The sequence below is a fragment of the Schistocerca americana genome, chromosome 4 (assembly GCF_021461395.2).
Source record: "Schistocerca americana isolate TAMUIC-IGC-003095 chromosome 4, iqSchAmer2.1, whole genome shotgun sequence".
Taxonomy (NCBI): Eukaryota; Metazoa; Arthropoda; class Insecta; order Orthoptera; family Acrididae; genus Schistocerca; species Schistocerca americana.
Genome location: NC_060122.1, coordinates 19,866,448 through 19,974,151, shown reverse-complemented (window position 1 = coordinate 19,974,151; position 107,704 = coordinate 19,866,448). Strand labels below are relative to the sequence as shown.

At 42.2% G+C, this 107,704-nt stretch overlaps 1 protein-coding gene across 2 annotated transcripts; it reads right to left on the bottom strand.

The window, feature by feature from the left end:
* Positions 1 to 11,749: 11,749 nt before the first annotated feature.
* LOC124613919 (39S ribosomal protein L41, mitochondrial) lies at positions 11,750 to 98,648 on the bottom strand. Of its 2 annotated transcripts, none has more exons than XM_047142669.1 (3): positions 98,431 to 98,648; positions 31,303 to 31,435; positions 11,750 to 12,126 (listed from the first exon to the last, which is right to left on the bottom strand). In XM_047142669.1, exons 1-3 carry the CDS (start codon positions 98,591 to 98,593, stop codon positions 11,871 to 11,873), a joined length of 552 nt encoding a protein of 183 aa, XP_046998625.1. In that variant the 5' UTR covers positions 98,594 to 98,648; the 3' UTR covers positions 11,750 to 11,870. The 2 variants fall into 2 exon arrangements, with proteins under 2 accessions (XP_046998625.1, XP_046998626.1); XM_047142670.1 differs by having other exon boundaries at positions 11,750 to 12,116; positions 31,335 to 31,435; positions 98,431 to 98,642.
* Positions 98,649 to 107,704: the final 9,056 nt, after the last annotated feature.

Sequence of the window (107,704 nt, the reverse complement as noted above, 5' to 3'; positions counted from 1 at the left end):
TCGGATGGCCGGATAGAAATTTGATCTCTAAACCTCCCAAATATGAATCCATGGTCTTAATAGCTGACAAATGTATGAAACAGACAATGAATCTCAAATTCAATGTGAGCCAAGCATAGTACTGGTAACGCAACACATTCAATAAAATCTGAATATATGCATTAGTTACTGAAGGAAATTAAAATCTTACATGCATGAAAAAATTACCAAATAATGATGATGAATAAATGGAAAGATGCATCTTCACTGCAAAGATCTCCCACACTCCATCTCCTTTTCTACAATTTCATCACCTTTTAAGTTAGCACTCACCAAGTGACTTCAGGCAATGCAATATACTGGACAGACATTGTGTGGCCACAGAATTTGGTCCATCTCAATGTAATCTTGTGGAGGTACATGATCATATTGCAAACTGATGAGAAGGAACATTTTCTTGAATTGTATTCGCCAGGATTACCATGGGCAATTATCAAAGAAATGTATTTTAGTGCACACTAGAATCCTGGACTTGTACAAATGAGGAATACAGAAAAATCCCGACAAACCACAATCAACTTTGAAGCTTATGCTACCATGTGTGCTCAGTGTTTATGGCAACAAATTACAAGTAGTAACCACACTTAGAATTCAACCCTCGGCTTTCGATTTCTTGACTTGTAATAATGATCTTACAATGATGTGATTACTAACAATAACATAGTAACTACTGCTGATTGTGTAAGCTATCCATTCACATATACAAATATCTAAAATATAAACACAACTGAGATAATATCAACATAGAACACACAGTACACAGCAAATAATTCTAATCTTCCAGAAACAATTTGTGTACAGTTTCTGACAGTGACAGTAAGCACATGTCTCTGAAGTGGATTAAAGAAGAAGACATTAATGAAGCCTCGCACACATCATCTCTAGGGATACAATCAATTAAACTCAAAGAAGCAAAACCAATTTCAGAATATTTCACTACATCTCACAATGTTGACAGGCACAGAAAAGAACCATATTTTCTTCATCCCTACTCTTTACTATCTTGCAAAATATACAAATGTGATGCCAATAGAAGGGACTGGAAAGCACTGAGGTTACAGGGAAACTACTCACACATCTTTTGGTCAGGCTGCTGTGTTTATTATTTCCCCCAGTCTTAAACAACCCACCATTGGGATGCTCGTTCTTAGCTCAGCAGCCAGGTGGAATAAAGCTGTTGCTTGCTGTTACTGTCAGAGGTAGCATTCACACAGACATTCAGTTTTTGAACGCAAAAGAAATTCAGCCTGTTGAACTCCGTTGCCATGATCTTCCATGAATACAGGTCCGGTTTTGGGTCACACAGAGCCCGTGGCACTGATGAACCTGTATTCAGGAGTACATGATTGTTTTAAACGTCTTATTTTACTTCCTTAATATGTGCAAGTACCAAATAAATAAAATTTTATTTAACTAATATAATTATTAACAGGTTATAACTTTAATTTTTGAACCATTATCTGGACAACACAATTAATATTAATCAAAACCCCGTAACTACCCATCAGAGGAGACTCATTAGTTAACTCGCATATCAAGAAAAAATTACTGTTTAGACAAGTGAATAGTAAATATTTTATGTCCCTTCCAAAGAAGAAAACTGAATCTGGTTAGGTAGGTCTGCAATAACATGTCAAGATTGCCAAGTCTTTGTGGCAAGTGTTGTCTCAATTTGACCCTAGATTATTTGGAGGCAGTACTGATAGTCACATTCAATGTGGTTTTCAGGCAATTACCTGTCTTTATCTTGGCACTAGTGACCTGGTAAGCATTTTCATTCACACTTTGCAAGAACAGGAATAATGTGAAATATACATTGGAACACTAATACCATATGGAGTTACGTTTCAGCACTTGCACAAGCATCTGTAGATTTAACCTGTTTAGATAAAACCAGCACAGGACATTTATACACAAAAAATTTATAAGGTGGAGTATGCGGGAGTCTGCTTCTCTGCAATTTGTATCGTGTTTCAGTGATCTCATAAGGAATTAACCACACCCTTATATTTTACTGTATTGTACTGTGTTGTATTGTATTCATTGGTCCTGTTGTCTACAAAAGCACCTTTTGCATTGGACAGGTCAACTTACAAGTACCCTTCTGAAAGTGACTTTTAGCATACTTATTTGAGGTTACAATAATAGACATTATTTTCAAAAATTTGAATATTCTTCAATGGAGTAACAGGAGTGATGCTGTAAATACAACTTTATAGATTTTCCAAAGGTTTTGACCTCATTACGTTTTCAGGACATTTGTTATAAAGTTTAACTCCCACGAGGAAAGTACAGAGATGTAATGATTTGGGTTACATGTATTTTTTTTTTAATCTGGTAAATTGATCGTGTACATCACAGTGCTTTTGCAGTCTGCAGTCCTTACGTATTACAATTATTTTAAAGAATATAAGGGTTTACATAATGTGTACACACGGTACTGGAGTAATACCAGACACCTTAAACAGAAGTTTTCAAGAGTCTAGGATTGCATCCAAACAAGATTCTAACAGCCCTTTTTTTGTAGTCTGAAAGTGTGATTAGCTGTTTTAGAGTTTGCCAGAAAGAGACACCATATTTAAGGTGAGAATGGAAGTAGGCATGGCATGCATTCATTACTGTTATCTCACTACAGCATAATTCGAGTGCACAAGTAAGTGTGTGTGTGTGTGTGTGTGTGTGTGTGTGTGTGTGTGTGCGCACGCGCGCGCGCGCCCGCCCCCGCGTGTATACCTGTCCTTTCTTTCCCCAAGGTAGGTCTTTCCGCTCCCAGGATTGGAATGACTCCTTACCCTCTCCCTTAAAACCCACATCCTTTCGTCTTTCCTTCTCCTTCCCTCTTTCCTGATGAAGCAACCTTGGGTTGTGAAAGCTTGAAATTTGTGTGTGTGTTTGTGTGTGTATTGTCTCTATCAACATACAAACGCTTTTGTTTGGTAAGTTACAGCATCTTTGTTTTTAGATATATTTTTCCCACGTGGAATGTTTCCCTCTATTATATTCACATCATTAATTTGAACCCAACAATTACGTTTGTTATTGCCACTGTTGCATTTTGAAATCTTTTCTGTCATCTTACTTTCTCTTTTTGTTTGTGCAAGTAGTTTCAATTTGTATTCCCCTTCCCCTTTTTACCGTAATCTACCATACAATTTTATCCTACCTATATATACTCAATAATACGTAACTTACTTCCAAACCATAACCAAAAATTTTTTTTCCGCTTTCAACACTACCGCTGCTATAAAATCCTCTGTTCCCAGTTCACCAACAGTTCCTTTCACCTATTAAACAACTATTTTGGCTAGTTGTAACAACTTTCGCTTTATGTCCATTTCCGTTTTCCCCACATCACCGATCATTTTTTTGCCGCTTCCCACAGGTTTTAACGTCATTATTTCTTCGTCAGACAATTGTTAGCCTCATTTTCATAATCTCCACCACAAAACCACTCCTTTTAATGCATTTATACGCAGTTTTTCGAAATTTTCCCGAATTTCTCCGCCCTTTAACGTGTTTTGGAGGCAACACAACCACCTAACCTTTGTGCACATCGTTGTTTACCAACCTAAGTTCACCACAGGATCAACATAGCTCAGCTTTAACCAACACTTTTTCGACTTTTTTCACACCATATCTCCAGTTGCTTTCTAGTTCACCTGTATCTCTCCCCATATATTTTTATTTCCATTTCAGCCTCATGTTACACTTTCCACCTTCTAATACCTTGTCACCCTCACAACATCCCCACAACGACCCCATTAAGTTTTATTTACATTCCCTCCGCAAACATGCCTTTGCCCTAGCCAGATCACGCTCCGATATTTTATTTACTCAGGCTTGTCTGACATTTGGCATTACCCCCAAAGGCCTCACACATAAAAGTTCCCATCTCTGGATGTAACCCTTCTTTCCATCAGTCCCTATACCAGTTCCAAACTGAACAATCCATTGCCCTCACCCACCTAATCCTTCACCTACACATCAACTCAGCCAATGAACACACCCGTCAACTCCTATCCTTAATAAAAGTCCTCAATCTTTCCTCTCCCACATCCACACTGGCTGTTCAGAGCATCCTCCTACAGGCCAACCGCAAATTAGAACAGCATGCCACCCTCCACCTCAAAAAACTATCCAATCTCCTGGTTTCCCACCTCCGGAAAGGCAACTCACCCTCCACAACCTTTCCTACAAACCTCAACCACCTCTCATTGCATACAGACCCAGTCTCTCCCATCTACTCAATCTCCCACTTCCAGCTCCACTCCCCCCAAAACCACAAAATTCTAATCAACACAATCTGGAACAACAACACCCGAATTCAGTAGTTAACCTTTCCTCCAAAACTCTCTCCCAATCCGAAACCTCTGTCCTATCTTAGGGCCTCACCTTCAGCCCTACTTCCAGATTCAACCAAACAGCCCTCGTCAAAGATTTACTGCCCTACACTCGTATTCTCTGCTGGAAATATCACTTTGCCATGAAGAAAAATAGTCCTAATCCTACTCCTAATGATCCAACTCCCCAAGACGCAATCCAAATTGAACCCTGCCTGGAACAGTTCCGTCCTCTGTCACAGCGGGACCCACCTCCTCTTCCTCAAAATCACCCTCTCCAAAGCTTCCAGGAATTGCTCACTTCCAGCCTTGCCTCTCAATCCCTCTTGAAAAACATTAATCCTACTCCCAACATCACCACTGCTGAAGCCCAGGCTATCCGTGATCTGAAGGCTGACCGATCCATCGTCATTCTTCCGGCTGACAAGGGTTCCACGACCGTGGTACTTGATCGTTGGGAGTATGCGGCTGAGGGCCTGCGTCAGCTTTCAGACAACACTACATACAAAGTTTGCCAAGGTAATCCCATTCCTGATGTCCAGGCGGAGCTTCAAGGAATCCTCAGAACCTTAGGCCCCCTACAAAACCTTTCACCTGAATCCATCAACCTCCTGACCCCACCAACACCCGGCACCCCTACCTTCTACCTACTTCCTAAAATTCAAACACTCAATCATTGTAGGTGGTTACCAAGCCCCCACAGAACGTATCTCTGCCTACGTAGATCAACACTTTCAATCCATTACATGCAGTCTCCCATTCCTCATCAAAGACACCAACCACTTTCTCAAACACCTGAAATCCTTACCCAATCTCTTACCCCCGGAAACCATCCTTGTAACCATTGATGCCACTTCTTTACACACAAATATCCCGCATGTCCAGGGCCTTGCTGCAATGGAGAACTTCCTTTCACACCGATCACCTGCTACCCTACCTAAAACCTCTGGCCTCATTACTTTAGCCAGCTTCATCCTAACCCACAACCTCTTCACTTTTGAAGGACAGACATACCAACAATTAAAGGGAACAGCCATGGGCACCAGGATGGCCCCTCGTACGCCAGCCTATTTATGAGTCACTTAGAGGAAGTCTTCTTGGTTACCCAAGCCTGCCAACCCAAAGTTTGGTACAGATTTATTGATCACATCTACATGATCTGGACACACAGTGAAGAAGAACTCCAGAGTTTCCTCTCCAACATCAACTCCTTCGGTTCCATCAGATTCACCTGGTCCTACTCCAAATCCCATGCCACTTTCCTTGACGTTGACCTCCATCTGTCCAATGGCCAGCTTCACACATCCGTCCACATCAAACCCACCAACAAGCAACAAACAGTACCTCCATTTTGACAGCTGCTGCCCATTGCATATCAAACGGTCGCTTCCCGACAGCTTAGGTCTTCGTGGCAAAAGAATCTGCTCCAGTCCGGAATCCCTGAACCATTACACCAATAACCTGAAAACAGCTTTCGCATTCCGCAACTACCCTCCCGACCTGGTACAGAAGCAAATAGCTAGAGCCACTTCCTCATCCCCTCAAACCCAGAACCTCCCACAGAAGAACCCCAAAAGTGCCCCACTTGTGACAGGATACTTTCCGGGACTGGATCAGACTCTGAATGTGGCTCTCCAGCAGGGATACGACTTCCTCAAATCCTGCTCTGAAATGAAATCCTCCCCACTCCACCAAGTGTGTCTGTCTGCCGTCCACCTAACCTTCGTAACCTCTTAGTTCATTCCTATGAAATCCCCAAACCACCTTCCCTACCCTCTGGCTCCTACCCTTGTAACTGCCCCCGTTGTAAGACCTGTCCCATGTACCCTCCCACCACCAACTACTCAAGTCCTGTAACCTGGAAGTTGTACACGATCAAAGGCAGAGCCACGTGTGAAAGCACCCACGTGATTTAGCAACTGACATGCCTACACTGTGAAGCCTTCTACATGGGAATGACCAGCAACCAACTGTCCATTCGCATGAACGGACGCAGGCTGGCAGTGTTTGTTGGTAATGAGGATCACCCTGTGGGTAAACATGCCTTGGTGCACGGCCAGCACATCTTGGCGCAGTGTTACACCGTTCGGGTTATCTGGATACTTCCCACTGCCACCAACCTATCCGAATTCCGGAGATGGGAACATACCAATGCTTTCGTTTGATAAGTTACAGCATCTTTGTTTTTAGATATATTTTTGGTTGGTTGGTTGTTTGGGGAAGGAGACCAGACAGCGTGGTGATCAGTCTCATCGGATTAGGGAAGGATGGGGAAGTCGGCTGTGCCCTTTCACAGGAACCATCGCGGCATTTGCCTGTAGTGATTTAGGGAAATCACGGAAAACCTAAATCAGGATGGCCGGACGCGGGATTGAACCATCGTCCTCCCGAATGCGAGTCCAGTGTCTAACCACTGCGCCACCTCGCTCGGTCCGAGATATATTTTTCCCACATGGAATGTTTCCATACATATATAAAATAGAGGGAAACATTCCACGTGGGAATATATATATGGTATGTTGATAGAGGCAATAAAAAATGTTTGGCCACAGGGTGATCCTCATTACCAACAAACACTGTCTGCCTGTATCCGTTCATGTGAATGGACAGTTTGTCGCTGGTCATTCCCACATAGAGGGCTTCACAGTGTAGGCATGTCAGTTGCTAAATCACGTGGGTGCTTTCACATGTGGCTCTGCCTTCGATCGTGTACACCTTCCGGGTTACAGGACTGGAGTAGGTAGTGGTGGGAGGGTACATGGGACAGGTCTTACAACGGGGGCGGTTACAAGGGTAGGAGCCAGAGGGTAGGGAAGGTGGTTTGGGGATTTCATTGGGATGAAACAAGAGGTTACAAAGGTTAGGTGGACGGCGGAAAGACACACTTGGTGGAGTGGGGAGGATTTCATGAAGGATGGATCTCATTTCAGGGCAGGATTTGAGGAAGTCGTATCCCTGCTGGAGAGCCACATTCAGAGTCTGATCCAGTCCCGGAAAGTATCCTGTCACAAGTGGGGCACTTTTGGGGTTCTTCTGTGGTAGGTTCTGGGTTTGAGGGGATGAGGAAGTGGCTCTAGCTATTTGCTTCTGTACCAGGTCGGGAGGATAGTTGCGGGATGCGAAAGCTGTTTTCAGGTTATTGGTGTAATGGTTCAGGGAGTGTGCAAGTGTATACCTGTCCTTTTTTCCCCCTAAGGTAAGTCTTTCCGCTCCCAGGACTGGAATGACTCCTTACCTTCTCCCTTAAAACCCACATCCTTTCGTCTTTCCCTCTTTCCTGATGAAGCAGCCTTGGGTTGCGAAAGCTTGTAATTTGTGTGTGTATATTTTATTTTTATTTCCTCTATTGACATACCAACGCATTTGTTTGGTACACAAGAAATAAAAGAAATTAAAAGACTGGGTGTGGCGGTGAAATGATGGCTGTGTAATGCTGGAATGGGAACAGGGTCACCCTTCCATCATGCACTGGTGCTGTTGTTGGCAGTGTGGTCCCAGCTCTTGTGTGAATCTTTTTATTGTGCCTATCGCGACTCAGCATCTCCGCTATATGGTGAGTAGCAACTTTCCTTCTCTGGTATCGTTACCTTCCATCCTGGATTTTCCACTGACTTGTCATTGACCCTCATTTCGAGATCCATGTTTTTCATTACAGGGGATATTTTTTTTATTTATAAATTTCATAAGTTTGTCATACACAACTTTTTCTAATACTTTTGACATGCAGGAGGAAATTGTGATGTGTCTATAGTTATTTACATTGTATTTCTCACCTTTTTTATACAAAATAAATACTTTAGATGTTTCAATACGGTAGAGAAAGTGTCTGCCTGATGTGAGCAGTCGCATATGTGTCTAAGTATTTCAGTTAGGTTCGATGCATTCTTCTTTAAGGTTGTTGCAGGGACACCATCAATGCCTTCTGAGTTGGAAATTTTTAGTTCTTTTATTGCATTAGTTACATCATGTTGTGAGACAGAACCGATGTACATTGACCCTCTACAAGCACTTATTTTATATTAATTGTCTTGGGTGCTCTTACGTAAGTTTGACTATCATATTATCAGAAACACCTTTGAAAAAATTGCTAAATGTGTTGGCAACTTTTAAGGGGTTGTTTCTTTTTGACAGTGTTATATTTTTTCAGGATGGTCTGTGTTCATCAGATTCTTTTTTTATAATGCTCCACATGAACTTCACTGTGTTAGATGAGTTACAAATGTATTCATCATTATGCAATATTTTTGCTGCTTTGATTACTTTTATTAGTATTTTGGAGTATTTTTTATAGTGTACATGTATTTCAAGTGAGGAATTTTTTGATTTATATATTTCATGAAGCAATCTTTTCTTCTGGGATGAAAACCTTACCCCTTTTGATCCAGCTATTTGTTCTAGAATTCCCCCTTATGGTTACAGTTTTCAGTGGGAATGCAGTTTGAAAGAAATAAGTTAATGTATCACTTATGGCGCTGAATTTGTCATTTATATTGTTAATTTTGTAAACCTGTGATCATTTTTCATTCAATGATAAGCTGTTTAAGTAGTTTACATTATCCTAATTATACTTTCTACATGAGGTTCTTAAGGACATGATGTTAATAATACCACCTTTCATTTTTACATTTAGTATTTCAGCAAGATGGTCATTAAAAGCTGCATTGAAAATTTTTAGTGAAGTGTTATCTACACTTTTCTCAACTAGAAAGTGATCTAAAGTTGTCTCACAAGTTTCTGTTACTCAGCTAGTAGCTTTTACTTCGGCCATTAAATTGTAGGATGTTGCAAGGTTCAGAAGGTCCTCTCTGTTTCTACTGTCCGTGAGGAAATCAATATTGAAGTCGCCACAGATTATCAACTCACAATCCATTTTATTTACGTTATTTAGCAATGACTCCATTTTGTTTAAAAAAAGTTCAAAATTTCCAAGTGGCGATCGGTAAGCAGTCTAACTACATACAACAGAATTATGCAACATGCTCAACAGTCGTGACATCCTTGTTTAAGTTCCACATGGCCACTACAATTATCAGGAGGTTCTGTGACTGTGTGTGTGTGTGTGTGTGTGTGTGTGTGTGTGTGTGTGAGAGAGAGAGAGAGAGAGAGAGAGAGAGAGAGAGGAAGGGGGGGGGGGGGGCATTAGTTTTAGTTTTGAGACACATCAAAGTATCTCAAGACTATGCATCACAAAAGAAAAGGAATTTCTGTCATGTGCTACTGCAGTGACATAGTCGACAAGCCAAAATAAATGCTGAGAGGCTCATTTACTTCCCTCAGTGTCCCTTCCTACTTAAAACGTAATTGTTCTCAATCACTGAACCTCACAGTACAAATTACCTGAAATTACCAGCCAGTCACGCAAAATTTCATTACTACATATTTGCAATAATAGCAATAGCACCAATATTTACTTAAAATAACAGGAATAAGAGGATTTGGGTTAGGGATGGGTTATGTACCGATTCCACAATTCCAAGAATCGTGGGGTTCTCTAGGCATTCTTAGTATCAGAATAAAACTATTCCAATGTCTCAGGCATCAGTTCTTTGTGTGTGTGTTTTTACAGCAAGTTAGAATGTTAGTACAAGAGAAACAGGCTTCTCTCGTTTCCTATCATTCTTAGAAAAAGAGCAAGTGTAAAAATTTATGAACTTTTAATACCAGGAGTACATTCTAGAAGCAAAAACTTGAAAGAGTACTTTTTTATAAATGCCCAGATTTTGGGCATTTAAAACTACTTTGGGCAAATTCCCAACAATTGCCTATTTATAAATGTCATGCTTGACTCACATCGTTAGCGAAGACTGAGGCTAGGAGGATCACACCCTCCAATTGTGCTGCCTTTTTCTGTCCTCTTCCCCACACCCACCTCCACCCCAATCTACACTCATTCTGCATTCATTCTTTGTTGTGATGTAACAAGACTGTTATGCCACACTGAAGTAGCCGAAAGAAAGGCACGCGTACACACACGCCGACTGGCGTCAAGTCTGGAACAAGATACGTTATGACTGCTATCAAGAAAATATGTAGCTTTGGAATATACTTAACTTTATTTATTCCTGGTGATACATCTCTCTTGGCTATACAAATGAGACTCGTAAGATACATGCACTGTTACAATTGGCGCCTTGCTAGGTCGTAGCCATGGACTTAGCAGAAGGCTATTCTAACTGACTCTCGGCAAATGAGAGGAAGGCTTCGTCCATATTGTTGCTAGCAATGTCGTCCGTACAACTGGGGCGAGTGCTCTATCGTATCTCGAGACCTGCCTTGTGGTGGCGCTCGGTCTGCGATCACACAGTGGCGACACGCGGGTCCGACATGTACTAAATGGACCGCGGCCGATTTAAGCTACCACCTAGCAAGTGTGGTGTCTGGCGGTGACACCACATTCTTCCTTCTACTCAATCTCCCTCTCCCAATCCACTCTTCTATGCCACTGTGTACTGCACACATCTGACGCTGCCTTTGACCAGAACAAGCTCACTGCTTCTAGGCACTTACCCCATGTGCCTGCTAGTGCCCCCCCCCCTCCCCCCAGCTGTTATCGATCTTTCCCTAACCCTCCCTTACTCTTACTCTCCTCACCACCTTTCCCCCTCACCTATTCCACCAGATACAATCCCACATCTTATCCAAGCTGCAGAGCTGTTACAATGTAATGAGTTGGGACAATGTATGCGAGTGTCATGTGTTCTATAGCTCTGAAGGATGATTCGTTGAAAAGCTAGCAACATTCTCAGTGTTGTTAATGTGGTTACCGGTGACTCTGCAGCTGAACTGTTCAGCGAGTTGTTACCTTTACTTCCTAAATTATGAAGTTAAGTACTGTCAGACAAACAGGTAAAAATCCAATCTGCAAGGGTAAACAGTCTCACCGACTTCATTTTCACAGTATGTTCAGTGTAACAAACAAGTTCTGTAAGATCAGAGATTAAGTGTTCTTTTGACATAAAAAGTAAGCCATATGACAATGTAATAAAAGTAAGAAATAAAAGAATAATAATTAATGTCATCTTCAACTTTTGTAGTCCTGTATTCCTCAGTTGCGTGTAATATCACGGTATATTGATAATTTTTACTTATGGACCATCTGACAGCACTAACATAGTGTTTTATTCAGTTGCTGTCAGACGGTCCATAAGTAAAAATTATCAATATACCGTGATAATTAATGCCTCTTAAGCTACTACAGAGCTGCAATCAGATGTGTCCGTCGACGACAAAAAGTTTAGTTTACTCTTCATGAAAAACTTAAGCAGCTAAAAAATACTGCCGCATTTTCAACAACTGTAAAACAAATCACAAATATTTCAACTGTGTGCAATCAATGAGGCTTGACAATGTATCATAAAATAAAATTTTCCTTTTTAGCAAATTATTAACTTTATTTTGGTGCCTGTGTACAATGTGTATTAACAGTGACATTCTTACTATACAAATACTGATTACCTAGTGTGTTACAAGTCACATAATGTAACAAGTCTCCTACTCTCGGGCACTTCTCGGTAGTTCACCACAAATATCATTTCCAACAGATCTTGCTTTATTCTTCGCTTCATCAGCAGTCAACGCCTCTTCAGGACTTGGCTCTAGAGGGTTTCCGGAGGAGTCCAATTTTCCATTTTTGAAGTCCTCTACTATTTTCCTGCGGTACACTGCATCAAACAGGTCACGTGCTGTGAACTCTGACTGTATGACATCCGGAGCCGCATAAGACACGTAAGGTTTTAACTGTAAAAAACTGAATCGAGTTATCTTTCAACTTTCTTTGTAATGTTTTTCAAATTATACTAGTTTTTGGAGTTTAGTAGCTACTGTAACATAGCTTTAAAAAGATGACTCATTGTTTTCACAAATCAATAAATCATCAGCTCTGACAGTTAATAATGTAAAACAGGTCTTACTTAGCTAAATGGTGAGAGTTGTAAAAAATTAAATAATGAATAAACAAAATTTATGCTAAAACTCCATCACTAACATTTAACATACTTTACGGACTATAAGATGCACTTTTTTCTTTGAAAAATTGCCTCCAAAATTGAGATGTGTGTTATGCTCTGAATGAATGTAAAAATTTCCAGTGTTTGGTTTAAAATTCCCACCAGTCTTAAAAATGGCCATATGTTTGATGTTGCGGAAAACTCATCTCTATCTGGCAACAGTGTATCCAACTGGCAGCAGCATTGCACTGATGTGATGAACACGAGTTTTGAGGATTCACAAGCTTGCTAACAGTGCCTCCCTCCCACCTCGCCATCACAAACCGTGAACACTGTCTAGCCGATGACGTGTCACTGCAGCAAATGGAGCTAGTGAACTTTAATTGAAAGTCAAGATTTTAAACATGGCTGCAACAGCAACTGTTGAAATTCTTCACGATAAAGGATGACAGCCAAATCAGTTGCAGGATAAAAATTTATTAAAATTCTTGACCAAGGTTTCGGTATATATAAATATACCTTCATCAGAAGTAAAAAATCCTGAACAGGAAGACACTTTCATTAGAAAAACCTTAGCATTGGAAGTGAGAAACACAAAATCTTAAGTAACAGTGAAATTACCAGAGTAATACAGGCACAAAATCTTTTAGTTACTTACTAAAATTACATCATGCAATGGAGATTAATAGAACACCTATGCTTAGAAGTCAGTTTAAGGTACACAAAAGTCAACACCCAATTCGTCCCATCGTTAACGGAATAAAGAGTCCACATCATAAATTAGCGAGATTCTTACACACTAAAATTAAGGAAGCCTTTGTTTTTGGAAACAATTATTCTGTTAAAAATAGTGTTGAGGTAATAAACAAGCTAAAATCGATAGAGATCACTTCTTCCTCTCGTTTGGTTTCTTTTGACGTCGTAAGTTTATACACTAATGTTCCAGTGGATATCACTCTTAAGATTATCGAAGATAACATTCGACAACATAGAACTTTAAGTGAGTTGCAATTGTCGGAACTTATGTCACTACTGCAGGTTGTACTAGATTACAATTACTTTCAGTTTAATGGCAAAATGTACGAGCAACCATTCGGCTTAGCCATGGGTTGCTCGTTAGCTGGTATCTTAGCTGACATCTTTGTGAATGCGTTAGAAGAAAATTTCTTCAAAAATAATCCTGCGTTGTGTAATACGATTCCTTTCTATGCTCGGTATGTTGATGATACACTCATAATATTTCAAGGGAGTGACCAAGATCTACAACAACTGTTTCATGTTTTTAACAGTTTTCACGAGAAAATGAAATTCACAAAAGAGATACAAAATAATGAGATGGTGGTGGTGGTGGTGGTGGTGGTGGTGGTTAGTGTTTAACGTCCCGTCGACAACGAGGTCATTAGAGACGGAGCGCAAGCTCGGGTTAGGGAAGGATTGGGAAGGAAATCGGCCGTGCCCTTTCAAAGGAACCATCCCGGCATTTGCCTGATACGATTTAGGGAAATCACAGAAAACCTAAATCAGGATGGCCGGAGACGGGATTGAACCGTCGTCCTCCCGAACGCGAGTCCAGTGCGCCACCTTGCTCAGTGGAAATAATGAGAGAGAACTCCATTTCCCTGACTTGAAAGTTAAGTTATCTGGTAACACTGTGAGCTTCGACATTATCCGTAAAGAAACTTTTTGTGATACTATTATCCCAGTAGATTCTTGTCATCCTCAAACTCACAAAATCGCCTTTTTTCATTCTGCAGTTCATCATGCTGTGAGCACACCTTTAGAACGGAATTCTTTAGAAAAAGAAATATCTTTATTAAAATTAATGGCTACTAACAATGGATACGATCCTAAATTAATTGACCAAATTGTTAAGAAAAAAACAGCTGTAAAATGTTCAACTTTAGGAGGTAACAGGGCGAAAAAGAATGAGTGTAGTAACTTTATTTCTATTCCATTTTTTGGGAACGTTTCATATAAGACAAGAAGACTTTTACAGAAACAATACGGTTACAGAGTTGCCTTTTCTGTAAATAATAGCCTGATACAAAGAGTAATTCATACTATTGGAGCACGGGAAGAACTTGGCACTAAATCCAGTGTATACAAAATTACTTGTAACGACTGCCCAAACTATTACATTGGACAGACAGACTCATTAAAGTAAGGTATAAAGAGCACATGCTAGGTAAAAATGGGGAAAACGTACATAATTCCACATTTGCCGAACATCTATGGCTCTTACAGCATACGCCACACCAACTGTTGCTTCATGAAGTGAATAAGGGTTGCAAACTGGACTTGCTCGAAGAATTAGAGATTTTCAAGCATCTGTCTCTAAAAGATGGTTTCGTTCTTAATGAACAGGTGCAGCTTAGAAACAATTTTTTTTTAGACAGTTCCAAACCACTCCTTGCCTTAATGTAATGTAGTCTGGCTGACTAGAAGTTAGTTTTATTGCTTGTTGATGCCGGTGAAATGCGCTTTTCCTGTCTTGTTGGGATTTTACGTATTTTTAATGTTTGCTGTTTGTGATTTTCGATGTGTATGTGTGGTTAATTGACTAGTATGTTTTTATTCACAACGACAGATTGTTTCGTTTTATTGTAACATTTTGGTTCTTTTCGCTAGTATGTATTTCATCACCTATGTTACGCGAGATTCTCGTGCATTACACTAGTGCCCTCTCTCATTAGATGTGCTCCATTGCGCAAGCTTCATCTGTTTGACACTAGGACACAGGTAAATTGGTTCCATATTTTCTATTTTACATAAATGTTTTTAAATGGTCTGATATTTTTTTTTTTTTTTATTAAGACAGAAAGTTTGAATTAGCACAACTTTTAATAATTTTTGATGTGCTTATGTAGGTATGCATGGATTTTAATATGCGCGAGTGTCTGGCACATACCACAAGTGCCCTCTCTCGGCGAAACCATCTGCCCTAGTGCTTTCACACTCTTGCCTCAATAGTTCATAGGCTAAACTGTTCTCTCATTGACCCTGTGCACATAGTCATGTTGTACAATTGGAGAAGATATCTTAATTATTGACAACGCCTTTGGCACAATTGTTTTATTAATCTCCATTGCATGATGTAATTTTAGTAAGTAACTAAAAGATTTTGTGTTTGTATTACTCCGGTAATTTCACTGTTACTTAAGATTTTGTGTTTCTCACTTCCGATGCTAAGGTTTTTCTAATGAAAATGTCTTCCTGTTAAGGATTTTTTACTTCTGATGAAGGTATATTTATATATACTGAAACCTTGGTCAAGAATTTTAATAAATTTTTATCCTGCAACTGATTCAGCTGTCATCCTTTATCGTGATTAATTGAAAGTGATTTGTGTTATCAGTAACAATATCTTTGTTAGTAGCTAGTTTTTGTAATGGAAAAAAATAAAAGGTATTCATACCCTGTGGGCTATTAATTGAAAGTAAGAGCACATGCAGAAGAACAGGGAAACAGAGCATCTCAGTAGCATTTCAGGCCTCTACCAACAGGGGAGAAAAAAATTGTAATTGGTGAGTTGGTAAAGATTTGAGAAAAATGAGGAAGACTATACGTGCACATAGAGGAGTGAATGCAAAATGATCATAACAAGGAGATGACGTACTGAAATGGATTCAAGGATTCAAGGACACCGTCAAAACGGCACTGGAATTAATACAAAAATGATTCAAATGCATGCTTATAGGCCAGCGCTACAGTGGAACATCACAGATTTTATGGGTGGAGTTGGTTCATGCTACAGTTTTACAAAGCATCATGGACTTACCATGCGAACCAAAATATCTCACAAAATACCACAAGAGTATGAAGAGAAAATATTGTCTTCACATCGCCATATTATTCCACATTGGGGAGGGGTGGGGGTGAACAGTGTGGAACTAAGCCAAAGCGAAAATGGGTGAAACTCCTCTGACATCCAATGTGCCACGTAACACAACTATTGCTATGAAAGGTGCTAACTAGAACTACAAAAACAAGTGGTCATGAAAAAATGCACTACACCGTTGGCCTTTCATGTTGTGCCAATGGTACGAAACTTAATGCAATGATTTTTTCAAGTGCAAAACAATACTAAAACCATCTGAAATACTGCCAGATGGTGGTGTTCACAAACATAACAAGAGTTGGATGGACGAGGCTAGTATGAAATTACAGATTAACAGAGGATGGGAGAGAAGGAATGGCGCTTTACTAAAGAAGAGTTCTCTCCTTGTTCTAGATCACTTAAGTAGTCACTTGAAAAATTCTGTGAAAGAGAAACTGAGACAGGGAAATACAAAGATTGCTGTTATTCTGGGATAACTGACTTTACAACTGCACCTCTTGATGTCTTGATAAATAAACCACTTGAAGTGTATATGAGAGAGGAATGGAACAAATGGATGATAAATGAAAGCAAACATGAATTATTCCAAAAGGATCATTAAAAAGACCTACAATCACGTTTTTAGTGGACAAAACAGTCTTTGTTTAGAGTGAGAGAAGACATTACTGTTAAATCCTTCAAAAAGAGCAGCATGACGGCAGTGAAGGTGATCTTGCATGAAAAGGACAAGGATGGCAATGAAGAAGAAAGTCATATTATTTTCAGGGATTTTAAAAGTCAGTTCAGTTTTATGAACTGAGAATTTTTTTAGTCTGGCTTTTCAATCTAATAATAAAAATAGAAAAAAAAAATGTTATTTTCTACGAAAGGAGTCCCTAATTTATAATAGTCTGTAAAATATGGAATTTCAGAAACTGTCTTTCACATTATGCACATTAACACAGTTCCAGGTCTCAGCGGGGGCAGGGGGGGGGAATCAACCATGACAGCAAATGCAAAGCAAGGGGCTAAAAATATATATTAGTACATAATGATGGGCACCTACCCTACCTGAAGAATGTCTTGATATTTAATGTAACAGTGTAACAATATAGAACATGTAAAATGTGCACTTTCATGGCCGGAAATGTCACAATTAATAAAATGCTCCAGGCTAATATAGAACATGTAAAATGTGCACTTTCATGGCCGGAAATGTCACAATTAATAAAATGCTCCAGGCTAATATAGAACATGTAAAATGTGCACTTTCATGGCCGGAAATGTCACAATTAATAAAATGCTCCAGGCTATTATACTGTGGTCAAGTAGATTTCACCTTAAAATGCAATGTTTCGTCCTCACTTGAACATGACATTTTCAATGGGTATCGAAGGTCCAATTCACAGCATGGCCTCGCTACTGACTACAGCAAAATTCCATTTCCGCATGCTTCCGCGCAGTTGCGTAATGTAATGTTTAGAACATGCGAGTGCTCCTGGCCATTGTTCACAGCCATCATCATCCTCTGCAGCTATCACCCCATAGTGGAAGACGTACACATCTTCCTCAGCACAAGGATCCAGATGTCATTCAATTTCACGCCCTCTTTCCTATTGAAATTCCTGGGGGTCTGGAAACTGAACAGGAAACCAAATATTTAATTCCGGTATGCGGATGATTGTTTTGTGGTGGCATGGCAGGGAGGAACTGGAGCATTTTCACAAACATCTAACGGGGATCAATTCAAAGATCAAGTTTACCATGGAGGAGGAGGCAGGCAGAAAATTGAATTTTCCTGATGTGCTGACTTCAAAGAAAGAAGATGGTAGCTTGGGCCACACGGTTTGCCAAAAACCAACGCACACAGAACATTACCTACACCGGGATTTGAACCACCACTCACAATAAAATTGAGGCATCATAAAAACATTGGCGGATAGAGCAAGGAAAATCTGCGAACCAGAGTCACTTGATGCTGAATTAAAACATCTCACCAATGTATTGCTCAAGAACGGTTGTTCTTTCACTGAGGTGAAAAGAGCATTAAGACCAGCACATAGAAATCATAGCAATGCTAAAGTTCCAGTGAAGAAAGTTACTGACCACACAGGAAAAATCTTGAAAAAGCAGAACACCATAATCTACAAACCCACCAGGAAGATACAAGAACAACTAAAATCAGCCAAGGATGCTTGCCAACCACTGGGAAAAGCAGGAATTTACAGGATTCCATGAAGCTGTGAGGAGGCATACATGGGGATTACAAAAAGAACAGTCAAAAAACAACTAGAACAGCACATGGGCAATTGCAGAAGAGGGGAGACTGACAGATCAGCTGTTGTGGAACATGTTCTGCAGCCAGGAGACAACCACATTCAAAATGCGATGTCACGCCACTGTGCGGAAGTGGAATTTAGCTGTAATTAGTAGTGAACCAGGGTGTGAATCGGACATCCAAAGAAGCTACTATCTCCCTTAAAAATGCCCTCCGGGGACAAAATGGATTTTAAGGTGCAATCCATTCGAACGTGGAATAACAGCCTGGAACATATTAGTAACACAGAACATAAAATCAACAGAGACAGTACATATTGATACCCCAATAATATTTCATGTATATGGAATCTCTTAAATAAATAATAAAAGCTTGTAACACGAAAATTCCTGGCAGATTAACTCTGTGCCGGACCGAGACTCGAACTCGGGGCCTTTGTGTCCGCAAGAGGCACTCTACCAACTGAGATATTCAAGGTAGGAGATGAGGTACTGACAGAAGTAAAGCTGCGAGGATGGCTTGTGAGTCACAACTCAGTTGGTAGAGCACTTGCCCATGAAAGCTAAGGTCTTGTGTCTGAGTCTCGATCCAGCACACAGTTTTAATCTGCAAGAAAGTTTCATACCAGTGCACATGCTGCAGCTTAAAACAAGTTACACAGAATAAATTATCTTATTATCACACACAGCATTTAATTACTTAATGTTCAGAACTGATTTAAGCACATTCACAAATAACTGTCACCATAGGGCACGGAGAGAGAATAAGAAATGTGTTTTCTGTCTCTCATGTTTATCATTTGCAACAGATTTAAATTTTTTTTATTTTATCGATAATGTACATAAGTCATTGATACATTTATGAAACAGCTGACTCCCTACTGATAGTCTGTTTCTGATAGTACAGCAGAGGAAATAGGATCCCGACATTAAGGAGTTACTTGCCAAAGTTGCTCAAATAATTCCACTGCAAGATTTGTAAGAACCAGCCTATGAAGAAAATGAGACAAGAAGAGAAGAGATCTGCCACTGTATTTCAGCACTTTTACATTTACTATGAAACTGGACTGCATCATTTGATTTGTTCAAGCCCAGAAATCATATATTTTGTTTCCACATAGACGGGGGATCATAAACGATACATAGTAACTACAAATATTTTGATACATATAAGTAATTTAAACATACAACACAAACTTAGATAGTGCAACAATAATGGAAATTCCTTAATGGAATAATATGTAGAAAAGCAACCACTCAACAGAATACAGCACTACACTAGCTTTCAAGTTCTTTAGCATATGCACCCTCTATCTCTACCTCCACACCTCTACCCCCCCCCCCCCTCTCTCTCTCTCTCTCTCTCACACACACACACACACACACACACACACACACACACACAAAAACTGCCACCACCACCAGCTGTTGAGTGTTTCCATGCACCACACATCACTCAACTGTAGATGAGTGGTTGCCTTTATTTTATGTATTAAACTTAGACAGCACATAATAAATAAAAAAATATGTAGCACTGTAACATATTTCCATGTATTCCCTCACAGAGTAAATACAACTATAGGGATTGTTCAAATGACTGTGTCCTGAATAGCTAAACCTATATGGAATAGACCATTCTGATTCACGCTGATATTTGAATGAAAGTCGAGTTTGGTTTTATAGTCATGGACCTCACTGATCGTCTTAAATGCTGTGAAGGCAAGTTTATGTGACTCCCTTATTTCACTTCCAATTATTATTCTAATTGTCTTCTTTCGGATTTTGAACGTACTTAATGCTGCTGGAGTAACGACTTCACAGCTCTTACAACATAACAACCTTGACTTAACTTCTCGTTAACATAATCTGTGTATCTAACATGATTGACCCACAGACATGTCATGTCAAAATTATGTGCAATTTAAGAAGGAAGATGAAGGTTTAATGTCCCGGTGAAGCTGACTTCATAAGTGTCAGAACACATGCTCTGAGAAACAAAAACAGAACCACACCCAGCATTTGAATTAAGCCAATTAGGAAAATCACTGGAAACCCAAATCCGTATAGGTCAACAAATCTGAATGCTGCTTCTTTTGAAACAGGAATCCAGAAACCTAAAGATTCTGCCACAAGGGTAAGTCTAGCCTGTCAAAAAGAATTTACAAGTCATGGAGGATAATTGGACAGTATGAAGAATTGATAAGCTACGAACAAAAACTGCAGACAGAGAGGGACAGGACCCCGCAAACCGAAGGTGAAAAATTGGAATGTAAAGCTTGTACAGCAGAATACTTTATATCTGCAGAAGGACTGATAAACATGTCTGTTATAGAACCAGCGGGAGTCACTCTATTCATGTATCCAAGTGAAATCAGCAAAGCTATACAAAATAGGATGTAAAAACAAAATCAAAAGTAAGAACGACAAATGGAAGACTTAAAATCTGACAGGAAAGCTCTGGAAAAGTTGAGTTTCAGTGTAAAAGACACAATATGCAAAATGCTAGTGTGACTGAATCTAGAGTTTGGATTCCTTATCAAGTAGGATGGTCTGCACATATGTAACAAATTCAGAGGTACACAAGTGGAATCCTAGCATGTCAGTACAGCCCATACAAAGTAATACAGGTGCTCAAAGAACTTAAATGAAATCTTAGAAAAATTTTAGGGAACTCATGTTAGCTGAAGTGAGAGCAACAATTCCACTGCTTGCTTAGAGATAAGAAGAATAATTAATTAACTGATTGATTGATTGATTAACTGAGAGAGTATGGAACCAAATGGTAAGGTCATCAGTCCCGCAATTACAAAGTGGGTTACAGAAGAATGAGGGTCTGCTAAAAGTGGACGGATTCAGTCAGAGTAGTCAAACTATAAAAGAATGAACATTAAACACACACAGTAAAAGCATAAAAGGTGAGACCAAATCTAAAAACTGGAAAAAAGGATGGTAGTCATGGACTCACAGACCGTGAAGACTGCAAAAGGCACTAGAAACAGAAGGGAGTAAAACATGAAAGCAGATTACAGTGGCTGGCCACTCACGAGAATAAAAAGGGAAAGCCAGCCACTCTGCAACACATTAAAACCTCCACCCTAAAAGCACTACAGTGGAGGATACAGAGGGACAAAGAACATGCGCTAAAACGTACATAGAAATATAAAACCCACTTTCATGGACAAAACGTAAAACTAAAGCTGCTGTGGAGGCATTGTAGCCCAACACCGAAAGCAGGGTGCTGGGAATAGTTAAAAGTCTGCCGCAGAGCGGCTAAAAGTGGGCAGTCCAGCAAGAGGTGGACGACTGTCATTTGGGAGCCACAGCGACACTGAGGTGGGTCCTCGCGACAGTACAGGTAACCATGTGTTAGCCACGTATGGCCAATGCGGAGCCAGCAGAGGACAACTGAATCCCTGCAAGAGGCCTGCATGGAAGACTTCTACACATTCAAAGTCTCCTTAATGACACGCAGTTTGTTGTGTGTGCTGTTATGCCATTCCATCTCCCAAAACCAGAAAACCCTGCGGTGTAAGAAAGAATGCAGGTCAGCTTCAGAGATGCCTATCTCCAGAAGCAGTTTACGTGTCGCCTGTTTGGCCAGCCTGTCGGCAAGTTCGTTGCCGGGCATTCAGATATGGCCTGGGGTCCACACAAACACCACGGAATGGCTGGACTGTTCCAGGGCACAGATGGACTCCTGAATGGACGCTACCAGAGGGTGGCGAGGGTAGCACTGGTCGATAGCTTGTAGGCTGCTCAATGAGTCAGTACAGAGGAGAAATGACTTGCCAGGGCATGAGCAGACGTACTCAAGAGCACGAGATATAGCCGCCAGCTCTGCAGTGAAACCACTGTAGCCAACTAGCAAGGAGTGCTGCTCAACATGTCCTCCATGAACATATGTGAAGCCTACGTGACCATCAGCCATTGAGCCGTCGCTGTAAACCACTTCAGAGACCCAGAACACATCAAGAATTGAAAGGAAGTAACAGCGGAGAGTGGCGGGGTTAACGGAGTCCTTAGGGTCATGCAAAAGGTCCAGATGAAGCTGCAGCCGAGGCGTACACTATGGAGGTGCATGTAAACAGACCGCAAGTATAGGTGATAAAGGGAAGGACTCCAGATCGGAGAGAAGGGTCCACCCACGAACCGCAATCATTAGCCCTGATCTGGGCCGCAGATGGGGAAGATGTGTAGTCGGGAAAAGGAGATGGTAATTCGGATGCTCAGGGGAACTATGAATGTGTGCTGTGTAACTGGCGAGCAGTTGCGCACATCTGATCTGCAGTGGAGGGACACCAGCCTCCACCAGTATGCTAGTCACCGGACTCATCCTAAAAGCTCCTATCTCTAATCGAACCCCACAGTGGTGCACAGGGTCAAGTAAATGCAACGCTGAAGGCACTGCCGAACCATAAACCACACGCCCAGAGTCAACTTGGGACTGGACAAGCCCCTGGCAGAATCCACCCTGACATGGAGCCAGCAAGCAACGTGACTCCAGGATCCAACCCAACCGTCGACATACCATACGTTCCAGCAGCTTACAAAGAGCGTTGGTGAGGCTGATTGACCAATAGCTATCCACATCAAGCGGGTTTTTTTACCAGGTTTGAGCACCGGAATGATGGTGCTCTCCTGCCATTGCAATGAAAAGACGCCATCGCACCAGATCCGGTTGAAGATGACGAGAAGATGTCGCCTGTAGTCAGATTAGAGATGTTTAAACACCTGGCTGTGGATGCGATAGGGCCCAGGAGCTGTGTCGGGGCAATGTGCAAGGGCACTGAGGAGCTCCCACTCGGTAAATGGGGCGTTATAGGATTCATGGCAGCATGTAGTGAATGAGAGGATATTCCCTTCCAGCCGCTGTTTGAGTATGCAAAAGGCTGGGGGTAATTCTCTGACGCAGAGGCTCAAGCAAAGTGCTCGGGGCACAAAGTGCTCGGGGCACAAAGTGCTCGGGGCACAAAGTGCTCGGGGCACAAAGTGCTCGGGGCACAAAGTGCTCGGGGCACAAAGTGCTCGGGGCACAAAGTGCTCGGGGCACAAAGTGCTCGGGGCACAAAGTGCTCGGGGCACAAAGTGCTCGGGGCACAAAGTGCTCGGGGCACAAAGTGCTCGGCAATCGCGTTTGCGTCGGTACATATCTCGCCATTTATGCTAACACCGGGGACAGCTGTTGGAACCTGGTACCCGAAAAGACATTTGATCTTTGTCCAGACTTGGGAAGGTGGTGTGAGGAACCCAATGGTGGAGACATATCTCTCCCAACACTCCTTCTTCCATTGGTTGATAAGGTAGCGAACAAGGACACGGAGCCATTTCAAGCTATGAGGTGTTCCAGGGAAGGGTGCCGCTTATGCCGTTGTAGAGCTCGCCGACGCTCCTCAATTGCTTCAACGACTCCCAGTGGCCACCAAGAATCTGCCTTACGCCTTGCGCACTCTACAGAGCGAGGGATCGTGTTTTCTGCCGCAGAAACAATTGTGCTAGTCACCTGCTCAATCACCACATCGATGTTATCGTGTGGGGACATTCGGCGGTGACAGCAGAGGTGAAAGTTCCTCAGTCCGCCTTGTTCAAAGCCCATCTAGGCAGGAGTCCGTGTGCCTGACGCTGGGGCAGTGACAGGAAGATGGGGCAGTGGTCACTAGCACACAGGTCGTCATGTGCTATCCAGTGGATAGATGGGAGAAGTCCTGGGCTGCAAATTGATAAATCAATGGCCGAGTAACTACCATGTGCCACACTGAAATGTCTGGTGGCCCCAATATTTAAGAGGCACAGGTCGAATTGCATCAGTAAAGTTTCGACATCTCTGCCTCGGCCAGTAAGCATGGTACCACCCCACAAGGGGTTATCGGCATTAAAATCTCCCAGAAGTAGGAAAGGTTTATGGAGTCGATCAATAATTGCAGCTAATACATTCAGGGGTACTGCACCATCTGGAGGAAGATATACATTGCAGACGATGTCATACGCATAGGATGCAGGCAATCAAATTCTCTCTTAGCCTGGGTGTAGGTCAGTCTGTCCAGGGTATTGTACCCCATGATTTTCCTTTCTTTCTGGAGAGTCCTGCAGTCAGGCGAGCAAGGCGAATGGTGCTGACACAGATGGGAGGTGGGGCACATGGAGTATTTGGATGTGATGGGCATCCGCAATCTCGGCATGTGACACTGGAAGTAAAGCGGGAAGATGTGGCCGGACTTCCAGCACTTAAGGCACTGCATCGGGGGAGGGATGTAGGGCTTTACATCACACTGGTAGACCATCACCTTGACCTTCTCGGGTCATGTATCACCCTCAAAGACCAAGATGAAGGCACCAGTGGCAACCTGACTATCCTTCGGACCCCGGTGGACACACCGGACGAAACGTACAACTCGCCATTCTAAATTGGTGCGCAGCTCATCGTCAGACTGCAAAAGAAGGTCTCTGTGAAATATGATACCCTGGACCATATTTAAGTGACGGTTACAGAAATATCCCCCAGTTTGAGCTGTCTTGATCAAGACTGACCCAGATCTCATTTTGTACAAGCCCTCCAACTCCCCGAACTTATCCTCTAAATGCTCAACAAAAAACTGAGGCTTCATCGTCATGAAACATTCCCCATCAGCTCTCAAACATACGAGGTACCGGGACGAATATGATCTGCTGCAATCCTTAGCCTGATGTTCCTCCTCCCATGGTGTGGGCAGGGAGGGGAATGATTTGGGGTTGTACTTCTGTGCGTTGAATTGATCTCGTTCTCGCTTAGAGTGTGCTGGTGTTTCACCACCAGCAAGAGATGATGGACTACACTTCATTGCGTGTCATCTGCCCTGATGCCACCCACTCTGACCAGGGGCCCTCCCCATGGGTGCCACCCAGCCGCAGCAAGGGCCACCTGGCAGGATGGCCATTGCTGGGAGTCCTGATGCCCCAGGGGGATGGGCATCTACCCCTTGGCAAACATGGGGAGTTAACAGCACAGGCATCAACAGAGCGATCCCTGTGTGGTCAGGGGGCTACAACCAACAGGGTACATGGCAGCCCCACCACAACAGACTGGCTACCATGCTGGATATCAGGTGCAAAGAAGTCCATGGTCATCGTCGACACAGAAATCAGCACTGCATAGTGCATGGTGGAAAAAGCACCCACGAAGGTGTCCTCACCCAAGAGATGGAGAATGGGCAGGACTGCAATGTGACGACGAGAAAGTGGGCTAAAGATCTCAATGCACGATGAACACAATGCACCTTGAAAGGCGCCCTTCCCCAATTGGCTTGCTGTTAGGTAAAATTTCGAAGAATGGAGGTCAGACCCTACAGGTGACCATCACATTCAGGCCGAAACGTGTGAAACTCCTTTTAGTCACCTCATACAACAGACAGGAATACATCAGGCCTATTCTAACCCCCGGACCCAAAGGGGGGGGGGGAGGGGGGGGGGGGGGCACTGGGCACAGCCCTGGGACTGCAGATGGAGATCCCAGCAGAGGGTAGTGAGATGCATGCCAACCGGCAATCCCACCCGTGGGCGGGTGTTAGGAGACAGACATCCCTCAATGGCAAAGAGCACAGGGTACAGTGGATGCTCAGGGAATTGGTGAATGGCGACTGCGTAAGTAACAAGGAGTTGGCTCTGTCGGATGTGCAGAGGGGTAATCCCTGCTTCTGTGAGGAGACTGTCAACAGGACTAGTGCAAAAGGCACCAATAGCCAGACACACCCGACAATGGTGAACAGGGTCAAACAGTTTCAAAGTGGAAGGAGCTGCTGAGCCATAAACCTGACTATCATAATCGAGTCTGGACAAGACCAGAGCACGGTAAAAATGGAGAAGAGTGGAACGGTCTGCACCCCAAGATGTGTGGGCCAGGAGGCGAGGGGCAATAAGCTTCTGCAAGCATGTGGTCTTTAGGTGGCGAATGTGGGGCAGCCATGTCAGTTGTTATCTAAAAATAAGGCCCAAGAAATGGGATCGTGCTACAACATCGAGCAGCTGGTTGCCTAAATAAAGTTCTGGATCAGGGTGTACTGTGGATCAACAACAAAAATACATACCCCATATTTTGGAGGGGGAAAACTGGAAGCCATGGGCAGTGGCCCATGCAGAGGGCTGTCGGATGGTGCCTTGGAGCTGGCACTCGGCAGACGCCACAGAGTAGGAGCTGCATCAGACGCAAAAATCGAAAAATCGTCAACATACAATGCCGGGGTAACCAGAGGCCCAACAGAGGTCACAAGCCCATTTGTGGCAATGAGGAAGAGTGTGACACTTAGCAAAGAACCCTGTGGGATACCATTCTCCTGAATCTGAGGGGTGCTGAGTGAAGTGCCAACTCAAACCCGGAAGAGCTGGTTAGATAATAACTTGCGGATAAAAATCAGAAGGGGACCACAGAAGTCCCAGTCATGGTAGGTAACTAAAGTATGATGGTGCCAAGCCATGTCATACACCTTATGTAGGTCAAAGAAAACTGCAACAGGGTGCCGGAAGTAAGTAAAAGCCTTTCGGATGGCTGATTCCAATTGGAGTAAATGGTCAGTTGGAGATCGCCCTGCCTGGAAGCCACACTGATACGATGACAAAAGGCCCCGAGATTCGAGTACCCAAAATAATCTGAAATTGACCATCCATTTGAGCAGTTTACAAAGTACATTTGTCAGACTAATGGGGCGGTAACTGTCTAGAGACATTGGGTCTTCCCGGCCTTAAGGACGGGGATAACTATACTGTCTTGCCATTGTGACAGAAAAGCACCCGTGAGCCAGATGAAATTGAAGACTCTGAGGAGCTGCTGCCTCTGGGGAACATCGAAGTGTTGAATCATCTGATTGTTAAATGGAGTCTGGCCTTGTGGCTGTGTCTCGTGAAGAGCTAAGATCCTGCACCAATTCCCATTCAGTGAAAGGGCTTAACGTGGTGCGGGATGAAATGGAGGGGGGGGGGGGGGGGGGGGGGCTTGTTCAACTCTGTGTTTCTGCTGGAGAAAGGTAGGAGGGTAGGAAGCAGATAATGATGCCATCACAAAGAGTGTCGCAAGGTGTTCCACGAGGACCAATGGATCAGTACACAGAGGTCCTTGGAGGTTCAGACCCTGGACAGCTGTCTGTTACTGGCGGCCCAGAACGCTACAGAGCTTTGACCAAACCTGCAATAAAGAGGCATACGTCCCCAGGGAGGAAACATAGCGCTCCTAGCATTAGTTTTTACTCCGCTTAAAAAGGGAACGAGCCTTAGCACGAAGACGCTTAAAAGTGAGAAGGTTGATCTGGGAGGGGTGTCGCTTAAATCGTTCAAGCGCCCGTCGGCGGTCCTGGACAGTGACTGCGGGCCCTTGGTCCACCACGGCACTGGCCCATGATGAGGGGGCCTTGTGGATGGGGGACAGCAGAGCCAGCAGCATGAAGAAGAGCGGCAGTGATGCCTTGCATGACTATATCAATGGAATTCGAGAGGGATGTGTAAAAGCGGACTGCAGATATGTATAAAGGCCAATTTGCCCTGCAGAATGCCCAACATGGGGCTTGTCTGCCTGGCGGCAGCAGGGGAACTATACTGTCATTGGAACGTGGTCACTGTCACAAAGGTCATCATGGGATGCAATGTAGGGAAGCCACGAGGGCAGGGGATGAGATTGTGAGATCGATAGCAGAGAAGGTGCCACGAGCGGCACTGTAGTGGGTAGGGGAACCATCGTTGAGGAGACACAAATCGAAGTCCGTGATAAATTGGTCGGTTAGGATACCCCGACCTGTTGATGTGACACTCACCCACAGTGGATGGTGGGCATTGAAATCCCGAAGGAGGAGAAACGGCGGCAGGAGTTGCTGGATTAAGGGATATAGTGCAACATAAGCAAGTCGCCTACCTGGAAGGAGGTAGACATTGCAAATGGTGATTGCCTGAGTCATTTGCACTCTAACCGTTATCACTTCCAAGGTGGTATGTAGGGGGATCCAGTCACTAAGGACATCGGAGCAAACCAAAGTGCAGACCCCACCAGATGTTATCCCAGGGCCAGCAGAGTTCCGACAGAATGCCCAATAACCACATAAAGTTGGAGAGTGGTCATCACGGAAATGCATTTCTTGGAAAAAGAGACAGAATGCAGAATAAGAGGAGAGAAGATGTTGCATTTCAGGCAGGTGACGATAGTATCTGTTGCAGTTCCACTGGATGATAGTGAGGCATGAGTCCAAGGTAGGCATGAAGGAGCCGAGGAGGTCAGGTCACTTTGTCACTAGTTGTCACCGACAATGATGGGATGACATCCATACTTAAGATGTCAGACTCAGATTGTGAGGGGGAGAGTTGGATTTATGCTTCTTCTTCTTCTTCTTCTCTGTTTCTGATGTGGAGGACGGCAGGACACACGGAGTACAGGCACCCCCAAGATAAGGAACCGAAAGAGAGCGGGCGACCTTGGAGGCACACAGATGGTACACCTTGAGACCGAGTGGTGGCGAGAATCTTCTGGCCTGAGAAACACCGTGTAGAGGTTTCCTGGGAGGGAGCTCGATCACCGGCAGATGCCGAATAAGGGGGGCAGTTATTTGGCCAGGGAGAGGGAGCGAGGTCATGGGAACTGCAGGGGAGGTGGAGGGGGGAGAGGAGCGGGGCTGGGGTGAGGACGAGGGGGGAGGAGGAGGAGGAGGAGGAGGAAAGGAAGTAACAGAGGCAAAAGTTGAAGATGGAGTCTCTCATACTTTTGGCGAGCCTCAGCATAAGACAAGCTATCCAGGGACTTGCATTCTTGTATCTTCTTTTCTCTCTTGTAAGCCAGGCAATCGCAGCGATCAAGGGGAGAGGCGGTCAGCACAAGTGACACACACAGGCGGCGGAACACAAGGGCTTCCACCATGGACGGGATGGCCACAGTCAGCACACACAGAGTCTGCCATAGAGCAGGAAGACATGCCCAAAAAGCAAGCACTTCATAGGTGGAGGTTCAAAAGGTTCAAATGGCTCTGAGCACTATGGGACTTAACATCTGAGGTCATCAGTCCCCTAGAACTTAGAACTACTGAAACCTAACTAACCTAAGGACATCACACACATCCATACCCAAGGCAGGATTCGAACCTGTGACCGTGGCGGTTGCACAGTTCCAGACTGAAGCACCTAGAACCTCTCGGCCACACCGGCCGGCATACGTGGAGGGATGTACGGCTTTACATCACATCTGTAGCACATAACCTTGGCCTTCTCTGGGAGTATATCCTTCTCAAAAGCCAGAATGAAGGCACCAGTATTGGTGCGCTTGTCTCTGCGACCCTTCTGCACATGCTGAACAAAATGAACACCACGCCGCTCCAGATTAGCCAAGAGTTCCTCATCAGTTTGCAGGATGAGGTCCCTCTGAAAAATGACTGCCTGGACTACATTCAGAGATTGGTGAGGAGTGATACACTGGGGCATTTCCAAGACAATCACAGGCACGAAGAGCTGAGGATTGGGTGGCAGAAGAAGCTTTGATCAACAGGGAGCCCGACCGCATCTTACTAATAGACTCCATTCAGCAAACTTGTCCTCGATATTTTCCGCGAAAAACAGTGGCTTTGTGGTGGTGAATGCGTCCCCATCTGTCCTAGAACAGACGAGGTAACAGTGAAAGGGTTTCAGCCCAAGACAGCAAGCCTGACCGTCCTCCCATGGTGTAGCCAGGGAAGAGAAGCCTGCCAGGTCATACGAGGCAGCATTTAAGTATCCTTCACCATTTGACGAGACGTCTGTGTGAGAACGACCAGATTCTTGCAGCTTGATATTCTTCATGTGCCAAGCATCTGCCCTGATACCACCCACTCTGACCAGGGGCTCTCCCCATCGGCACCACCCAGTCACAGCATGGGCTGTCTGGCATAGCAGCCGTTGCCGGGAGTTCCAATGCTCCAAGAAGGCAAGCAACTACACACTAGCATACACGGGGAGAGAACAGCTGAGGTATCAGTAGTGTGATCCCTGTGTTGTCAGGTGGCTCAGCCATATGGGTACATAACAGCCCCACCACACGGACTGGCTACACATGCTGGTGACCTAGCAGGGTGGAAGGGGGCTACAGTGGGGAAGGGAGAGGGGAGAGGAACCCACACCGTAAATGCTAGGGAGGGAGTTCTTCACCATATGGCTCACACTATAAACAGGAAATTTTGAAGTGGAGATCAAACCTTAAGTGGGGACCAAAACGCCAAAAGGGTGAAAGAACAGAGAAAAGGAACAAAATTGCAACCAATACAGTAAACCAGGGGAATAGCCAGGTTGACATAAATCAGAAAAAGAGAGGGGAAGGAGCAGGGATAGGGAGGGAGGGAGGGAGGGAGGGAGGGAGGGAGGGGGGGAGCAGGGAGAAGGAAATGCAGCTAGGGAAAGAAGAATGAGCTGTAATAGCTCGGGGCCCCCTGTGCGCCACACACAAACTCACGAAAGAACCATTAGCCCCTGGGGGAATCTGAAGAATATACTACAATTAGGAAGATCATGACACAAGCCAAAGAACACAGTCATTATTCCTCATTCCAAATGCCTCCAACTCCATATCACAACATATGCACTAAACTTTTCATAAACTGCTTTCTTGGTTGTTTGAAAACTTATTCTTTTATTAATTTTTTAGATCACTCATCTAGCAACAGTCTTGTAGTATCATTTTAAAAATGTTAACTGGCCTGTTCTACAACCTGTACACAGTGCAGTTTTTTGTACCTACTTAAGCATTTCAATGTTTTACATGGGACTCTTTTAGAGACTGATTTTTAGCTGCACAGATTTATTTAACACAAAGAGAAAGACCGTGTGAGATCCAGGATTACAGTTTTCAGCAACTGACACAAACATTTTATGCGCATATAAAAAATGGATGATCATTGTAAAATTACGCTATAATTACTTTGTTGCTCCCCTCATTTTGAACAACGTTACCTTGAAGTTGGTTAAATCTGGTACTACAAGTTCTGGAATCATTTCGGGCACCATAATAAATCTGTTGTCTTTCTTATATCCAATGGGGCGTACACCATAATCTGGAGGGGACAAAAAGAAAGATGGAATCATCACTTCGTAACAGCAAGTGAAATTAAGTAAAAGGTACACAGGAAAACAGTTTTCCACTCTGTTGGACAATGAAAACTTTATGAGATATTGTCAGGATAACCCAGAAAATTCTGGGGATCATCTTTTATTTGTATTTTAAAAGAGGACACAAAACCACTAGACTAAAAAGGTATGAAAGTCTTCATTCATGATTATAAACAGCAACCAACAAAAATTTTACATTAATGCAGAAAATGTTTTGTTTACTATGAACTCTGTAAATCTCAACACACACACACACACACACACACACACACACACACACACACACACACACACACACCTAAAAAAGTATGTTCTACAAAACAGTATTGTCCACTATCCCTAAATTAATAAAGATAAAGAAAAGATTTTACTTTCAATTTCTTTCAGTCTATTACAAGCAATATTTTGAAGAGATTTAGTTGTGAGGTCAGCAAGTTGTTCCCGAGTTTGAGAGTATTGTGTGCTGAACCATCTATAATTTAATTCATCCCAACCCTACCAATCAAACTCACTCAACCAAAGATCAATGTTGAACTCTGCCTAACTCAGTTCACTCCTCCATCCAACTGTGATACACCCCCACAGCCCCCAAATCACCCCGTTTCTGGACCTCGAATCTTGCCTCACCATCATTCCCAAAATCTGCCAACATGCAAATTAACTCTACATCAGCTGAAAGAACTGCATTCCACCACCTAAAAACTGATCCTAACCTTATAATCCTACCAGCTGACGAAGGTTCCACCTGTCGGATACATCCCCCAACAAACCCTGCCACTCCATTCCAGAAATCCAGCAGGATCTCCTGAAATGCTTAGGCACATAGCAGAACCTCTCCCTGGAGCCTCTCTCTCCAATCACCTCTACCCCCCCCCCCCCCCCCACACCCACACACACACACACACACACACACACACACACACACACACACACACTCCTACCTTCTACAGGCTTCCTGAAGTCCTTACCGTGCCTCCATAGACAAAATCTCTGCTCTCATAGGCCAACACCTTCAGTCTGTTACCCGCAACCTACTCTACTATATAAAAGATACCAACCATTTTCTCCACCCACACACTACAGTTCCTGTTCCTTTACCACATGATGCACTACTTGTCACTATTGATGCCACTTCCCTTTACACTAACATCCCAAATGCCCATTGCGTTACCACTATTGGACATTACATCTACATCTTCATGGGTACTCTGCAAATCACATTTAAGTGCCTGGCAGAGGGTTCATCGAACCACCTTCACAATTCTCTATTATTCCAATCTCGTGTAGCGCATGGGAAGAATGAACACCTATATCTTTCCGTATGAGCTCTGATTTCCCTTATTTTATCTTGGTGATCATTCCTTCCTATGTAAGTCGGTGTCAACAAAATATTTTCGCATTCAGAGGAGAAAGTTGGTGATTGAAATTTCGTGAGAATATTCCGTCGCAACAAAAAATGCCTTTCTTCTAATGACGTCCATCCCAAATGCTGTATCATTTCTGACACACTCTCTCCCATATTTCGCGATAATACAAAACGTGCTGCCTTTCTTTGAACATTTTCGATGTACTCAGTCAGTCCTATCTGGTAAGGATTCCACACCACACAACAGTATTCTAAAAGTGAATGGACAAGCGTACCGTAGGCAGTCTCCTTAGTAGGTCTGTTACATGTTCTAAGTGTCCTGCCAATAAAACGCAGTCTTTGGTTAGCCTTCCCCACAACATTTTCTGTATGTTCCTTCCAATTCAAATTGTTCGTAATTGTAATACCTAGGTATTTAGTTGAATTTACGGATATTAGATTAAACTGATTTATCGTGTAACCGAAGTTTAATGCGCTCCTTTTAGCACTCATGTGGATGACCTCACACTTTTCGTTATTTAAGGTCAACTGCCACTTTTCACATCATTCCGATATTTCTTCTAAATCATTTATACAGATAAGGAACAGCAAAGGGCCTATAACACTACCTTGGGGAACGCCAGAAATCATTTCTGTTTTACACGATGACTTTCTGTCAATTACAACGAACTGTGACCTCTCTGACAGGAAATCACCTTTCCCAACGCCTGATTGATTCCAGGCCTACAACCTCCTCCTTAGTCACCATGACCAATTATATCCTCACCCACAATTACTTCTTTTTAGAAGGCATTATCTACACAAAAATGCAGGATATGGCTATGGGCACCTGCATAGCACCATCCTATGCCAACTTATTCACGGGTCCTCTGCAGGATCCTTCCTAAACACCCAGAATCGTGCTTCAGGTTGATGATGTCTTCGTGATCTAGATCGAGGATGAGGACACCCTATCCACTCTCCTCCAGAACCTCAGCATCTTCCCATTAGTTTCACCTGGTCCTATTCAACTCAAGAAACCACCTTCCTTGTTGACCTCCACCTCAAAAATGGCTACATCAGTACCTCCATCCATATCGAAGCTACCAACCACCAGTTGCCACCCGCTGCCACCCATCCCAGACCATGAAGTCCCTTCCCATCCCAGACCATGAAGTCCCTTCCATACAGCCTCGCCACCTGAGGCCTTCGCATTTGTAGTGACGAGCAGTCCCTCTTGAAATATACCAAGGGTCTCACTGAGGCCTTCACAGACTATGATTACCGTCCTAATCTAGTACAAAAACAAATCTCATGTGCCTTATATATCCAATCACCCACCACCTCCTCCTCCTAAATGCCCACCATTTGGCCACAGAGGACCATTTCCCTCACGAATCAGTACCACCCAGGACTCAAGCAACTGAATCACATTCTCCATCAGGGTTTCAACTATCTCTCATCGTGCCCTCCCACAGTCCTATTCCACTGCCCAATATGCTTGTCCATCTATACACCACCCCTTGCCTCATATCCCTGTAATAGACCTAGATGCAAGATCTATCCCACACAGCCTCCCACCACAATCTACTTAAATCCCGTCACAAGTGTCACCTATCCCATCAAAGCAGGGCTACCTGTGAAACCAGTCACATTATATTCGAGCTAAGCTGCAACCACTCTGGGGCACAACAACCGACAAGCTGACTGTCCACACAAATGGCCACTGACAAATTGTGAGCAAGGAACAGCTGGACCACCCAGCTGCTGAGCACACTGGCCAACACGATATTCTTCATTTAAATCACTTCTTCACCGCTTGTGCCATATGGATCCTTTCCACAAACACCAGCTTTTTTGAATTGCGTAGGCAGGAAATCTCCTTGCAATATCTACTACGTTCCCGTAACCCCTCTTCGTCAGTCGTTGTCCTTTTCCATCTAGCCCCTTCCCTCTTCCCATTCCAGCTCTACACAGCCCTCTATTCCATCAATGCACACACAGTCTTTTTACTTCTCTCCCTTTCCACTAACTCCCGCCCCCACCCCACCCTTGCCCTCCGCCTAACCTCCTGACAGCAACTAGCTGCGCTACCCTCCCTCAACCTCGTCCCTGTATGTGCCCACAAACAGACAATCTACTGCCCCTCACCCCTACCCTCCTATCCTTTCCCCTCCACACCACAGTCCCCTCCTTAACCTCACCACCCAGTGGTCCTTTTGATTTCAAGTTCAAGATACATTGTTGGTTCTTTGTCAACTGTAATATCAAACTTTTTCTTCAGTTTTTGCAGGAAATTTTTCATTTGATAGATGTCTTCTCCAAATAGAATCGCAGCCTCAATATGTACAATAAGATATATTTTCTTCTCAGTTTCGGATTTCAGTTGGCTGAATTGTTCATTCTTAAGAAACTCATTCAGTTTATTGTTCCATTGCAAAGTAGCTCATTTCACACCATACAGTGCTTTTTTGAGCATGCAAATTTTCCCATGTGCCTTATATTCCTATGCAACTTCCACAAAAGATTTTTTTCTTTTGGATCACCATTAAGATACGCTGTTTTGACATTAAATGTCATAATTATCAAATCATCTTGTGCAGGAAGTGCAAACAGGAATCTCCAGGAATTACTTTGTACAAAAGAACTACACATATCTTTAAAATACAGTTTTGATTTACTCTGTTGACATCCTCTTGCAATTAGCCTAGATTTGTAGTTCATTTTCCCGTAATTATTTATTTCCCATGAGCAATTTCTTTATCCTTCAGAGTCCATGTCTCATTTGTCTTTGATGAGTCTCTCTCTTCATTTACAATCTTTATCCAGTTTTCCTTGTCTTCAACTTCAATGCAGTTCTTGTAAGTGAGCATCATGATCATCACATCTCTTTGGCAAATGTATTTAACATTTTTTTCTTGATATATTTTTTATCTTCTTCTGGAGTTTCTCTGTTTCTTCTCCTGGACCTTCTTCTTTGACTTCCTCTTTTTTGGTTTTCATACCGATGAGTAAACTCAACATCTTTTATTTTAGAAAATTTCCCAGTCTTAGGATGCCATATGACATAACCAATGTCTGTATATCTTACAAGAACATCTCTTTCACCTCTTACACTCAAGGTGTTTTTTAACTCAAGTTCTTTGAGAACAGCACAGCTCCAAAAATACCCAATCTCGACAAATTTGGTCTTCTACTACAACACATTTACCCTGGAGTCACATCCTCTGCTGTAGTTTCCAATTTTTTAATCAAATAACATGGTTCTTACTTTGTTCATGGAAGTAAGATTTATTCTTTCTGTTTTACCATTAAGTTAAGGTAGCTCTTTAATACTGCAATCAATCACTACACCTTTCTTTTTTGGGCCATTCTTTGAAGTTAGTACTTCTGTACCCTTCTCCAGCATTTTTTTGTCTTAAGACAAATAAGCTTCACTTTCACTTACATATTCCTTGATATGGTCTTCTGTTTCTTCTTTTGTGTGCAGAAGATAACCTTGACGAAATGTGTATAATCATCAAGACACATTAAAGAAAGTGAAACACACAAAACAGGAGGAGGAAGCTAGAAAAACTTTAAATGTTGGATGCAAGCACTGGGAAGGGTGTCATAAAGCCTCTCTGGAGGTGAGCTGGCCAACAACTGGTGTAACTGGCACTGCATATTGGCACTAGCACAGAGTTGATGTCTGATCTGGCCCCACAAGTTATATGAGGGGCAGGTCGGGGGGATCTCGTTCGACACACATGTGCTGGGCGTGGATGAGCTCTACAATACTGGCGAATTAGAGGTAGCACATGAGGATGCCAAATATGCACGATTATCATTGTGCTATCAGACTTCACTTAATGATTACCAGCCATGACCTGAAGTTATAGCCAATGGCTCCCCACGCCTTGGCATTAAGAGTAACATTACTGTGCCTCCCCAGGTTGCCACCATATTCACCAATGGTCTTCTGAGGTAATGTAAAACTGCAATTCATCACTAACATAACACACTGTCATTCATCAGCGGTCAATGCTTCCCAGACATAGCACCACTCCAAACGCAGCTGTTTTTGTTGTAGTGGTAAAGAGTCCATAGAGTATAACATAAGCTACAACTTTTTTCCCTTTTTTCTTTTTTTGAAGCATCAATGAAGCAATCAATGTAAATTTTTTTGCACATCATTTATTGATTCTTGGACAACATTTTTCACTTTTTTAAAAAAGAAATTCAATCATTAAGCCCCACCATTTGAGAAGTTTGAAGTTGCTATGTCCAAAATGAGGTGTATCCATGACGGAAATCCAGCAGTCTGCAAATGTTATCTGAAATAAAAAAGCAATCCACTTTCTTAACCTATAGAATATGGCCCATGGAGCAAAAACACAGTTTTTTGAAATCTGAAAAAATAATGTAATGGCTGACATTTGAAACAAGGATTCTGTTCTGTCATGTCCTATGGTCACTTTTTTTCAGTAATAAAAATTGCCCATTACTCCTTGTGGACATGCCCCATGAGTAATTCAGCCAAACTGAAGAAACATATCTTTATTAGTGTGCATGAAGTCCATAGCATAAGCTTGAAATATTCTGTATCTCAAGTGGACAGAATAAATTGTGGACACACTAATGCACACTTCTTTCTGAAATTCAGCTGCATTACTCCTCATGCAGGTCCACAAGAAGTAATGGGATAACTTTTCATTTTAATTTATTTATTAGTTAGTGTAAAAAGAGAGACCAAAAACACATGACAAAACTATATCTTTGTTTCAAAGTCAGCCACTGTATTATTTTTCAGAATTCAAAAAACTGTTTAATTATTCTGTGTGCAATACCCTATAGATTAAGAAAATAGTTTGTTTTTCGATTTCAGATAAGATTTGCAGACTGCAGGATTTCCATCATGGACACACCTCATTTTGGACAAAGAAATTTTAACTCATCAGACTGGTGGGAGGGGGGCTTAAAGTTGAAAGAGTGTCCACCTGCTTAGCTGGGTGGTAACGTGCTCGCCTCCCGTGCAAGTGGGCCAGGGTTCAATTCCAGGACGGGTTGGAGATTTTCTGCGCTCGGGTGGTAACGTGCTCGCCTCCTGTGCAAGTAGGCCAAGGTTCAATTCCAGGACGGGTTGGAGATTTTCTCCGCTTGTGGACTGGGTGTCATGTTGTCCTATCATCATTTCATCCTCGTCACCAGCGCGCAAGTTGCCCAATGTGGAGTTGACTGAAATAAGACTTGGACTCGGCGGCTGAACTTCTCCAGATGGGGCCTGACGGCCAATGATGCCATATGCTCATTTTCATTGTTTTTTTTTCTTAAAAACATTGACCAAGAACCTATAAATAATACATAGCAGGTGCAAGTGTGAAGGGGCTAAAATGTGCTTGATGCAATATAAGACAATCGTCCCTTGTGGTGGTCAGAACCTTGACAATGAGTATGCCTGCCACCGTGATCCCATCTTTGGATCACTATTACATCAGAATACCCTATACTCTGGATATTGCATAATTCTATCAACCAACCAAATAGAAAACAATGAGGTCCATTTTAGACTGTCAGATGCTAACAACACTGTCTTGTTTGAGTATGTGGCATTTCTATGACATTCACAGAGATACTCAATGTCTGATGCTGTCCACACCTCTTGAACACCCCACCAGATCTGGTAAAAACAAACATAACCAACATTAATGCACTCTTATTGCCATTCTACTTGTCACAGAGAATTGCAACTTTAAATCATTTATATGCCCGCTGATGGCGTGTATGTGTACAAAATTATACCAATATTGAAACGTGTCTTCTGGGTGTTTCAATATTTTGATCAGGCAGTGTATCATGCAAATGTGGATCACATCCTTACCAACATCAGTGAGTGTGACCAGTTTTGATTTCGCTGCTGTATAATTGCTTGTACTATTCAGTGATGAAACTAATTTCACAGCATCTGTAAGTCATATCATAAGTTCAACCAGGATCATGTACTGTTGAGGATACATACTGTCAACATCATACCTCTGTAAATATGTGGTATGATGTAATCAATACTTGATTCATCAAGCATGTTGTCTTACATAAGCAATGTGAGACTTCCTGCAAAATGAGAGTTGGGGTCTCCAAGTGCTGGGAGATGCCAGTGGCAGATCATATGAACCTTTGTGTGTGTGTGTGTGTGTGTGTGTGTGTGTGTGTGTAGAAGGACTTTGTCAGAGAGAGCTTAATCTACTTTTAAATGTGTGTGTGCCATTCAGCACACCCCGTCTGCGATGAATAACAATGTATCATAATTCATACTGTCATTATTCCTTCTTGGGTTAACAGACTTAACTAAGCACAAGATTTTAATGATCACTTCTGGCCTTTGCTTAGTTATATTAGTAGCCAGAGTCCATATAATTACATTTAAAAAAATCTAAATGTGATGTAACGCTGATGCAACGCTAAGATTGATGGGTTGGTTGGTTTGGGGTAGATAGGGACCAAACTACAGGGTCATCAGTCCCTTTCTCCTGATGCACGCAAGGCTCAAGGTAAAAACACCCAAAGCATATTTGAGAAAGTAAAATGGGGAAAAAGAAATGGAGAACCACACCTAAAAAGAAAACAAATAGATTGAACAAAAAACAGGGAAAACATACACCACAAGGAAAAGCACAGGAAGGTATTAAAATCATAGAGCAGATGGGTTGGGCTGGCTGATCATATGAATAAAAGAGGATGAGCCAGCCACTCTGCAATCCATTAAAATGTCTACCCCAAAAAGACAAGGCAAGATGAACACATGTAGGGAAGAGACTAACATCAAGACAAACAAATGCAAAGAAAGGGTGATGGAGAGTTAAAATGGGGGGGGGGGGGGGGGGTGTAGGCCTTGGAGAGAAGGCCAAATGCCCACCCTTAGATTGTACGATAAAAAAAAAAACCTCACTAATTAAACGTTAAACTAGATCTGCTGTTGATGCACTGTCTCCCAACACTAAAGGTAGTGTGCTGGGAAGGTTAAAAGTTCACCACAGAGCGACTACAATTGGGCAGTCCAGCAATATGTGAACTATAGTCATATGGGAGCCACAGTGACAGAGGAGCTAACCATGTGTTAGTCGTTAGCCACATATGGACAATGCGGAGCCAGCAGAGAACCACAGAGTCCCTGTGCAAGGCCCGCATGGGTTCTTCCACACATTCATATTCTCCTTAATGACACGTAGTTTGTTGTGCGTACTATTATGCCATTCCTTCCCCCAAAGCTGAAAAACCCTTGCAGCGTAAATAATGAATGAAGGTCAGTTCAGGAATGCCGATCTCCGTAAGTGGTTTCTGTGAACCCTGTTTTGGCCAGCCTGTCAGCAAGGTCCACACATACACCACTGAATGACTGGACCGTACCAGGGCATAGATAGACTCCTGGATGGCCGCTACCAAAGAATGGTGAGGGTAGAATTGGACAATAGCGTGTAGGCTGCTCAAGGAGTCAGTACAGAAAAGACACAATGCGTGTAGGCTGCTCAAGGAGTCAGTACAGAAAAGACACAATAGCGTGTAGGCTGCTCAAGGAGTCAGTACAGAGAAGACACAACTTGCCAGGGCATGAGCGGATGTGCTCGAGAGCACGAGATATGGCCACCAGCTCTGCAGTGGAAACACTGCAGCCATCAGGCAAAGAGTGCTGTTCAATATGTCCTCCGTGAACAAATGCAAAGCCAACTACATGACCATCGGCCATCGAGCCGTTGGCGTAAACAATTTCAGAGCCCCGGAACATGGCAAGAATCGAGAGGAGGTGACAGCAGAGAGCCACAGGAGTGAATTCTTAGGACCATACGAAAGGTCAGGACAAAGCTGCAGCCTAGGTATACACCATGGAGGAATATGCAGATAAACACGGAGGGGAGGTGGTAAAGGAGAGGATTCCAGTTCAGACGGAAAGGACTGGACACGAACTGCAATTGTAAGCCCTAATGTGGGTCGCCGATGTGGGAGGTGAACTGCCATGGTTGGGAAAAGGAGACAATAATTCAGATGCTCAGGAGAACTATGAATGTGTGAAACGTAGCTGGCAAGCAGTCGTGCACATCTAACCTTCAATAGAGGGACTCCGGCCTCCACGAGGATGCTTGTCACCGGTCTCATCCTAAAATCTCCTGTCACTAGTCTAACACCACAGTGGTGTACCAGGTTGAGTAAATGCAATGCTGAGGGCACCACCGAACCATAAACCAGACTGCCATAGTCAAGACGGGATTGAGCAAGGGCTCTGTAGAGTTGCAGCAGCCTAGAGCGATCTGCACCCCACTGGTGTTGCTCAGGCAGCGGGGGGTATTGAGGTGCTGCCAGCACTTCTCCTTAAGCTGACAAAGGTGAGGAAGCCAAGTCAAACCAGTCAAAAACTAGTCCTAAGAATCAATATGTCTCCACTACAGTGAGTGGATCGCCATTAAGGTAAAGTTCTGGTTCCAGATGAATGATACAACACCGACAGAAGTGCAGGACTGAAAACTGGAAGCCGTGTCTACAGCCCATGACTGCGCCTTGTGGATGGCTCCCTGTAGGCGCAGCCCAGCAACATCAACACTGGAGGAGCAGTACGAAATGCAGAAGTCGTCTGCATACAGAGAAGGTGAGAGACAGTCCTACAGCTGCTGATAGACCGTTAATGCCACTAAAAATAGAGATACGCTCAATACAGAGCCCTGTAGGACCCCATTCTCTTGGATATTTGGATATGGGGGGGGGGGGGGGGGGGGAGATTTTGGATATGGGGTGGAGGGGGGGGGGACTATGGGAAGCACCAACTTCAACAGGGAAAGTGGGGAGCAACAGAAAATTTTGGATAACAATCTGGAGCAGGCCCCAGAGACCCCACTCATATAACGTGGCAAGGATACGATGTCACCAGGTCATGTCGCAAGTTTTCCGTAAATCAAAAAAGACAGCAACCAGGTGTTGGCCTCTGGAAAAGGCTGTTCAGATGGCATATTAGAGGAACACAAGATTTCAACATCTCTACCTAGGTTAGTAAGCATGGTGCCACCCCACAAAGGGTTATGGAGGTTAAACTCTCCCTAAAGTTGGAAAGGTTTAGGGAGTAGTTGAATCAGTTCAGCCAAACCATTCAAGGGTACTGCACTTTCTGGAGGAAGATATACGTTACAGTTGGTTATTTCCTGTGTCGTCCTTATCCTGACAGCTACGGCTTCAAGAACAGTTTGAAGGGGCACAGGTTCACTGCATACTGAGTTCACAACATAGAAGCAAATTCCACTTGACACTATTATATTCTCCATGGTTCTTGCAATATCCCTATAGCCACGGAGGGCAAAGGCCTGCATTTCTGGGAACCAGGTTTCCTGTAGGACAATGCAGAAAGCACGTGCAAAGCTTAACAGTTGTCACAGCTCATCCAAGTGGTGGAAAAAACCTCAGCAATTCCACTGAAGGATGTGACATTATCATGAGGCTGGGAGGGCATAAAGCACGCAAGGAGGCAGATTACGCTCAGGGTCACTTGCTGCCACAGATTGAGTATGTATATCCATTCCTATTGCGGATGAGGCACCAGTGAGTTCCAGGTTCTCAGGGGACACTAAGATCTTCACCTTATCCTCAGACGCAGCGCTGGTACGGAGTGGCGGTGCTGGGGCCGCTGGAGGGTCCTGTTTATGTTTAGCTGCTTTTTTGTTTTGGTTTTAGGGCGCAAAACTGCTATGGTCGTTAGCACCCGGTCCGTGACTTAGGAAACAGTAAAAAACCGAAAATGTAAAACAGCAGCAATGGGAACGAAACTCAAAAAATTGGAGAAACTAAAAGCAGAAGGAAGGCTTAAAAATCCACTACAGAAAGGGGTTGGTTGTCCCCAAAAAAAGCTTCAAATGACTGACGTCATTTCACTGGCACTAATAAACTCGAGAACACGATCGGCCGAGCGCGTGTCATCTGCTAAAATTGACGATATATCAGGCAACAGCTGTAGATGGGCACATAACGGAGTAAAATAGGGGCACTCAATTAAAAGGTGTCTTACCGTCCACAGCTGAGAGCAGTGGGGACAGAGTGGGGGAGGATCGCCGCTTAAAAGATGTCGATGGCTAAAAAGACAGTGCCCTATCCGGAGTCGAGTTAAAATTACCTCCTCCCGGCGACGCGTTCGGGAGGAAGAGGTCCAAGCACAAGGAAGAGCTTTCACGTCCCGCAATTTATTATGGGTAAGTGTCGACCAACGTGCGTGCCATAAAAGAACAACATGACGACATAAAACGCTCCGCAGATCGGCGAAGGGAATCGATTGAATAGCTGGCCGAAGAAGAGAGACTGCAGCCTTGGCCGCTATATCGGCCGCCTCATTTCCACAGATACCAACGTGTCCCGGGAGCCAGAGGAACGCCACAGAGACGGCCCCCAAATGGAGCAAGCGCAGACAGTCCCGAATCCGGTGGACCATAGGGTGGACAGGGTAGAGAGCTTGGAGACTGAGGAGAGAGCTGAGAGAATCTGAGCAGATAACGTACTGTATCGCTGATGGCGGCGGATGTAGTGGACAGCCTGGAGAACAGCATAAAGCTCCGCAGTATGAACCGAACACTGGTCGGGAAGCCGAAATTGATTTGGGGTGTCGCCAACAATATAGGCACTCCCTACACCAAACGATGTTTTTGAACCATCAGTGTAAATAAATGTGGCTTCCGTCATATGTGCACATAGAGCAGAAAATGCCCGACGATAAACAAGTGAAGGGGTACCATCCTTGGGAAACTGACAAAGGTCACGGAGCAGGCAGATCCGGGGACGGAGCCAAGGCGGTGCTGTACCCCAAGTTGTCAAGAAGGTTTTAGGAAAGCGGAAGGAAAGAGAATGGACCAGTTGACGGAAGCGGACTCCCGGTGGTAGTAGGGAGGAGGGGCGGCCTGCATACCCTACATCAAAGAAGGCGTCGAAAAAAATGTCATGGGCTGGATTAGCAGGCATGGAAGACAGATGGCTAGCATAACGACTCAGAAGGACTGCTTGCTGATTGGACAGCGGAGGTTCAGCAGTCTCAGCATAAAGGCTTTCCACAGGCTGGTGTAAAAAGCTCCAGACACTAAACGTAATCCACGATGGTGGATAGAGTCGAGACGACGAAGAATAGACGGCCGAGCAGAGGAGTAAACTATGCTTCCATAGTCCAATTTCGAGCGCACTAAGGCGCGATAGAGGCGGAGAAGGACCACTCGGTCCGCTCCCCAGGAGGTACCATTCAGGACACGGAGGGTGTTGACGGATCGCAGACAGCGAACCGAAAGATAGGAAATGTGGGAGGACCAGCACAGTTTTCTGTCAAACATAAGACCCAAGAATTTAGCGACGTCCGAAAACGGAAGGTTGACAGGTCCTAGATGTAAGGAGGGTGGAAGAAACTCCTTACGTTGCCAAAAATTAACACAAACGGTCTTACTGGAGAAAAACGGAAGCCGGTTTCGATGCTCCAAGAGTGGAGGCAATCGGGGAGACATCCTTGAAGACGTCGTTCAAGAAGGCTGGTCCGTTGAGAGCTGTAGTAGATCGCAAAATCGTCCACAAAGAGGGAGCCCGAGACATCAGGAAGGAGACAAACCATAATTGGATTTATGGCAATGGCAAACAGTACAACACTCAGCACGGAGCCCTGGGGTACCCCGTTTTCTTGGGAGAAAGTACGGGAGAGAGTAGTGTTCACCCCCACTCTAAATGTGCGCTCTGCCATAAATTCGCGAAGAAAAAGGGGCAGCCGACCTCGAAAGCCCCAAGAGAACAGTGTGCGGAGGATGCCTGTCCTCCAACAGGTATCGTATGCTCTCTCCAGATCAAAAAATATTGCTACTGTTTGGCGTTTCCAGAGAAAATTGTTCATGATATAAGTGGAGAGAGCAACAAGATGGTCAACTGCAGAACGATGCTTTCGGATTCCGCATTGGGCAGGTGTTAAAAGACTGCGAGATTCCAGCCACCACGCTAAACGGTAATTCACCATACGTTCCAAAACCTTACAGACACTACTCGTGAGAGAAATGGGGCGATAGCTAGAGGGGAGATGTTTGTCCTTTCCAGGTTTCGGAACAGGAACGACAATAGCTTCCCGCCATCGTCTGGGAAAAGTACTGTCGGTCCAAATTCGATTATAAAGGCGAAGGAGGTAACGCAGACTATGGGTTGGTAAATGCAGCAACATTTGGACGTGGATACCATCCGGTCCTGGGGCGGAGGAGCGAGAAGAAGAGAGTGCATGTTGGAGTTCCCGCAAGGAGAAAACAGTATTGTAGCTTTCGCGATTTTGAGAGGAGAAAGCAAGAGGTCACACTTCCGCTGCACGTTTCTTCGGGAGAAACGCTGGCGGGTAATTTGAAGAGCTCGAAATCTCAGCAAAGTGTTGACCCAATGAGTTAGAAATTGCGACGGGGTCCACTAATGTATCATGCGCGACAGTGAGCCCAGAGACCGTGGAGAAACTAGGAGCGCCTGATAACCGTTGAAGCCGACTCCAAACTTCCGAGGAGGGAGTGAAGGTGTTAAATGAGCTAATAAAGCATTTCCAGCTTGCCTTCTTGCTATCGCGGATGACGCGACGGCATCGCGCACGGAACTGCTTATAGCGGATACAGTTGGCCAAAGTAGGATGGTGGCGGAAAACGCGAAGAGCACGTCGTCGCTCACGTATTGCGTCACGGCACGCCTCGTTCCACCAAGGAACTGGGGGGCACCGGGGCAATTCGGAGGTGCGTGGTATTGAACGTTCCGCAGCTGTAAGAATAACGTCGGTAATATGTGTGACCTCATCGTTGACGCTGGGAAAGTGACGGTCATCAAATGTCGCTAGAGACGAAAAAAGTGTCCAATCAGCTTGGGCAAACTTCCAGTGTCGCGGGCGCAGATATGGCAGTTGAGGCCGCAGTCTAAGGACACTTGGAATGTGGTCACTCGAGTGTGTATCGTCAAGGGCAAACCATTCGAAGTGCCGAGCTAGCGAAACAGTACCGACCAAAAGGTCCAAGTGAGAGAAATTTGTCGTGGAGGCAGACAAAAATGTAGGGACCCCAGTGTTGAGGCAAACTAGATCCGCTTGGTGGAAGACGTCTAGCAATAGTGAGCCACGTGGACAAGGATGTGGAGATCCCCAAAGCGGGTGGTGGGCATTGAAGTCCCAAACCAGCAGATAGGGGGGTGGAAGCTGACCAAGAAGATGAAGGAGATCAGCTCGTGCCATTGGTGTGGACGATGGAATGTATACAGTACAAAGAGAAAAGGTATATCCAGAAAGGGAAAGACTGGCAGCGACAGCTTGGAAGGAAGTGTTTAAGTGGATTGGGTGATAATGGAGAGTATCATGGAGAAGAATCATGAGTCCTCCATGGGCTGGAGTGCCTTCAACAGAAGGGAGATCAAATCGGACGGACTGAAAATGGGGGAGAACAAAGCGGTCATGGGGACGCAGCTTTGTTTCCTGAAGACAGAAGATGACCGGCGAGTAGGATCGTAAGAGGATCGACAATTCATCCCGATTGGCTCGAATGCCGCAGATATTGCAGTGGATAATGGACGTAGGGTGAACAGAAAATGGAGGAATGTGACCAAGGTTGCTGTGAACTCATCGACTGCTCAGAGCTTGCGACCGACAGCATGGAATGGCATTCAGCCGAAGGCAGAAGATCCTGATCCATAGGTTGTTCAGGAGCAGCTCCTGCCACCAGCGATCGGCCGGTTGATCGGCCGCCAGCAGTGCGCCTCGGCGACACAGAAGACGGCCGAGGGCGATTTCCGCCAGGTGGTGCTGTAGAAGGGACACGCCTTGGTGGAGAAGGAGATGAACTGGGTTTCTTAGTAGCCTTCTTGGAAATATGATGTTTAGATGGAGGAGGAACCGATGGTTGCGAAGTTGGGGTACGTAAAAAATCTTCACGAGTGTGCTCTTTTTTGGAAGTCCGGGTGTCTGACTTTTGGGCTTGAGATTTAGCAGAACCCGATGAAGGGTGAGCCATAGAGTGGGCAGGCGAAAGTGGTGAGGTTGAACGGGCGATCTTTGCACTGGCCGATCTGATGACCGTGGCACTAAAGGTGAGGTCGCAAGTCTGCGTGGCCACCTCCTTTGTTGGCCGAGGAGAAGCAAGGACAGTGCTGTATTTTCCTGTCTGAGGCACGGTGGGCTGTCGACTGGCGAACAAAACATACTCCCAGAGGGGGAGAAAGGGAAGGAAAGAGCCAGTGGTGAGGGGAGGGGGGGACGAAGATGGGGGATAGGGAAGGATGCGGAAAAGTAAGGTATGCAGCCCGGAAAGGAAGGAGGGCCACATTAGCTCGAGGTCCCGTGCTCGCTACGCGCGTATCCACAAGAGTTGTGGATCCCATGGGGGAGTTTAGCTGCTTGGTAAGTCAACCGGTCCACCACAATTTTCTGCTCCTTTTGGAGTACTGTGCAGTCTGGTGAGCAGGGAGAATGGTACTCTCCACAGTTGACGCAAGTGGGAGGAGGCGCAAATGGAGTATCTGGATGCAGTGGACGTCCACAATCTCGACGTGTGGCACTGGAAGTGCAGCAGGAAGACATGTGCCCAAAGTTCCAGCACTTAAGCACTGCATAGAGGGAGTGATGTATAGTTTAATGTCACAGTGGTAAACCATCACCTTGGCCTAGTCAGGCAATGAATCATCCTAAAAGGCCAAGATGAAGGCACCAGTAGCAACCGTGTTGTCTTTGGGTCCCCTGTAAACGTTGTAAGATGTATGGGCTGCCAGTGATATGTAAGGTATAAGAGAATCTCAGACCAGAGAGCAGTGTTGTATGCAGTAGGAACTGTGTGGTTGTAGCAGTAATTTGTTGCTAGCGAGCAGTCTGGTGTATCGTGTTGGCTGGGCCGGTCGCGGTGCAGCGATGCCGGAGCCTGAGTATTATTATAAGGTAAAAGCAGCCTCGCGCATATCTAGTAATGTTATGTGAACTCCCATGTAAATCTTTTTAATAATCTTTGTCATATAAAGTAATTTCTAACAAGCATTCATTTCAATTTAAAGAATTTACTAATTTCTTCAATACATGATCATTCCTATTGTTGCAAAAGAAAAATCAGTTGCTTCCTTTCATAAATGACAAATCTATAGGCCAGCACTGCACTGAGCTGTGCCGGAAAAAGCTATTGTAAGAGCAGATAGTTGGCGACTTTATTGAGGTAAGAGTTTTTGCTTTTTATTCAGAATGATCTTACAGGGCCATGACACAGCACTGCTGTCGTCCAAAATTTACCAGGTTACTGAATTTTTTTTTTTTTTTATTACGAGGTTTAGGAATTTTTCTGTTTCGAGCTTACATTAAATGAGAAAAGAATTTTGTGGGTACATTAAATGGGAAACAAATTTTGTGTGGAAGTTAAATGTGAATGAATTTCTGTAGGTAGGTTACACTAAATTAGAATCATCATATTCATAATATTTATTATTTTTATTTATTAATTTTTGTGGGGAGGTTTGACGAATGACGTTAATAATCCTTATTTGCAGCAATAAGTCAAAAGCAAATATTTTCATGCCCCAGCAATTAATTATCGATCCCAACACAATGCATCGCTAGCACAAAAAAAATGTATTACCAGTCCCAAAAAATGCTACCAGTTTAATAGAGTTCTGAGTAATACTGAATGATGTTTTCTAACCACAGACCTTGAGTAATAGTTACAGTGTGTTACATTTTAAATATGTCCTATGTCACTGGAATGATGAGTTCTGAGTAATACTGAATGATGTTTTGTAATAATGCATAAATACTATGCCAATAATTTCTGTAAATAATATTTTTGTTATACTCTATAAATGCTATGCCAATAATTAACTCTCATTTTGAATGATGACTTCTGAATAATACTGAATAATGTTTTATAAAAATATAAGAATACTTTGTAACTGGCCAATGAGTGCCAATAATTATTCTAAATATGTCGTTTGTCACTTGAATGATGAAAAATGTTTTGTAATATTCAATACTTGCTATATGTTTAGTAACTGGCCAATGAATGCCACTGTTTCTTATATTTTAAATTTGTATTATGTCACTTACATGCTATTATATATGAATACCAGTAGCTTGATGCTATACTCATTAGCTCCTGTTTTGAATGATGACTTCTGATCGTTATTAACTGGCCAATGAGTGCCAATGATTACTATAACTAGATGAATTATGTAAATGGTATGCCATTAACTCTTGTTTTGAATGATCACTTTTGAATAATGCATAAAAATTGTTTGTAACTGGCCAATGAGTGCCAACGTTCACTGTAATCAGATGACTTGTGAATATTATTCTGTAATACCAATATAATGGAAGGAAACATTCCACGTGGGAAAAATTATATATAAAAACAAAGATGAGGTGACTTACCGAACAAAAACGCTGGCAGGTCGATAGACACACAAACAAACACAAACATACACACAAAATTCAAGCTTTCGCAACAAATTGTTGCCTCATCAGGAAAGAGGGAAGGAGAGGGGAAGACGAAAGGAAGTGGGTTTTAAAGGAGAGGGTAAGGAGTCATTCCAATCCCGGGAGCGGAAAGACTTACCTTAGGGGGAAAAAAAGGACAGGTATACACACGCACATATCCATCCACACATACAGACACAAGCAGACATATTTATATATATATATATATATATATATATATATATATATATATATATATATATATATACATATATATATATGTCTGCTTGTGTCTGTATGTGTGGATGGATATGTGCGTTTGTGCGAGTGTATACCTGTCCTTTTTTTCCCCCTAAGGTAAGTCTTTCCGCTCCCGGGATTGGAATGACTCCTTACCCTCTCCTTTAAAACCCACTTCCTTTCGTCATCCCTCTCCTTCCCTCTTTCCTGATGAGGCAACAATTTGTTGCGAAAGCTTGAATTTTGTGTGTATGTTTGTGTTTGTTTGTGTGTCTATCGACCTGCCAGCGTTTTTGTTCGGTAAGTCACCTCATCTTTGTTTTTATATATAATTATTCTGTAATACTTCATACATAGTACAGAAATGTTTAGTAACTAGGCGATGAGTGCCACCAATTACTCAAATCAGTTGACAGACTAGTGTAATTCTCAATGATGTCATGGAGCACCATATTTTACGGTGGTGAAAGAGTGTGGTGTTGACACGTCATGCTGTCCACCACCTAATTCTACGTTGGTGAAAGAGTGTGGTGTTGACACATCACGCTGTCTACCACCTTGAACAATGGAGATGTTATTATGGCTATACTATTTGGTGTACCTAATGTACTACCAAAATGATAACATTGAATATTAATACAACGTTTCAGTGTCTTGGCTACACTGATAAATACTTCAGGAAGAGAACTTCAGATTGTCTCACTTGGTGTTGCGCTTCTGTAGAAAGATATGGAATTTCAGTGCAGCTACGTGCAACCTACTGTGCTACAACCATGATGCAATCCTTCCCATTCCTTTCCTAGTTCTTGTAAAATGCTAAAGACTTATACAGTGCGTTTAAATTCTTGTAAAAATGCTAAAGACTTCTACAGTGCGTGTGCACTTTATTTCACTCCATGATATGTTATGTAAAAATGCTAAAGACTTCTACAGTGCGTGTGCGCTTTATTTCACTCCTTGATATATTTATTAGTTGTAAAAAAGGTAGAGATATATACAGTGTGTGTGCACTTTATGTCATTTGTTAATATGTTTTGTACTCATTGCGTATACATTTTGTCATTTCTTGATATGTTCTGTAATCAGTGCATGTGCACTCTTATTTCATTTCATGTTCTGCACTTATATAGACATACACACTCTGTGACTGTCAACTTAGTTAATTAAGTAGATTTTAGAAAAATTTGTTGCTCATGGCAAGTCCAATTGACTCACCATCGCTACAAAATTTTTGCCCCCACAGTGGAGGGTTATGTAAGAGGTATGCGCTGCCTGCGATATGTAAGGTATAAGAGAATATCAGACCAGAGAGCAGTGTTGTATGCAGTAGGAACTGTGTGGTTGTAGCAGTAAGTTGTTGCTAGCAAGCAGTCTGGTGTATCGTGTTGGCTGGGCCGGTCGCGGTGCAGCGACGCCGGAGCCTGAGTATTATTATAAGGTAAAAGCAGCCTCGCGCATATCTAGTAATGTTATGTGAACTCCCATGTAAATCTTTTTAATAATCTTTGTCATATAAAGTAATTTCTAACAAGCATTCATTTCAATTTAAAGAATTTACTAATTTCTTCAATACATGATCATTCCTATTGTTGCAAAAGAAAAATCAGTTGCTTCCTTTCATAAATGACAAATCTATAGGCCAGTACTGCACTGAGCTGTGCCGGAAAAAGCTATTGTAAGAGCAGATAGTTGGCGACTTTATTGAGGTAAGAGTTTTTGCTTTTTATTCAGAATGATCTTACAGGGCCATGACGCAGCACTGCTGTCGTCCAAAATTTACCAGGTTACTGAATTTTTTTTTTTTTTTATTACGAGGTTTAATAATTTTTCTGTTTCGAGCTTACATTAAATGAGAAAAGAATCTTGTGAGTACATTAAATGGGAAACAAATTTTGTGTGGAAGTTAAATGTGAATGAATTTCTGTAGGTAGGTTACACTAAATTAGAATCATCATATTCATAATATTTATTATTTTTATTATAAATTTTTTGTGGGGAGGTTACAACGTGCAGGATGAAATGAACACCCTGCCGTCCTAAATTAGTGCGGAGCTCGTCGTCAGACTGCAAGAGGAGTTCGCGATGGAAAATAAGCCCCTGGGACATGTGGAGGCTTTTATGGGGAGTGATAAAACAGGAATATCACCAAGCTGGACACAAGCGAGTAACACCCGGGATTGGGCTGGGGATGCTGTCTGAAGCAAGATGGATTGGTTGTATTAAAAGAGGTGGAAAGGGGCCAAACTATGAGGTTATCAGTCCCTTGTTCCGAATAAAACAATGCCGCAAGTGTGAGAATAAAACAAATGAGACTGACAACTCAAAACGGAATGAAAGAAAAATTAAGAATGATGAAGGGCAATAAACATATAAATGGACAAAAGCAGACAAGAAAACCACATAAATGCAAGAAACAGGATGAAGAGATTAAAACAACAAACAGATAACCATGGCTGGCTGAGCATGAGAATAAAAAAAAAAAAAAGAAGGAGAAGCCAGCCACTCTGCAACACATTAAAACCTCCACCCTAGAAGCGCTATGGTGGAGGCACAGAGGGACAAAGGACATGTGCTAAAACTTAGATCAAATGATAAAACCCACACTCACAAATAAAATTTAAAACTAAATCAGCCAATGAGGCATTGTCAGATAAAATTAGTGGCAATGAGTCTGGTAACCCAAGATTTCGTCGCTGGGCAGTCAAAGTGGGACAGTGCACCAGAATGTGGGCCACTGTCAACCGGGCACCTCACCGACACTCAGGCAGGTCTTCATTGCAGGAGGTAACCGTGGGTCACACAAGCATGGCCAATGTGGAGCCGGCAGAGGACAACTGATTCCCTGCCAGAGGCCCACACAGAACACTTCCACACATTCATAGTCTCCTTAATGACACGCAGTTTGTTGTGTGTACTGTTATGCCATTCCGTCTCCCAAAGCCGAAAAACCGTATGGCGTAAGTCAGAACGCAGATCAGGTTCAGAGATGCCCATCTCCAGAAGTGGTTTCCACGTAGCCTGTTTGGCCACCGTGTCGGAAAGTTCATTGCCTCGGATGCCGTCATGTCCTGGGGTCCACACAAACACCACTGAACGACGGGACTGGTCCAGGCCATAGATGGACTCCTGGATGGACACTACCAAAGGATGGAGAGGGTAGCACTGGTTGATAGCTTGTAGGCTGCTCAAGGAGTCAGTACACAGAAGAAACTATTCCCTGGGGCAGGAGTAACTGAGTCCTTAGGGTCATGCGAAAAGTCCAGACGAATCTGCAGCCTAGGTGTATACCGTGGAGGTGTATACGGATGGACCTGGATGGGAGGTGGTAAAGGGAAGGACTCCAGTTCAGACAGAAAGAATCGCACAGGAACCGCAATCGTTAGCCCTGATTTGGGCTGCCAATGCGGGAGATGAACTGCCGAAGGTGGAAAAAGGAGACTGTAATTTGGATGCTCAGGAGAACTACGTGTGTGTGCAACGTAACTGGCAAGCAGTTGCGCACGTCGGATCTGCAATGGAGGGACTCCAGCCTTCACAAGGACACTGGTCACTGCACTCATTCTAAAAGCACCCACTGCTAGGCGAACACCACAGTGGTGCACTGGGTCTACTACACACATTGCTGAGGGTGCCGCCAAAACATAAACCACACTCCCATAGTCAAGGCAGGATTCAGCAAGGGCTTTGTAGAGCTGCAGCAGAGTAGTGCAATCTGCACCCCAGTTGGTGTTGTTCAGGCAGTGGAGGGCATTGAGGTGCTGCCAGCACTTCCGCTTAAGCTAATGAAGGTGAGGTACCCAAGTCAATTGGACATCGAAAACCAGTCCTAAGAATCAATATGTCTCCACTACAGTGAGTGGATCATCATGAAGGTCAAGTTCTGGTTCCAGATGAACGGTCTGAATCAAGACTGCACCATTTCTCATCTTGGACAGCACTGTCACTTCCCCAAACTTACGCTCAAGATGGCCAACAAAAAACTGAGGCTTCGTAGATAGAAAGGAGCCTCCATCCATTCTGCTACAGACCTTCTGTAGCCCGACATTCCTCCCAAGGTGTAGCGAGGGAGGGAAACGATTTAGGGTCTACATGTCAGCACTGTATTCGATCTTGCCCTTCTTACAGACTGCTGCTGCCGGTCAGTCACCAACAAGAGATAACTTCGTCTGCTTCATTGTGGGTCATCCGCCCTGATGCCACACACTCCGATCAGGGGCTCTCCCCATGGCCACCACACAGCCACAGCAAAGGCCACCTGGCATGATGGCCGTTGCCGGGAGTCCAGATGCTCCATGAAGACTGGCATCTACTCCTTGGCATACGTGGGGAGTTAACAGCTCACACATCAGCAGTGCAACCCCTGTGTTATCGGGGGACTACCACCAAATGGGTACAAGATGGCCCCACCACAATGGACTGGCTACCATGCTGAATATTGGGTGCAGAGAAATCCAATATCTTCATGGGGGGGTGGGGGGGTGGGGGGGTGGGGGTGTCAAAAGAGAACAGGAGACAAAGGAAGACGACATTCCCTGGAAAGTGTCCTTGCCCGAATAGTTGAATTGCAGATGGAGATGCAAAGCCATGACAAGAAGAGGTTGAGGAGTTTGAATCTAAGGGCACTATGGATAACTCGTGCACCACGTAAGGTGTCCTTCCCCATATGGCTCGCACTTTTGTAGAATTTGGAAAGTGGCAGGTCAAACAATAAAACGGGACCTGAACTTATAGGGCCGAAAAGAGTGCGACTCCTTTTAGTCGCCTTTTACGACATTGCAGGAATACCTCGGGCCTATTCTAACCCCCTGGACCCACAGAGGGATGTTCATTAAGGATGGAAACTAATCTGACAAGTGGAAGAAATAAATGATGGTGGCTTATCAGCTATAGACACTGTTAGGTGTGTAGATTACACTTACATCCTCAGAAAGAATATACCTGCTGGAAAAGAAGTTACTTCTGGGAAAAAAAGGAGGTCTAAGGACAATATGTTGCAGCAGGGTGTACAGAACATCCAGAATGATTGGTGGATCACCATTGTATAACAATCTTAGTGAAAGGCTTCTGCAGACTGGGCATATTTCATTCTACTCTGTAGGCATATTACTGCACAACTGTACCCTTTGAAGACTGAAAGTGTAAATGACTGTAGAAAACTCAAAAGTAGTTATTTGTGGTATCACAAACCGAAATGAAAACTAAAATTTCCTTTTGATTTTTATTGTGAATAAAATACCAGGTTTCCTTATTAACCTATTTTCACAAAAAGTGAATGTAAAATACAAGATTTTTAGCAACAAAACATCATAATTTACAACATGGAATCTGCACCATAACGTTTTGAATGACCAAATAGAGTCAAGAAACCAAAAAGACTTACAAAATTACATCTAACTTCCAAAATGCTGTACAGATAGATGGAACATGTATACTGCCATTTTAGCCCAGATAACAAAAAGAATTACAAGAAAACGCTTCATCTAAAAACTTTCAGTTTGCATTGCCACTATTTCTAAAAATCAAATGTAAAGTTACCATCACGATCAGATACGGGCTTAAAAAAAAAAAAAAAAAAAAAAAATCTTTCCAACAATATACATCGTAGTTGTGTAAGTATGCCATTACTGCACCATCTTGCTCCAAGGTACAACCAATGCAATCACTAGCTGATGTGATATCGAATGTAAAACCCTGCCCCTTACCTTGTCTTCACTCAAGCTCATGATCATCATGCTCCTTAAAAGTGATGTGGACTCCTACACAGAAAAGCATAAAAAGAGAATCTTTCCTCAAGTAAGCAAAATGTAAAGACCTGGTATATAATGCAAAAACTTTGTAAACAACAAACTCATGAATATTCTGTTATATTATAGCACCAAAATATGTGAAATTTGTACAAGAAATGCTTGCCAATGATGGGCTGAGGCCAGAGCTAATTTTATAGCAAAATGAAGCATTCATCAAAAATTGTGACAGTGTAACACAGCAAGTTATTACAAGATGACATTCGTTGCAGTAAGGCAGGCAGCCGTCTAGTACGGTGGCTGCAGGATGGCTACTTTTTTTCACTTTGCTCACAGCACAGCTGCATCTGCCTGCCATGAGAACTGCATAGCATAACAATCAGTCAATACGAAGATTCATACCCTCTAAGAATCTAAATAATCCATATTAGTTATTATCCGATTTTGTTCAAATTTGGTACACAGCCTTTAGTTATTAGTGATGCTGTCAAAATTTCAGATTTTTATTTATTATAGTTTTGGAGATAAAGAGAATTACCTAAAACTCCTATAACCTACGCTTGTTTTTCAAACCAAGTTGGGAACAATAACAGATTGACTTTCATTATCACTTGAAGCCATTCCAAAGTTATCAATGCATAAAAATCAATTAATTAGAATTTTCTTTTTAAAACTTTAGTTACTGTGCTTTACGTAATACAGAAATTGGTCAAAATTATTATTTGATTGTATTTTGCCGTGTGAGTGCACAAGAATGATAGAGAGTGTATGTGGGACATACATTTCAATGTAATATTTCATTTTACATAAAACCTTGTACAAACAAATCACGAGAAAGTTATGTTGCAACTGTGATTCAGGTGACATGTTGGTGTGTGCTTGCTTTTGTGTAAAAGTAGCCAGAATGGCAGAGGCGGAATAAATTTATTTATCAATTTGAAGAATATTTCGCACTTCATTTATTTTGATTAAACAAAAGACAAGAATTTGAAGTTTTGCTGACATTAATTATTATCAAATTAGCAATTGGATAAGGTACGATTTGCCACAAGAAAGAGCTGGAAGGAACATTCTGATTGGTCATTTAGACCAACAGCCAATCAGAATTAAGCTGTTCCCATGTGAAAAGAGGAGTGGGAATATAGAAGAGTACCTCAATAAGAGTCGCTTGCCAGCTGGTTTATGGATAACACGATGTCAGATCACTCCTTAGAAATACTCTAAGATGAGGAAATAGTGAGCTAATTTCGGTCCTAACATATCGTGACTGAAGCGACTGGACTTACCAACATTTTAATGAAAGTATGGTGGTTCTAAATTAAATAGTTTGAGAGATATGAGCAGGTGAACTTTCTGGTCATAGTAACAACGCCATGTAGCGTGTTTCGTGCTCTGTTCGGAACACTTTGGTGAGCGTTTCTTACGAAGAAGACCACTGAAACGACCAAATGTTTAACTCATGAATAGTTATGGGTCTGTGACTGGTAGAACTTGAAAATTAGTCGGGTCGGACTTGCTAAAATTCTGGCTGCTTTTCGAGTGAAAATTTGTTGTGTAGACAGTGATCTTCCAAGGATAATGTTTCACCGTATTAAATACAGACTTGGTAGCCATTTCATGTGTTTCAATATGAATAAAAAGCAGGGTTAATCCAATGTTAAACATTTTTCTGCAAGTAGACCAGATACCCCTATCGCCAGATTTTTTTATCATTAACTTTCAGGAACTGACATTCAGCTACAGTTATGCGGCCGCTGTATGGTAGGTATTAGGTGGTGGTTTCATCAACGCTGCTTTACACTGCCTAGCACATAATTATCTGCTACCAAAGAGTGAAGGGACATCGACAAGAATCCTATCGAGGTAGGTGAACTGAACGATAGCGTTAACAAAAACGCTTCAAAAATTTCCCCAATCATTTGATAGATGCTCACTTCTTGTTCCTCACTAATACTTGATTTGGTCCGCATGCGGCCTCCGGGCTGTTGATTAAACACACTGATGTTTGTGATCACATACCACTTACCGAGCTACGAACTGTGAAAGAGATTGCAGGGTAGTTTTAGTTCTTTAGTGCAAGCACAACAGAACTGCCACAATATTTCTGGTATGAAGTCCTTCAGATAAGTGCAAAAACTATTTATATTCCAACATACCACAGGAAGGACTAAGCACATAATTAACCTTTTTTTACCTTTTTCAATGAAGCACGGAAGCTACAATGCAGAATGGAGCAAATGATGAATTCAGTTGAATTCAACTTGCATAAGAGAGTCATCACCTGGAGAAGTCACACACCATTTTACCCAAAGGTCTGGCACTTTATTTTCTCTTGTGCTTTCCCTGCAGGCATAACTGGTCGATGCCATGATAAAACAGTGGGCATACACTGCTTTCATCTACCTGATGAGGATCTGGTTCATTCCCAACTACGTACAAATGACACCAGGATGTTAGGATTTTTTAAAAATATACAACCATCAAACGTCAGAAGATACTTTGGACTAAGCTTGACAGTCAGTCAATTGACAACAAATTAAAGCTAATGGAGCACAGTAAGATTGTGAAATGTGTTATCCTTTATTGAACAAAATGACCTTCAGTAGAGAATTGCTTTTCTTTACATTAAAATGATGATGAGGTGTGGTGAGGAAATTGAGAAGACTCTATTGTGGCATTATCCATCTTTGTAACACTCACTGTGCGTTGATATAAGAACTCTGGGAGTGAAGATGGTAGGGGACTACTCCATGTTACAGTTGCACAACATATTATTACATGTCGTGGTTTGACAGAAGAGAAAGAAAAGTGTGACTGGAATGAGAAACTTGACACAGCAGTCTTTATTCACAAATATGATTCAACCATACTGCCACAGAATGTCTACATTTACATACAATTCATTCTTGAAAATCACTATGTCGTGTGTTCCTGATGCTATCCTAGTAATATTTGCCTTTTCCCCACTCATTTTTCTGTTCTAAGTAGGGAGGATGTACTTTTTTGTACGAGTGGTAAAATAATTACGACTTATTAGGTTTTTTACCCCAGTCACATATGTTGCTGTGGAAAGACTTTAACAGTAGTGAATGAAACCTGTGACATTCAATTGCCAAAATGTATTACACAGAGTAGTGCAACAACCATCAGATACAAAATTACTGCGGTTTGATAGCCACCACAGCAAGAACAATTCAGTTTAGTGTTGTTGCACTGCTCTACTTTATTATTTACTGAACGCTAAGAGAGATGTGTATCAACCAGTCATCTGTCAGTAACCATATGATTACTGCTGTACAACACAACATACAACTAACGCAAACTCAGAACAGCAGTCCTGAATCCAAATTTCAAGATAACCTGTAAAGCAGGGTTTATCGTCATCAATGACACGTACCACGAGTCAGTGGAATGAACTTGTTTCCAAATAACACTCACAGCATCTTCTGTCAACATTGGCACTGTTGCGCAGATATTTTCAAGGTAATAAGAGATACAAAGATAATGAGGGTAAGAAATGAAATGAAATGCAATTACTCTGTGATGAGCTGTCAGACACCACAAATTCTCAATTAGCTTTAGATCCAGGAAGTGTGGTAGCCAGGGGAGAATGGTAAACTCATTTTGGTGCTCTCCGAACCACACCTGTACACTGCGACTTGTGTGACACATTGAACTATCCTGCTGGTAGATGGCATCATGCCAAGGAAAACAAAGTGCATATAGTTATATATAAAAACAAAGATGAGGTGACTTACCGAACAAAAGCGCTGGCAGGTCGATAGACACACAAACAAACACAAACACACACACAAAATTCAAGCTTTCGCAACAAACTGTTGCCTCATCAGGAAAGAGGGAAGGAGAGGGGAAGACGAAAGGAAGTGGGTTTTAAAGGAGAGGGTAAGGAGTCATTCCAATCCCGGGAGCGGAAAGACTTACCTTAGGGTGAAAAAAGGACAGGTATACACTCGCACACACGCACATATCCATCCACACATGTGTGGATGGATATGTGCGTGTGTGCGAGTGTATACCTGTCCTTTTTTCACCCTAAGGTAAGTCTTTCCGCTCCCGGGATTGGAATGACTCCTTACCCTCTCCTTTAAAACCCACTTCCTTTCGTCTTCCCCTCTCCTTCCCTCTTTCCTGATGAGGCAACAGTTTGTTGCGAAAGCTTGAATTTTGTGTTTGTGTTTGTTTGTGTGTCTATCGACCTGCCAGCGCTTTTGTTCGGTAAGTCACCTCATCTTTGTTTTTATATATAATTTTTCCCACGTGGAATGTTTCCTTCCATTATATTGATATCATTAAAGTGCATATAGTGGTGGACACGGTCCCAAGGATAGATGCATACTTGTGTTGATCCATTGTGCCTTCCAGAATGATATCACCCAGGGAATGCCGTGAAAACATACCACAGACCATAATGCTTCCTTCATCGGTCTGGACCCTTCTGATGATTGTTGCAGCTTTCAGACGTTCCACCCTGAGAAGGCATAAAATGTGAATTATCTGAAAAAGCCAACTGTTGCCGCTCAGTGGCGGTCCACTAGCAGTGTTGGCATGCAAATCCCAGCCTTCATCAATGATAAACAGCAGTCAGCGTGGGTGCCTGAACCAGGCACCTGCTGGCCCATGGTGCACCACAGTTACCTTGGCACTGGTTTTGGACAGTGCCATTTTGACATACACAGCAGTACGTGAACAGTTTACAGAATTAGCTGCTTTGGAAATGCTTCTAACCTTGTCCTGGAAACCAGTGATTATGTGCTTTTGGATGTCACGTAAATCGCTCCATTTCCCCATTATGGAAAGGATTGCATTGCTTTCCACATCCCCCAGACACACTTTACATACCCTTGAATGCTAGTGCTGCTGTATGTGGATGGTTATCACACGTTGATGCCGCATTAATGTAACTGGACTGTGTTGAAAATATCCCTGAACATACGAAATTTTGTTGTTCAGGTTTTCCATATACATATCATAGTCTGAATCTTGTTTTTGTTTTGTAGCATTAGTTCGATTGTCTCATTCTGTACTGCTTTGAGAATGGTGAAGATCGATATTGAACAACATTATTGACTACCGTCATCTATTGCCGCTGAACTTAAGTGAAACAGGTGACTTATGTTCGTGTTTACACTGCTTTGCATTTGTTATGTTCAGGCATAGCTGCCTGTCCCTTTTCTTCAAAACATTCACCTTTGTCACTTTAATTTCCAAGAGGCTCCCTGTAAATGACTACATCATGAGAGAGCAATTTAGAGAACCACAGATATTATCAAGTTTATTATTTTTATGGTGTACTGTGTTCAGTGAAGAAATTTTGTAGTTTAAAGTCACATAAAAAAACATTAAAAGACGTTAGTACTATACATTTTTCTATGTTTTTAGAAAGATCAGTTAATGAAATTTTAATATGTATTAATAAATGGTTCCTAGCCAATTCCTTGTCACTTACTCTAGAAAAGACACTCTGTAAGCAGTTCAGAATTTCAAAGGTTGTCCCCCAGTATATGTCCAAACTATGACAAATAGATGGAAGAAATGGACAATGTTAAATTCTTGGGGTTATGGATTGATGATAAATTCATCTGGAGGAACATATCACAGAACTGCTGAAGCACCTGAACAAATCTTTATTTGGAATACAGATGATGTCACGTATAGGTGATATAAAAAGAAAAATGCTAACATACTTCACTCTGAGTCCAAAAGTATGTAATATAAATAATTTGTGGTGTCTCTGTTCACAGAACTGGGAATACTGAATATTGTTTCCAGCTGTCTGTATTCTTTAATGGAATTTTTCGTGAATAATGTATCTTGCCTTTCAAATCAAATACTCAATTCATGGTCTCAAAGTGAGAAATAAGAATACTCTTCAAATACATTTAAAAATATTTACTTTTTCTCAGAAAGGTGTCCATTATTCAGGAACACACATTTTCAATAACATGCTAACAACCATGAAAAGTTTAGTTGTTTAAGAGAAGCCAAAAGGTCCCTGCGCGCGCGCACACGCACGCACGCACGCAGTCAGACAGACACACACACACACACACACACGCACACACACGCACACACACGCACACACACACACACACACACACACACACACACACGACTGCAATCTCTAGCAGCTGAAGCCACACTGCGAGGAGGAGCAGGAGCAGCAACAGCAGTGTGTGATGAGAGTGGCAACTGGGTGAGGGTAAGGAGGAGGCTGGGATAGGGAGGGGGAGGGATAGTAGGGTAGGGGTGGGGGACAGTGAAGTGCTGCTGGGGAATGCGCAGGGATGAGGTGGAGAGGGAGTAGGGCAGATACATGTAGCTGGGAGGTCAGACTGAGGGCTGGGAAGAGATGGGTGGTGCGGTGTGGGGGGAAGGGGGGGGGGGGGGTAGTGGAAAAGGAGAGAAGTAAAAAAGACTGTGTGCACCCGTGGAATGAGGACTGTGTAGTGCTGGAATGGGAACAGGGAAGGGAGGACAATGACTAACGAAGGCTTAGGCCAGGAGGATTACAGGAATGTAGAATATATTGCAGAGAAAATTCCCACCTGCACGCTCGTGTGTGCGTGTGTTTTATTTTTTCATGACATGTTCTACACACTGCATTGTTAGGTGATCCCAGGAGGAATGAATGAATGGATAAATAAATACATAAACAAATCCTTTAGGATTCAAATAACTTCCGGGAATTCAGCCAGGTAACACTTTCAGCGACCGCCGATATTTCGGCGGGAGAACACCCCGCCATTTTCAAGGCAAACTGCAACGGACAGGCGGTGTACATGCAAATTTAATACCTCGGTTCTCGGACCCAAGCAGGAAAGATAACACACACACACTGAACACTAGTGCCACCAAAGATGGCCAAAGTCAGAGCTATCGATAGTGAGACTATGAATTCGCAGGTGAGGTAGCATTGAGTCTGTCCCTCTGTTTCTTGACAAGGGAGAGAGCCGGATTCCAAACAGAGTTTAAACAGAAACCTCCATCCCTGATAACAAGGTTGCTCGCTAATTTAATCTCAACTGCCTCCCGAATCACAAGATGCTCTGTTGAGTCCACAAGTAGGACGGTGTGAACATCATATCAGGAACTCAGCTGATTTTTTACGTCGTTTGGAGGGACTGAGGCTGAATGACTCTGATATTTTAGTGAGTTTCGATGTGGTCTCTCTCTTCACTCGTGTTCCTCTGTCTGATTCGTTGCGGTTAATTGAAGCCAGGTTTGGTGCTGATTTAACTAATCTCTTTAGGCATGTGTTGACATCCACTTACTTTTTATTTAATGACCAGTATTACGAGCAGACAGATGGAGTTGCGATGGGTAGTCCGTTGTCTCCTGTGATCGCAAATTTGTTTACGGAAGACTTCGAGGAACGTGCATTGGAGTCGGCGCCTATAAAACCCGCCTGTTTCTATGGATACGTTGACGATACCTTCGTTGTTTGGCCTCACGGTAGGGAGAATTTGAATGTCTTTCTAGAACATCTGAACTCGATCCACCCGAACATTCGTTTTACGATGGAGGTGGAAAAGGATGGTTGCCTTCCCTTTCTCGACGTGTTGGTTAGGAGGAAGGATGATGGATCATTGGGACATGCAGTCTACAGGAAACGTACTCACACCGACTTGTACTTACAAGCTAATAGTTGTCACCATTCGGCTCAGCGTGAAGGGGTACTTCGTACCTTGGTACACAGGGCACATATCGTTTCTGACGCTGAGACTTTGCCAGCTGAGCTGTCCCATCTTGAAGTTACATTTAGTCAAAATGGTTACAGTGATAGACAGATTGAACGTGCGTTGCGCTATCGACCAACTGTACATCAGGTGATTGATGATAATTCTGAGTCAACACCTAAGTCTACTGCCTTCTTGCCTTACGTAGGAAACACGTACAATAAGATCGGTCGTATTTTACGGAAATACGATGTGAAATGTGTTTTCCGACCTCCATCTAAAATTAGAGCACTTTTGAGTTCCGTTAAGGATGATCTTGGACTGCGTAAGGCGGGTATATATCGTGTCCCTTGTAGCTGCGGCATGGCATATATTGGTCAAACTATCAGGACCGTGGAGGACAGATGTACTGAGCATAAACGGCACACACGATTACAGCAGCCAAATAGATCTGCTATTGCCGAACATTGCTTGGATACTGGTCACCCCATGTTATATAATAACACCGAGATATTGGCATGCACGTCCAGCTATTGGGACAGTGTGATTCGGGAGGCAGTTGAGATTAAATTAGCGAGCAACCTTGTTATCAGGGATGGAGGTTTCTGTTTAAACTCTGTTTGGAATCCGGCTCTCTCCCTTGTCAAGAAACAGAGGGACAGACTCAATGCTACCTCACCTGCGAATTCATAGTCTCACTATCGATAGCTCTGACTTTGGCCATCTTTGGTGGCACTAGTGTTCAGTGTGTGTGTGTTATCTTTCCTGCTTGGGTCCGAGAACCGAGGTATTAAATTTGCATGTACGCCGCCTGTCCGTTGCAGTTTGCCTTGAAAATGGCGGGGTGTTCTCCCGCCGAAATATCGGCGGACGCTGAAAGTGTTACCTGGCTGAATTCCCGGAAGTTATTTGAAAGTTGTATACGCCAGGAGAAACTCAGGTCTCACAAATCCTTTAGGATTTCTTCAGTATGTGAAGAAATAAATAAATTCTGTAGTATTTCCTCACTGTGGACCTACAGAAAAAATGTACATCATCTCTTACCTCCGTACATCTGGAAAAAAGGTCAGTAGCTCTTTGATGTATACTGTTATAAAGATGTGTAAAAATGCACTAGAACTAAAAATTAAATGGTCTCTGCCACATTGCTACGACGGATAAAAAGTCAAGCATGGTTGACAGCCCACGCATTGTTTGCTAAAACGGCCGATAACTCACGACAGTAAATCCAAGCGGTAAAGTAAACGGTTAAAAAAATGTCCATTCCATAAGGAAATGGTGGATATGAACAAATTGGTGGGGGAGCACCACTTAACAAATGGTGATGGCTAAAAAGGCAACGCCCCATACACAACCTAGTTAAAATGACCACCTCGTGGTGGAAGGGCCGAGAGGTGGTTGTCCAAGCCACTGGGAGAGGCTTAATAACCTCGAGCTTGTTCCCATGATGGAAGGACCAGTGGCAGCAACACAGAGATAATTGGAGAGAGTATAAGAACTAGTGGACTGAGGTACAAAGATGGCTGAGGTACAAAGATGGCAGCCTCAGCAGGAGCATCGGCAGCCTCGTTTCCTGTCAGACCAACATGACCAGCAACCCACGTAAACATAACAGTGGCTCCATTAAGAGTGAGCAAGTGACAGCTTGCCTGGACCCATTGTACTAAGGGATGGGCGGTGTAAAGCACACAGAAGCTTTGAAGGGTGCTGATAGCGTCTGAGCAGATGACAGAAATGAAAAGCCTGTGTTGCCGGATGTACTCCATGGCCAGATACAGGGCAAGGAGCTCTACTGTAAATACTGAGCAGTGTGCTGGAAGCCAATACCGAAAAAAGTCAACGCCAATGACGAAGGCACACCCTACACCACAGTCAGTCTGAGAGCCATTAGTGTATACAAAAGTACTATTGCGAAGCTCCATGTGAAGGTCGTGAAACTGAAGGGCAAGGGGAACACGGGCCACCGCACAAAGTCAAGGTAGTGAAGGGTTCACACCCACCAGAAAAGTTGAAGGCTGCAAGAAGTTAAGCCGTCTGAGCAAGAGCTAAAAGTGAACTGCAGGAGGTAACAGAAGAGGGACGTGCCCTATACTGGTGATCAAAGGATTCATCGAAGGAGGCGGCATAGTATGGGTGGCCACACATGGCGGACAAACGGCATGCATACCTGCTGAGGAGAATATCACATCAGTAGGACAGTGGTAGTTCGGCAGCTTACAGACTCTCAAGGGAGCTAGTGTAAAAGGTGCCAGTTGCTGCATGGATGCCTCGAAGGTGAATAGTATTGAGACGGTGTAAGAGGGGTGGACATGTAGATATATATACAAAACACCTTTAGTCTAGTTTCGAATGGACAAGGGACTGGTAAAAATGGAGGGGGGGCGATTTGATCTTTTACCCAGGAAATGCCATTGAGGACACGTAGGATATTGAGGGACTGCGTACAACGGGCTACCAGGTAAAACAAGTGGAAGGACCAAGAAAGTTTCCCATCGAGCACGAGCCCCACGAGTTTCGTAGTTTCAATGAATGGAAGAGCAACAGGCCCAAGATGTAAAGATGGTGGGAGAAACCTATTGCGCTGTCAGAAATTCATACAAACAGTTTTACCAGTGGGAAAACAAAAGCCATTGTCAATGCTCAATGAGTGAAGATGATTGAGACATTGCTTCAGGTGATCGCTCAATGATACAGGTCCATGGGCAACTGCAATAGACGCCAAAATCGTCATCAAAAAGGGAGCCGGAGATGCCTGGGAGACAGGTCATTATAGGGTTAATGGTGATAGTAAATAGGATGATGCTCTCAGGATGGAACCCTAAGGCATATTGTTTTCCTGGATAATGGTGTCTGACAAGGCAGAACCCACATGTACAATAAAAACTCAGTCTTTCAAAAATTCCTCAAGGAAACAGGGCAGGCGACCACAGAAGGCTCACGTGTAGAGAATACGGAGGATACCAGTCCTCCAGCAGGTGTCACAGGGTTTCTCCAAATCGAAAACTGTGGCCACAGTCTGGGATTTCCGCAGAAAGCCATTCATGACATGGATGAACAAAGTGGTCAACTGCAGAATGCCACGCTCTAAATGCACACTGTGCAGTGGTTAGTAAATTGCGAGAGTTGAGCCACCATACCAGCCAGGCATGAATCATAGGTTCCATCACCTTGCAAACACAGCTGGTGAGAGGGACGGAGCAGTAGCTACAAGGAATGTGTTTGTCCTTACTGGGCTTAGGTATGGGTATGACAGTGGCTTCACACCAGCATACGGAAAGGTGCCTCAGCCCAGATGTGGTTGTACGTATTACGCAGAAAGTGCTTGCCTGCAAGAGAATGGTGTTGCAACATCTTAATGTGAACAGCATCTGGCCCTGGGACGGAGAATTGGGATGAAGTGAGAGCGTGATCTAGCTCCCTAATACTAAAGGTGGAATTGTGACACTCACTATCCTGAGAAGAGGGATACCGCCTGAGCTGCCTCTGCTCGTTTCAGATGGAGGAAGGCAGGGTGATAGTCAAAGGAACTCGAAACTTCCGCACAATGGCGGCCCAAGATGGTGGAGATAGCAATAGGGTCCACGATGACATCGACTGCTACTGTCACGCTGGAAATTGGTGAATGGAGCTTGGTCCCAGAGAGCCGTCGGAGGTTGGCCCACATGACAGAGGAGGGAGTTGAACTGTTAAAAGAACTAGTAAATGAAATCCAGCTACCATTTTTGGTATGCTGAAGGATGCAATGACACTGTGCATGGACTGTTTATAAAGAATGCAGTTTGTCATCATAGGACAACGGTTGAAAACATGGAGAGCACGTCTCCGCATGTGAATCGTATCGTGGCACACCTCAAGTCCACCAAGGGACAGATACACGGAGTGGTAAAGAGGAAGTGTGACGAATGAAATGTTCTGCAGCAGTAAGGATAATGTTTATAAGATATTCTACCTTGCCATCACAACTGGGGAAACATTGTTCGTCAAAGGTCACTAGTCGGCCTTAGTAAGCTGCCATTTGGGTGTGCAAGAGGTGGGGTAGGAATCAGCAAACAAATAGCACACGGGAAACAGTTGCTCGAGCAGGTGTCACAAAGAACGGAGCACTGGAGAGGATGGACAAGCTGGGCAGTGCAGAAGGATAGGTCCAAATTGGAATAGGTGTGTGAGGAGTCAGAAAGGAGTGTGGGTGCTCCTGTGTTAAGGCAGAAAAGGTTAAGTCGATTAACAAGGTCAGCGAAGAGGGCACCTTTCTGACAGGTTTTGGCAGAACCCCAAAGGGGATGGTGCACATTAAACTCACCGAGCAGTGGGGATGGGTGAAGTAGCAGCCCAGTAAGCTGGAGGAAGTCTGCCCTGTTGATATCGAATGACAGAGGGATATAAATGGTACAAAGGGAAAAGGTAAGGTGAGGAAGGAAAAGGTGAACTGCAACAGCTTGAAGATGGGGGTAGTCAGGGAGATGGGTTGACTATGAACGTCATCCCATATGAGCAGCATGACTCCCCCACGAGATGGAATGCCTACCTCGGGAGGAAGGTCAAAACGGAACGGGAAGAAACATGAAAGCTCAAAGCAGTCATCAGGATGCAATTTTGTTTCCTGAAGGCAAAGTACAAGTGGATGCTGTGAGTCTAAAAGCAGGCCTAAGTCCTCTTTGTCGAATCGAAGGGCCACGAACATTCCATTAGAGAAGAATCACAATGAGGAAAAAATGAATGCTCCACGAGGTCCACAGTAGGGTTGGCTTTCTTGTGCTTTCCGCCTGTGGACTCCAATGCAGAAAAACAGTCAGTTTGCACCAGCGACACGGAGGCCAGATGGGCGAGGGTATCACGTGGCAACACCATCAAAGAGGATCTTCAAGTCAGCAAAGGAGAAGACCGTTTTCCATTGTTGGGCTTCTTTGAGCCTTTCTTGCTTGTAGAAGAAGATTCAGGTGTCGGTTGGCTGGAGGGACGTAGGAAGTCTTCACGGGAGTATTCCTTCTGTCCTTTATGGCCTGCTGGTTGTGTAGCTGTGGCACAGCTGGATGAGGGGCTGGTGACACTACCTTGACACTGGGTGATTTCATAACCTCAGAGCTGAATTTGAGGTTGCATGTCTGTGTGGCCGCGTCCTCCATGGAGCGAGATGTAGCAAGAACAGTACTATAAGTGCCAGACAGTAGAACACAGGGTTTGAGACTAGCCAATAACTTGCGAGCGACCGGGTAACGTAGTTTTTCCTTTACCCAGATTTCCTGGGCAGCCCACTCATCGAGATACACGGGACAATCTCAAGAGATGGCGGCACTGTCGCCATTGCGGTCGATTCAGCACAGGTGGACAATCGCCCTAGTACGTATTGACCACGTGTCAACAAGACATTTGAGTGTTGTTGAAACGACGACACTGGTAGCAGCACAGAATGTACAGTTGGACTCTGATAACTTCATAGCTTGCTTGATCTTGGATGGAAACACCACACTGTCAAAGGTGAGAAAAAATGTGTGTGGGCACTAAGGAGGCATCTACGTTTTTCATCACTCGATGGACAGCAATGACACCTTGATCAGAGAGGTACGTTTGGATTTCAACCTCGGTCAGACCATCGAGCAGCCTAGTGTAAATAACACCACAGGAAGAATTACGAGTTCTATAGGCCTCGACATGAACCAGATTATCCGTGGAGAAGCAAAGCAGCAAGCAGTTGTTGTGCTTGAGAATCAGAAATAGTCTCCAAAAGCAAAGTGCCATTCCATAAATGAGAGCAGGATTTCACTGGGCCAGCAACTGCATCAACGCTTTTCTGAATAATGAACGGATTTACTGTTGAGAAGGACTGACAGTCTTCAGTATGTGAAACCGTGAGGAACCACGGTGCAGTTGGAAGGATTTTTGAATTTATAGCTCATTCCTTTTATGTTTTGTAGACGCCGATTGTGAAGATAATTGGCTCATTGCGAGAAAATCCCCCACGATTGCCTGCGTTTCCAATGGCGTGCTCCTTCCAACTGGGGCCCCTTTCACAAGTGGGCAGACCAGCCTTACTTGATTGTTCACACCTCAGGTCCCACCAACTGAGCACCTTACAGAGGGACCAATCGTCAATTTGCGAAGGTAAGCAGCTCGGGCAGTCACCTCTCCCTGGTCCTTGCCTGTATCAGTGGGTATATATGAACTGTACCTGTTGACCCAGGGCTGGGAATTACGTGTTACCCAGTTACCTGTTACACGTCTGACACACGGGCCGGCCTTCAGGAGCGCACAGGAAGGAAGAACAAAAACGGGAGGGAGGATAGGAGAAGGTGGACAAAGAAAGGAAAAGGGAACGAAAAACACCGGTAATACTGTTCTTTTATCAGCTATGGACAGTGAGGAACATTCCCGTAAATATCCCAGACACACTTCCCCAAGGGAGGGGAAAAGGAATACCAAGAGGATAGACACGCAGCACGGAAGGGAAAAGATGCTGCAAAAGCTGGCACCTCATGTCAGCCAAGCACGAGCCCACCAAAGAGTGGAGAGCACCCTGGGGGCACTTCGTGTCACGGTAAGCCTATCCTAACTGGATTTCATAAGCAAGCCCAAGACAATTCGATAGTTGTTTCACCTCAATGTCTGAGCAACAATTAAAGTCAAGAATGAAGTTGTTCTCTCATTAATAAATACATTTTGCACTGCCCTGATAACTTGCTTTATTTTTATTATTATTTTTTTTTAAATCAGAAACACCTTTCTCAATATTACTTCGAATACAGGAAATCGCTAGGTATGGCCACCTGAATAACAGAGGTAAAAGTGAACCTGTATTCTCCGAGCAGCTCAGCTGAGAGCACTGTCTCTCCAATCATGAACAAAAGAGGGATGTCACAGTCTATGTACACTAATCAGTCTGTTAACATTTTTACATGAGTTACTTCAAACTTCCATTGCCCAAACATTTTCACTTTATGGGAAAAACAGTTGTCAGCATGAAGACTTGTCCACTGAATCAGTACATAACAAAATGATGCCATCTGAATCTTCAGCTACTATTGTGTGACAGAAAAAAATTCAAGATCTGCAATGTAATGGTCACCTGCACTCAACAAAATCAACTAATGACCACTCCTAAAACTACAACTCGCAGGTAACCCAAAGAGACTGCAACAGAAACTACGCACTGTTTCTTTGGAGGCAACTGGGAGGGCTGTGTCAACCAACACAGTATATAGCCCCCCCCCCCCCCCCCACAAAAAAAAGAAAAAAAAAAAATTATCAATTTGCCACTAAGAACAACACAACAAACCATCCCAACACCGTGGTGCATGTAGGTGGGCAAGGGAACACACAATGGAACACAAATGGCATTAAGTTCTCTTCATCGACAAGTGCAGGATTTGTCTGATGTCTTGAGCTCGGTCCGACAGGTTCAGCAGGGAGATAGGTCAGCCACATTTATGGCTGGGATCTCATACAGATGCCTCTCACCACTACTGAGGGTACCTCAATGACTGTAGTATCGAGGAAAGGATTGCCAAATGACCATTTGGTCCTTCCGGCAACATTTGGGTGATGGGTTCATCTTGTACGGCAACAGCACATGTGCACAGGGTGCACGCCTCAAACTTGTTCCTCCACAAGGCAACAGGAATTGAACTGCAGTGTCTGCTGACACAAACCTAAGTGTGCTCGGGGCCCGGTGAAATGGGCAGTGTGTCATCATGGGAACCCTCTTCAAAACGTGGATGGCCCTGGGAGGACTGTCATTCATTTAAGTGTGGGCAGGGATGTTCAGATGCACAGGATGCAGCTACATGACAGTGAATTTTATTCAGCACTAGTTCGGTTTTCATAAATGTGCAAATTATGCGCCGTTCCAAATCAATTGTTTTCTTTTAGATTATTGTTTAGTTTTACTGACAACTGCTTCTTTTTTAGTTTTGCAGAATCAATTATTTCATTCCCTGGTAGTCCAAATATACAGGGTGTATCAAAAAGAATCGTGATTTTAAAAAACCTTAACAATTATGTTACTTGATTTTACGAACAATGTACTCTAGTTTTACACAGTTCCCGCTAGGCAGCAGCAGCAGTGTGCACCCACTTCAGTTCTAGTAAAAATGGTGTCAGGGCAACAGAAAGCATTTTGTGTTCTACGTTTTGCGCAGTGCATGTCAGTAATAAATGTTCAGCACGACTTTCGTACTAGGTACGATACGGATCCTCTTACAGCACAGAGCGTTAGACGATGGCACGAACAACTCTGAGAAACAGTTTGATTGTGTAAAGACAAATCGCTGGACTGTCCCCGAGTATCTGGCACAGACATCAAATGCATCCGCCATAGTTTCACAATCCATTCTGCCATGCAGCCCCATCATGTCACCGATGCCCGTTTGGCATGTTTTCATTGACATTTACACATGAAACCACACAAAATTCAGATACTGCAAGTTCTTCGTGAAGGTGACAAACAGCAACGTGTGGAGTTCTGTAATTTCATTCTTTGCAAAATGGAGGATGACAGTTTTCCTCTACGCTTAGTGTTTAATGACGAAGCAACATTCCATTTAAATGGAAAGGTGAACCGTCATAATGTGAGAATATGGGGTATGGAACAAGCACATGAAGTCATACTCTCCAAAATTTAATGTGTTTTGTGCAGTTTCACAGTAAAAGATGCACGGTCCATTTTCCTCTGCCGAGAACACTGTTGCAGGAAGCACGTATCTCGATATGCTTGAGAATTTTCTTTTCCCACCATTGGAGACTGATTCTAATGACTTCATTTACCAACAGGATGGGGCACTGCCACACTGGAACCTGGAAGTGAGGGAATTTTTAAATCAAAGGATTACTGAACGATAGATCGGTCGCACTTGACCAAATGATTCAGCCTCACATTACTGGCCTCCAAGGTCATTGGACCTGACTGCATGTGATTATTTCTTGTGGAAGCTGTTTATGTGGCTCCATTACCAACAACAACGAATGAGAGACATCGCATAACAGTAGCTATGGAAGCTGTAACTCGAGATATGCTTGTTGCAGCATGGGAACAATTTGAATACCCCATTGACATATGCTGTGCATCTCAAGGGTGGCATATTGAGTTTCCCGTTCATCAAAAAACAAAATTCAATGTATATGTTTATTAGTTTCAGAAATATAGACATGACAAATTGAATGATCCTTTTTGATACATTCTGTATTACCAAATATTAATGTGGTGTGAACCTTCTTTTAGAGTGGTTTACAAACAAATTTCTCTGATTGGCAGCAAAACTGAGATGGAAGATAAGTAAAAAGATTGGGCTCTAATATGGTGATGTTAATAAAGCTAGTAAACACACAGCAAAAATTGGTTTCAGTACCACATGCATAGTGAATGAAATTGGCCACGTCAAACAAATTTTAGAAGCCTTGTCATACAAACATGGAAGATACATCACTGATCCGCGTAACTACTGTAACATCTGGTGGGGAAGCTGTGTGCCACAAGGCATATTCGTGAAAGGAGCCTTCAGAGATGTGGAACGTGTCAAGTTATACAGGGTGTTTATAAATTACCTTTACAACTTTAGACTTCAACAACTTTAAAACTATACTAGGCAGTAACAACTGGATCTTCCTGGCAGATTAAAACTGTGTGCCGGACCGAGACTCGAACTCGGGACCTTGCCTTGCGCGGGCAAGTGTTCTACCAACTGAGCTAACCAAGCACGACTCACGCCCCGTCCACACAGCTTTTACTTCTGCCAGTACCTCGTCTCCTACCTTCCAAACTTTACAGAGGCTCTCCTGCGAACCTTCGAGTCTCAGTCCGGCACACAGTTTTAATCTGCCAGGAAGTTTCACATCGGCGCACATTCCGCTGCAGAGTGAAATCTCATTCTGAATAACAACTGGATTTCAACATGTGACAAGATAACTCTCAGCTTTTATTCCCCCTCATCACCATCCTCCCAGATGCCACAGATTTGATGAAATATGTTGCTGCTGCCTCAGGAGAACATTCAATGTTTAAGTCTGGATCATAGAGACTACATCTGATTCCCAAGTGCAATGAAACTTTCCGACACAATATGGAAGGCAAGTCCGTGGAGAACTGCAATAGATGGCAAAATAATCAATAAAAAGGGAGCCGTAGATGCCCAGCGGGAGACAGGCCATTATAGGGTTAACGGCGATAGCAAAGACAACGACACACAGAACAGAACCCTGAGGCACATCGTTTTCCCAGATAAAGGTGGCTCACACGACAGAACCCACATGTACTTGGAAGACCCAGTCTTTTAAAAATTCCTCAAGGAAATGGGGCATGTGGCCACGGAAGCCCCACATGTAGAGAGTACAGAGGCCACTAGTCCTCCAGCAGGTGTCGCAGGCTTTCTCCAAATTGAAAAACACAGCTACAAAGTACCGCAGAAAACCATTTATGACATGGGTGGACAAAGTGATGAGATGGTCAATTGCAGAATGCCGCACTCTAAATCCACACTGTGCAGTGGGTAGTAAATTGCGAGACTCAAGCCACCTTACTAGCCGGGCATGAATCATACATTCCACCACCTTGCAAGCACAGCTGGTGAGAGAAATGGGGCGATAACTAGAAGGAAGGAGTTTGTCCTTACCGTGCTTAGGTATGGCTATGACAGTGGCTTCATCTGGGAAACGTGCCCTCCGCCCAGGTGCAGTTGTACGTATGAAGGAGGACGTGCTCGCCCGCAGGAGAAAGGCGCTGCAACATCTGAATGTAGACACCGCCTGGCTCTGGGGCGGAGGATAGGAATGAAGTGAGAGCATGATCTAGCTTCCTCACAATAAAGGCGGCATTGTAGCACTCACTATTCTGAGAAGTTAAGGGTATCGCCCATGCTTCCTCTGCTCGTCTCCGATGGAGGAAGGCATGGTAATAGTGGGAGGAGCTCTCGAAATCTCCACAAAATTGTGGCCCTAGGGGCTGGAGATAGCAACAGACCAGGGAGGAGTAAAGCCTCCAGTTGGCCTTAGAAAGCTGCCGTTTCAGTGCGCAGGAAGGTGGGGTAGGAGTTAGCAAACAGATACCACACCAGTAATGGTCACTTGAGTATGTCAGAGACAATGGACCACTCGAGATGATGGGCAAGCTAGGTAGTGCAGGAGGAGAGGTCCATATGGAAACAGGTGTGAGTGGAGTCTGAAACGAACATGAGTGTTCCCATGTTAAGGCAGATGCGGTGATTGAGAAGGTCAGTCAAGACGGTACCTTTCTGACAGGTTCTGGATAAGCCCCAAAGGGGACGGTGCACATTGAAGTCACTGAGCAGCAGAAAGGGGTGAGGGAGTTGCCCAATAAGCTGGAAGAAGTCTGCCTTAGTGACACCGAATGATAGAAGGATGTAAACGGTACAAAGGGAAAAGTCAAGTGAGGAAGGAAAATGTGGACTACAACACCTTGAAGCCGGGTAGTCGGGGAGATATGTCGATTATGAACATCTTCCTGGATGAGCAACATGACTCCCCCATGATGGGATGCCATCCTCAGGAGAGGGAGAGGTCAAAGGGGACAGTGAAGAAATGCGAGAGCTCAAAGTGGTTGCGAGTACGCAATTTTATTCCCTGGAGGCAGAGTACAAGAGGACACTGTAATCCTAAGCACAGCTGTAAGTCCTCTTTGTTGGATTGAAGACCACAAACGTTCCATTGGAGGAGAGCCACGATGAGGAAAAAGGGGTGTATAACCTCGGCGGCTGCCGAGTGCTAGCCTTCGAAGACTCACTGCTACAGGACGCAGAGGCTGGAGGATCCTGCTCAATGAAATCTACAGAGGCGTCAGCATTCTCCCTCCGTCAACCTGCGGAGTCTAGCACAGAAACACGGCCGATTGTGTGCACCGGCGACATGGAGGTTGGCCGAGTGAGGGTACCACATGGCAACACCACGTTCCAAGTCAGCAAAGGAGAAGACTGTTTGCCTTTGACTTCTTGGAGCCTTTACAGTTTGCAGGGGAAGACTCAGACGTTTGTTGGCTGGAGGGACATAACAAGTCTTCGGTGGAGTGTTCCTTCCGTCCTTTCCGGTCCACCGGTTGTTTAACAGGTGATTTCGCCTCATGAAGTGAAAGTTTGGTCACTTGTGGTACTGCTGCAGGAGGGGATGGGGATGCTACCATCACTAGACAATTTCAAAACTGCTGAAATTGAGGATGCATGTCTGCGCAGCCACGTTCTTCATGGAGAGAGACGTAGCAAGAACAATACTGTAGGTGCCAGATGGTACAAAGCAGGGTTTCCAAGCAGCCAACAACTTGCGAGTGACCGGGTAAGGTACTTTTTCCTTCACCTGGATCTCCTGGACAGTCCACTCATCAAGACACACAGGACAATTTCAGGAGGAGAAGGAGGAGGAGGCAGCGGCGGCAACGTCACCTTTGCAATTGATACAGTGGGGAGAAGGAGGCAGGCAATTGCTCTCATGAGCCCTAGGTTACACGTTTGGCCAGGCGTTGACAGGACAGTCGAGTGTGGTCGTAATGGTTAAGGTGGTAGCAGCGCATCAGTTGTGGAATGTACAGTCGGGCTGTGGCAACTTCCTAGTTTGCTTCAGCCTCCGACGGAAGCACCAATCTATCAAAAGTGAGACAATAGGAGTGTATGGGCACTATGCATCTACCTTTTTTTTTCACCCGATGGATTGCAATGACACATTGATGAGAGAGGTACATCTGGATTTCTGCCTCGGTCAGACCGTCAAGCAGCCTAGTGTAAATAACACCACACGATGAATTCAACTTTTGATGAGCCTCAACACAAACAGGATAGCTGTGGAGGAAGGAAGCTGTAAGCAGTTGATGTTCTTGAGTATCAGAAGTAGACTCCATAACCAAAGTGCCATTACTTAAACGACAAAGGTTTCACAGGGCCAGCAATTGCATCAACAGCTTTCTGAATAATAAAAAGATTTACTGTATCAGAGGACTGATCATCTTCAATTCGGAACACCATAAGGAACCGTGGTGCAGCTTTGAATTGTTAGCCTCATTCCCTTTACGTTTGGTAGACACTGACTGGGAAGATGATGACTGGCTCATTGCGAGAAAAAACAAGAACCTCAAACATAGAAGTGGAAGTAGTATAGGAGGGGGGCAATGAACACAGAAAATACAGTGGAGAGACTGTTCTGATGGTGGCCACTGAATACGCAGAACATATTTCCGAAACATCTCAGACATGTTCCCCAAGGGAGGGGAGAATTGCACGAGGATATACAAGTAGCACAGAGGGGACATGATGCTGCAAAGGCTTGGGCCCTGCTGCAGCCAAGCATGAACCTGCAAAGAGCACCAAGCCCCGTGGGGGTAGATAAGGTTCGATGTCGGCAAACCCAAAGTATTAGAGTAATCAGGCTTGAGCTCTTCTGAGACAAGACAGATTCTCTTGGAAGATGTTTTTGATGACAATGGTTCCAATTCTGGGATTCATATGCAAAGGATGTTCTAATATGAGCTTCCAGACACACAACTGAATTTTGATGAAGTTCAGTAAAACAGTGAAGAAATATTAGAATATATTTCTAGTTCACAATCAGATTCAGAATTTCTAATATGCCTGTAATTACTGCATATCAGATGAAGTCTCTAAACAGTGTCAATATAATACTCAAACATTTTTTCTACCATTTGGTCCTAGAGTTCCTGGAAATTTGCGTTTCCTCTACAATTTTTTTTAGTTTTTCTCTGAGGAATTTCTTGATAGCTTTTAGAACCAAGTAAATATACATCACAGAGTGGAACATCTCTAAACATCACATCAGTTGAGCTGCAAGCTTTGTTACTGCTAATGAGTTTTCACAGCCTTCCTAGTGTTCATCGTTACTGGTCGCCAGATCGCAATCTTCACACTTCTAGAACTGCTGATGTGATGACTCTGGAAAGGTTTATGAAAATTCTAAAACACATCCATACAAATGACAACATTAACACGGAAAAAGAAATTAAACAAATGACAAATTATATAAAGTCAGATCTCTGCCAGTGCATTTTAACAGAGTTTTCACAGAATCCTCAAACCCAGTAAATACTTATTAACTGACGAAAGTATTGTGGCTTTCAAGGGAAGAAGTTCTTTGAAGCAATACATAACCTACAAAGTGTGGTTCCAAGTATTTGTAATATGGTGTGTAGCTACAGGTTATATGTTGCACTTTCAAATTTATGAAGGAAAAACTAGGGATTATAGTGTTCCAATAGGAGAAACTTTTTCTTTGGCTTTCTATGCCTTTTCACAATGGAGGATACTATTTTTTTTAATCATTTTTCTATCTAGTTTACCACTTGTCTAAACTACTAGAGAAAGGGCTTTACAGATGTGACACCATTTTAAGGCAAAGAACTCAACGTAAATGGCTTGCCTAGAGGTAAATAAAAGTTGCAAATGACGATCGCTGATGTCGTTGGCACCTGAACTGCTACTGCTTCCAATGATTTGTGTAGGGGAATATCCACTCACTGACAATGTCTGCATGAACCAAGTACAGATCCTTGCTAATGCCCCCTCAGGACCAGCATGGTTCTGCAGAATGCACAATAACCACAGTGTGTTGGGGAATGGTCATCAACAAAGTTCATTTATTGTAGAGCAACACAAACCGCAGAAGAGTAGCAAATAAGCTGGTGTAGTTCTGGAAGATCACTGTAAATGTTACTGGATACTGATAAGGTTAGGGCCTATATCAATTACAGTCCCACTGACTGATCACATTATGGCTCTCCAGGTTAGATTTCGGGCCCAGGAGAACCAATCACACCCCAGGATCACTTCCTGCCAGCAATGGGGATAGAGTGACAGCCATGAGCATTGATTCAGATTCCAACTGTGTGGGAGGATTTGGCAAAACTGGGTCCAACACAGTAGCCTTGTCTCAGTTGTTCTCCTCCTCTGCAGCCTTTGGTAGCCAAGATTGTTGCGAGGGCCTATCTGTGATGCACATGGGGATGGGTGAAGCACGGACAGCCCTCAGATCCAAAGGACACTGTTCCATCAATGAGTGGCGTCCCCAGAGGGAGGCCTGTCACTGGTAGATGCTGGGGGAGGAAGCTGCTTCTCCGAGTGGATGTGTGAAGTGTTTCCCAAAGACGGTGTTGCAGGAACCACAAGATAGAAGGGTGGTGCGAGGATTGTTTTGGGAAAAGTTTAGATAGTGGGGATGATGGCTGTGCCTTTTGCATAATTGATTATATCAACAGGATGTAGGTGTCCACATTTTTTTTCATACCTCAGTATACAGCTGGCAGTCAATAAATTTATAGTCTTATATTTACTCTTCTTTCTCGAAGACTTGGCAAGCCAGTTAACGTGGAAGATGGTATTCTGTGCAACTGACATACAAAGGTGGTTGTTTACAGGGGCTACCTCCGTGGAGTGGCCCTTCAGTTGTCACAGTTTAGATCCAATATGCACTGGGGTGAAATACGACCAAAGCGTAAGCATCGGAAGCACCATATGGGTGGTGGGATGTATGATTTCATGTCACACCTGTAAACCGTGACTAAAGTTTTCTGTTGAGGTCATTCCCTTCAAAGGCTAAAATACAGGTATCTGCATCTGTTTGATTATCCTTGGAACCTTGCTGGATATGTCGGACAAAATGTATGCTTCAGATTACATCATAGCTACTAGTCTGTTTCAAGCATCAGATCTCTGTGGAAGATGATTCTTTGGACCATATTTAAAGTTTTGTATGGAGGCAATGATCACTGATATGCCACCTACAGGATCACATGCCTACTGAGCTGCAGGGGTGGGTTTAATGAATAGTCATCCATTGGGTACCTTTCCCAAAGACTCAGCTTCTCCAAATTTATCTTTAGTATGTTCAGTAAAAATTATGACTTTGTTGCAGTAAAATTATACCCGTCAGTTTGAGTACATACTAAGTATTGGATGAAATCTCGTTTCCAGACATCTGGCTTGTCCCTCTCTCCATGGGTTAGCCAGGTTACAGAAGGCAGTACGATTATAAGTATCTGTACAATCAAAAATATTTTTGGCAAAAACCATCCTATTATGAAACCACCTATTCCTTGCACTGAAAAAGACATCCTTTGCCCATAGTTCATTTTGTCTCTCTGTTGAAACTTGACTCAAGGTAAGCAACAGACAGCCTCAAATTAAATTTAATGTTGCCTCATTTAGTTCGAACTTGCCCAATAAATCTGACCCTTCATGCTGATCTCAAAGAAGAACTAGATGCCTAGAGCAGAAAAATGTTTTAACATCTTAAACAACAGCTGGGGGGGGGGGGGGGGGGGGGGGGGACACACTGCTGGTTTTAATCAGCAAACCACGAAACAGGATGTGTCGTGGTTATTTTACAGCAACACGGAACACACAAATTAAAGTAGAGTCATATCCCACACATAGATTCAATGAACTGTTCACACAGCTTTAATCTGTATCTACATGCATTTTCCATAAGCATAGCATAGGAGCTCCACATGGAGCATAGCAAAGGATACCGTGTACCACTTGTGAGGTCACAATTCCATTTGTTCTCTTATTGATCGAGATGCAGTAAGAATAACCTCACACTGACAGTCATTCCCTTTCCTGTTCCACTCATGAAAAGAACGAAGGAAAAACGACTGCTGACACGATTTCTCTTATCTTGTCTTCATAGTCCCTATGCAAGGTTTATATAGGTGGCAGCAAGATAGTTCAGCAGTTTGTCATAAATGCCAATTCTCTAAACTTTCTCAATTGTTTTTCTCGAAAAGATCATCAACTTGTCTCCAGCGATTCCCATTTGTGTTCACAGAAGATTTCCATATTACTTGTGTGTTCATCAAACCTGCCAGTAACACATCCAGCAGCAAGCCTATGAACTGTTTTGACGTCTCACATTAATTTGACGTGGTCGAGATCCGAAACAATCGAGCACTGCTTAAGGATAGGTCGCACAAGCACTCTTGTACGTGGTCTCCTCTATACATAAGCTACATTTTTCTAGAATTTTCCCAGTAAACCAAAATCGACCATTCATCTCACCTACAATTGATCTTACATGCTCATTCCTTTTTGTATAACTTTGCAATGTTATGTCAGGATATTTAATCGGCATGACTGTGTCAAGCAGTGCACCACAAACACTGTATTCAAATATAGGAATGTTTTTTCCCACTCATTCACATTAATCTGCATTTGGAGCAAGTTGCCAGTTGTGACGCAAAACATAACTTCTGTCCAAGTCATCCTGTATCTTCCTATAGTCAGTAAATGACAACACCTTCTATTATATTACAGCCTCATCAGCAAACAGTCATAAATGGTTGCTAAGATCATTTATGTATATGGCTGTTCCATGAGAACATGAACATAAAAAGTTCTCATTTCAATTCTAGTTACCAGTTTTATGGGCTGAAACATTAAATTTTTTAATTTAAAGCTCCACTTTTATGTTAAGAAGTGGTGGAACTGAACAAATGGTTTTATAACTTGGCTAAAATTTTAGCTTCTTGTTACCATTGAAAATTAATTTCTGGAAGTAGTGTAACAATGCATCATAAATGCATATATTAATAACTATATAAATATTTTAAGCCAGTTCACTTCAATAGCTTTTATTGCATTTATTTAATTACTGAGGTACCAAGGCTGATTAGTTTTATTGCTATCTGTTGCCACTCAATTACTGAAATAAGCCTAAAAGTTGTTCTTCGGTACCAATGCAGTTTTGTGAAAGGTTGAAAGCAGACAAAGAAATATAGATTTTCAGGTAAATAGAAGTCTCACAGCAGGCAAAAAAGTATTCATTTTAACAATATTTTGCACTGGTAATGAAATTACAATTTTGTAATGGAGTGACTGACATTTCTTGACATGTTGCACATCAAATACAATTTTAGTCAGTTGTATGTTGGCTATGCTGTTAGTAAAAAATTGGAGCGAATGTGTCAGAAAAAAGAAAGGAAGTGCCATAAACCAAGAAGCGATATATATAATAGAGGGAAACATTCCACATGGGAAAAATACATCTAAAAACAAAGACGATTTAACTTACCAAACAAAAGCGTTGGTATGTTGATAGAGACACTGACAAACACACACACACACACACACACACACACACACACATACAGACATATGTCTGCTTGTCTCTGTATATGTGTGTGTGTGTGTGTGTGTGTGTGTGTGTAGGGGGGGGGGGGGGGCGGCACGCGAGCGCGAGTGTATACCTGTCCCTTTTTCCCCCTAAGGTAAGTCTTTCTGCTCCCGGGATTGGAATGACTCCTTAAAACCCGCATCCTTTCGTCTTTCCCTCTTCTTCCCTCTTTCCTGATGAAGCAACTGTGGGTTGCGAAAGCTTGAATGTTGTGTGTGTGTTTGTGTTTATTTATGTGTGTATCAACATACCAACACTTTCGTTTGGTAAGTTACATCATCTCTGAAGAGCAGCATGGTCAGTGAGCTAATAATCCGCTTTACTAAAAACGAATAGTGAAATGAGTAAATGGATGCATACTACATGAGGTGCATCATTTCAAATCTTTTTATGTCAAAAAAACCAAATTTTACAGGAGAAGCAAAAAACTGATTACACCTAACCTGACACTCTTTTCACAAATTTTAAAATGTCAAGTTGTTATGTGAGTTATACTTCTAGAAACATGAAAAAGTGAAATCCATTTGCATGTGTCTTCTTCAAATTTAAGGAAAATGTGTTGGACTTAATATGCTTTGATCCAGTTTTGTGATTAAGGAGGAAGAAATAGCTGTTGGTGATAACGCAAGAGAAAGCTGAAAGAGGGAAAAGAAAACCAATTGTGTCCATCAATGTAAATCTGAGACAAGGTATGTAAAAATAGTTTCGAAATAAATACTGGGACTGTAAATCTCGCAACAAACATTAATCCCACCCTGACAAAATTTTAATGAACTCTGAAATTCTGTGATTTAATACAGTACTAAGTTAACATTCTAGTATATGATATTCTTCCCCCGCCCCCCCCCCCCCCCCCCCTTTTTTTACTGTGATAAAGATCCTGGCATGTCCATGTTCACACCACCATGACAACACATTCCCTACTAAATGCCAAAAATAAAGTGAAAAGTGTGTCAGGTTAGGTGTAATCAGTTTTTCGCTTCTCCTGTAAAATTTGGTTTTCAGACGTAAAAAGATTTGAAATGATGCACCTCATGTAGTATGTATCCTCATGTAGTATGCATCCACTAAAGAGAACAGGATCAAAGTGTTTCATTGCTGATTCACGTTTCTTCACCAATGAGACACCACCTAAGAGCTAATACCAGGAAACCGACAGCAATGATCGTTAGTATCTCATTTCAGTAAATAAAGATTTGGAATCAGTACGTGAAATTTATTTATTTATTTATTTTTTTGCAAAGCTGTTTGGGTTTGGACAGAGTCGTGTAAATACTATTGGTAAATCAGTTATGGGCGATGAAGGATGTAAAGAACACTGAGGGGATGATCACAAGAAAGAGAAGTTTGCAGCAAAGAGAGAGAAGGTTATTAGTTTCACCTCAAGCCTAAAGGGTAGGGAGAACCATTATTCTAGGAAAAAGAGCCAATGAGTGTATCTTTCTTCAGAAGTGAGCATCAGTAGGTTGCTCAAAATGTATAATGCAAGAGTATCAAAGGAATTAAAAGTACAAAGATAGTTCTTTCAGAAAATATTCAACTCAAAATTTAACTTAGGTTTTGGAACACCTGTCTCAGATACTTGTAGCTACTGGCTTAAAATGTCTCATAGACTGGCTACAGCACCCCAGAATGAAACATCACAAAATCTCACAGATTAAAGGGAAAAACTTATCAGTGTCTTGTGATGGAGAAACCCCCTTAATTCAACCCTATGCTTTGCTATGTAACAGACAGAGCTGCTTCCATGGCAAATACAGGTCCTTCCAAAACTATCAATCAATGAGGCATATTACTCTCATGTCAAACTACTACACTCTCTGTGTATCATATATGGATAACAAAAATCCACACTTCTATTTCAGAGGTTCTGTTGAGGTTGCTTCAGATCTCTGTGACTATCTTAAAAAGTGAGTTCCCTATTGAGAATGATAACTGGAGACTTTCTGCAGATGACAGTGAAGGTCAAAATAAGAATTCCAATGTGGTAAATGCTTTGACTTTCTTTCTACTTAAAAAGATCCTCAGCAGCTCAAGAACATAACACTGTTTTTTCCAGTAATAGGTCACTCATTTCTTCCTGCTGACTTTTGAAAAAAATCTGAGATACTGACACCCAAAGATTACCATGATCTTTACAAAACTGTAGATTCAGTTCATGATTTAGGATGGTGGTTGCAGTATGAAGGACTACAAAGCATTCAGTGAACATTTTAAAAAGATGTTCGGTATCAATGACGTGAAACTAATTGTATTACAGAAGTCAATCAAAGACGAAAATGTCACGGTCAAAATAAAAATGAAGCCAACTTCGCTGTAACTACCCCTCCAACATGTTCAGCCCCATTGTATAAACCTCGAAAACAATGTGCTTTGTTGCTGAATCACCAGCAATTTCACCATACGACTGATGTCAATAATATGCTTTGCAAATGTTTTGGGGATGTTTGGAAGAGCATAGGAGATTTAGATTTCTATGCTGACATCATCGATGCAGTTCCTACTGCAATTGGCAGTGAGGTAGAAGGTTGTATGTCACTTTATGGTTGCTTGGAAGGAGGAGGACAGTACCAAAGTTGAAGAGACACCAACAGGATGGTCCTTCTGAATACTCTACAAATCAACATTTTTATCAGAAAGACATTGTGAACTGTAAAATGGGTTTCAGCATCAGTTGGCAGCAAAAAGGATGCTGTGAGCATGCTATACATCTGAATTTTTTGTGAAAACCTTAATTTTGTATTAACAGGTAATGTTCTTCTATAATAATTTTGGAGTAATTATTTTCGTGATTAACCATTTTTTATTTGCATATGAAAATGTATCAAACTGAATTTTGTCCACAGGTGTACACAATACAATCTGAAATGATGCTCCTCACAGGTAGAATGTGGTTATTTTGGTAAACGATCTTTCCTCTTCCATATCCTACGCTAATTAAATATTTTCGGTGGGCTATCATTCTCAACAGAGTACTCAAACTTTTCCAGATAATCATGGAAACCTGAAACAATATCACCTGAACTGCTGCCAACTTGATTTTTCTGTCCAGACACAGTTTTATTATCCATGTCTGTCACACAGAGAGAGTGATAGTTTATTTGACATGAATAATATGCCTCAATGATTGACAGTTTTGGTAGGACCAGTACCTGCTACATATCAAGGCATAGGGTTGTTGAATTCCTGCATAAGTTGATGAAAAGTTCTTGCCCTTAATCTGTTAGTCAGAATTTGTGATTTTCCATTCTGGCTGCTGTAGCCACTGATGAGACATTTTAAGGCAGAAGCTACAAGTTATCTGAGGAAGGTGTTTTAAAACTTGAAGTTAAACTTCGAGATGAATATTTTCTAAAAGAACCACTTTTTTTTAGTTTTAATTCAGTCGTTATACTTCCATTATACCCTTTGAACAACCTGCTGAAGGAAGGTACAATTATTGGCTAATGTATGATGGTGGAAGATTGTGTGTGCTTTGTACATCATTCTTTTTATAAATGCATGAGTGTTTACCCACTTTTACCTGTCTACACTGTTTTTTCTACCAAGAGTGCAATAATCTGTTTTCTCAGTGCTTTTCAAATGTTATTATGAAACAACAGTGGGTCTTTTCCATCAGCTTACTCAGTACACACTTCTCCAGAGTGCAACTTACTATCAGTTTAAATTTTGCCCATTTCCTCCACTTCTGACATATTGGAACTAAATGACATCCATTCATTGTCTAAGTCAAATAGTAACAACTGCTTAAGTGCTCTTTCCAGCACAGTAACTCTGCTAGCCTTCCTAGGAATCATCATGACCATGATAACTTTGTGAATGCTAATTCCCATCTCTATAATGAAACTGTCAATAAGGTCAGGTCCATTAGTAGTGCACAGTTTAAAATATTTCCATTTTATCACATTGTCACACCCATCTAATGATGGCAGATGTAAGTACATCAGTACTCTGCAATTAGCATACACCATTTGCGGTGAATGTTCTCCCCATTCAACTTGTGTGTGTGTGTGTGTGTGTGTGTGTGTGTGTGTGTGTGTCTGCACACGCGCAAGGAAGTACCATGCCATTAAACTTCCTTTGCAACAAACACTAACTCATAGCCTTAAGAGTATGGCTTCCAAGCCACACAACATATTTCTGTAGTGTCTCTCACTTGACATTATTGATGATTTTTGTATGGACAAAATTGCAAGCCATACACTTAGAAGTCTATGAGTGTATGTTACACAGGAAGTTTAACGGCATGGTACTTATTTGCACACACTCTTGTGTAATGACTGTGACAGAAAACCTGGATAAATTTGGGCTTATATGGAGGTCTACTGACAATCACTATTCACGTTTGCCATCTGCCAAGTTGAATAGGGAGATGTGCAGATGAAACAAATGCATGGCATTCTTTACAATTATTATCTCTCTCTTCTGTTAATGCAGCTTAGTATAAGTCTCACTGTGAGAAATAATTCCCTGAATTAAGTCAAATGGCACACAGTCTATACAATGTTCTAGAACATCCAGTGCCTGAGGTGCCTTTGCGAGGTATATAAGAAAGAATGAACAGCAAATACCACTGAACGAGTGAAATGAATACAAGGCAATGCGTGTTTACTATCCCGTACATATTATGAATGTGAAAGTTTGTGTGCAAGTGTTTGTTACTCCTTTACGCCAAAACGGCTAGGCAGATAAGGAAGAAATTTGGAATGGAAATAACTTACAACCTCAATGAAAACACAGGTTACTTTTAAAAGTGTGTAGTGCAAGATATTTATTGATTTGAAGAATATAGTGCAAAATGTGGAACGATAATTACATGTAGAAAAAGTTATTTTCTCTTTGACTTTTGAACTGTAAGGTACTTGTTAAAGTGTTTTTACCATTTAGTATGTTTTATATAACACGATTCATCGTAATGAATACATATTTATACAATCCTCAGAATGTTTAACCCATACTTTCATAGAAGCCCATTGTATTTTAACCACTGAGTGTCAGGCATATCTTATAGCTTCTGAGGCAGTTTTAGATCATGAAGATGCTTTCATTTAAAAGTTGTACAACAAGGAGATATTATGGCTTTACACTTCTTTATATTTAGAATGTGGTTGGCTTCTAGTAATGTCAGATTTGATTATGATATGTGAGCATATCTGCTGGTAACAGGCATGCACGTGAGAGCAGATGACGACACAGCCCGTACAAATATAAAATTTGCATTGCACAAAACTAGAAACTGCTTATTTCCTTTCTTCAGTGAATTAGCAGCTGGATGGATTTGGATAACCATGGAATGGAAATAGCCTACATCCTGAATTAACACATAGGCTACCGCTACCATGGGATGAGAAATGTGACTAAAAGACATTCGTGAAAGATAACTATTAAACGAAAGCATTAAGTTTAGTGTAGAGATTAGTTTTTAACTGTTTTGACAAATGAAATACATACATATATATGTCTACGGTTGCAGAAATATTCCTGTAGGATAAACTCATCACTAAATTCCATACCAATGTAATGTATGTACATTTGGCATTAACAGTTATTTACATAGAACTGTTTAACAGCATGGGGCACAGCTAGTACTTTATATCAACAGGAATTGGGATGCTTAATAAATCACACTGATAGGGCTACATTTTAAATATATTATGCTTATTAAGTTCTTTGTGTTTAGCAAAATTCCTGGTATGCAACGTAAGACATAGCAATGCCTTTTAAAAATTGTCACTTTTGTATATATATATATATATATATATATATATATATATATATATATATATATATATATATATATATATATATATAACAAAAAAAGAAAAAAATATTGGAATCTACATATGAACTTCATAGAAAATATTTCATAAATATGCACAACTACTGTGTCCTCTCGATTTTTCCCCCCTTAGTATTGATCTGTAAGAATTCTTATGTAATCTATGTAAATGGAAGTGTCTCATTACACCAGTAAATCGTATCTGTGCAGCATGTACTACATGTCAGTTAATGATTACTGCAGCCTACTCATTGAAAATCGTTTCAATAAAGACATGTTACTGTTCAATAGTAAATCGTCTCATGTGACAGTCTTTGCCATTCCACTTTTGCAACAACTTCGTTAGAAAGAAGCCTGCTGCCACATCTTTGGACTGGCGTTTATCCTCACCATGGCAACCACTAGTTTGCCTATCGACTGTACAACAACTTCAGTGGAAAGAAGCCTGCTGCCACAACTTTGGAACGGCGTCCAACTTCATCATGGCAACCAGTGGTTCCACATGGTTCACTAACAGGCCTTGGGAGGGAAACCCATGTACTGCCAAAACGAAGTTCATTATCCTACATGTTTAAATATTTTTAACGCTTCTTAATTGACAATAGCTGTTGAACAAGCTAAGTTTAGTGTGTGTTCATTTTCCTTTCTTGACAATGTTATTTTAACTAAGACATTTTATATTATTATTTGACCTATAACTCATTGGTTAGTAATGACACCATTCCATCAGAAGTAGGCAGAGCCTCTATTATATATAGTAAGATGTGAACTGGTTTCACCAGTAGTGATTTTACCACCAGAAGGAAGTTCTTACTCATTGGTAATTCATCGTTTTATAGCTTTATAACTTTATGTATTTTCTTCAATGTATGTAGCCCTCTAATTAAAGCTTTGTATACGACTTGAAGATGGAAGATGGCCACAGTAGTGGTCGAAACTGGTCACCGTAATAAATAAATTGCGATCAAGACTGTTTTTGATAGTCACACATTGATCACTGTTCACTCCCAAAATGTACAGTTAAGAAATTAACTAACTACTTTTAAAGTTAGTTAATTTCTTAACCGTGCTGTGCAAGTTGACTGAATATTAGTCAAACTGTTTCGAAGCTTTTGCGTGCTTCAGAGTACAGTGCTCTCTGATGGCATCTTCCATTAAAAGAAAACAGGTTGACTTGTCCATAGAGCAAAAGTTTGGCCTTAAAGAGACTGGATAAGTGAGAAAATTATGGTGTAGTGACTAAGGACTTAGGAGTCAGTAAAAGTATGACTGGAGACTGGAAGAAGATGACAAAAATCGAGTATTGGTGTGTTAAGCAAATTTGCACAGAAACACTGAAAGAAGGAAAAGTAAGAAGAAAATTGAGTTTAATGAGGTAAATGAAGCCCACTAAATTTGGTTTTGTCAGACAAGAGAGAAGGGCATGCCATTTAGTGGACCAATCTTGAAAGACAAGGCCTGAAAATTTTATGAAGAATTAAAACAGACTACTATCCAAAATTAGTCACATGGACTGGCCAACTTGATCACTGGAAAAAATACAATGAAGCCCAACAGCTTAGTATTTGTGGGGAAAAAAAGTAACTGGTGACACAGAGTGTGACTCAGTTTAAGGAAAATTTCAGAAATTCATCAAGGTTTAAGGTTTGACTGGAGAGGAACTGTACAACTTTTATAACACAGGGTTAAATTATAAACTGTTACAAACTACAAATCTTGCTTACAGGGAACAGTCAACCCTTAATTTTAAAAGGAGCAAGGAGAGGGTCTCAATTCTAGCATGCAGTAATGCAAGAGGAGACCAACTCAAAACATGACCTCATTGGAAAATAAAAACATCCACATGCATTTAAAGTACACTGAAATGGATAAACTTTCAGTGTGGTACTGAAACCAGTTGGATCAGTTAAGAGAGCTGTAGAGTTGGATTGGGTTGCTTTTGGGGAAGAAAGTCAGCTGTGACCTTTCAAATGAACCATCTCGGCATTTGCCTGGAGCGAATTAGGGAAATCACGGAAAACCTAAACCAGGATGGGAGGATCCGGGATTGAACCATCGTCCTCCCGAATGTGAGTCCAGTGTTCTAGCCACTGCGCCACCTTGCTCAGTGAAACCAGTCAAATGTCTGGATGAGCAATGCAATTTTCAAAGAATGGTTTCATGCAGTATTTGCCTCATGGGCATCAGCTGAGCAGGTTTTAAGATCTAAAAACTGCCGAGGAATTCTACTCTGATTTTAGACAACGCATCTTTTTATGGCAGCCCAAAGGCCAAGTTTTGGTTAGTCTCAACAGAAGATGTAAGCACAAGCTGTTGTCCTCCTTTCTTTCTGCAAATGAGAATGGTCAAGGTATTATCCAGGCATTAAGGAAAATAGAACTACTGAATATGACACGCTCCAGGAATAAGTCACAGTCACTATTGCTTGTTCATTCCTGGAGAAAATTCCTTGATCACAAGGGAATGAGTTTATTGAGCATCATGATGAAGCTGATGAAAGAAGATGAAGAGTGGTTCCAGAATGGTACTGAGCAAGACATTATGTCTGATGCAGAAATTACTGCTGCTGTCACCAATAATTAAGAAATTCATGAAAATGATGTTGAGGACTCCACCACACAAGACCTTAAATATCTCACAGCGAAAGACTAAAGGCTGTCAAAACTGTCCTTCAGTATTATGAACAACAAGGTGTGTCAGTAAGACTTTCTGTTCCTTCATCAGCTTTGTGATGAAGTATCAAAAAGCACATTGTGGTGTGGAAAACACCAGGACATTATGCATTTTTTTAAAAAAGTTACTTTTTTAAAAGTAGGCTAGTTAATTTTTATTAGAAAAAGGTTTACGCCTTCATAAGGTAATTTTCTGAAGTCTATCTTATCACGTAAAAAATTACTGTATTCATTAATTTTCATTAGTAAAGGCTATATATGCCTTTGCAAAGTAATTTTCCTCGATTTAAGGGTAAACTGAAATACTCTTAAGTTACATTTATACACAGTTCATATATTAGGTATTTTCTTATGTTTTATTCAGCCAGTTTGAGTATAGCACTCTTTGTAACTGTTTCATCTTCCAGCACAAATCAAAGTATTTTATGACGAAAAAATCATGTATTTGTTCTTTTTTTAACACCTTTCTCATTAACTTGGCATTTTCACATACTCTGCCACCCTTTGGTCTACAACAGACTGAATTTTCAGGACTCTACTACAGGGCATTTAAGTGGAACAGAATTACCTACCTTCATTTCAGCATAATTTAGGTTCAGGAGGCAAAAACTTAGTTTTTGATTGTAAAAAGAAGAATAACATTAAGTCTCATGATATTAATCTTTGTAAAATAAAGAAAAGACAAGCACTCACCAATAGCTTCCTGATGTGCAGTACATAGAAACATGCAAAAGAACAGTATTTACGCTAGCTATCGAGCTCTTGCTCTTTCTCTACTAGAAGTAAACACATTCACGCACACAGACAAACACACATGCACATGGACATGGCAAGACTGACTTTACCACTTATACTTGTTCTTTCTTTCATAACCTCAATACCTACTCCAAATCTGCTTCATCTGGTCCTTCTACATTCAACAAGCCACCTTCCTAGATGTCTATCGCCACCACTCAGATGGCTCCATAAATATGTCCTTTCATGTCCAGTGCACCAACCACCAACAGTATCTCCACTTTAGCAGTTCCGTGTCGAAAAGTCCTACTTACAGTCTCGCCACTTGTGGACACTACACTGACAGTCGAAAGCAGGAGTTGCTAAAATATACTGACAACCCTACTACAGTCTTTATTCTCAGACAGTATTCTACACAGCCTATCTGTAAAGATATCTCCAGTGCCATCTACGCCTCAGACATCATTAAACCTGTTAACCAGCCGCAGCACTCCACTGATCATGGATTATCACCCTTATTAGAAATCCAACCACATCCTTCACCAGGGGTTTTGATTACCTCTTGTTGTGCCCCGAAATCAGGCAAATTCAATACAAAATCCTACACACATCACAAAGTTCTGTTCTGTCACCCACTCAACCTACAAATATTCTATTCTAATCCTGCTGCCAACGGTTCATTCCCTTGTGGTCGAACGAGGTGCAAGATCTGTCATACACACCCATCCACAACATCTTACCGCAGCACAGTCAAAAGAGGTTTCCCACCCAATAAACGGCAGTGCCATGTGTAAAAGCAGCATCATATCAGATATGCTGCAACAACTGTTCAGTATTCTATGACAAGTAACCAACTGTCTATCCGTATGAATGGCCACCACCAAACTACAGCCATCCAGTTCCAAACACACTGCACAACACAACACAACCTTGACAATCCATCTGCCAAGCATACTGCACACAAGAACATAATGACTTCAACAGCTGCTTCACTAAATGAGCCATTTGGATACTACTTTCATGCACAAATTTCTTTGAACAATGTAGGTGGTAATTGTCCCTACAGCATATCCTGCAGGCTCTTAAGCTCCCTGGCATAAACTTCCAGTAACTTGCTTCCCACTCCCTCACCTTGCCTCTTCCCCCCCCCCCCTCTCTCTCTCCCTCCCCCCCCTTCCCTGTCTCCCTATTCATCTCCACCTTCCTCTCCTTACCTCTCTCCACTCCCTCGATCTCTTATATAATCTACCCTTTGAATTCCTTTCGTCTTTTTGTGCACCAGCCGAGTCATCTACTGAAAGACCTGCGTCACACTATCTCACTAACTTCTCCTCACTTTGTGCATCCTTCACAATCACCTCCCCACCTCCATCTTTCCAGGCAACTGCTAATGATAATCAACAGTTAATCTTATAGTGACAACAGCTGTGTGCATTTGGGTGTCTGCTTGTGTGCGTGAATGTGTTTACTTCTACTAGGGAAGTAACAAGAGCTTGAAAGCTAGTATAAATACAGTTTCCTGTTGCACATTTCCATGCATTAGACGTGTTAGCTATAGGTGAGTGGTTGCTTTTCATTTATTAGGGACTAGGCCCCGTCTCCCTCACCCAATACTGCTTGATGCTGCTACCCCCACTGTAGGAGCATATCAAGCTCCATTTTCTGAAGAGGTTGCATAAGTAACTTCTGATGGGCTAGGATCTGTTTCATCGTGCTTCCTACGATAAACAGTTTGAACACAGCACTGCAACAAAAAGCACCATATTGTGTACATTTGACTACATACTTCACAAGTCACTGTACAGTGACATCCCTAGTATTACTCACAAATACAGAGGGGGAAAAATAAATGACTTCAAGCCCCTGTATGAGCCCTAATCTCTCATAATTTCTCTTTATTGTCCATGCGCAAGATGAACACTGGAGGCTGTCAAATTGTTCTGCTGCCAGTCTCGAACGCAGCTTCTCCAAACATCTTGACATAGCTGTCCGCAAAATAAAAAAATTAGTTTTCCCCCAAGGATTCCTATCAAAACTCATGGATCATTTCCGTAAACTGGTACTGACTGACCCATCTGGTAACACAGCCCTGAATTACTCTGACATCTTCCTTTAGCCTAACCTAATTGGTGTACCAGATACTAGTGTAGTATTCCTTTATCCATGTGGTACACATTATCAGAATTCTTCCAACACATCATAACTAGCTGTTCTCCATAATGTTCCATTCCACATTATTTCACAATGTTATGCTTAGATATTTACTCAATGTGACTGAAATTGCACACCGTTAGTACTGTATTTCAGTACACATGACTTTTCCTTCTGCCCATCTGCATTAACTTAAACTGATCCACATTTGAAGCAAGCTACCATTTGTTGTACTACATAGATATTTTTTTCCAAGTTATTCTGAACCCCCCCTACAGTCATTCAGTGGCAATACAACAGTGTCAGCAGTCAAGTCTCTGACTGCTGCCCACATGGTCATACATGGAGGAAAGGGCAGCTCCGTCAAATTTCTTGGGACAGAACTCCTGAAGTGGTGAACACTTGTTATTTTACAATGTACTTAAGCTGTATCACTCAAAATGTCTTTAAACCATTCAAATATTGAAGAACCTATTCCACATGCCCAGGTCTTTTTTTAACTGTCTAAGATACAGTATCAAACACATTCATGATATCTAACAATATAGCCTCTACCTGTTGGCCCACTTCCATGGTTTGCACGATATATGTGAAAAGTTAAAGGTGCATTTATTAAGTGTGATGCTCTCTAAAGCTATGCTAATTTATGTACATAAGCTTTTATTTCTCCAAGAAACTCATCCTATTTGAATTGAAAAAATGCAAAAGGATCCTGCAGCAGACCAATGTTACAGTGGGTTATAATTTTCTCCCTTGTATGCAGCGATCTGACGCCCACGACTCTATGGAAGAATCTTCGTAGCTTGGGGGTCGGAAAGGCAAAATCGGAAACTACTTTTCATGTGTCAGCTAACGAATTAAATGAATTCTTCTCTGCACCTTTGAATACCAGCACAGCTGATAATTACCGTCCACAATAATCCCCAAACAGGATAACTAACAACGATACCTTCCATCTAAAACATGTAACAACAAATACGGCAAGAAAAGCAATAATGAGAATCTCTTCTGATGCAATAGGCAGCGACAGTATCGGTATAACCATGATTAAGAATGTTGCCGATATCTTAGTACCTGTCTTAACTGACATATTTAATTTTTCCCTCGTGAACGGAATATATCCCACTGCATGGAAAAGATGCCTAATTCGACCCATCCCTAAGATCGAAAACCCGCAACTGCCTAGTGATTACCGACCAATTAGCATACTGCCTGCTGTTTCCAAAGCACTTGAATATATTGTTCATGACCAAATCACTAAACACTTGCACGAATTCAGCCTATATGACAAATTTCAATCCGGTTTCCGTAAACATCACAGCACAAACACTGCTCTAATTAAAGTAACTGATGACCTGAAATATGCCATCGACAATTGAAAGGCAACAATATTGACGCTACTGGACTTCAGCAAAGCTTTTGACACTGTTAACTTTGACATATTGCTCAGAAAAATGCAACAGCTTAACTTCTCTGATAGTGCAATGAGATGGTTTGAAAGCTACTTAAAAGACAGACAGCAATGTGTTGTCTGCGTAAATGAAAAATCTTCCTGGAAACATGTTTCCTCGGGAGTGCCACAAGGATCAGTCTTAGGACCACTTTTGTTTTCTTTATATGTCAACGATATTTCGTCGGTTCTGTCCTCCTGTAAATATCATTTCTATGCCGACGACCTCCAGCTCTACTTTAGCGTCAGACCTGAAGATGTAAACACTGCAATCGCTCAGATGAATGATGATCTGTCTTCAGTAGTGAGATGGGCAAAAAACCTGGGGCTTAAACTAAATGCAAAAAAGACGCAAGTAATCTTAATAGCCCATCAGAAATTAATAAGTTCAGATTTCCGCGAACGGCTACCTCCTATTCTGCTCGACGGTACTCCAATACCATACCAGAAAACAGTGAAGAACTTGGGTGTAACTTTGGATGAGCATCTCAACTGGGCGGAGAATACAGTCGCAGTGTGCCGAAAGACGTCTGCTTGTCTCTATGCTCTCAAAAAGTTTCGGAACATATTTCCACAGGACTTGAAACGCCAGCTCGTGCAAGCACTCGTTCTACCGAACCTCCACTATTGTGATGTGATTCAACAAGGCATGAGTAGTGAAAACAAAAGACGGCTAGAGCTAACCATGAATGCCTGTGTGCGTTACACCTGCAACATTCGCCGATATGATCATGTTAGTGCTTCATACTCCGAGCTAGGGTGGCTGCGGCCGGACAAATTGCGTGACTACCACACTCTATGTCTACTCCACCGACTCCTCATCGCGCAAGCACCCCAGTACCTTGCTTCAGAGATTAAAAACCTGTCGTATCATCATAATCGAAACACGAGGTCACTCTTATTTGGTATCCTAACTGTGCCCACTCACAAAACAAAAACTTTTGCAAACTCCTTCTCAGTTGCCGCTGTCCGCCTCTGGAACAAACTGCCCCTTACCTTGCGCAAAATTCGATCTCCTGCTGCTTTTAAGAAGAAGTTGAAGCATTTCCTACTATCATCCTCACAAAGTTCTCCACAAAATTAATGTACAAGGACAATCCCCTCATCTGTCAAATAGCAAAGCTAGCGTCTCCTATCTTGCTCCTGAGATGCCTTCCTCTTCATCTTTCTCTATTAGCCACGCAATCTTCTTTTCCTTTATATTTCCTTAATTATGTTTCATCATGTGTCTATTCTTCTCCTCCCTTCACCATGAATCTCCCTCATACTCCCTGCTGCCGGCACTCCTATCTAAAATCGGTCTCTTCAATAATGTCTAATTATAACAGTACTTGTGACCTAAGAATATAAACTCTATATGTATGTATTTTTCCAGGTGTACCTTTCAAATTGTTTATTTCACTTTTTGTACTAGATTTAGTTTAACATGCCTACTAAAACATATGAATGTAAAATAAGTAGAATGCCTGGTTAGATGTAAGAGGGCCTGATGGCCCTAATCTTGCCAGGTTAAATAAATAAATAAATAAAAAATAAATTCTTTTTCCCTGCTTATACACCAGGAGTAATGCATACTTTTTCCCAAGCATGAGGAAGAGGTCGCTGGGTGCTCTCTCTCTAGTATCAAACTGGAATTCTTCCAGGGTATGTGTTTTATTGATATTCCAACTGGTTTGGATGCTTCCCAAGATCTGGAAAGTGTATTTCTGTTATGTTTGTCAGAGAGTTTGTGTGGTGGTTGAACAATGTACAGCTTCAAATTTTTTAAATGCAAGACTTTAAAACTTGGCATTCCTTTGGCTGTTTTTCTTTCCACACTACAGTGTTGACATGTGGCTGAACAGTAGCTTTCAATCTACTCAGTAATTTTACATGGGTCCAAAATAGTCTACGACTTGGCAAAACCTTTCACTAACATAGCACAGTGGAAAATGTCGTCAAAGTTGAGAACCTAGGGGTCACAGCATAACTCTCTTCGATTTTAACGAAATTTTTACAGAACACCCTTAAGGGACCTGCATGAACTACTTCCAAGTTTCAGCTACACCAGTAACCTGATGTGCATTGTAGAGCTGGTTCCAGTGAGCTATTTTCTTCGGAAGTCAAAACCTGCAACAAATCCTCAAGTTATGATGCAAGTTGTTTCTGACCCAGCTGATCAAGGGTGCTCCAACTTGCCACTCTCACAACTTTGTTCCTTGTAATACGCCTACAGAAATAACACAACAAAAGGTCATTTTTCTACAAAATATGCTTGAAGCTTTATAGATTAATTGCTGTACAGAACAGTACTAAACTGTGAGTTCAGTACCATGTTCCAAAACATGTTACTGCCCTGCACGGGTTTGAAACTTCTCGCACTCCTATCGGCAGTGAATTTGTGGTACAGAGCAGCAAGATAATCAATTAAATCCACATAACTTTGAAAATGTTACCTAATCCGTATGCTGTTTAACTGTGCACACACTATGAAGGCCTAGAAAACAGTAATTAATTTTCTCTACAATTAAAACACATATTTAATTGATGAAGCGATTTATGCCTAGATGAAGACGCCTGGATATTCTTAAACTCTGAAGTACCGTTCTCTCACATTTATGAGTAAATCATGTAGCAAAAAAATCTACAAAAACTTGTAAAAAAAATCTTGCAGGCTTAGCTATACATGATACTAACATATAATTTAATATGTTTCAAAGGAATGTGCCTTCATAGTCAGCAATATCTACAAACAACAATCAATACATGGAATACATTCAGAGAAAAAAAACAAGCAACAGAATTATGACAGTGTATAAAAGGGTAAAAAGACAAAAACACACTTGCACCAATAAAAATTTTGTGATCACTTGCCTGGTAGTAAGACCACCTTAACATGTGGCCAATCAACATTTATACATCACCAAAGGTAAATCATTCCAGACAATAACAACACATGCTGTGTTGACATCTGCACATTTTTCCTAGCAAAAGAGTAGCTGTACAGACAAATTTATGACCAGAATAACACCATATATTCTCTCTTTCTCTCTGCATGCACTGCACTGATTTTCCTTTGCTGAAGTACACATTTGACAGGCCACATTTCAGGAGGACGACTTTGTTACCAAGTAAGCAAGCATGACATTTTTACTAACTTTCATGTGTTTTATCTTTTTTACTTTTTATACACTAACATAACTGCAATGACTATGCTGGTGAATGTTAATAATGAACTCCATCCAATGAAGGCACTTGTAAGTTGATATTTATAATGATGAAGGCATGTTCCTTTGAAATGTATTAAATTTGGCCTAGTGTTTTAGCATCATGTGGCTGAGCCTATATCTTGAGCAAAGCTACAATGAGGCATCAAATTGTGGATAAATACAAAAATCTGTGAAAAAGACTGCTTTGAAACCAGACCTATAAATGTGCATCCTGCAGAAAATATCTTTCCACAACAGAACATTCCACAGGTGTTAATATGATCTCAATCAGATGAAGTTTAGAGCCCAGTATTCCTGACTAAATACAACTTCTGAGCTGTTGGAAAATAACCACTGAAATTTCAGAGAGCTAGTTCAAAAGAGAGAAAAGTTATACAAAGCAAATGGTGATCAGGTTAAAGATGCAATTAAGAAAATTACAATAGTTTGGCCAGGAGAGCACAAGTAAACCATATCTTGGTTGCTCAGATGACAACCAATTGATAAAAAACGCAAGATTTACAGTAATAAATAATAAAAAATATTCGCATTCTGACCTTTAATCCTCAGAGATGGGTTCATAAAAAAAAGGCTGGAAGGGAGTTGATTGGTAAGAAGGTATATTGGCACTTTCAAAACGCGGACAGGAAAGATATTTGTAGAAAACACACCGCAAAAGATAATGTAATGTGTTGAAGATGAAGAATTGTAGCACATTTTAACACACACACACACACACACACACACACACACACACACACTTCCATTTACAATACAATATTTAGTAAAAGTTACGTTGTGGACCCTCCTCCCTGTCCCTTTGCACTTTTCATTTATGTCACAACAGTCAAGATTTAAAGAGACGAGTCCAATACGACACACTAGCCAACTCTAGCCTGGTCCTTCCAGAACACGTGCATCTACGTGAAACAATAATGCCCACATACCTTCATTTCACAGAGGAGACATCAATCAGTGATTTGAATAACAAAATTAGGGTACGATTTCACTCTTTCAAGCTACAGTAGTTTCCGAATTAAATAATCCTAAAGAACGCACAGAAACAACCATCTTCACAACACCATTCCACACCGACTTCTCGGAAAGCGCGAAGACTGACAGTGTCTATTTTATTGAGTATGATGCTTTCCGCTTTAACAGAACGTAAAAATCGGTATGACAAAATTGTATAGCCACGTCTATATTTTAACGAAAATGTGTTTTTTGTAACTGCCTACGACAACACCCTACTTGCTACTCACCAAGCTTCTCCAAAATTTAAAAAATTAACAAAAACTATCGTTCACGAGCCATTTTAATATTGTCACATTTCATCGAAGAAACTTGCCGTAACAGAGTGGCAAACAAATTATGGCAGCAGCTGACTATATTTAAAATTCGTCGATAAACTTACGGTAAATGGGAATGTCAGGATCTGGTTTTTCTGTTTGCGCTTTCTTGAATAATCTTGTGCCTCTTTTATTGTGCAACAAAAACTTTCTGAAGTTTCTTTTACCATAACTAGTAGAAGACAAACTCAAAAACCTACATTGCATGGCAACACAATTCGACGCCATTTTCAAATTGACATAGCCAAACAGTAAACACCACCGAGTGAAATGGTTTGCATCCGTTACACCACTGCCAACCTAACCCGAGCTGGTGTCCTAACAAATGGCAACACCAACGAGTTAAAATTTTAACTCGTTGGGCTACACAGTGAATATCAATACTGTAAATCTACTCAGGAAAATACGAACTGTGTTCATTTTGACTTCAAAAGTTTTAAAATGTACACATCTGGGTAAAATGTTTTGCCCAGAGTTCAAAGATCTTTGATCCGTTTTCTGAGGGGAGTTTTCCAAGATAAATATTGGAAGATGGCCTGAGAATGTGAAGACACATAATAAATAGTATAGCTGAACTTGTTAGTAAAAAGTTGTGTGTTACTTATTAGTTGTTGTTGTGGTCTTCAGTCCAGAGACTGGTTTGATACAACTCCCCACGCTACTCTATGCTGTGCAAGTTTCATCACCCAGTACGTACCACTACCTACATCCTTTTGAATCTGCTTAGCGTATGTATCGCTTGATCTCCTCCTACAATTTTTAACCTCCACACTGCCCTCCAATAATAAACTGAATATCACTTGATGCCTCAGAATGTGTCCTACCAACCGCTACCATCTTCTAGTCAAGTTATGCCACAAATTTCTCATCTTCCCAATTGTATTTAGCACCTCCTCATTAGTTATATGGTCTACCCATCTAATCTTCAGCATTCTTCTGTTGCACCACATTTCGAAAGTTCCTGTTCTCTTCTTGTCTAAACTATTTATCGTCCATGTTTCACTTCCATACATGGCTACACTCCATACAAATACTTTCAGAAGGGTATTAATGACACTTAAATCTCTACTCGATGTTAACAAATTTCTCTTCTTCAGAATCGCTTTCCTTGCCATTGCCAGTCTACATTTTATATCCTCTCTACTTCGACCATCATCAGTTATTTTGCTCCCGAAATAGCAAAACTCATCGACTACTCTAAGTGTCACATTTCCTAATCTAATTCTCTCAGCATCACCCGACTTAATTCGACTATATTCCATTATCCTCGTTTTGTTTTTGTTGATGTTCATCTTATATCCTCCTTCCAAGACACTGTCCATTCCGTTCAACTGCTCTTCCAGGTCCATTTAATGTCTGTGACTGAATTACAATATCATCGGCAAACCTCAAAGTTTGTATTTCTTCTCCACGGATTTTAATTCCTACTACGAATTTTTCTTTTGTTTCCTTTACTGCTTGCTCAATATACAGATTGAATAACATCGGAGATCGGCTACAACCCCGTCTCACTCCCTTCCCAACCACTGCTTCCCTTTCGTCTCCCTGGACTCTTATAACTGCCATCTGGTTTCTGTACAAATTGTAAATAGCCTTTCGCTCCCTGTATTTTACCCCTGCCACCTTCAGAATTTGAAGGAGAGTATTCCAGTCAACATTGTCAAAAGCTTTCTCTAAGTCTACAAATGCTAGAAACGTAGGTTTGCCTTTCCTTAATATAGCTTCTAAGATAACTTGTAAGGTCAGTATTGCCTCACGTCTTCCAGTATTTCTATGGAATCCAAACTGATCTTCCCCAAGGTCGGCTTCTACTAGGTTTTCCATTCGTCTGTAAAGAATTCACGTTAGTATTTTGCAGCCGTGACTTATTAAACTGATACTTCGGTAATTTTCACATCTGTCAACACCTGCTTTCTTTGGGATCGGAATTGTATATTTTTCTTGAAGTCTGAGGGTATTTCGCCTATCTCAAACATCTTGCTCACGAGATGGTAGAGTTTTGTGAGGGCTGGCTCTCCCAAGGCTATCAGTAGTTCCAATGGAATGTTGTCTATTCCCAGGGCCTTGTTTCGGCTTAGGTCTTTCAATGCTCTCTGAAACTCATCACACAGTATCATATCTCCCATTTCGTCTTCATCTACGTCCTCTTCCACCTCCATAATATTGTCCTCAAGTACAGGGTGTTTCAAAAATGACTGGTATATTTGAAACGGCAATAAAAACTAAACGAGCAGCGATAGAAATACACCGTTTGTTGCAATATGCTAGGGACAACAGTACATTTTCAGGCGGACAAACTTTCTAAATTACAGTAGTTACAATTTTCAACAACAGATGGCGCTGCAAGTGATGTGAAAGATATAGAAGACAACGCAGTCTGTGGGTGCGCCATTCTGTACGTCGTCTTTCTGCTGTAAGCGTGTGCTGTTCACAACGTGCAAGTGTGCTGTAGACAACATGGTTTATTCCTTAGAACAGAGGATTTTTCTGGTGTTGGAATTCCACCGCCTAGAACACAGTGTTGTTGCAACAAGACAAAGTTTTCAATGGAGGTTTAATGTAACCAAAGGACCGAAAAGCGATACAATAAAGGATCTGTTTGAAAAATTTCAACGGACTGGGAACGTGACGGATAAACGTGCTGGAAAGGCAGGGCGACCGCGTACGGCAACCACAGAGGGCAACGCGCAACTAGTGCAGCAGGTGATCCAACAGCGGCCTCGGGTTTCCGTTCGCCGTGTTGCAGCTGCGGTCCAAATGACGCCAACGTCCACGTATCGTCTCATGCGCCAGAGTTTACACCTCTATCCATACAAAATTCAAACGCGGCAACCCCTCAGCGCCGCTACCATTGCTGCACGAGAGACATTCGCTAATGATGTAGTGCACAGGATTGATGACGGCGATATGCATGTGGGCAGCATTTGGTTTACTGACGAAGCTTATTTTTACCTCGATGGCTTCGTCAATAAACGGAACTGGCGCATATGGGGAACCGAAAAGCCCCATGTTGCAGTCCCATCGTCCCTGCATCCTCAAAAAGTACTGGTCTGGGCCGCCATTTCTTCCAAAGGAATCATTGGCCCATTTTTCAGATCCGAAACGATTACTGCATCACGCTATCTGGACATTCTTCGTGAAGTTGTGGCGGTACAAACTGCCTTAAACGACACTGCGAACACCTCGTGGTTTATGCAAGGTGGTGCCCGGCCACATCGCACGGCCGACGTCTTTAATTTCCTGAATGAATATTTCGATGACCGTGTGATTGCTTTGGGCTATCCTAAACATACAGGAGGCGGCGTGGATTGGCCTCCCTATTCGCCAGACATGAACCCCTGTGACTTCTTTCTGTGGGGACACTAGAAAGACCAGGTGTACCGCCAGAATCCAGAACCAATTGAACAGCTGAAGCAGTACATCTCATCTGCATGTGAAGCCATTCCGCCAGACACGTTGTCAAAGGTTTCGGGTAATTTCATTCAGAGACTACGCCATATTATTGCTACGCATGGTGGATATGTGGAAAATATCGTACTATAGTTTCCCAGACTGCAGCGCCATCTGTTGTTGAAAATTGTAACTACTGTAATTTCGAAAGTTTGTCTGCCTGAGAATGTACTGTTGTCCCAAGCATATTGCAACAAACGGTGTATTTCTATCGCTGCTCGTTTAGTTTTTATTGCCGTTTCAAATATACCGGTAATTTTTGAAACACCCTGTACATCGCCCTTGTTTAAACCCTCTATATACTCCTTCCACCGTTCCCTTCTTTGCTTAGAACTGGATTTCCATCTGAGCTCTTGATATTCATACAAGTGGTTCTCTCTTCTCCAAAGGTCTCTCTAACTTTCTTGTAGGCAATGTATATCTTACCCCTAGTGATATATGCCTCTACATCCTTACATGTGACCTCTGGCCATCCCTGCTTATCCGTTTTGCACTTCCTGTTGATCTAATTTTTGGAAACATTTGTATTCCTTTTCGCCTGCTTCAGTTACTGCATTTTTATATTTTCGTCTTTCACCAATTAAATTCAATATTTCTTCTGTTACCCAAGGATTTCTACTAGCCCTCGTCTTTTTACCTAAATGATCCTCTGCTGCCCTCACTATTTCATCTCTAAAAGCTACCCATTCTTCTTCTACTGTATTTCTTTTCCCCATCTTGTCAATTGTTCCCTAATGCCCTCCCTGAAACTCTCTACAACCTCTGGTTTAGTCAGTTTATCCTCCCACCTTTTTGCAGTTTCTGCAGCGTTAATCTATAGTTCATAACCGATAGATTGTTGTCAGGGCCCACATCTGCTCCTGGAAATATCTTACAATTTAAAACCTGGTTCCTAAATCTCTCTCTGTCTGAAACCTTCCAGTGTCTCTAGGCCTCTTCCATGTATACAATCTTCTTTCATGATTCTTGAACCCAGTGTTAGATATGATAAGTTATGCTCTGTGCTAAATTGTACCAGGTGGCTTCCTCTTTCATTCCTTACCCCCATTCGATATTTACCTACTAGTTTTCCTTCTCCTCCTTTTCGTACTATCGATTTCCAGTCACCCATGACTACTAAATTTTCGTCTCCCGTCACTGTCTGAATAATTTCTTTTATATCATCATACATTTCATCGATCTCTTCATCGTCTGCGGCGCTAGCTGACATATAAACTTGTACTACTATGGTGGGCGTGGGCTTTGTGTCTATCTTTGCTGCAATAATGCGTTCACTACAGTGGTGCCGACTTAGGGGGGTACTTTGTGCCCCCTCCCCCAATAGTTAAAAATAGGCGCCTCGTCCCCGCCCCCCCCCCCCCCCCCAAATATTCAAACATGCATTTCTCACCACTCTCTCCTCCTTCCTTATTCGTTACTGGGAAATTTGTTAAAACTTGCACATACATTTTTGCATAATAACCTGTAATGATTACGTAGGAAAAAATACCGATTTTACGAGCTAATGCGTATTCCTTTCTGCTACTCCTCCAACCTCTGCATATGACGAACTGTCATGCATGACAGGGTTTGTCCCCTGCATCTGTACCATTCGCACACTTTTACTGTACAGAGGTATGTGGGGAACGAAAGCTCACCATGAGCTCGCAGCCCTTTGGCTGCTAGGACGAGCTCCACTTCCTCCCACAGCAGCCTGCTGGCAGTTTGAAAAAGAAACTAATGAGGAATAGTGACACCAAATTTAATGGCGATCGCAAGAAGGACTAGGTAACGTCAAAGGCTCTTCATTCATTTTTGTAAATTCTATTGACAATCAATAGGTGCAACACCACACAAATCAGCACCGGCTCCAGGGATTTTGCCGCCCCGCGCGAACTTGCCTATCGCCCCCCCCCCCCCCCCCCCCACTTTTTCGACATAGTCAACTTTTCACACAGCATATTTCATACATGATGTCTACTTTTCACATGTCACACTCATTCGTCTTTTTGTTGCGAATATGTCTTTAAAATCAAACCAGCAGTCAGTGATACGTTTACAGTGCAATACATTTTAAGCCATTTTTGTTGGAGGAAACGTTTCTTTCGTAAATCGGAGCACACTGTATCTGTACCATAGATAATTTTCAATAAGACGATTTTATGAATAATTGTGTTTCCCAATTTATTCTCACATTCCTTCGCTTACGGAAGATGGATTTGCCGCCCCCAAAAATCTGCCGCCCTGGGCGATGGCACGGTTCGCCCCTCCCCCTCCATAGAGCCGGCCCTGACAATAATCAACACAATTGTTACATGGCTACTTCTTGTTAGGCGCACAGTACTGTTATGCAGCCCACAGCTAATGTTGTCAGCGAACATAAATATTCCAGAGCTGGGCATCATCAGAGTCGTGTGAAGTTAGCACCCCTTTTTCGAGAAATATACATTTTTTTCACAGTTCTTGTTAGATGTGTCATAGTTCTAGAGTTCTTTGCACAAAATTTCAATAGTTCTGCAAAATGTAACGAAGAAAACAACAATACTCGAAAAAATTTTCGTATCGAAAACATTCTCTGACAATTTCCGCAAAATGTAAATAAGTACAAGAGTTCTGAGCACAGTTCTGAACAGAGCTCCAAGAGTTCTTTCGAAAATCCAAGTAACATTTTTTTGTGCAGCTAATAGTTTACGAGATAATTGCAATTTAAGGAGACAATCTTTTCACTTACTGTGAAGTTGGCACCCTTTTTTTCAGAAATGTATATTATTTACAGAGTTCTTGATAGATATGCCATAGTTCTAGAGTTCTTTGTACAAAATTTCAATAGTTCTGCAGAATTTAGCGACGAAAACAATATTCGAAAAAATTTTCGTATCGAAAACATTCTTCGTCAATTTTCGCAAATTGTAAATAAGTACAACAGTTCTGAACACAGTTCTGAACAGAACTCCAAGAGTTCTATCGAAAAACCAAGTAACATTTTTGTGTGCAGTTAATAGCTTACGAGATAATTGCAATTTAAGGAGACAATCTTTTCACTTACTGTGAAGTTGACACCCTTTTTTTCAGAAATGTATACTTTTTTCAGATTTCTTGATAGATATGCCATAATTCTAGAGTTCTTTGTACAAAATTTCAATAGTTCTGCAGAATTTAGCGACGAAAACGATATTCGAAAAAATTTTCGTATCGAAAACATTCTTCGTCAATTTTCGCAAATTGTAAATAAGTACAACAGTTCTGAGCACAGTTCTGAACAGAACTCCAAGAGTTCTATCGAAAAACCAAGTAACATTTTTTTGTGCAGCTAATAGTTTACGACATAATTGCAATTTAAGGAGAAAATCTTTTCACTTACTGTGAAGTTGGCACCCATTTTTTCAGAAATGTATACTTCTTTCAGATTTCTTGGTAGATATGCCATAGTTCTAGAGTTCTTTGTACAAAATTTCAATAGTTCTGTAGAATTTAGCGACGAAAACAACAATACTCGAAAAAATTTTCGTATCGAAAACGTTCTTTGGCAATTGCCGCAAAATGTAAATAAGTACAACAGTTCTGAGCACAGTTCAGAACAGAACTACAAGAGTTCTATCGAAAATCCAAGTAACATTTTTTTTTTGTGTAGCTAACAGCTTACGAGATAATTGCAATTTAAGGAGAAAATCTTTTCACTTACTGGGAAGTTGGCACCCTTTTTTTCAGAAATGTATATTTCTTTCACAGTTCTTGACAGGTATGCCATAGTTCTAGAGTTCTTTGTACAAAATTTCAATAGTTCTGCAGAATTTAGCGAAGAAAACAATACTCGAAAAACTTTTTCTATCGAAAACATTTTTTGTCAATTTTCGCAAAAATTAAACTTGTACAACAGTTCTGAGGACAGTTCTGAACAGAACCCCAAGAGCTCTATCGAAAATCCCAACAACATTTTTCTATGGCGATAATGGTTTGAGATAAATTGATTTAATATGGGACACACTTTCTTTACGGAAAATATAAATATATTCGTACAACAGTTCTGATGACAGTTCTGGACACCACGTGAAGAGTTCTATCGAAATTCCTAGTAGAATTTTTTAGTGCAGGTAATAGTTTAAGAGGTAATTGCAACTTAATTAAGAACCCCATAAGTGCTCCTACTGTGAAGCTGGCACCCTTTTTTTCAGAAATATATATTCTTTTCAGAGTTCTTGATAGATAAGTCATAGTTATAGAGTTCTCTGTACAAAATTTCAATAGTTATGCAGAATTTAGCGAAGAAAACAACAATGTATAACATAGCTGATTCAGGAACCCTTTCCCTCTGATACAATTCTTACTGTTGCCACAACAAATCACTTGTGCATGGATCCCAACTGTACTGATCATTACAAAAATACAACCATTGACCAGTGGCGCACATTTCTTGCAGCGTTGTACAAAGCATTCGGCTTATCCGCTGTGAAAATACCACACTTAACGCTATTTTCAAATTTACGGAGGATGGCTTCCGTTTATCTACAATGTCAGCATCTATCGAATTATCTTCATGCAAACGTGATGCCTGGATCACTCACTTCCCCTTTTTAGGTACGGAGGAAACTAGAGTTCAGTGTTGTGGATGCCAAAAAAGGAAATGTGGGCAGCCCTTCTTTTACTGATAGCAAACTCTAGAGAAATCTCCACGCTTGTTTTCCTTCATCATGCCAACAAAAGAAAAATTCTCCCTTCATAGCTCTATTATCATTCCAGTACTAGTAAACCAGTTTGTCCGCTTCCACATTTCGACCTGACTGATATATAGGTTTACACAGTCACAGAACAACATCAAAATGTTTATTGCTCAGTTGGTAAATCCTTCTGGTTGCAACACAGCGTATATTTCCAAATTGTACAGGTAAAATACTTAAGAATCCACACTCGTTTGTTTTGATTGATACATATTGGCGAAAACTGTACCTTCCACAGAATCCTTCCAGCTTCTTGTCTACTGTAACATTTTCTCCAAGGGTGTAAGATTTGTGGTAGTTGCGTACAAACACAGTAAATATTTCCCGAATAGCTGTTAGCTTGTCTAATTGTCTCCTTTCATCACGAATAGCGCGACTGTAAAATCTAAGGCTCTCCAGAATAAATTTGAAACGTTGTATGTTCATTTGCGAGGTGAAATTTTTCAATGCCATCACCATCAGTTCCACACAGATCTTCCAGGCTTTATCTGTTACTTTTGTTAACAACAATTAAAAACAAGAGACTGATGAAGGCTTTCAATTCAATATCATCTATTGATTTTACCCCTCTCTCACGCTGAAATGAGGCTCTGATGCTCTCAAAATTCTGATTGGAATACAAAACTACAATAGACAACTATCGTTATCTAATAGGTAATTACAGCATCACAAATGCTGCTTTGGCTGCACCTATTGGTACAGGTAAATTTCGAATAATATTATGCTCTTCGAACAATATGCTTTGGATTTCTTCAACATTATCCAGTACTTCCCACTTACAATAATAAAATTCCTATAAAATAACGCAACCAGGCGCAGTGTATTAATCTGAAATTTGACGTTCAGACAGCGGACACTGATTATTAAACAGTTCAAACAGAATTTAAGTGCAGTTTACATTCTGGATTAGCTTTGTACTACTTACTACGTTGATAAACAAATAAATTAATCGCTGAAATGAAATACGAAAGGGCACAGTGGATAAAAACGAGCAATCGGCTCATATCTCATCAAGAGAGCATTGGCGTCGATACTGAATCGTACAACAATGAAAGGCACACATGAAGTGTATATTTTTAGAATCAGGAATTACCAGATGAATTTTATTACGTAAAACAGTAATTGTTTTGAGCTCTCATGACATCCAGGACCCACTAACAGCTAAAAATATGCCCAGGACCCTCATGGATGAAAG

Excerpts from the sequence above, each read along its gene's own strand:
- LOC124613919 (XM_047142669.1), bottom strand. The coding sequence starts at position 98,593 with ATGGCGTCGAATTGTGTTGCCATGCAATGTAGGTTTTTGAGTTTGTCT. Across the intron at positions 31,436-98,430 it reads TCCTGACATTCCCATTTACC|ATTATGGTGTACGCCCCATT; the intron begins GTAAGTTTATCG and ends TGTCCCCTCCAG. Across the intron at positions 12,127-31,302 it reads AAAATGAGGGGAGCAACAAA|TTTTTTACAGTTAAAACCTT; the intron begins GTAATTATAGCG and ends AACTCGATTCAG.